Source organism: Molothrus aeneus, chromosome 32 (genome assembly GCF_037042795.1).
Source record: "Molothrus aeneus isolate 106 chromosome 32, BPBGC_Maene_1.0, whole genome shotgun sequence".
Classification (NCBI taxonomy): domain Eukaryota; kingdom Metazoa; phylum Chordata; class Aves; order Passeriformes; family Icteridae; genus Molothrus; species Molothrus aeneus.
Genome location: NC_089677.1, coordinates 2,935,063 through 3,068,000, shown reverse-complemented (window position 1 = coordinate 3,068,000; position 132,938 = coordinate 2,935,063). Strand labels below are relative to the sequence as shown.

At 45.9% G+C, this 132,938-nt stretch overlaps 2 protein-coding genes across 11 annotated transcripts; both read right to left on the bottom strand.

Moving 5' to 3' along the window:
• Window positions 1–13,050: 13,050 nt before the first annotated feature.
• Window positions 13,051–15,562, bottom strand: REP15 (RAB15 effector protein). The gene has a single exon (XM_066568432.1). It carries the CDS (start codon window positions 14,870–14,872, stop codon window positions 14,132–14,134), a length of 741 nt encoding a protein of 246 aa, XP_066424529.1. The 5' UTR covers window positions 14,873–15,562; the 3' UTR covers window positions 13,051–14,131.
• Window positions 15,563–15,640: 78 nt separating this feature from the next.
• PPFIBP1 (PPFIA binding protein 1) lies at window positions 15,641–117,574 on the bottom strand. 10 transcript variants are annotated; one of them, XM_066568354.1, is made up of 30 exons: window positions 117,522–117,574; window positions 88,542–88,616; window positions 62,848–63,008; window positions 60,781–60,986; window positions 49,964–50,050; window positions 48,653–48,766; window positions 47,976–48,107; window positions 43,424–43,516; window positions 42,847–42,939; window positions 40,951–41,065; window positions 39,729–39,761; window positions 38,363–38,424; window positions 37,555–37,639; window positions 36,282–36,436; window positions 35,218–35,348; window positions 33,868–33,921; window positions 33,188–33,248; window positions 32,090–32,119; window positions 30,160–30,334; window positions 26,355–26,496; window positions 25,949–26,077; window positions 25,224–25,374; window positions 23,872–23,983; window positions 23,641–23,729; window positions 21,755–21,877; window positions 20,837–20,962; window positions 19,857–20,045; window positions 19,148–19,327; window positions 18,460–18,525; window positions 15,641–17,983 (listed from the first exon to the last, which is right to left on the bottom strand). In XM_066568354.1, exons 3-30 carry the CDS (start codon window positions 62,909–62,911, stop codon window positions 17,897–17,899), a joined length of 3,084 nt encoding a protein of 1,027 aa, XP_066424451.1. In that variant the 5' UTR covers window positions 62,912–63,008; window positions 88,542–88,616; window positions 117,522–117,574; the 3' UTR covers window positions 15,641–17,896. The 10 variants fall into 10 exon arrangements, with proteins under 10 accessions (XP_066424451.1, XP_066424454.1, XP_066424455.1 ...); XM_066568357.1 differs by having other exon boundaries at window positions 30,160–30,331; window positions 117,522–117,573; XM_066568358.1 differs by lacking the exon at window positions 42,847–42,939.
• Between the last annotated feature and the right edge of the window lie 15,364 nt (window positions 117,575–132,938).

Below are 132,938 nucleotides of genomic sequence, written 5' to 3'. Positions count from 1 at the left end.
GGAGAGTGGTAAAGTACTGGTTTCTCTAAGTCTGAATGCTGCCCACACTGTGCCTGCCTGGTGCGGCTTGCATCTTCGCCTTTGCGAAGCTGCCGCTCTCCGATTCTCCCGGAGGCGAAGAAGCGGCTTCTTCGCGCACAGAGCATTTGGCCAGTCGCGGTGAGCACCTAAGAGCGGCCTCTGCCGAAAGAAGCCGTGGACCGGCACTTAGCTTCGGAGAGCTGCGTATCTGCGTCTTCTGCGTGTCTTGCCGCTCTACACTCAGCAAAAAGCTTTTCCAGCATATCTTGCAAAGAGAAACTCTGCCAGGAAAGAAAACATCCAAAATCTAGTTCTAAAGCTTGCACGGAGGTCTGCAAAGAGTTTTGCAAGAATGAAAGGTAGTTGTCCAAAACTCGTTCTTTTCCAATATAATAACAATGGAAAAGGCAGGAGAGTGGTAAAGTACTGTTTTCTCTAAGTCTGAATGCTGCACACGCTGTGCCTGCATGGTGCGGCTTGCATCTTCGCCTTTGGGAAGCTGCTGCTCGCCGATTCTCCCGGAGGCGAAGAAGCGGCTTCTTCGCACACAGAGCATTGGGCCAGTCGCGGTGAGCACCTAAGAGCGGCTTCTGCCGAACGTAGCCCAGGACCGGCACTTAGCTTCGGAGAGCTGCGTATCTGCGTCTTCTGCGTGTCTTGCCGCTCAACACTCAGCAAAAAGCTTTTCCAGCATATCTTGCAAAGAGAAACTCTGCCAGGAAAGAAAACATCCAAAATCTTGTTCTAAAGCTTGCACGGAGGTCTGCAAAGAGTTTGGCAAGAATGAAAGGTAGTTGTCCAAAACTCGTTCTTTTCCAATATAATAGCAATGGAAAAGGCAGCAGAGTGGTAAAGTACTGTTTTCTCTAAGTCTGAATGCTGCCCACACTGTGCCTGCCTGGTGCGGCTTGCATCTTCGCCTTTGCGAAGCTGCCGCTCTCCGATTCTCCCGGAGGCGAAGAAGCGGCTTCTTCGCGCACAGAGCATTGGGCCGGTCGCGGTGAGCACCTAAGAGCGGCTTCTGCCGAAAGAAGCCCGGGACCGGCACTTAGCTTCGGAGAGCTGCGTATCTGCGTCTTCTGCGTGTCTTGCCGCTCAACACTCAGCAAAAAGCTTTTCCACCATATCTTGCAAAGAGAAACTCTGCCAGGAAAGAAAACATCCAAAATCTTGTTCTAAAGCTTGCACGGAGGTCTGCAAAGAGTTTTGCAAGAATGAAAGGTAGTTGTCCAAAACTCGTTCTTTTCCAATATAATAGCAATGGAAAAGGCAGGAGAGTGGTAAAGTACTGTTTTCTCTAAGTCTGAATGCTGCCCACACTGTGCCTGCGTGGTGCGGCTTGCATCTTCGCGTTTGGGAAGCTGCTGCTCGCCGATTCTCCCGGAGGTAAAGAAGCGGCTTCTTCGCACACAGAGCATTGGGCCGGTCGCGGTGAGCACCTAAGAGCGGCTTCTGCCGAAAGATGCCCGGGACCAGTTCTTACCTACCTATATCTGAGGATCACCGTCTTTAGCGTCTCTTGTCTCCTTGATCTTAGCAAAAAGGTTTTCCACTATGTCTCGCAAGGAGGAATAGTATCACTAGAGACAAAATCCGCCGTTCAAGCTCTAGAAGATTCCAGAGAGGGCTGGCTAGTGTTCAGCAAGAAGCATAAGAAATCTGTTAGAAACTCCTTCGCTTCGAGTGTTGCTGTTGAATAGAAAAGGCAGAAGATTGCTAAGGTACTGTCTTCTTTCCGTTTGAAAGCCGCGCACACACTCGGGCTTTTGTGCGGCGTCGTTCGTCGCCTTTCGGAAGCTGGGGCGCTCTCTGTCTCCTGGAAGTAAGGAAGCGGATTCTTCGGGCACACAGCATTGTACCGTTCGCAGTGCGCTGCGGAGCGTGGCTTCTATTGAGAGACGCCCAGGAGCGGCACTTACCTTCGGAGAGATGCGTATTTCCCTCTTGAGCGTCTCTTGTCAGCTACATCTTAGCAAAAAGGTTTTTCCACTATGTCTCAAAAGGAGCAACTGTGTCAGTACAGACAACATCTCCTTAACTAACACTAGCATTTCCACAGATAGCTGCATAGTGTTCAGCAAGAAGCAAAGGAAAGTTGTCCAAAACTCCTTCCATTCGAATGATGCTTTAAATGGTAAAAAACCAGGATAGAGGCTTGGTACTGTCCTCTCTCGGTTTGAAAGCAGCGCACACAATGGGGCGTTTGTGCGGCGTCGTTCGTCGCCTTTCGGCAGTTGGGGCGCTCTCTGTCTCCTGGAAGTAAGGAAGCGGATTCTTCGGGCACACAGCATTGTACTGTTCGCAGTGCGCCGCGGAGTGTGGCTTCTATTGAGAGACGCCCAGGAGCGGCGCTTAGCTTCCGAGAGCTTCGTATCTCCGTCTTTAGCGTCTCATCTCGCCTACATCTTAGCAAAGAGGTTTTCCACTATGTCCCGACAGAAGAAACTTTGCCAGTACAGAAAAGATTGCCTGATCTCACGCGAGATTTTCCACGGAGGGCTGTATAGTGTTTACCAAAAAGCATAAAGATAGTTGTCCACGACTCCTTCCATTCCAAAGTTAATATGAATGGAAAAAACAGGCGAACGAATAGGTCTTTAGCGTCTCTTGTCGCCTACATCACAGCAAACTGCTTTTTCTACTTTGTCTCCAAAGGAGGAACTGTGTCAGTCCAGACAACATCTCCTTAAGTAACTCTAGAATTTCCACGGAAGGCTGCATAGTAATTACCAGAAAGCAGAAGATAGTCGTCCAAAACTCCTTCCATTCCAAAGTTAATGTGAATGAAAAAACAGGAGAATGGGTAGGAAGTGATCTCTCGCAGCTTTTAAAGCTGCGCACACAGTCCCAATGTTGCGTGGCTTCGTTCTTCGCCTTGCGGAAGCTGCAGCTCTCTCCTTCTCCCGGAGGCGAAGAAGCGGCTTCTTTGCGCACAGAGGACTGTAGCGGTCGCGGTGCGCTCCGGAGTGCGTCTTGTGCTGAAAGACGCCCGGGACCGGCGCTTAGCTTCGGAGAGCTCCGTATCTCAGTCTTTAGCGTCTCTTGTCGCCTCCATGTTAGCAAACAGGTTTTCCACTATGTCCCGCGAGAGGAACTGTGTCAGTACAGACAACATCTCCTTAACTAGCCAGAGAATTTCCACAGATGCATAGTGTTTAGCAAGAAGCAAAAGAAAGTTGTCCACAACTCCTTCCATTCGAATGTTCCTTTAAATGGGAAAAACAGGACCGTGGATTGGTACTGTCCTCGCTCGGTTTGAGAGCTGCGCACACAATCCCGCTTTTGTGCTGCTTCGTTCTTCGCCTTGTCCGAAGCTGTCGCTCTCTCCGTCTACCCGAGGCGAAGAAGCGGCTCAGCTCTGTATCTCCGTCGTCAGCATCTCTTTTCGCCTCCATCTTAGCAAACAGGTTTTCCACTATGTCCCGCGAGAGGAACTGTGTCAGTACAGACAACATCTCCTTAACTAGCCCGAGAATTTCCACAGATGGCTGCCTAGTGTTTAGCAAGAAGCAAAAGAAAGTTGTCCACAACTCCTTCCATTCGAATGTTCCTTTAAATGGGAAAAACAGGAGCGTGGATTGGTACTGTCCTCTCTCGGTTTGAGAGCTGCGCACACAATTCCGATTTTGTGCGGTTTCGTTCTTCGCCTCTCGCAAGCTGCAGCTCTCCCTTTCTCTCGGAAGCCAAAAGCGGCTTCTTCGCGCACAGAGCACTGTACGGGGGCGGTGTGCTCCGCAGTGCGGCTTCTGCCGAAAGACGCCCGGGACCGGCGCTTAGCTTCCGAGAGCTCCGTATGTCCGTCTTTAGCGTCTCCTGTCGCCCACATCTTAGCAAACAGGTTTTCCACTATGTCCCGCCAGAAGAAACTTTGCCAGGACAGAAGAGACTTCCTTATCTTGCCCTAGATTTTCCACGGAAGGCTGTATAGTAATTAGCAAAAAGCATAAGATAGTTGTCCACAACTCCTTCCATTCCAAAGTTAATATGAATGGAAAAAACAGGAGAAGGGTTAGGTACTGTCCTTTCTCTCTTTGAATGCTGTGCACACAATCCTGCTTTCGTGCAGCTTCCGTCTCCACCTTTCGGAATCTGCAGCTCCCTCCGTCTCCTGGAGGTAAAGGAACGGCTTCTTCGCACACAGAGCACTGTGCCGGTCGCAGCGCGCTCCGCAGTGCGGCTTCTGCCCAAAGACGCCCGGGACCAGTGCTTACCTACAGAGAGCTGAGGATCGCCGTCTTTAGCGTCTCTTGTCTCCTTGATCTTAGCAAAAAGGTTCTCCACTATGTCTCGCAAGGAGAAACTTTGCCAGTATAAACAACATCCCTCAATCTTGCTCTAGAATTTCCACGCTGAGAGGCATGGTGTTTAGCACGAAGCTATAGAAAGTCGTCCAAAACTCCTTCCATTCCCATTTAAATGTTGAATGGAAAAAGCAGGAGAGAGGTAAGGTACCATCATGTCTCAGTTTGAAAGCTGCTAAAACAATCCCGCTGTTGTGCGGCTTCCTTCTTCACCCCTCGGAAGCTTCAGCTCCCTCTGTCTCCCGGAGGTAAAGAAGCGGCTTCTTCGCACACAGAGCACTGTGCCGGTCGCAGTGCGCTCCGCAGTGCGGCTTCTGCCGAAAGACGCCCGGGACCAGTGCTTACCTACAGTGAGCTGAGGATCGCCGTCTTTAGCGTCTCTTGTCTCCTTGATCTTAGCAAAAAGGTTTTCCACTATGTCTCGCAAGGAGGAACAGTGTCACTAGAGACAAAATCCGCCGTTCAAGCTCTAGAAGATTCCAGAGAGGGCTGGCTAGTGTTCAGCAAGAAGCATAAGAAATCTGTTAGAAACTCCTTCGCTTCGAGTGTTGCTGTTGAATAGAAAAGGCAGGAGATTGCTAAGGTACTGTCTTCTTTCCGTTTGAAAGCCGCGCACACACTCGGGCTTTTGTGCGGCGTCGTTCGTCGCCTTTCGGAAGCTGGGGCGCTCTCTGTCTCCTGGAAGTAAGGAAGCGGATTCTTCGGGCACACAGCATTGTACCGATCGCAGTGCGCTGCGGAGCGTGGCTTCTATTGAGAGATGCCCAGGAGCGGCGCTTACCTTCGGAGAGATGCGTATTTCCCTCTTGAGCGTCTCTTGTCAGCTACATCTTAGCAAAAAGGTTTTTCCACTATGTCTCAAAAGGAGCAACTGTGTCAGTACAGACAACATCTCCTTAACTAACACTAGCATTTCCACAGATAGCTGCATAGTGTTCAGCAAGAAGCAAAGGAAAGTTGTCCAAAACTCCTTCCATTCGAATGATGCTTTAAATGGTAAAAAACCAGGATAGAGGCTTGGTACTGTCCTCTCTCGGTTTGAAAGCAGCGCACACAATGGGGCGTTTGTGCGGCGTCGTTCGTCGCCTTTCGGCAGTTGGGGCGCTCTCTGTCTCCTGGAAGTAAGGAAGCGGATTCTTCGGGCACACAGCATTGTACTGTTCGCAGTGCGCCGCGGAGCGTGGCTTCTGTTGAGAGACGCCCAGGAGTGGCGCTTAGCTTCCGAGAGCTCCGTATCTCCGTCTTTAGCGTCTCCTCTCGCCTACATTTAGCAAAGAGTTTTCCACTCTGTCCCGCCAGAAGAAACTTTGCCAGGACAGAAGAGACTTCCTTATCTTGCCCTAGATTTTCCACAGAAGGCTGTATAGTGTTTACCAAAAAGCATAAGATAGTTGTCCACAACTCCTTCCATTCCAAAGTTAATATGAATGGAAAAAACAGGCAAACAAATAGGTCTTTAGGGTCTCTTGTCGCCTACATCATAGCAAACCGCTTTTTCTACTTTGTCTCCAAAGGAGGAACTGTGTCAGTACAGACAATATCTCCTTAAGTAACTCTAGAATGTCCACGGAAGGCTGCATAGTAATTACCAAAAAGCATAAGAGAGTTGTCCAAAACTCCTTCCATTCCAAAGTTAATGTGAATGAAAAAACAGGAGAATGGGTAGGAAGTGATCTCTCGCAGCTTTTAAAGCTGCGCACACAGTCCCAATGTTGCGTGGCTTCGTTCTTCGCCTTGCGGAAGCTGCAGCTCTCTCCTTCTCCCGGAGGCGAAGAAGCGGCTTCTTTGCGCACAGAGGACTGTAGCGGTTGCCGTGCGCTCCGGAGTGCGTCTTGTGCTGAAAGACGCCCGGGACCGGCGCTTAGCTTCGGAGAGCTCCGTATCTCCGTCTTTAGCGTCTCTTGTCGCCTCCATGTTAGCAAACAGGTTTTCCACTATGTCCCGCGAGAGGAACTGTGTCAGTACAGACAACATCTCCTTAACTAGCCCGAGAATTTCCACAGATGGCTGCCTAGTGTTTAGCAAGAAGCAAAAGAAAGTTGTCCACAACTCCTTCCATTCGAATGTTCCTTTAAATGGGAAAAACAGGAGCGTGGATTGGTACTGTCCTCTCTCGGTTTGAGAGCTGCGCACACAATTCCGATTTTGCGCGGTTTCGTTCTTCGCCTCTCGCAAGCTGCAGCTCTCCCTTTCTCTCGGAGGCCAAAAGCGGCTTCTTCGCGCACAGAGCACTGTACGGGGGCGGTGTGCTCCGCAGTGCGGCTTCTGCCGAAAGACGCCCGGGACCGGCGCTTAGCTTCCGAGAGCTCCGTATGTCCGTCTTTAGCGTCTCCTGTCGCCCACATCTTAGCAAACAGGTTTTCCACTATGTCCCGCCAGAAGAAACTTTGCCAGGACAGAAGAGACTTCCTTATCTTGCCCTAGATTTTCCACGGAAGGCTGTATAGTAATTAGCAAAAAGCATAAGATAGTTGTCCACAACTCCTTCCATTCCAAAGTTAATATGAATGGAAAAAACAGGAGAAGGGTTAGGTACTGTCCTTTCTCTCTTTGAATGCTGTGCACACAATCCTGCTTTCGTGCAGCTTCCGTCTCCACCTTTCGGAATCTGCAGCTCCCTCCGTCTCCCGGAGGCGAAGAAGCGGCTGCTTCGCGGCACAGGTGTCAGGGGCGCTAGAGCGCCTGCGCAGGACGGGGCCGAGCGGATTTAAACCGCGGGGAGGGCCCTGCAGCGCTATTTCCCTCTCCGCCCTTGCCGCGGGTGGCTGTAGCCGGGCCCGGGCCCGGGCCCGGGCCCGCCTTACGGAGCCCCGCCCTGGCCGGGACGGGGCCCCGCGCCTCACACCGGGGCCGGACCGGCCCTGGGACCGAGGCCTCGGGTTCAGGCCCGGGTCCTGCCCGTGTCCGCTGGGGTCCCGGGGCCGGAGGAGCGGGGCGGGATTGGCGCTGGGATGGGCACCGGGCTCGCCGCGGGCGGGAGGAGCCCCTCCGGGACGGTCCCTGGGGCCGAGCCCGGCGCTGCCGCTCCTGCTCCGGCTGCGGCCCCGGGACACCCCAGATCCCGCCGGGCCCCGCAGAGCCGGGGGAATTTGTTTTGAATTTTTTATCCAGCCTAGGCAGATCATTCTCATGGAGAAAGCCCAAAAATAAGGGGTATGGGGTCGGGGCACGGGCAGTGTTCTGCTTTAAATTAAAAACCCACTGGGAAAAATAAATCTGTGGAACAGCTCATTTCCAATCCTGGCCCGGCTTCTGTGTGATCGGCTGTGATTCCAGCTGCTCCCATGGGATTTTTGGCCTGTGGGACTCTAATGAAGTGCCAGGTACTGAGCACGACAGAAAAGAGAAAACTCTCTGGATCAGGCAGTGTCCCAAAGAGCTGGCAGTGCCCAGCATTCCTGGCTGGAATTTGGAGGTGACAGCCCCCCCTTCCATAGTGTTCCTGTGTCTCTGGCACTGCTCACCATCCCTGCCCAGGGTTTGGGGGTCCCAGCACAACCCCCCCAGCACATCCTGCTGCTTCCTCAAGTTGCCTTTAACCAGGATAATTTTTGGGGGCGGGGGCATCCAAACCCAGCAGAATTTGCTTTAACCAGTTTTGGGGGATCTCCTCTCTCCTCTCCTCACTGAATTCCCACTGCCAAATCCCAGCCTGAGGCTCAGCTCCTCATCCCCTCGATCCCTCTGAGGAACCGGACTTGGATTTCCCAATCCAGCAGGGCAGCAGTGCTGTTTCTCCTCACTGTGTATCTTGATTGCAGTAACTGCTTAAGAAATAATTCAGAGAAATTCAGAGAATGAAGAGACAATGAGGAAGAGCTGCCAGCTCCAACCAAGGGCTGCTCAACCCCCTTCTCAATGATTTGCTTTAATTAACTGATGCAAATGAACCAGCCCAAGCCACGTTGATATGGCTTTACTCTTTTTAATTGAGTTCTAGAGAAGTACTGCAAAATACAGAAAACCCCCATTTTTAACCTCAAAACTCTTCTAGGAGATACACAGGGCAGGGCTGCACTGCACCCCCAAACCAAGAAGAACTGGAAGAAAAGACAAATCCAGACTGAGATTCCTGGGAGATTGGTGCAGCTTCTGCCAGCCAGAACAATCCTTGGTCTGAGCACACACCTGTGGGATGTCATCAATGTCCTCCTGGGCCTTTTCATTAAAAGCAGATTTCCACAGAGAATTAATGAAATACAGAAAATTAAATGGAAATGGAAAGGAGCAGCTCCCTCAGGACAGCAGGCTGCAGCATCCAAAAGAAAATGAACGGAAAGATTACGGATTGGGACCATCCCAAATCCCAAATTCCCCGTGTGGAATACCACTCTGCTTTGCTCTATAAATCACCATTTCTCTCGGTGGACAAACCCTTCAACTTTGCTTCCAACTCACCGAGATTCTCTGCACCGTGTCCAGGGCGGGATCCGGGGAGACCCGTGGGGAATTCCCATGGGAACGCTGCCCAGGAAGCTCCCGGGGCTGCCCCGTGCCTGCAGCCCAGAGGGAGATCCCTTCCCACAGCTCCGGCTGCGCTCCCAGGCTGACAGCCACAGCTCCCTGCGCCCCTGTCCCGGGGAGTATCCCGAGGTGCCAGCGGGAAAGGAGCCTCCCAGGGACACGGGCTGGGCATTCAGGGCAGAAATGGAATTCTCAGTCTCCAGCCTGATCCAGCAGCTGCGCCTGGCGGTGGCTGGTAAAGCCACCTTGTCCAGGATGTCGCTGCCAGAGGCCATTCCTGCAAAATCGGGGGGGGAAAGGGATGAACCTTGGAGCTCCTGGAGTTAGCCAGGAGCTTTGCCAAAAGACTGGAAGAAAAACTCACAGAGGGAAAAAATGCAACCTGATGAAAAGAGAAGGGAATGATTGGAATAATTTGAAATGGATAAGAGGAAATGGCCTGACGTGATCCCAGGGGAGGTTTAGGCTGGATATTGGGAAGTCTCACAGTGGAAAGTCTGTCCAGCCATGGCACAGCTGCTCAGGGCAGTGGTGGAGGCCCCATCCCTGGAGGGATTTAAAGCTGTGTGGATGTGGCACCTGGGGACATGGGACAGTGGTGGCCTCAGCAGCATGGGGGAAGGGTTGGGCACCATGGTCTCAGAGGGCTTCTCCATCCTGAAGGATTCCACGATTCCAAGGACACCCTGGACATGGCCAGCACAGACACACCTGTGCCTGCTGCAATCATTTCCCTTCCTCTCCTTCGCTTGGCTGCCAAACATTCCCTGGTGACAGGGAACATGGGAGCAGTCCCTGCTGTGGGAGAAGCCAGCAGGATTAGATGCAATTCCCTTCAGAAAGAGCTGACAGGATCCAGCCAGTCCTGTCCCCAGCTGCTTGGGAAGCTCCCAGTCCCTTCCAGCAGCAAGAGAGGGAAATCACCTCGTGCTGAGGGACAGTGACACGAGAGCTGTAGGGAGAGAGTGGCAGAGATGGGAGAGGAGCAGCACCAGAGCTTTCCAAAGGGAACACCCGGCAGATCAGCCCCCAGGACTTGTGGAAAACATTTTCCAGCTGATCTGTGAGTCCATCTACTCCTGTCTTCCACTCACTGACCTTTCAGCCACGGCCAGGAGCTGCTCTGGATGGAGGTCCCCTCTGTGTCCATGGATGTGGCTTTTCCCCTGCCTGGGGTCCCCTCATGGTGCCCAATTCCAGCCCTTTGTTCCATGTCCCTCACAGCCCTGGACTTGTCATGGTCCTTTTCCAAAGCTGCTCTCCCCCTCAGCAGATCCCTGAGGCTGTGCCAGCCCTTTCTGAGGCCCTGCCCTGAGCTGACACCCTTTGCTTTGCACCAAACGATTGCTCCTGCTGGAATATCCCCCCAACACTGGGTGTTTGGCTGCTGGAAGCCGGGAGGTGCCTTGGGGTTGGGTTTTTGGAAGGATGATTGGGGATTTAGCACCTACTGCAAATGCTTGGGGGATTTCACACTTCTGTACAAAAATGCTGATTTGTGCTCAGGGCTGCCTAAACACCCATCTTCTTCCCTCTCCACTACCATTCGGTTAAACTGGAACCTCTGGGAGATGGAAGGCTCCCACGGAGAGCTGGAGGTTTGCAGGGGCAGCAGAGTTCATCTAATCCCACTTGACCTCTGGTTCTTCAGCTCCTCCATGTAGATCCATCAAAGGCCCAGGAGTTGGGGGACCCGGAGCAGCGGGAGCTGGGGCTGGCAGGACTCTGCTGGCTGCTCCTCTGGTTCAGCCCTGTCTGCAGCTGAGAGCAGGCAGGGGATGGACACGGGGCTGGCAGGTGGGTGCTGTGCCCCTGCAGGATTTAATCAGCAACTCCAGTCACCTCCTGCTCCTTGGGGTGTCCTGAGCTGCCCTCACAACCCAGAACAAACACCCAAGCTGGGAGTTACCATCCCATGGATCCCTGCCTTTGGGGGAGCCCATTTCCCACCTCTGAGAGCAAATGTACTTTTCTGTCCCTTGCTTGTAGACCCTGAATGACGAAGCTCCGGCTCTGGCGAGCACAAGGAGTCTGGAGCCATGTTAGCACAGGAGATGGCAAAGGAAACAGTGGGAACCAGGACACTGCACAGTCCGCAGGCAGGAGCAGAGGGCGTGAGAGGCAGGGAGCAAGGGGCTCCTCCCTGAGCAGGCATTTAATGCATCCTCTGGTCATTTTTTCAAGTGATACCCGTTGTGCACAAAGATAAGTTGGCCAAAAGCAAATCTCCATCACCGGGTCAGTGCTAATGTCCTCTGACCTGAGGCAGCTCTGCTTATCCCAGCTCTGCTCCTCCCCATTCCACCTGGGTTATTTCCAGCCATCCCTGAGCAAGGGTCACCTGTCCCCTTGGTAAGGACAGCCCACAGCCAGGCCCAGCAGCTCTGTGCTTGCAGAGGGATGCATCCAGCTCTGTTTCATGCCTGGATTGCCCACTCCTGTGCATCCTCCTGGAAAATGTAGCAGGCCCTGGGATTTGGGCTCCCAGCCATGCCCAGCCTCGGCTTTCACCTCAGTCCCTTGGGCTTCTGTTCTCATAGCAAATCCCGAACTGCACCCCAGATGACATCCCAGTGCTCCTCACCCGGCTCCAGAAGGCAGCAGAGGCATTCCCACACCTCAGCCAAAGGAAGAAAGAGAGGCAGAGCCAGAAGAAAGCACCAGCAGGGGCAGTGCAGCAGCCAGAACCAACAGGGAGCACAGGGGGGCATGGATGAAGGCAGGGGGGATACCTCGGCTCCCGGCCCAGCAGGGCTGGATCGATGCCATGGCACAGCCATGGATCCAGGTCCAGCAGCTCGGGAGGCGCCGCTCTCCAGGGGCACCTCTGGCAGAGCATGGAGCCTCCGGCACACAGAGGCAGTTTGCCTTTCCCTGAGCCCCTCATTTTCAGTAGTCCTGGTCTCAACACCCATTTTTGCTGTGCCTTCTGCAAAGGGATGCACTCACCAAGGTGTCCTTCTCTGCCCTCCCTCCTGGCAGAAGGAACGCTGACCCTCCAAGCAATACTGAGCAAGGCTGAGTTCATCAACTGCTTCCAGAAAACCAAACGGGCTTTGAAGCTCTTGGTGAGACATGGAGGAGTTTCCATCCCATGCAGGGACAGGGCTTTTCCCAGTGTATCCCAGCAGTGAGTGTTCAGAGGGAAATTAGAACAGAAAACACTGCCAAGGGACAAAGGTGTGGATTCCAGGTTCTTCAGAAGCCAGGACCAGCACTGTTACTACACAAACTGCCTGGGGTTTCAGCGGCTGGGGGCTGCACCTCACCTGGTCCATCAGCACGTGCAGTCACAGAGGCCTGGGGATGGCTCTGAGTCACCTGCGCTGAGGCTCCAGCTCGGCTGAGTGGATGAACATAATCAGAGTTACATGGTTAAACACTGTTCACTGTTAGCCAGAATCCAGAGCCTTGGCCAATTCCCACCCTGGCTGAGGGCCCAGGGGCCTGAGCTAAAGCCCACAAGGGAAAGGGCCAGAGTGTGGTGCAGTCTGGGCAACGTAACCCAGCTCCCAAAATAATGTACCAAGCCTCTGTGACATCTCTGGGGTACCAGAGCCCTCTGAGGGACACAAATCAAATCAACAACTGCCCCAGTGTGTAACTCTCATGGTTCAAACTCTATACAAGTCAAGACATTTTGATTTTTCCCTTCCCTTTCTATTATTGTGAAAGTATGCAAAGGAAAAAAAGCCCAGTTTTCATGTGAGCCAGCCTTTCTAAAGAACTGGATAGGTGAAGTCACACTAGTTATACTATATCAATTTAATGCAAAATTAAAGCTTTCTGCGGGTCTTTTAGAAACCAGTATCAATCCTGCTGCAGTGTTGATTCTTCTGTTAGTTTAAATAGGCAAAAAACCCCTATCCCCCACAGATATGCAGGTATGCAGGTTCTCAATGCAACACAACAGAACTGTCTCCTCTGTCCCACCAAACCCAGCCACATACACAGAACACAGTGACAGCAGCTCTTTAAAATCAATTCTATCTCAATGAACTGTTTCAGGACTGAAATGTCACCCTCCTCCAAACCCAGCTACGTTTGTGACTCAGCAAAAATGGTAGAAACATAGTTCTCTGTGTTTGTTTTTATTTCAGTTCCCCTTTCAGACTCCCTGCTTCTGCCATGGAATGCTTCAAACACTCGTGGCACTGATGCCTCAGCCTCTTTAGGCTCTTTTTAATGGCTGTTTTAGTAACAGCTCTCAGCTCTCACTGCTTCCCCCATCTTACAACTTGAATAGTAAATAGTGAAAGATTAATGTGTTTTCAATATTATTTTTATTCTGTTAAATGACTGAATTTATATGAAAATTAGAGGGAGATGAATTTTGCACTGACAAGACTATTCAGACAGCTATAACCAAAGTGAGTTTACCAGTTTAAATATGGATCAGGTCATCCTTCACTGGTTAAAGCAAGTAATTATAAATGTATAACCCAAAAGCCTTAGTCCAGTAAAAGCTGAGGGAAATAGAATAAATCAAGCCCATAAATACCATCAGCTGCTAAGCTACTGAAAAAAAATTCCAAGTGACATAACCTTGCATCCTCCAGATTTGCTCTCTGCTGTGAATGGTCAGGGGCTGCCTCTGTTGCTATGAAAAGGTCCCACCTACATCAGGCCTGTTTTTTGTTGCCATTGCTCAATTTTTCCCAAGTGTTCTTGAACACCTGCCCCAAACTTTTGCCACACCTTGCCCTGACACAGCCACTCAGTGAGAAAAGCTTTGAAGTTGGCTCCAGCCCTGCCTTTTGTTCACAGCTCCAAGGCCCTGTGGAGCCTGGCACCAATTAGGGAGCAGATAATTAATAAGTCTCTCTCAGAGCCCATTTCTGGCACTGGGAAGGGATTTTCCTCTTAACTGAAACCAGCTCACTCCTTCAAATCAGTCATTTTAAGGCCTGGTATTGTCCTTCACACTCACTGCAACTCTTCTGACCAGCACCAGCACATTTCCATTATTACAGACTCACCCTCCTAGGACAGAAAAAAAATCTGCCACACTGCAAACAAAGGCTCTGAGTCAAATCCACCGGGACCTCCCCAGAGCTCTGGCTGATAAAGCTCTCAGCAGCTCCAGCCAAGACTTAATGTCTGGCGAACAAAATGTTCTGGAAAAACGTCGTGCCTTCTATAAACACTTTTTTCTGGCAGATCCGTCCTGTTGTTTTAAAATCTGGAGAGGCTGACTCAGCCTGGCTTCTGCAGGAGCTAAGAGAACACGGTGGGTCCAGGGGAAGGTGGAGGGAATGGAGTGTGGGGAGGAGAGAGAAAGGGGCGCAGAGTGAGCCCCGCACGGCCCCCGGTGCTGCATGGAGCCGCTGCTTCTGCCCAGCTGCTCACACAAAGTTTATGTACACATTGTCCACATCCTTCAGCCTGTTTTTGGTGCCCAGGCAATTTTCCAGCATGTCTTTTGTGGGCAGGGAGCTGTCAGTGCTGGTGACAAATTGCCGCAGCGCATTCCTGCCCGTCAGGCGGCATTTTTGCTCCTCCTTGGCAACGCTGTCCAGCAGGACTCCTCGGATGTCCTTGGGCTTCCCTGGCACGCCGAACACCACGAACAAGCCCAGGCAGTCCCGTCCCACCAGGCGGCAGAACTGGGCCAGCTTCTCAAACCTGCTCATGTTCTGGAAGCACTCGTCGGCCAGCGCGGCCTCCCGGCAGCAATCCTCGGCAGCGCCCTCGCCGTGGAAGAGCTCGGCCGGCTGCAGAGCCTGCACGGCGATCTGCAGCTTGATCTGCTTGTCAGACCCACACAGAGTCCAGATCCAGTCCACTCCGAACAGGGAGGATTGCTGCTTGGTCATTTTGCTGGTCATGATCTGCTCCTCCATGCCCTTTCCCACGCAGAAGCCGATGAAGTTGACCAGGAAGATCTCGCTCAGCGTGTTCGTGGCTGGCTGGAATTTGCTTTGAGGATCCACAAAACCCAGGTAGTCCTTCAGCCTTTGCGATGCATGGAGCACACCCTGGCTGAAGACTTCACACATGACCAGCGTTTCAGCCTTGTTCTCATGGTTGTCCTCCTGGGAGACCTTCTGGCCCATTTTCTCTGCTGGAGGAGGTTGTTTCCACATGCAGACTGCCTCAGGGACAAACCTTTATTGTCCAGCAAAGGCTGTGCAGGTGCTGGGCTCAGCCAGACCTATTCAGCTGCACATGGACACCTGCAGCCTTCCCGGTGAAGGTGATGGCAGAACTGAGCTCTGCGTGCCCACAGGGCAGCTGGGCTTTCTCTGGGTGTGTTTCTCCGCAGCTGACTGAGCAGGGACCAGCCCAGCAGGCCCTGTAGCTTTCACACTTAATGAATTCATCTCTGCTTGTTTTCCTTATTGTTAATTCTGGCACCATTTCTCTGGCTGATGTTATCTCATTCCAGTCTGATCTTATCTCCTTGGATCTCCTTTCTAGGACTATTGCACAGAAACCAATTTTTTGGTACAGGGTGTTGCCTGGAGATGAAACCACCTTTTTAATCTCCCAGAGAAGGGAGATTAACACTTGGGACCAGAGAGAGGGACAGTGCACCCTGGGAAGGCTTCCTCTGGAGAGCACACACTGAGCAATGATCGTGTCACTTCTCACCACACCAAACAACCCAAGATGGTTAAAATCTGGATCCCAGAAATAACTAAAAAGTCTTGATACAGTTGATTTTTTAGCTGTTAGTTGAGCCCTGCTGCAGGCACCACTGACAAATTGATGAATGAGTCAACAAAAAATGTGTGATTTTGCCCCTTTTCCCTTCTTTGTTTTCTGAACAGAACAGAACAAGCTTCCATGGAAAATTAAAAGGAAAAAAAAAAAAAGAGGACGTGAAAAAGGGAACCAGCTTCCAGAAACACTTGGCATTTTCCACAGACTTTATTGGATTTCACATGGCAATACACAGCAGTTACGTTGCCCTCTCCAAAGAGGCACCAATTAAACACTCTGACAGTATGGACAGTGTGCACACACGCACCTAAAACCTCCTGACTCCATCGCCTCTCTCGTGCCCCTGCCCTGTAAGAGAAACAGGGCTCAGATGGCAGCTCGAGGGGATGGCCTGGCTGCCAGGAAAGGGCTGTTTGGAGCAGAATGCTGCTCACACTGCACTTCAGTAAACCATCACTGCCCTCACTGATAACACTCCAGAGACACTGGAGACTGTTTGTGGCTATTTCAGCACACAGTATTGTGTCACTAGCTCCCTTTTCCCCCTCCCCTTTTCCCCCCAGTTCTGTCCAGTGGCCAGTGACTAGTGAGAGCCATCCAGAGGAACACTTTTGTTTGGAAGCCTGTACCACATTTCCCAATGCTTCCACAGGGTTTTATGATCAACTTCCATGTAAATAACAACAATATTGCAGAGTATTCACAGAAAGGGAAGCCTGAATCCACATCCCAAGCATCTGCACCCTAAACCTTCCCACGTTAAATTTTGCATCTTGGTACATCAATAATCACCTACACTGCACATCCTTCAAAGGTCCAGGTTACCAGCTCACATAACTCTAATGCTGGAATATGCCTCTGATCTGAGGGGAGCTCCCTGAAAAACCTGGGAAGAACCTTTCTTCCTTTCCTAGCTTTTTTAACAGTGTTTCAGAAACAACCCCAAAGTCAGCACAAACCCCAAATCCCCTGCACAACACCAGGAATGATCTCACTTCCAGCAAGGAGAGCAACAAAACGAGTGACAAACGCTTGGCAAAGCAACACCACCGCAAGGAACAATTCCAGCTGGACTTTTGTTTGCCTTTTACAGAGCAAAGCAGCTTCATGCCATTGTGCTAAAATACATGCAACATTCAACACCATACAAATGACCACTGGAATAAAAAGTTACTTTTATTTGTTTGTTTGCTTGCTTTTGGCTAGGACACCTCACAAAACTGGAAGTCTGACACAAGATTCCCACTGGCTAGTCAGGAATTTTAAAACCTGATGATCCTCAAGAGCAGAGGAGCTGTGCTTTAAGAAGGTAAAATGATGAGCAACACATTTGATATCTGAATTTTGGAGGAAAAGTCCCACCTTAGGCTTAATAATATGAAATAATATATTTCCTATACATTTCTCTATAAAACTTTATTTTTTTTGCAACTACAACATCTTCATGTTAGTTACAGCACAGAAACATCCCTTCCATATGCAGGGAGTACTCTCAACTTTAAAGAAATTTTTTCAGTCATGGAAGTGTTAATAACCTTGTTGAATGCACTAACTACTGCTGCTGGGGACAATAAAGAAGACATTTTAAAATGTGCAGTTTCTGGATGAGTCACTGCTAGGAGAAACATGCTTTAGAATAGTTTCATCTCAAATGGAAGATCATTAAACTGTGCACTCAGTAAAAAGCAACGAAAGCAAACAGTTCCAAAGGTCAGCCTGCCTTTCCCAGTAACCAGCTGGTCTGCAAACTGGCATAATTTTTTTACAACCTTCTCCCCTTCCCTCACACACCTTCAACTTTCCATCACTCTATCTCACAAAATTTAAATTTTTGCTTTTATATGTACTTCATATACTTATTTTTTTCTTTTTTTTTCTTTTTTTTTTATAAAACAGTATAAAAATAGGAGCAACAGTCAAGAGCTACTGGGGAGCTTACACAGGGCACAGATGACTAAAATCCTACATTGGATAGGGCTGAACTGGTGTTTGTGCCAAAGAAAAGCACTTAGAGAAGAGCAGGAACTTCTATTTTTCAGCTGGGAGCTCAGAGAGAGCTGATGCACGCTATCTACAGACGCAACACTTTCACCTAACACCTTCTGTTCTTTTCAAACAGCAGAGAGCATTATCTGAGGCCAGGAATAAGCAAAAGGAGCACTAGCATACCACATCAATTTCAACGCAACACTCTGAAACATATCACCAGTTTGTACATTAAATAGAGTTAAAACCATTACCATTCACCAGTGTCTGGGTGGTTTTTATGGCAACTTAAGTAGGCACCTTGTTTTTTCTCCTTTTCTATTTAAAATTCTCCACCCCTCAGTGTCACTTCTAACAAACAGAAGCAAGAGCAATGTAAAGTACATGATCTGTCATGTGGAACAGGGATGTCCTTGCATGCAGGAGAACGAGCCTTTGTCAGTGCCTGGTGGTGACTGTCACACGTTGGAGTCCTCATCTGTTATACTGGTGCTAGGAGAGCGAGTGGCAAAGTCTTTGAACATTTCATCTTCCTTCAGCATGTGCTGCAAAGGAAAGGAGGGAAGAGTCAAGGTTTCTCACAACTGGAGTCAGTCACCTGTCCTGTGCTGGGCAGCAAACACTGTCTGCCAGCCACTGTTTTGTTCTGCTGAGGGAGGTTTGCACTCACCCTGCCCCAAAACCACTCTGTCAGCTCACTGCTGTCTGCTGGCCCCAGTGCCTCAGGGCTTCTACCCAGAAAATGCATCCTGACTCCCAGCTGGAGACCCATCGCCCATGGGCAATGGGGGCTGTGTCCCCTGCCCTCCCTGGTGTGTGGGGAGCCAGCACAGGCCACCAAAGCTCCCCACCAGGATGGGTGGGTACCTTCCTGAACCACTTGGGTTTTTGTGCCCTCTGTCCCTGCAGGAGACCCAAAGGACCTCAACTGACACTGTTTAACATGAGTGACTGCCAAGGGCCTCACACCCATCCCACAGAAACAGAGACCTTACTGCACAGACCCTGTTCACAGACTCACTGTCAGGTTGTTGATGCCTTCAGAGAATGCTCCTATTTGCCTCACCGTCCCTTCTGAATCTTCCATCTATAAAAACCAGAATGAATCATGAATTAATAACAACTTATTTGTATCATAGAGTGGAATCACAGAATGCATTGGATTGGAAGAGACCTTAAAAATCATCTCAGTCCAATCCCCTGCCATGGGAAGGGACACCTTCCACTATCCCACGTTGCTCCAAGCTCTGTCCAACTTGGCCTTAGGCACTGCCAGGGATGCAGGGGCAGCCACAGCTTCTCTGGGCAACCTGTGCCAGGGCCTCAGCACCCTCACAGGGAAGAACATTTTTCTAAACCTCCTGAGATCTAAACCCACTCTCTGTCAGTGTGAAGCCATTCCCCCTTGTCCTGCTAGGACAGAGTGACATTGAAGTGCAGCACACAATTTACTGACTACACCTGAGATGTTCAGACCAAGGGGGAAGCATGGCCTGCCAGGAGAAGAGAGTTACTCCAGAGCAGGCCCTAAAGGTGCTGCATTCACAGCTTCAGCCTCCTTGGGAGCAGAGCCTTTTGTCACTAATGCTGTGACAGTAAGAACTCAGGGCCTTCATGGGCCAAAGCAAAAGGAAGACTTCCCTTGAAATGGAAGGTTTTCCCACCAAACCTGACAGCTCAAAGACTCAGAATAGTTAGAACTGGCTTACCTGCTCCAGCCTGTCCAAATCATCATCATCATATACTCGCATATCCAGGCCAGGCTTAAAGCCCTTCTTCGATGCGCTCCCAGATGCCCTCCCCAGCTCCATAGGACACACATACTCCTCCACATCATCCTGCTTCTTCTTCCTCAGGTTCCCAAAATTGCTGAAGGTAAGTTTCTTTGGCTTAAAAGCGAAGAGAAATTTGTCTAGGAGTTAGAGAATCAGCAAAGAACAGGCCTACTCGTGCCCTCTTGTGCTTCCATGACAAAGGTCAAAACCCCAGTGCTCTCCTACACAGATCTTCTGAATTTCATGACAGTGGCAACTGAAAGGACAATGTGTACTCTCATTCTACCACTGTTAAGACACCACCATTTAACAGATCCCAAATGAGGTGAAAATTCCACATTAAACCATGAGTCTGTTAACAGTAAGGGACAGTCTCCCTCCCAAACATCTCCCAGTACAGACAGAAGGACAACACGAGTGCTACCTCTTGTCTCTGCATGTCAGAGAGGCTGAGAAGTGGCCTGTTCATGGTAGACACAAGTGTCAGCCCCAGATCTGTGAGGTCCTGCTCTCATGCTTCTTTCCTTAGAAACCAACCCCTTTTCTCAGACCTTACTGATGCTGCACCCTCCCAGCATGGATAAAACCAGAGATCCAAAAGCTTCCCTGGAACCTCCCACCCCTCCCAGAACAAGTGGCCTACCTTGACTTTGGCAGTTGCTGTCAGAAGGACGTAGTCTGGGGACTCCATGGCCTCACGCTTCTGCTGCTGGGCCTCCTGCCCCACCAGGAGGTTGAAATGTGTGGCCAAGTGCCGCCTCAGCAGCGTCTTGTTGGGGGGGATGTTCAGCAGCTGGGCCATGGTTTCTACATTGAAACGGGGCTCCAAAACCTGGGAATCCAATCACAGAGAACCCAGCTGAAGCCAGTACTGTCTGATGAGATGTCAAGGACATCCAGGCCTATCTTGGTCACTCCCTACGGCTGCTTTGGGATTTTTGTTTGTATTTTAGAGGAAATATACAACAAAGAAGGAGGAAAGAGAGTTAGCTAATTAAAGGATTCCTAGGCTTTCCTTCTGGAATTATAAATAGGAACAAATTGGCAGGTAAGAAGAAATGAACAGATAAATCCATCCTTAACTGAAGTACTGTGTGAAGCTGCCACAAAATGTTTACCCAGTATCATCTTCCAATTCTGGAAAAGGTAGCCAGAGGAATCATGGAAAATAAACAGACACAAAACCTCTGGAGCAGGGATATAACTCCTAATCATCACAACAAACCTCTGCAGATATAAGTCTCTTGTCTGGAGTATGTGATGCTATTAAAAACAATCCTGGTTTGACAGTGTAATCCCAAATTTTGTAAAGGTAACAAGCTTCCCCCACAAAAGAAAACCATATCCAGGTCAGGAAGGCAGAAAGTGGCTGTTCAACAGCATGGCAGCACTGTAGGGCAGGAGGTGGAGAATGCTATACCAAAACAGAATTGTGAGGGGAATACAGAGTATTAAACCACACAACTTCCCCTCAAGACATTCATATCCTTTAAACCATAAGGTAAGAAACTTCTTATTAAGCAGAATAGGTGTGTGCAGCAAAGACAATGTCAGAACATTGACCTAGAGGTTGCCAGACATCTTTTCTTTCCTAAAATGGAAGAAGGCACCCCGAAAGCTCACCATCAGCCCCCCGTGCACTCCGCTGCCCCGCAGGTTGGGCGCGTACTCTGCCAGATCCACGGAGCGCAGCCACTCCATTACGCGGTGGTTGGTCCACTGGGTGACCTCAGAAGGTGTCACATTATTCTGCCAACAGGAGGGACAGGCAGGTAAGGAGACGTCCCAAAGCAGGTGAATCCCAGCCCCAGTCTTTACTGAAACATACTTCTCCTGCCCTTAAGGAATACAATCCTACTTTGCACTTGAGAGAAGAATCTCTTTCTGGGTTGCTACCTTGTCGCAAGAGCAACGTGGGGATGGGTCTGGGCAGGGGGCAGGGCTGTGTCAGGTCATTTGATTATTGTGCTGTGCTCTAGGGTTATTTGCCATTTCTACCAGTAGAGCTGAAAATTCAGCTGTTCCATGAGCTGCTGTGCTGTTCTTGCAGATACACACTGTGGTTCTAAATCCAAGAGTCTGGGTTGTTTTGTCATCCATTGCCCTGTCCAGCATTTGCTGCTTCCAAAACACAATGATGGCAGTCTCCTGTCTGGTAATGGGGCCAAGCTCCTTTTACACAGAAAATTTTGACACAGCCATCAGTTTTCCAGAGAGTTGCACAAGACTTGTGGCAACAGTGCACTGAATTCAAGATGATTTGTTTTCCAGACAGCACATCAGAGACTGGGCCAAAACAGCCAGCTGTTGGCTTGGAGGAGAAGCAGGAGACTTGGAAAGGGGGACATGAGTTTGGGGTCATGGCAGGTAGAGGAAATTAAGTGATGTCAGAGCTTGAGGTTAAAAGAACAACATGAGGAACAGGAAACTAAAAATGAAGGAGAATGAGGAGACAGGAGGAGAGAGCAGAGCAGGAATAATCAAACACCAGGGATAAAGCCCTAGAGGATTCCTCTTCACAGCTTCCTTGTAAAGCAGTACCTCATCAGATGGCCTCCGGCGCAGGCAGTTGGGCTCAAAGTTGTTTATTCTCAAAACCTGAATGGCTCTTTTGATGCTGAGGTGGTGAAGGACACTGATGACCTTCAAGGAGAGCAGATCATCCTGTCAAAGAGCAAGAGGGAGTTAACAAACACAGACATGCTTATTCATGGGAGCAGCATCCTCCTGGAGAGGACTGCTTTAGCCCTGGCTTAAAAAGGCACGTTTGACACATCTAGGGGAAGATTTTAATATGTCAGACAGGTGGTTCATATCAAACCATTGTGCCAAAATAAAAACTTTCTGTGTTGCACTGTACTAGCTCTTGGGGGATGTTTTTCACACAGGGTACAGAGCTTAGTACAAGAAACATGGGGTAACAAGGAAGGAAAAAGAGTGAGATGACACATCCTCAGTGACAGGATAAGAGCCAAGGCAGCACCAACACACTACACTAGACTCACCGGGCATTTAATCCTGCCAGAAGTTACCTCAAATGTACAGCTAGAAGTTTAACTGAAAAAATAAATTACTCTGAAAATTGGGACATTCTCTATGGTTAGAATAAAAAAGAGGGAAGAAGAAAGTGTCTCAAAGTCCAAGTGCAGTTTGGCTAACTTAAATAAATTTATGCACCCTTGCTCCAGGGTTAGCCTAGCTTAATCTTTCAGTTTTACTTATATGTTATGAGTACTGGAATTTATTTTGTCAGATATTTAAGACAAGATTCTTTGCTTACCCAAACATCCCACTGCGTTCAGCTCAGTTTGTGATGAATCTGACAGTAGGTTATTATGTCATGGTTTGCTATTTCATTTATTATAAAATAATAAATGTTCCTTATTAATTATTTTGAGTTGGAGTAACTTCAAAAGATCATAACAAGTATTAGTTTAATACTTTGCTTATTTTGTTGGTTGTTTACCAACAATCTGTTGTCATAATTTGATGATTAAACTTGCTCTAAAAATATCCCCAGTGATCTAGGGCAGTTAAAGGGCAGTGACAATGGTAGTAAAGTCTCCCAACACAACATCAAACTTCATGGAGGCTGCTGGCATCACACCTCCCAGGGTTAAGAAGGAGAAAAAACAATCTTATAATAAATAAAATTGCAAACCATGACATAAAACCTATGCAAAACACATGCCAGTGAGGCATGAAAAGGTAACTCATGAGAGAGCAGGGCTGTGATTGATTTCTTTTTTGTTGTGCAGAAAGAATTAATATTAGGGATGTTCAATTTGCATTTGTGTCCCCAGAGAAGGAAGGTCTTATCTTACCTGAGCCCTTACACAAAGGAAACCTGACTGGCAGTGAAGTAGGGAGGTGATGCCTGTGCTAAGCACTTTGAAATGCAAAAGCTGTTAAGTGTAGCCTGCTTTCAAACAAGCTGGCTCTCAGAACTGCAATTTTCTTCAAAGGAAATTGCTTGGGTTTTCTTCACCTAAGCATCCAAGTAAGTAAGCAAGCTGATAGAATGCTTACTCACTGAAGAAAAAGATTCCGTCTGCTTCTATTAATTAATAACAATATGAACAGCAAAAGCATGAATGGCAAGCACAGAATTTGCACATCTTTGTGTACAAAAGCCCTGCCTCAGCACACCGGTGTCACACACAGCTGTTGAGCTCAGGATTGCCCATTTCTCATGCATGAGTCCAAATTCTTGCCTGCTGTATTTGCTCTTCCACCTGAATCTAGTAGGTGTGGAGATGAAAAGAACTTAGGAAATGCTTGCAGGTGAGCAGTACTATCTGATTTCTACAGGTTACAGCTATTGGCATGAACACAGGACATTCACTAGAGTTTAAAGGGGTCCTTTGAACACTGAGAAGCCAAGAACATGGAAAGGATGTCAGGAAAGGCAGAAACCGTTTACTCACCACAGTCATGTAATGGAGCATGCGGCCATCCACCTTCCCCTCATCAAACTGGGTCTTATACTGGGGCAGGCCAATGTCATCCAGCCACCCTAGGGCAGGACAGACACTCCTGTCAGAGTGGCAGCCACATCACCCAGCAGCACTCACTGCTCCTATCCTCAGCACCCCAAATCAGCCACGGTTAAGGAGCCCTATCCAAAGCCACTGCTTCAGCATGCAGTAAAATCTTACTGGTAACCCAGTGGTAATCCAGTTTTCCATGGTTGTTCTCCTCTTCAGATCCCAGTGCCTGCAGAGCAAGCTGGAGCTTCTTCCTATGCAAAGGGTGCTTTATCCCAAGCTCCTGTGAAAGGAAGCAAAGCAGTAAATCTAGAGACAATACTGTTTTATTCCTCCCTCTGCAAGTGACAAAGGGTTTCTGAGAGTCACCCTTTCACAGCATTGCTGGGGACATGGCAGGTGCATTTTCTTTTTGCTGAATTTCAGTGTTGTTTTAGCAGACATTCAGCACTAGGGAAAGGCCCACTTACAGTGTGGCAGATTAATTTCAAGGAGTGGTGGATTCTAAACTGCATTAAAATGCTGGCCACAATATTCTCATACCAGGTTAAAAAAAATCCCACAATATAATAAAAATGTTAGCGTTCAAAAAATACTTGCTGGGAGTAATTCATCCTCTCCCACTTAGGCAGGTAAAGTTAAAATAATTATTTAGTTAATAGCATAGGAATGTTCCAGAAATTACTGAAATTCATTAATGCTTTCAAATGTGTAACATTATTCCCCAGTTTAGTAGCAAGTGCAGCTATTCCAGGATCTCTTTAATATCATTTCACTTTCAGGAGTGCCTGCTGGTTAATGTTACCTCTGACAACACTATTACAAGCCATTATGTTCATAATACACTTCTCTTATTCCAGTTGTAGCGTAACTACCCAACTGAGAAAACAGGCTTACTATTTGGTGAAGAGAGTGATTTTTTAAAAGCTGAAAATTCAAACTTTATCAAATACTATGGATTAAACATGTAAATTGAATCAATTTCTCCTGTGTTTCTCATTTTTAAAAATAGACAAGCAATTCTGCAACAATTAAAGACAGAGACTGATCAACCTGTGTGTAACAAATCCTCATTCCTCTTTGTATAAAATAGACAGAAAACACAATCAGAACAAAACAGCACCTTTTAACACCCTTCTCACGTAGGCATAAAATAACTGAAGCATATATGGGTGCTAATGAAGCAGGGCTACAAACCCATATGATAATGAGGCAGTCTCACATGCATATTTTTAGAGGGTGCTATAGTCAATTGATGTGTCCACGCTTAATGAAGTTAAATCATGTATTTGTAATTATTAGCTTCATTACAGAGCATTAAATTTCTACAAAACGTCAGCTAAAAAGAAATGGATTTGGCATCATTGCAGGTGACAGTATTTTGAAAACTCATCTAGTTTACTTTTTTTTACCAGGTGCACTTTACAGACCTGATTTACATGCACAGAAATGGTAATTTTTTTGTACCTTTATTTGTACCTTTTTTTTTTTTTGTACCTTTATTTATTTCTGGTATTCCTCACCTTTTCCAGATCCTGCTGAGAAGCCTGCAGAAGTGTTTGCCCAGACAATATCCAGTGCCTGCCATTACTGATGTAAGAGCCAAGCCCTTGGTCCTGGAGCCAGTTGCAAACCTGCTCCTTGGTCCACTTTGCAAATGGCATGTCCAGCTCACTGCGGGAGATGTGACCCAAAAAAGACTGATAAATCCTGTGCTTCCAATCTCCTGTTCTCATAAATAATGAGAAAGCCAAAAGCTAAGCCTAATTCACATCTTGTGGGATCTGGGACAAGCTCTGAGGGGGAACCATCAGCACGATGAAGTGCTGGGTGCTGCTGATCTGTTGCCACTGCCACAATAAACACAGCCTCCTATAATGCTTCTGAAAAGAGCCACCCCTGCTGCCTAGCATGGCTACAACTCAGGAGTGAGACTGGGATGTTTCACTTTCTCCTTTAATCCCTGGAAGTGCAGCAGGAAAGGCACAGAAGGAGTATCAGTCACTGCCCATGAGGGCTCACACGCTGCCTCTCGGCCCCATCCTGTGAAGGAGAGAGCTCAGCAGCAGGACCCCAGCACCCAGCCCACCTCAGCCCTGCAGGGACCCTCTCTCAGAGGAGGAGGCAGCCTGGATCTGCCTGGTTTTGGCCAGTCAGGAGAGGGGATGTTTCATTTTGGCACTGCCCTCCGGCTCTGGCCCCGTGCTCGCCGGGATCCAGGCACTGACAGTGGCTGCGCTGGTGTCACCTGTGGGACTGGCCCAGGTCCCGAGACCAGCCCAGCCGGGGCCCCGCGGTTGCTCTCGTCCCTCCTCTCTTGAACTCTGTCTCGGACATGTCGTCTGGGTTGAACGTGGTGGACTGACTCCTTTTAAGCCTAAAGGAAGCAAGCACATTCACATCTGGCTAGGGAAAAGGCACGTCACTGCTGCCACTGCAACCAACACAGGCAAGATCTCCCCCAGGGCTGGCAGCCCCTCTTCTACATGCCCCCAGCACACTGTTATGCCTCCCAAATACCACACGGACTCCTGCGCTTGGGATGTTAAACCATGGAGCCATGCGCTGGCAGGGGAGAAAGGAAGGTGTGTCCCCAGCAAACCCCTGCCCGAGCTCCAGCTCTGGAGAATGGCCATCTCTCATCTTTTACTTACCTTCCAAACAACTTCTTGATTCCCCTGGCCTTTTTCCTGGAATCTGGAGAAGGTGGTGTCATCAGCAAACTATCTGCTTCTTTGGGGCGAGGGGGCAAGCCAGCCAGATCCAAGTGGTCTGCAGATCCCTTCTCCGTTTCAGCTGTTAGAAAACAAAAGTTTTGTCAAGACCCTCTTGTGCAGGACTGTACAGACATGCTCATGACCTTGGGAATGACTCCTGCTAAATTACTGACAGCCACCATGTCAAGAAAATGGGGCAAAGAGGGATGGGAAGATCCATGAGAAATGCCACATGTTCCTCCTTCCTGGGTCTGGCTGGTAATGCTCCAAGGCAATGCTCTGCTTCAGTTAAGTGCCTTTTGCACCCAAGGTGGGAAAATCCACCTCGTGAATCAAGCAGGGAATTAAATCCCAAATTTACTCTTCCTCAGGGAGTGCTCCTACAGTGCTTTCACAGACAGAGCCAAGGCACATGGGTGCCCAGGAACAATTCAGTGCAGTGGCAGGGAACTAAACCAGGAGTCCCCAAGGCACAGAAAGCCAAGTAACTTCCCTGCAGATATCCTTCCCAATAACCTGTAGTATTTCATTCCCTGGCCAGGAAATTCCAGCAACAAAACTTCTGCCCCAGAAGGAGGGCTGTCTCCCCCCCACTTGTTCAAACTGAGGAATATTTTGTTCATTCTCAGAGGAACACCATGGAGTTTAGGCTCTGTCTGAACCGTATCTTCTGGGTGAACAAAACATCTCTGATCAGAGACCCTCAACATTACCACCCACTCTAAAAGCATTTAATCCTTGATCTGTAGCTCTTTTCCATGACAACAAACCTGAGGGCTCTTGTTCCCAAAGGGGAAGTTGCCACAAAAGCTAAACTATTAAAGGAAAAGACAATTTAAACATCATTTAAAAAGAAAACTAATAGAATTGCAGTATCTACTAGACTACATAAGCAGAGATGTGCTAGCAAGTGCTAGATAGCTGAATAAAACTACCATGTGGAGTTTATGCCAGTTGCTTGCTGGGGAAGAGTGAGAGCATGAGCTTGTTCAGCTGAAGCAGCTGTGGCAAGGCAGTCAGGCCTGGAATGACTTGCAGCATCTTTTAATATAGCTCTGTAATTAAATTCCCATCACTTGTGTTTGAAATGGACTTTCAGACTTCCAGGAGAAAAGTAAACAATGTATCAAGGCAGAGCTCATATTGCTGAGACATGTGGTCTCAGGCCACAGAGTTGATGCTGAGATGGCCACAAAAAGGCCATGACCAGCAGCAAACCGTAGGCTTTGCCATTGTATCCTTCTGCTGGCCAAACTTACGATGGTTCAGCCAGAACACTTATGAACATGTCCCATTTTCCATCTTGTCAAACCTTGCAGTGAAACAACAAGGTCACACAAAAGATCATTTCCAGGCACTTTGGTTCGGCCACTAACCCACACAGGGATCCTGCCACTGACAGAGACAGCACTAACATCCAACAAGGCTGTGGCATTCGTGGGTTTTGCTTTACTTGTAGAAGGTAAAGCGAAAAAATCCAAAACCATGGAAATCAGGACAAGGTTGGGTGCATTATAGCAGAGATTTGCGGGAATTGTGCTGTTTGCTCCTCAGACCTGGCTCCTTCTCATGCACTGACACAACTCTGTGGAACAGGTAACGTTTAGGGGGCCATGTGAGAAAAGGAGAGGGTCCAGAGCGCTTGGTCTCTTTGCCACCCCATGTGGCTGTACCACCACCCCACTGACACAGCTCTGCTTCCTAAGGCAGGTCTCACCTGTCCTTGCCAGAACCACCCAGGGAATCCTCACATCACAAGACAGGTTCTTATTTACGGTGTGAATGGCTCCTTCCCCATCTACCCCAATTATTTCTCATTTGTTTTACTATACCATAAACACAACTACATCTAGAAGATGAATTACACATGCTTTCCCTCAGAACTCCCTTACATGAATACCTGGGAAATACAGCTCATTCCCTACTTCACCACCCTTTAAACTCTTCCAGTGGATCCAGGACAGGTGGCAGCACAAAGGTAACTACTAAGCATGACCAGTTCTCACCTGGGTACATCAATCTATGGTACCTTTGTGCTCAAAGGTACAGCAAAGTCTCTGCAAATTGACCCGCAATCTCTCATTAGTAGCAGCTACTCAGGAACAGCACAGCTGACTTTTAGCAGAGGGCAGATGTTATGTGAAAACTCCTTTTAGTGATGGGCAGAAGCTCCGATGCAGAGCTCTGGTGCCTGGTTTGGGAAGTGTGTGGCCACAGGAAGCTGTTAGCAGCAGTCAGGGCACAGGGCTGGCTTGGCAGACATGCAGGATTACTGTACCTAAGGTAGGTGCACTGGCACTTCGACTGCGATCTTCAGATTTCCACACAAGGCACAAACCCACACGCAGCACAACGGGAGAGAACACGCAGAGGCACAAGGTCAAACACAACTCAAAACTCACAGTGACACAGTACGGACAAAAGGAGGGAGGGACGGGAGACACAAGCGCCACACAAGTGCTGAATTCACATGGGATTAGGAGCACCAAGTCACTGGGAAACTCCCTTTCCCAGCAAAGGAGTGGAGAAGAGCTCTGTGGTGGGGAGGGAAAAATGGCACTGCAGTCACTTCGGTGCAAGGAGGTCATCTGCTCCAGGACCCACTGCTCCTGTGAAGTGGCAAATTCCTGGACAGCAGCTTTACAGATGGGGGCACTGAAATCTGGATAACGTAAATAACTTACTCAGAGTCACAGCACCCTGATTTACATGGCCCATCTTTCACTCCTCTATGACAGCCACAAGTACTGCGCTTTGTTAGACAAATCAATTTCAGGACAACACGAGATTACACAAAAGCAAAGATGAAATAAACCAAAGCGAAGAGTCTAACCCTCAGAATAGACTGTACATCTATTCCAAGTAAGCTAGCAACTTCCCAGGCTGTATGTCACAGGCAAATATGGGCAGCACATCAACAATGTGTAGGTATGTTACTTGTTTTGAACAAAAATTTAAAATTCTCTTGGAGTAAGTAACAAAGCAGAAGCTATCCCCCTTCAGGCTTCTGAAATAGAGAGCTAAATTCCTGAATCTCGTGCAAGAGAAAAACAAAAACCTCAGATGTCTGGCAGTAGATCTGACACAGGGATTCACTGGATGCTTGAACAGGATCACTGGAAAGACTGCTAGAGCAGAGCAGTAAATGTAAGTAGAATTCTAACTACTGGCAACAGCGACTTCTGCATTAAGCAGAACATTTTGTTTATTTCTTCGTCATATGCAAATGTCACCAAATGTCAATACCAAAATAACGCCCCCACCAACACTACAGGTAAAAAATCAACGTGAGCTTGAATGACTTGCCAATCCTGTTCCTGTTGTCACCACCTCTTTTGCAAGGGTGCTTAGTACAAAACAACAAAAAAGAGAAACACTGAGTGCTGCTGTCCTATTTCTGTATATCTGAAAATCTTGTGAAAGATAAACCAAGGATGGATCCAGGGGAAAAAAAGCCCACAAATCCCATGTGAACTACTGCCAAACAGCATTTCATACAGCAGCAAGCCCCTACAAGGTCCCAGGGGACATACCACAAGCAGAGTCTGAACCACATCAAATATTTCTTGATATCAGTGATTTTCTTTTTTTGCTGTTTGATATTTTCAAACATTCTACTATCAGAAGTGCCACTAAGTCACAGTGAGACTAAGGCTGGCTTTCCTGCTTCTTAAGGCAGTTACAGCTGTTGTTAAGATGCTTCAAAATGCACAGAATCTGAATGCAGAGGCAGGGTACCTACCCAGATTGGGGGCACTTGCAGTCCTCTTGTTATTTTTTATCTTGAAAAAGCCCCGGCCAAAGGAAGATCTGGCTTTGCGGGTGCCAAAACTGTCCTCGTCACCTGTGCCACCGTGAGAAGGAGACTTGGGAGGGAGGGTTGCAAAATTATTGCCTTCCACAGGAGGTTTAACCTGCTTGAATTAGGGAAATAAAGAGTCAATATAAGGGAATTGCAGAAGGCCTTTTGAGAGCCTGCAAAGTGACTGCTGGCAGGTAATCTGGGAGGTCCTTCTCATCTGTCACTACAAGAATACAGAATCTAAAAACCATAATGAAAAACATAAACAAGATCTTCCTTTGAATGTGTTGTCCTGGTTTGGGCTGGGATGGAGTTAACTTTTTCTTAGTTCAATGCTGTGTATGGGTTCAGTGCTGTGTTTTGGATTTAGTAGGGAGTAATGTGAATAACACTGGGGTGTTAGGGTTGTGGCTGAGCCCTGAGTCAAGGACTTTCCATTTTCCCATGCTCTGTCAGCAAGGAAGTGCACAAGAAGCTGGGATGCAGCATGTTCAGGATAGCTGACCTGAACCACCAAAGGAATATTCCACACCACAGAATTCCATGCCCAGTATATAAACTGGGGTGGGGGGGGGGGGCAGTACTGGGAAGGGGAGCCAATCAAATTTTGGAGATGGGCTGGATATTGGCCAGTGGGGGATGAGCAACAGTACTGTGGTGCATCACTTGTCTTCTTTGGATTTTCTCTCTCTCTTCCTCTCCCTTTTATTATTAGTTTTATTATTATAACAATAATAATATTATTATGATGATTTTACCTTGTTTCAATTATTAAACTGTTTGTATCTCAACCCCTAAGTTATATCTTTTTTTTGTTGATTCTCCTCCCCATCCCTCTGGGGCAGGGAGGGGGATCAGCTGTAGGGTACTTTGCTGTCAGCTGGGATTAAACCCTGACATTTGTTCAGGATTATTATCACTACCTGCTAAGAATAAATTGTGTTCTTGAAGATGTTCCTCAATTTTTGTAAGGCTGACTTAAAAGTGTGGAAAAGGTAAAAATAGAGTCCTGCAAGGCTTTGAACTTCTCCAGCTTTCCAGGGTCTCTGTCTCCCCAGTGGCAGCTGTAGGGCAGTAAGTGGGAAGCAGAGAGACACAGTACTTTGGTTCTCTGCCAAGTGTCAGAGAGCTCTTTCTGTCACTGCTCTGCAATTTCTTAATTAATGGATTAATTGACCGTGTCCACTGCCAAAGCAAAGAGGAAATTTCAGATCAAGCAAGGAGTATAAATGCCAAGAGAGATATCAGACACTCCAGTCAGCCAATTTAAAGCAGTATGTTAACCTTGCCAGCTGTTTCACTGTCTCTTTGAAAGAAGGAAGCAAAAGCATCCACAGCCCAGATACAATCCTTAGGCTTTTGCTGAATCAATACAGCATTCATCCTATGAGTGGTGTCTGAAGTCTGTCACCTCTGCTCAGGTGTTCCTAGAGGTAAGAACTGCAAGATGTGGCCTTAAGGTACCACAGGGTGACTGTTCTGCAAAGACACGCTTTTCAGAAACACACTTGCTACTCACAAAAAAACAACTGAGAAACCCAAAGGTTTTTAAAGATACACTAATCAAAGATAATTACAGAGTCAGTAAAATGCTTAATGGTTAGCTTTGCTAATTATCTAGCGGGGGAAAAACATTAGCTTAGCTGGTAACCTTATGCACAATCAGACTGGAAGACAATCCATGTGTGAGGAGGCAAGGAGGTGCTGAGCACTGAGCAGTGCCACTGATGGTGACAGCCACCAGAGACTCCTCCCTGTCCTGTCTGCAGGACTTCCATTCCCCCTCTGGAACTGTGTGTGGCAATTCCACACCTCCCAGCCTGCCAGCACCTCCTCCAAGGAAACGCATCACCACACACACACACATTACCTCTGCTGGCTTCTGTGCACAGTCTCTGTCCTGTTTGGGAAAGATGAGGGCATTTAAAAAGTCATGGTTTATAGCTGGTAGTCAATTCACTATGATTACCCCCAGTTAAGTTCTGACAGAAATACCCTTCCCTGACTGTTCCTTTTCCCCAAAATAAATCTCTTCAGAGCTGTATTTCACACAGATTAAGCCTTGCTTGCTTTGAGGTCAGTGAGTTGACATAGAAATAGAGTTGCTTTGGTTCACTTTGTGAAGGATTAGCTGTGCACATGATTAGTGACACACAGAATATTAAGGCACTCATGGGCAGAGCTGCCTGAGGCGACCCAGAGCAGGAACCAGACAGGGTAGAAGCCAAGTAGATAAAACATCCACAGCCTCTACTCCTGTCTGTCCAAACAAACAAAAACCAAAGAGCCCCAACCCATGAACTCCAGCTCTTATCAGATTCTGGGGACATTTTCAGTCCTGTCAGCCTCCCCCCTACACTGCAAGGCACAGGAGGTATCAGGGAATTCAGGAGCCTCCTGGAGTTCAGGCTGTCACAAAAGAGTACCTGAATTGCACTGATTTGATGGCATTGCTAGAGATTAGCTGCTTTTGGTAACTTCCACAGAAACTTAAACTGAAGCTCTCCCCAGATATCCAACAGCTCAGTATTTTGTTTTTGCCTACCTAAAACATACAGTCAATCCAGATTGTATTTTACAGTGCATTAACTACATGGCCTGCCAAAATTATTCACCTTAAACACAGGTATGAAGTGGTGGTGGGAGTTATTTTTTTCTTGTCTTAAATCAGAAAGGCATATCCAGTAAAAAAATCCCACCTCATTCTCTGGGCAAAAACACAGCAGAAGAGTCTCAGGTAAAAGCCTCATACAAAGAGGGAAAAAAAAAAGCATCTGTGTTTTCAAGGACAGCTTTTCTTCTTTAATAGAATATGGAAGATGTCACATGTGTGCGAGCACTGCCAACATATGCCACAAGGAGCCCTGACTCAAAATTTCTCATAAGGCAACACAACACCCAGAGGGTCACAACAGAGATGTCACACCTATGTGCAAGGAGATGGGAGGAAGTAAGAGACCAAACCTACCACATCAGATGCCTCTTTCCTCAAACTGCTCAGACTGCTAGACTTCTGCAGTGTGGAAATTCTGAAACAATAACATAAAAACCAAGCTCAGTTATTAGAATTAAACTTGCTAAGATAAAGACACTCAAAGAAATCAGCTTTAAAGACAGTATTATAATACATGATGAGATATACTAAACCAAATGATATTTTGAATTAAGATGCAGTAATCAGTGCAGTAAATTCAGTAATCAGAGCCCATGCAATTTAATGAGATCCTGTAAGAACTTCCACACTGGAATAACTACTGCTTTAGGGAATATGGATATGTGGCAGAAATGAAAATTATTTTCTCATTGTAGTCAGCTGATCACCTTCCCCCCACTACCAAAAGAAAAAAAACAAATCTTGTGTGCATGCACTATGGAAAACTATAAACTTCAAAGTATATTGACAGTCTACCACCAAATTAGAGATGCTTCACAGTGTAACAGAAGTACCATGTGCCCAGATAAAACATGGGAAAATAATGATCATGAAAGCATGGGACATAAGCAGAAATCTACCATCACCAAATATCATCTTGGCTAAAATTAACTGACCTATTTACATATGTATGTAAAATAAGGGGGTGCTTTGTGGGAGTTTAAGACCATCACATTTAAATATGTCCCCTGAACAGATTTGATTATGGCACTTACACTGGACTATCACACAGATGAGTTTCAGGGGAGGAGCCTGTTGATCTTCCTTCACTGTAAAGCAAAAAAGATATGAAAAAAGGCTGAGACAGAAATCCTATGATCTCAGCCTGCTCTAATTCTGTTTTCACTTCAGCTCTCATGGTACTAACACACAGCAAATTTTCCCTGCTATGGCCTCAAGTCCTGTAAAAGATAAAGGACAAAGGTAAGTAAGCTCAAGAGCCCCAGGTAAGACGACTCTCACTGTAAGATGACGGCAATACTGAACTATTCAGCTTCAATAAACACAGAGGTTCCAGCAGGGTCTGCAGCAGCACAAGGAGTGGAGGTCACCATCTCCTGGTCACCACCCACAGCAGGGGGCACTTTGCTGCAGTTTAGTGCTTGCTTTGGATTTTGCCAAGAGGAGACACAGGTGAAATCCCTGCTGGTGATGGCTCGAGCTGCATGAGGAACATGCACAGCACAAACTGAGCAAAGCTGGGCTTCTGGAGAGGATCCTTTCCTCAACTGGAACTGGAAAAATCACACATCAAATTGAGCTTGCACTGATGCTTCACATTGATGATTGTTTCAAGTCAACAACGTCTCCTTGCCTCTGCATTCTTAGTGTTTGTGATACTTCTTAAGATAAAGCCAGGGATTTGGACCCAGAAGAAAAAACCCAAGCACAGTCTTTGTTGAGCTGTGAGTGCTTTTCTGTACCCCTGCAGTGCCAGTGCAGGTCTGCAGGGATTGGGTTTCCTCCCAGGACAAGGAGGGTGCAGGATTAGAAATGCTGATGAAAAGTGACACAGCCACTCTTCACCCAGCAGCTGCCACAGGTTCCAAGCTCGAGGACCCCTGGGTGCCACAGCTCAGCCACAGCCCCAGGCTGCAGCCACACATCCCTTGGGTTTCCTCCCCTCCTCAGGTTAGAGCTGGAAGCCCTTTTGTTCTGGTAGTTCCTTACAACATCTTTAGCAGCTGTGTAAAATGTCTGAGCACAAATCACTAGGGTTGGCAGAGCCAGCCACACTTCCATGATGCAAACATAGACAAAAATAATGATTCTGTGGCCTTCATACATTAGATCAGCTTCCCTCTCCTTCTGTTCATTCCTTGTGAAGCAGCTGGTACAGACCATGAGTGCTGCTACAACAGCAACCAAACCAGCCCTTGCTTACTCGGGATTTAATCAATGCACTTCAGGAACATTAGCTTGGTTTGCTGCAGCTAGCCGAGGGACTCCTAGCCTTGTTTACTTGGCAAATGACTTGATAATTCAGTGACTGACACATTATTGGTCTCCTTAAATGTCACAGAATATTGGATTTACAATTGAAAAATACATGGAACACATAATACCTCAATTCACTTGCAGGATCTGGCCTAGGGTGTGTTTTCAGTCTCTCTGCAACAGTTTCTGAGCTCTTGGATGCAGATGAAAAGGAAGGGATCGAAATCTGTAAAATGCTGGTGTGGATCTGTAAGGAATTCTGAAAAGAAGGAAGAATATGTGTTACAATCTTCTGAGCTGAAATTAAGCAATCATAAATGAAAAAAGAGTAACAGATAAACCATGAAGAAAAGGATCTGAAATAAGGTTTCAAAAATGATTTTTTTTCCCTTATTCTAATAGAATGATTTACTCCTTGAAAGATGGCACTGCAGACAGAACATGAATCATTGCACGGCTAAGCTACAGCATAGACAAAAATCTCACAAGTCTCCCAAGGCTGCCTGCTAAATCTGTCTCTGCCACAGACACTATGAAGGGTAGTCCACTTTTCAGATTTAATCCTGTCCTCAGACACTCAGAGAATACAAAAAAGCTGCTAAACATTTAATTTAATTTCATTTTCTTCATAGTGTGTTCTTGCTGCTTAAGTGAAGACCATGCTCTGACTCAGAGTTTAGAGAAGAGAGCTATAGTTTTTGTACTGGAAAATCTGATTGTAAAAATCAGAGATTGAACCACAACCTACATGTAATTTAACTGAATGGATGCAATTATGATCACATCCTCTTAAATATGACAAGATATATTTAGTAAGTCCCAACACAGATACTTCAGGTTTGTGCCAAAGTAAATGTAGCTCCTAAAACAGCTATGTTTGATAAGAAAAATAATTTCTATGACTAATAGAAAAAGTAATTTAGATCTGTTCTCATGATAAATACAGCTATTTCTGTCTCCTGATCCCATTTGAGAATTAAGAAAAATAAGTTTAATTGAAATTCCTCAGCAGCTTTCACAAGAAAAGTACTTTCCCCAAAAGGATATGAGACATAACAAAAAAACTGTGAAACCCAGAAATAAATCTTTTCAGAAATTTGAGTTTTGTCATCTGCAAGATGAATCCAGCACAAGCAGTGTTTTCAAGGAATGATGGTATTAAATAAAGCAAAAAAACCCAAAACCAACCTACCTCTTCATGAATGTTCACATTGAACTCATCCTGGATTGGAGATGCTGTTACTGGGGTTGGGGATGGGCTTTTCTCTGGGTCAGTCAGACTTGGTGTGTCCAATAAACCCACGGATACAGTCCCTGAATTCAAGTCTTCACTTTCAGTTTCCTTGCCTGAAGGGAGAGAACATGGAAACTTGTTGGTTTTCCAACCCTTGTTCCCACACAAGCTGCAGCCAGCATGCTCAGTTATGGGCCAAAACTTGAAGGATTTCATTGCTGGGGTTTTTTAGGTTTTAGAAAGGGAGCCACAGCCAAGTGTCACTTCCCAGTGCAACCATCACAACACAGCAGGGTTGGAACAGAGGGAGGTCAAAAAGCCCAGCAAACACCCTCAGGGCATTTAGTGGCATCAGTTTCAACAAGCTGAATAAACTGGAGTACTTCATTCCTGTCTGTTCTGGAATTTTGTTCTAAATACTTTGTTTCCCTTATTTACTAAGGAAAAGTAAGAAGGTCCAGCCTCCCTGACACTTAAGATGTCTCTGTGGTATCTTCAAGGTACCCTGAGGAAAAATGCAGCCCACTGCTCAGAGTCTATCACCAGCCTGGAAGTGACCACATCAGGTCTGCAGCCTGCCACAAACTGAGTATGTCTCATTTAGGCAGTGCTGAAGCCCACATTAGTGTTGGCATCCTCTGCTCTTTCCACCCTGGATGCTCCTGAACTGCCTCAGTGCTACCAAAAGGCTTGGACTGGTTGTGAAAGACAACCAATACTTACTAAAAGGTGAGCAGAAATCCAGTGGTTGTTGCCAAAGACCTGAGGCAAGCACAAACCAACGTTTGTTCACAGCAAAAACCTCTCTTGCCCATTTGCCACTGCCTGAAATCTCTTTCCATGCTCCATGAAGTGACCATGGAGCAGAGTTCCCAGAGAATCAAGGGCTGTTCTAACACCCTCCTGTACCTGAAGGCACAGCACTTCAAGAAAGGGCAATACTTATTTAAAAATTGCTCTCCCTCCAACACTCAGCATGGTGTGAACCCAACCCAACAAAACCACATATTTTGCTTCCTCACTCTTGTTGGGCTGTTGACAATTTTCACCCTCTGAAGGGGTCTGGAAACTCCACCAGTCTTAGAATATATGGAATGGGCCATTACATATTGTAATACAGATATAGCTTCTGCTTCAGTCACACAGTTAGGCTCACCACCACAACACACCTGGAGTTTAAATGACAGCAGAGTTGCATTTTTTTGTTGGCATTTTTTTGGTTGTACAATACCTTTTTTACCTTGAGCCAGTATCACCATATCTTGGACTTTCTTGTACCTATTCAGAGATTGCCGAAGCTCTTCTATCTTCCGGTCCTAAAATAAAAGGAAGTTGTGACTGTGCTTCCTCCCCAGAAATAAGAAGTACAAATACTAGATCCTTTAGTTTAACTGGCTGTGAGACTAAAAGAAATGGGAAGTGTGGATGGGACAGGACTCAGAATGCTGAGAGGCTTTGAAATATCAAAAGGTGTGTTTAGCAAAAGCTATCATCTGGTTGATCACCAGAACTGTCCCAGCCTTGAAAGTGGATTTCAGCTCCCTTATTAAGCCAAAGGTAGAGCATAATAAATTTGCCATGTACAAAGGATTTAGAGCTTTGGTGATCAAAAGAAAATATCCTACAAAATGCACATGCATATGAAAGCATAAAAACCATGCATGAAAATAATTCATACTTCACAGAAAAGCCGTTTTGGAAATGCAGCCTGTGATCTGGCACTTGTATGGAGATCCTTACATTTGCAGAACACAGTGCAAATTAACCACACTGAACTCAACAGTGTAAGGACTCTGAACAGATCCTGTGCACAGGCACAGAGCTCATAAATGCTCATAGCCCTTGAAAGGCACCGCAGTGCTTCTGACTGCAGAAAATCATCGACTTTTGTACAAATCTGATTTTTCTGACTGCAGAAAATCATTGATTCTTACAAATCTGTTTTTTAGTTGAATAGTGAAAAGCTCACATGTGTAGGTTTTCTTAGAGATTTAAATCAACCTGATGAATGATTACTGAAAAAATAATGACTTTGCTACCTTCTCTTCATTTGCTGCCATTAGAGATTCTACCGCCTTCTTCATTTTCTGTACCTCTATATCTAAAAACACAATACAGTTCTCCAAGTCAATTTAAATAAGACAGTGTAAGGAAGTAAGAAAAACAAAAAATCTAGAAGCAACTCAGTAATATCTGAAAGTAGACTGACATAGTTACAGACAAAACATAAGCCACTTAAATTCTTTTTTAGATGCAAACACAAAGAAGGAAAGTAGTTTTCTTCAAAACCTCTGCTCTGATATTTTTATCAAGGAAATTATGAAATCCAGGAAATTTCCTTCCTCCCCCCACCCCTCTCCAAGCCTTACAAGAATGGAAAACTCAAGAGTAAAACTACTGCTTGACTTTTACTGTGTCAATCTTTAAAATAACCAAATACCTTCAAAACAAGAAGTTCAAAATAAACAAGATACTACATTTGGAATGCAATAAAACACATCCTCAGTACAACAGTCAATGACCACCCCAACCAGCATCTCTCAAATCCACTCAACAAAGGCAGGTGATGAATGGATGTGATGAAGGAAGCATCGTGCAGTGATGCTCAGCCCTCATCCAGCATGGATGGAGCAATGAGGAGGGCACAGTGGAATGACACAAGTGTTTGCTGTGATGAGCAGTCATGCTGGAATATTACATGGCAGTTCAGGCCTGGGAAAGGTTCCTAACACAGACAACAGTGCTTCATCTATAATCCTTATTTACCAAGAAGTATAAATACATGGGAACATGTTCTGGAGGTGTTCTGGGCTAGGAATTCAAAAAGAATGGAAATAATCTCCATGTTTTCCTCAAGATTTACCTTGCATGAATGAGGTATAAGTCAAATTTCACTACAAATGTAGTCAGGTAGCCAAACTCACAGGCAAAAAAGCCCTGTTTCAACTTCCTAAAAATTCATGGAGAGCAAACAGAGAAGGAAAAACATTCTCCTCCTTAATGAAATACAAGAAGAAAAGAGGCAGCCTGGCTGGCTTTCTAGATGAAAGACATTTAGACACATCGGGCTAAACCAGCACCTGATCCAGTTCCAGTGATTTTCCCTCAGTTATGCTGGCTGAAAATCTGCTCTGCTGGATTGCAACTGCATTTCATGAGAGGCAATTGCCTTGTGAACCTTCCTGAGACCCAATCTTCCTTTATCTGTAAGCTTTTCTTCAGAAAACGTTGTGTTTCAAGTGTGATGCACTCACCCTTGTTCTCCAGTTTTACTGTAAGTGTAACTAAGGGTTATAGATGATGCAACCTAACAATGTTTGTTAAAGCAGTTTTGCAAACACATGCAGAAAGCTGGAAAGCACTTCTGGAATGCAAATGCTCATGAAAAGACACTAGCAACCTTACTTTTATCTTTGAGCTTCTTTTTACAATTTTCATCTGTGTGGGGAAAACCCATTGGATTGGAAATTAGCATGAAGGTTAATTATGACATGAAATAAGTTTCAAGACATTACTGATACTTTACGAGTCAACTCTTCCTCACTTCATTCAGCTAATGAGGCAGATAATTTGTTATCTGGAAACAGCATTTCTTAATATCAGTCCAAGGCAGATAAAACATGTTTCATCACAGCAAAAGATCTTCTGCTGAGCTACACTGAAAACCATAAAGCTGAGGACCAGAGGGTAATGAGAGTTCAAGTAGTTCCCCAGGGGAAAAAAGCCCTATATAAGTAGTCATGAATGCAATGAAGTCAGACCCTGTTCACATTTAAATGTTCTTCTAAAAAAAATGGAATCACAGTTCATTGTGATCACTTTTAGTGATCTTAGGCAGTGGTTTTGAAAACACCATTTCATGAAATAAAATGTGACAATCTACACACAGCATATTCCTCCTCAGGTCAGGAGAGGAGACTAATCTCTTGTGCATTTCTTTTTCTATAAAACATACTTTAAAAGCACAATTTTAAAATCAGCAACAACTATCAGTAAGATATATTTAGAATTGAAACTGCATCAGGTCAAAAAAGTGTGTGGAAAATTTCTGTGGTGTGTTAATTAAAAGTTTCTGGTTTTAAATCCTCAATCTAAGATTTCCACAAATAAATACTAATAGTTTCTTGTTTACAAGCCAATAAAAGAATTATCTAGCATGTAAATTTTTTGTGCTTATTCAAGCCTAATTAACGTTTAGACTTAATGAGCACACAAATCCAGAATCAATCCTTGATTTCACCTACTTACAGCTAGGTCCACATCATACTTTGGTCTGCAGTATGGCTTTTCCCCTTCCTTACCAAGGAGTTTCCTTTTCAACACAATGCTTTTGGAGCATTTGTAGGAATTAGTTTTAAAATTTCTCAGCCAGTAGAAACTGTATATTTTGAGGCCCCATGCAAGCCATGTAAGGAGCTTATTAGGGATTTTTTTTGGTCTTGTTTAAATTTGACCAAGACCTTGATGTGACAGAAAGTTTAGCACTTGCATCATCAACACCCTCTAAGTATGTTTCAAGAGGTAAACATCAAGACAAAGTTCAGGAAAATTCAGGCTTTTATCACTTATTTCCTGCACAAGATGAAGTGACTGAGGAGGACAAGGTGACAGTCTCCCTTTTTCTTACCTCTGTCCAGTATTTCAATCCCTTCTCCTTTCAGCTTGGAAACCAATTTTTCGTGCAACCTTTTCACCTCAGCTTCCTTCTGCTCCAGTTTGTCTTTCAGAGTTGACAGCTCATCCTGTAAGGACACAGAGCCACTCAGTGACAGCTTCCACAGGCAGCTGAGATGTTTCCACAATCCCCTCCTAGGAAGCACAGTGGACAGGTCCTCAGCTGATGGAAGTGACTGAGGGCCCCTGACATATAACACTGCCTGAGGGTGCACCAAAGTGACTCTGAACATCCCAACAGACTTCTGAGCCCACAACAAAGCAAATCAGGGGGTCTGTGGTCTGAAATTGTTGGTCTCGTGTATAATTGGAAAGAAACTTCACATCAAAATTTAAAGATGAAAGAGCAAAAGGGGGAAAAAAACAAACAGTTTTCTTATTTGTTAAACCTTGCAGATAGAAAAAATGCAGGTAAAAAGGCTGAATGCTAACATTTCCATACATTTTTTTTTGTATTTATAGGGCATGTTGCATGTTCAAAGCTGAGCTATTCCGAAACTGTGCTTATACCAGGCTGAGGACAGTTTCAGAAATCACCATTGATTCTATGGAAGAAAAATCAATCACAACACCAGCAAGCTCATGGACATGTACTGGAAAGCAGTTCAGACAAAAACGTGGTACCTCTGCCACAGTTTGGGTTTGCTGATCAAGCATGAGGAAAGAAAGCTTGGAGCTGAGATTCTTAGGAATAAGACAGATGGTGTTTGGGGGAGTTGGGGTGTATTAGAAAAATGCTGTCAAGTTTTAACTTAGATCTAACCATCCGCACTAGCAAGTGACTGGCACAGATCCATGCATTTAACTTTTTAAAATTTGAGTCAAATCCTACCCAGTTTAGTAACATGTTTCTTTGATGTCCGAGGATATCTTGTGCAACAGCATCATCAAGACACGACCCTTACTGCAACTGTACCCAACACTGAAAATTTAATTTGTTCAGTTTGTAAACAAAGCAAAACAAGGCAAGACTCATCATTTTGGCACTTACAGCTTCTAAATGACATTTCAAATCCTTAATGGAATAAACCAAACTAGAATACTGTGGCTTAGGTATTTTCCTGAGCTACCATCAGATGATCTGTTGCAAATACATAGTGATGTTTGCAACCCAAACTATGGCCCAGCTACAGAATTTCCTGAAATTGGTTCCTGTTTACTCTAAAACATAATTTAAAAAAAATAGATCAATCTTAAAACTGTCAAGAAATCAAAGCTTTTTCCACAACAGTGGCTGGGGAATAACTACAATTCTCCAGTGCTCCAAGTTGGCACTGATTATGATGGGATTTCTGCTAGTGCAGGCTCCATGCTGCTCCAAAACAAGATCATTTCTTGGTCACTTGAGAAGCTGCTGTTATATCTACACGCAACTAGAGCTGCATGTGGTTGTCAATGTGCATTTCTTTTCCTGAATTAGAAGTATGATATGCAAATTTACATGTGGGAGAGGGGACAGTATAAAAGAATCACTATTTCCCAGATAGTTTTCATGAATATATTTTCTCTAAAAGGGTGATAAAAAGTTCTGTTTGAATAATGGATGTAAGCTACAGATGAGGCAATCTTTCCTTGGATGGGGAGTGATTTTAACCCAACTCTAATGCCATTATGTGTAACCTATGCAAGGTTCAGAGCAGGAAAATCCTCTCCTCTGCAATATAAAAGCTGTTTACAAGGAATACCTACATAAAGAGCTTTCCACATCTAAGGAGGAAGGGCACACTGCATATCAACACACAGCAATTAATGAAGAACAGAGCATGACAGCACAATGCAGGACAGACCAGTAAAGGGTGGAACATGAAGGATTCAAAACAGGCCCAGCATTACCCAGAAACTACCACACCTTTAGCATCTGGCTTTTTTGCTCCATCCGCTGCTTTTCATACTGCATCTGACCCACTTTGATTTTCATGCTAGAAAGTTTGGCCATTAAAGACTGGTAACAGAGACAGAGGAGTGAGAGGAAACTAAAGGTAGAAAAGAGACAAGGCTAAATGGCAAAGAGAAGTTAGACACTTAGAGAAACAGGCTGCTAGAAGCACTTAGGTGAATGCTTCTGCTTCAGAAGTGGTTTGTTTTTAGTACATTTAGGAGAAAATAAATGCTGTTTTTAACCTGTGGCATACACCTTACATACTGCAACTGGTATTTCTTGACACACATGCAAAACAAAGGTCTAAACAGGTAATAAATTTATTGTTAACAGCATGGTATGTTACCCTTCATAAAAAACAATGCTCAAACTGAAAACCATAGCATGACATTTAGGAATAGCCACTGCTGCTAAGTGAGAGCCATAAAACACCAGGACCTGAGAGTGCTCAGGATTTTGCAGGGTGCAGGCATGGATCAGGGAAAAGAGTGAATTCCTAAAGCCTAATTTACACCTCTCTCTGCCTCCTCCCCTCAGCCTCACTTACTTTGGTTGTTTTCAGCTTTTTCTCATACTGGAGTCTTTCATTGTCCATTTCTCCCACCCTCAACCGCAATTCGTTTATTTCCTGGATCAAATCCTGAGTGGAGGGAAAAAGACAACCAGAAACAACAAAGAACTTCAGTAAACAAAACAGAAGAATAGCTATGACTGTAACAACAAGAAAAGCAGACATAAAAGGAACTCAGTACAAAACCACACTACCCAAATCCAGCACTAAATCAAGCAACTCAGAGCTCCCTAACTAGTTTCTCAGTTTCTGTGTTACTGCACCGAATGTAAGAGGGCAGAGGACAAAGGGAGACATAAATTGAAGTTGTGTTCCCTGTGCTGAGGGCCAGGAAAGGCCTCCTGCTTCTCTGTTCAGCTGCCTGGAGCCCAGTACTAAGGATGGTCAATGGAAAACAGTGGCAGACATCCTTCAACATGCAGCAGTCACCTCCTCCCCGCTGCAGTCCCTCCCGCCCCAGGCTCACCAGCCATCACCTGCTTTTTCAAAATATGAAGTGATCACACTGTAAAAAATCTGTGTTTCCACCATTTAAAAGAGCCCTCTCACTGAAGGCTGAACAGAGGGGCCATCACAGGTTTCTACAAGCAAAGGCACCTGTATTTAAGCATCAATGGCACCACTACATCTGGGCTTTCCAAATTCAGCCTGACTTGGAAGAAACTCGGAGCCATCACAAACTCACATCTGAGCTCTTTAGGAGACCAGCTTGACCTTCTGGCCATCCTGATGGATCCTGCCAGGTTTGGGGGTCAGACCTGAGTGCCCCCAGCCCCCTTGGTCAAACAAACCCCGAGTGTGACTGCTCCACCAAGCCTCCTCATCCTCTAGGTCAGAGAATGGTTTGGGTTGAGAGGGACCTTAAAGCCCATCCAGTTCCACTCCATGCCATGGGCAGGGACACCTTCCACTATCCCAGGTTGCTCAGAGCCCTGTCCAACGTGGCCTTGGACACTGCCAGAGATGAGGCAGCCACAACTTCTCTGAAGAACTTGTGCCAGGACCTCAGCACCCTCAAATAAGGAATTTTTCTGGTCATTATGTTTGCTTTCCTTCCTACATCTGAGGCAAATCCTATACATGAGAAGCAATGCTGTACATTGAGCTAACAGCTCTAAGCACAATTTCTCAGAGCTAATACTATAATTAACAGAGATTTACATTTATAAATTAACAAGCCAGCAGCTGACATTTAGAGGGTATTCATGGGTCCCTGATAACACCTGCCTTTCAGCCCCACACCACACTTCCTAAGCTTACAAGCCTCTGGTTATTATTTTGTGCTTAATGAACCTGATGCTAAGAGAGCAGCATCTATATTTCTCCAGAAAGATCCAAGTTCAGTTCTCAGAACTACAAGGAAAGTGAAAATAGTGAACATTTTAATGCTTTTAGTAATTACTGCTTTTAATCTATGACTTTCTACTTCAGGTACACCTGAAATTCCTCGACAATTGATTTGTTTGGGGCTTTTCTCTCCTGCAGCATGATCCAATGTCTAAATATGTTGTGTGGAACTCACTGCTGAGGCTGTTCTCCACATATTTGTCACTTGAACTACATGACTTTAAAATACTCAGTGTGACACAGAAAACAGAACAATCTTGCAACCAGATTGGAGGTGATGGTGGATAAATCACAAAGAATTCCCTGTGAATGAGCCAGTTTTAGCCTCTGGCTGCTGCTTCAAAGGCCTAGTCTGGCTATGGACTCCTTCCCAAATAAACTCCCTCGCAGGGTATTTTCTTACATAAACTCAGCCCAACTCAGACCACCCGTGTTCCTCAAGGAAAATAATGCTGGTGTCTGCTGAGAAGGTGGAAATACTGGAATAATTCAAAGAACAGAACAATTATGAATCTCTATTAAGTACACAATTAGCTTTGAAAAAGCTGGGTGTTTGTGAACATCTAGACAGCAAATCCTAGAGCACAAAGATCTAGCGAGGCATCTGTTTAGACAAAGAATGGGGAATATGAGTAACCAACCAAGCTGGAATGGGAAGTTGCAATGACAGACATAAGTAACAAATGGATAATATGAAGGATTTAATCAGAATGGTAATTCTGTAGGAGACAGTAGCTGCACAAGTTGTCAGACATCAAATTTTCTCTTTTCCCTAAATAAAACCAGAAGCAATATTCACAGTTTTGCTTTCCTAGTCTGGGTATGAATCTTTTTCCATTTCAATCACTCCACATAAATGCCATAATGTGTTTTAGGGTCAAATGTTTTAAATATTCATTTAAATACTCAGCTCTTCTAAAATAATTGATAAACAGCAATATAATTGGATCAACACTGAATAAAATACTGCATACTTCTGAATAAGTACTGCCTCCAAAATATCTCTTAAGAGATTTTTTAAGGGTGGAGACCCTCCAACTAATTAGACATTCATATTTTCACTGAACCAAATGGAAATTAAGACATAATATCCCTTCCAGCATTTAAGCCTAAGTGTTTTTACAGCTATAAAGTGTTGAAATAAAGAAGAAACAATATAATAACATATATCACACTAAATGATATCATTCTGGATTTCAAATAGAGGGAGAAACATTTTAGTAATAGTTCATTAGTTCTGGCATAAATATGCTTGATATAAATCCATATAGTCCCTAATTACAGTAACTACTAAATAAAATTTAGGTTATTTTTATCAAAGGCATTTAGTGTATTTCAAAGTATTTCAAAGAGAAAGGTCTTCATAGAAGATATGCACAGAGATTACAGATTTCTCTTGCACATAGATTACAGATTTGCAGTTTGTGGTGCACTCCCCACACTGGAACCATTTTTCTGGGAACCTGTAGCTCCATGTCCACCCTCTTGGTATGCTGAGCTGTGCTAGGAAGTTATGGACAGACTGCCGCTCAGGGGGGAAACAAAGAAAGAGAGAGTCCGGGAGAACTCTACAATATTCGGTAAAAATAAGGGTAGAAATAGAGGAAGCAAATCACTCAAAGCCCAGTCACGTTTGTTAGCAGTTCTGGAAAGCAGAAGAAACCACGGGGTGTTTGCAAATGAAGATAGCACAGAACCCAGGCCAGAAAGGACCTGCTCCCTGTGGTCATCTGGACCAAACCTTGCCTCCCCACAGCCATTTACTGCTGGTGCCAGCTCGTTTATCCCTCATTTGGCTGCTTAGAGTAAGTGTCAGCCCACAGAGAGTTATTTGCTGTGTGCTGTGATTCATGAAAGAGCTGAGCTCTGTGTGGGCAGAGTCCCAGGAGAGCTGTGAGAGCAGCCAGCTCTTACACACACCTCCCACGGGTGCAGGAGACCTTCAGTGATTCCCTCCACCCTTTCCCCTGCCAATTTCTCATGCACAGAGCTTGTCTGCTCTACAAAATCAGCTGCTTTGAAGGCAGTGCTGTGATCCTGTCACATAACACCTGTTACCAACTAGAGGCAAAGGTAACAGGAAGCAACAGGAATCCATCCCAGAGCTTGGCAGTGCCCAAGGAGATGTGCTGCACTGCAGGAATGAACAATACTGTCACTACCTAAAGAATCACTTCCAAACCTGAAAGTGATACAAGTCATTAGTTTTCAACCTGTGGCTTTCTTTGGGTCTGCAGATTACTTCAGACAGGCACAAAGAGCAATCCAAAAGCAAGACTGACTTCTGTTTTTGTGCTTGCAATACAATGAGGAATGGTGCTTTACTGGAAACTGAGCAATTGGGAAACCACTGGCAGAAGTGCAAAAGGCAATTTTGTGTCCTGTCATGACAATATGGCTCTTTCCTTCTAGAAACAAATGACACCTGGAACATCCACAATCATAACAAACACCTAACATTTCAGCTCATTTATAAATCCAGAACTGGAAATTTTGTTCTGCTTCACAGGCAGGCTCTGAGGTATTTCTGATATGGGCTCTATCATCCTGTCAGGACAGCTTAGCTGATACTTGGAGTTTCCTGGGTTTGCCCACCTGCTTTGAGCCTTTCTGGCTTGTAACATGAGCAAGGTTCAGCTACACAGACCTGCAGCACAGAGTGAAATGCCTCAGGAGAGTGCTGCCAGGGATGGCAGCTCCACCTGGCTCTGTTCCCCCAGCCTCTGGTCCTGGGCTCCCATAAGGCTGGGGTCTGAAGCCAGGCTTCCCAAGAGCCTCACAGTGAGTCAGCTCTGTTGGCAACCCCAAAAGTTCTGCTCCTGTGCAGTGTCCCTGCACATGGGTGCTTTTTGTACTTGCCTCAGACATGCCTTACTCAGAAGGTGACAATTTTATGTGGGTCAGGAGAGTGCAGTATGTTCATGATTTTATTAAAATCTAACCTAAATCCACCCCTCCTGAGACCTGACAGCCAGAATCAAAAATTGCCTTCGCAAGTCTTTCTTTGTAAAACCAGAATTTAACAAAGAGGACACTTTATATTTTAAAAGGAACATGTTCTAACCTTTAAGATGAGTTCCCCTTCTTGCCTGACAAAAAAAAAAAAAAAATCCCAGGAAATGTTCAGGTAAGGTGAAGACACACACAGCTTTCACAGTTTATCCTGTTGGGGTTTACTCACCTCTGTGTCTCTGAATCTGTCCTCATAGTCCAATCTATCCTTCTCTACAGATGTAAGCTTTAATTTCAGAGTGGAAATCTCTGCCATAAGATCCAGCTTCTGAGTTTCAAGTGTTGTTCTGCTTAAAAGCTCCTGATTCAAGATAAAGAGGAAGAGAATGGAATTCTTTACCCAAGGGGAAGAAATCAGTAATTTATTTTGACAGCTAAAGGTCTCTTTCATGGGGAATAGCATCACCCTCATCCTTGCACTATGTGAAGCCCTGAGACACAGCTATTATCCATCTGACAGATTCCAGGCACCTAGGATGCATCTGGGATCACAGGACACTATCATGGGCTGGCTGCCAGCACAAGAAAAAAGCCTGTCTGTCATCACAGTCGCTCTGGGCAGCAAGGAGTTGTAAGGGGAATCCACCCATCCTGCCAGAGGCTTTAATCTAAGGCTCTTGGAAATTCAGTGGGAAGGACTCAAAGGAGGGCAGAACTGGATTCCTGCAGCATAAAGCAGCACTGACATTACTAAGTGCAAAGACTTTAAAGCCAGTATGGCAGAAAAGGATCCCTTAGATAAGAGACATCAAGGGCTGCAACACCTTGAAGGGAACTGCTCTCACCAAAGCTTGTTAAAACAGAAGGAAGACAAGACAGCAGGACAGACATGGAGCTGTGACACACCTGCTGCAGCATCTCCTCTGTGGCATTCAGCTTCTCCCTGTGCTCCTCCAGGCAGAACTCCAGATCCCGGATCTTCTCTCCTTGGGCCTCCACCTGGTCTGTAAGCACACTTACCTGGAGAGCAGGAAAAAAGGGATGCATGTTTAACACCTTGCACCTGGGCCATATATGTCAGCTGAAGAACTGCAGGTGAGCAACACTGCTGGTTGGGCCAAAGATTAACTGGGACCATGCAGGGAGAAAGAGGAGGAGGAGCAGAGCTCTGCAGTGGACACACCATTTGGCAAAGAAAACCATTTGGCAAAAAAAGGAGAGGAGGGAAGGCTCTCCCCTCACACTTACTAGAATTTCAGCCAAAGTTCTGGCAGACACATTGCAATTCTGCAACTCCACTCCTCACTGGAGGTTTTCACAAGGGGTGGCTGCTGCATTTTACTGCCAATAATTATGCCTTTGCTGTGACAATACATTAACTCAACCCATTAGCTCCTGCCTTAACCACCACATAAACCTCACTGCTTATAGTTTATTCTCTTTCCCAAGTGATTGCACACAGTGTACCATAACAAGCACTTTCCCCTTTTCAGAACAATAAAAGCAGAGAAGGTTAAAACACACAGCCAGAGGCTGGATAAGACCAAGACAACATTTTTAAGACAGCAGACAGAGTCTCATTTTGCCTTTTCTGAATGAATTTTTTCATTTTCAACAGGCTCTTCCTGCAGTACTGCTGGGAAGGAGGGTGAGCTCAGTGCTGTCACAGCCCCTAGGCTGGGTCCATATCAGGGGATGCCTGTGCAGTCCAAGGGGTGTCAGGTACTCCTGGCTCCAACAGCAGGAGGAAGCCAGCAGTCAGAGCAGCCAGGGCTGACCCCATCCAGCCCAGCAGCAGGTGAGCAGGACCACCAAGGAGCTGCTTGTCTCCTTCTGCTGGCTGGCCAGTCCTGCAGCTTTTGTTACCTTTCCTAAGGACAGGACAACTGTCTCCGGATGCAGACACCATGTGAATGGCCCTGGGAAATGGTGATCTTAAGGATACACAAGGATGTAAGTAGGTGGCTGCTCTGCAGACCTGCTCTGCTAACCAAATTCAAAGAGAACAGATACACAGACAGAAAGACCTTTAGATTTTTCCTGCAATCTAAATTCACACCTTTCTCTAATCTGGGTTAATTCTCACATACCAGCAAGTCTTCTGAACACTGTCTCAGACATCACAACTCCAAATAAATTCTCAGAGGTTTTATCACATACTTTCAGACAGTCTTGTGAATGCAAGAGCAGAAAAAAATCATTTGGGTGACAACTCACTTGCAGAACAAGAGATTCCTTATCATTTTCCAGACGAGCCAGCCTTTCTTGATAAACATCTCCATTCCCGGATATGTGTCCATTAGTCTGGAAAAGACAACAAATATTGTATAGTCAGCTATTGTGCCACAGTATCATCCAACATTATCAAAACACTTAATGAGAGCATTTTTAGTCTGCACAGTTTAAGAACATGTTTGAAATATTCTCCAGAAATATTATTCTCAAATAAACTGTCCACAAAGGACACATGACCACGATTCAAGAGAGAATTCTTCGGGGGCTTAAAGATGAGAAAGGAAGAACCTTCTGGTGACCCAGTTCTACAAAATTCACTTACTGTGCATTCAGCATTTTGCTAACAAAACTTGGACTCATTGCTACACAATGCTAAGCCATACTTGCAAAGAGATAAATACCCTGAGACATTCAGCAAGTGAAAAAAGCCAAACATACAATCTACAAAATGTGTATTATGCTTCTTGCAAGTCATACACACAGTCAGAGACATCCTTTTACATCAGGCACATTCTACTGGGTATGGGTGAACGTCTGCACTCTAAACACATCTCTTTGTAAAGCTGCCTGAGGCTAGAGAGAAACAAAAATACATGTTAATGCTATCAGAGAGTTCAGAGGAATCAGCAACTTTCTTCATAATAACTTCAATGCTCTTGAGCAGCGGGAAGGATTTTGTTCTATCCATATTCAAAGCTGTCTCAAAGCACTTCATGATCCAGGCCACAATCAGATCTTGGCTCAGAAAAGGAAGTCTTGTTCCCATCATGGCACAAATCGCTTAGAGGAGGCTGAGAAGCTGCTCTGAAATCCAGGGCGCTCAGCAGAGACACCCAACAACGCTGAGGGGCTCTGATTTCCGCCTGAATGTGTGATGAAAAGAAATTGTGTGACTGATCCTTGTGCTCCCGTGAGCCTGCAGCACAACCCTGCCTTGAGAGGCCACCACCACTCAGGAGCTCCAAGCCTCCAGCTCCTGCTTTGAATCTCTCCTGATTACAGAAGATACCTCAGGAAACCTCCTGGCTAAAACTCCTTTTCTAAATTACATGTCTGGCCTTGGGGGGTGGTAGAAACTGCCTTGTTTGAGCCTGAAACAATGGAACTCCCTCCAGCATCACTTAAAGATCTGACATAAAGCAAACAGGAGAAGGTAAAAGTGTCTCACCTCACCTCAGTGTTCTCAAGAAATCAGGCTGTGTCCTGGTAGTACTGCTGAATAGTACCAAAAGCGTCTCACAAGCATGGAATTTCACTTGGTGACCATAATATCTCCCCCAAAATTTGCTCCAGCAGACTAAGAAAGTATGCTCTTTAGTACTTTGTACCAGTACCTCATCACAATGATCTAACTTATGACCCTGTATCCGAATTTTTTAGCAGCACAATACTAAGCCACCTGACCATGCAGACACTAAACCCCAGAGCAAAATTCCTCTAAACTTCTGAGTTTGCCATATCTTCCCCCTGACCTCTACCAGAATTTAGCTCATGCCATTCAAGATCAGTGAGATCTTCCATTTTGTAACACTTCAATTTAAGTGAAAGAATTCAAAATGAAATAAACCTTTCAGCTGTTCAACCAGTAGATTATGCTTCAGATTTTGTGACCTGAGTTGTTTGTGAAAACAGAACTGAGGGTTTTATCTACTACTGCTGCTCTGCAGCTCCATTGTCCTTTAAGAGCTCCAGTCCATCTCAAGCACTTACTCAGCCTGTATAAGAACAGAATCTGTATTTTGTAATACACAACACATTTATCAGTCCAGTGCATGTGTCTGATGTGGGAAAGTGGTATCCATCCCTCTCTACAGGCAGCAGAGCTGCAAAGACACTTTTCCATGCTGCTGGGGCTAATGTGGAATTCCTTGCCAAAGCACAGACTTGACTCCCTGCCTCTCAACCACCACATCAACACCTGAACCGCTGACCCTCCTGATAGCTCCAGTCAGCATGACCAGACATGAACTAAAACCAAAGACTGCAGGAAGAAAATGTGGGGAGGGAGGTCTTGGTTTCACAGCACGATTAAAATGTCTGTGAAAACCAACGAGGTGTGAAAGCAGAACGTTAGTCATTGTGCACAGCATCTTGCCAAGACACCTTTGTTGTTAAACTCCGCTCACATTTCTCAGGAAAAATCTGTTTGGCTCAGCACACCAGCTTTGGCTTTAAAGCAGGAGTGTTGGGAGAGGGAGGGTTCAGGCAGCAGCTGCACCCTGCCATTAGAGAGAGGTGATGGGAATCCCAAAGAGGACAAGTGAAAAGGCTCTTCTCCCACAAAACAAAAATTAGTGCTAATAGAATCACAGACTCCTTAAGGCTGGAAACCTCTAGAATCATCATCCCAGCCATCAACCCAGCACCACCACCATGTTCACCACTAAACCTTGTTCTCAAATGCCATATCCACACATTTTTTTAAACCCTTCCAGGGAGGGTAACTCCGCCACATCCCTGGACAGTCTGTTCTAATTTTTAATAACTCCTTCAGGAAAGAAACTTTTCATAATATCTGACCTAATCCCACCCTGGCACAACTTGAGGCCATTTCCTCTCATCCCATCAAACACTTAGGGCAGTTCATCTATTCTTTGGGAGAAACGTTGCAGAGATGTCTTGGTTTTGCAAGCTGTGTGTACTGGGTGCAAAGATCTCTTTTCTGGGTATTGCCAGTAATATTTTCTAAAATCTGCATAAAACCAGACCTCCTGTAGCACACCAAACCCAGAAAATTCTGTGTACAACACAAGAATTATTTGCTTTTTGCCTGAAGTGTTGTAACTTCTATATAATACCTGTGACTGACTCTTAAGTTGAGGTATGAAAAGGCAAGAAAGCCTCTGACTTTGGTTTCAGTGGAGAAAACAATGATAGTTGGAGAATGGATGATAGAGAAAGACCATGGCAGCTATTTCCAAGAGCAGCAGCCTGAGCACTGCTTAGAGTGGTGCACAGACCCAGGACCTGCAGGCACTGGACACACGACACCTTCACAGATCTTCGCTCTGGACTGTCTTCACAGGCAAAAAGCAGATTCCTGACATGATATTTTTTCCCAGAGAGACAAGGAAGGAAGAGGGGAGATAAAACATATGAGAAGAACAGAGCAATAATGGTAGTGAGCAGGACTGAAGAGAAATTGAGCAGGAATATGCTCAAACACTGGATTTAGGAAAGCAGTACATGAGGAGATGAGGTAGAGGGAGGCCCAGTGGGAAGGAATGGGCTGCAGAGAGGTCTGAAAAATGCCAGGAGACCTGGTGTGTGCAAAACCTGGGTGAGCAACACTCAAGTGTGTCTCTCAGGAGCATTTCTGCACCAGGGAATCTGCATCCTCCCCTACAAGTGAGCCCAGCACTCACCCTGAAGAGCAACAGCTCCTCTTTGGGGGGCTGGGGTGGGGAAGAAAAGAAATAAAACAGTAAGAGAAGCAAAAAAGAAAAGCAAATATTTGATTGAACAGCAACTGCAAGCATATTTAGGGCACTTGGTAGTTCTGGGTCAAATTGGTATCATTTAAGTCTATAAAGGATTAACATACTTTACTAGCTGTGTAAGAAAGGCTTTCCATTTCCCAAAGAAGGCTCTTTTCATCAGTAACTTAAAATCTATCTTCAATTAGGATTTTGCTTGTGTTTTCAATGTTAGTGATTAATTGCAAAACACTATAAGGGAAGAGAATGCAGATTTACCAATACTGATTTTAATCCTAAAAACAAAAGAAGAGTTGTCACAATGCCACTGAGGCTTCACAGAAGTTTGAGGTCAAGCATTTACTTAAAATGCCTTGTAAGATCAGACCCAGTACACTTATAAACTCTAAAAGATCAATCCACTGCTAATCTGTTAAACACGTGTGTAAAGCTTTGTCTGTAATCATCTAAGTGTAAAAAAATCCACGCTGCTCTGGAGGGAATTATTCCTGTAGCAAGTAGAAGCATCACCAAACTTTCACAGCTTGCCTGGCTTCAGTCTTTAATCCCTTTTCCCTGGAGCTGAGTTAGAATTCCAAACCACAGGAACGTTTCTAGTGGCTGCTGGTCTAAACCTAATAATAAAAAAATAAATTAAAAAATCCATTTCCTCTCAGTTGCTGAATTCTCCTTTCAAAAATAAACCTCATTTTTAGCTTACCACAGCTGATACCCTCATTTTCCTTAATTTTCTCTTCTGCTTTGGAGATGAAATAAGCAGCACAAATCACACTGCTCTTGCTGTATGTGCAGTTTGGTTTGTATAGAAGGAGCTGCAACTCCACAGCATCATTTCCCTGCACAGCAGATTGCACTGACTGTTTTGACCACCACAGTCAAGTCAACAGTTGGGCAAGTGAGCCTTTCCCAACACCTCTTTCCTGACCATCTGGAGTAAAATTAGAGCTCATCAACATGCTTACGTGCTTCAGATCATTACAATACACATTACCTATGCTCAGTTAAACAAAGCTGCTGCTGTTCTGCTTGTTCCCTCAGCTTTGGAGCCCCTTGCAAGAGGGCTCCTCCAGCCTCAGCTACCTCAGCATCATTTGGTGTGCCTTGGGCAGAGCCTCCTGGTTTCCCAAGCCAAGTACCCACTACCGGTGATACAGACCCGTGACAGCTTTCCTCTCTGTCAGCATCAATCCCATCCCAAATTCATACTGGTCATACTGTCTGAGCTGGTGTGTAACCAGTTCATGTGGGAGCCCACCTCTGCCCTCCCAAACCAGCCTCTCCTGCATTTCCCGCTTCCCTGCTCAGAATATTTGCAGCCTTTTCCACATACTCCAGCAGCAGAGCTACTGCAAAGCTTTTCCTAAAGTTTGCAGGTTACTTCCTCCCCAGAGAATAAGAAGGGGAAAAATAAAAACAACCACACACCCACTCAAAACCCCCCACATGATATTTTAAAAAATAAAAGTGAATTCTGAAAGAAGAGTAGCTGAACACAGCCCTTCACTCTGAGGCATTTACCTGAAACATTTTGTAAGCATAAATAACACGCTGCTGAGCAGGGAAGCTGCAACCTTTCCACAATATTCCGTCTCCTCAAGAGCAGCCCAGCTGGTGCCTGGTGCAGGAGAAGGATGAGAGGCTCATTCCCAGCGTTGCCCAGCTATGGCTTGTCACTGGGAGAAACGCAGGAGCCAGCACAGGCAGAGATCTCCTTACCTTATTTAGCCAGACGCAGTGGCCGTGAATGTCCCAGCTATACTCCATGCTGGTCATGACTGCTTTCATGCATTCACGGACGCCAGAAGCCGAGGCCGAGGGCTCGGGGCTCCTCGGAGCCGAGGTTAAGTGACAGCGGGTCCCCTTGCCCAGCCGAGGATGGAGGCGAGCGGAGTGGGAGACGTGGGAAGCAGCAGCAGCAGCAGCGCTCCTCAGGCGGAGCGGAGCGAGCGGCTCTGGGGAATTAACACATCAAAGCCCGGCACGAAACTCCTCCAGCCCGGCACACAAGGGAGGGGGATGCAGGCAGGGAGGTGCAGAGCAGCACAAACCCGACCGGCAGCAAGGACAGCCGCACGCAGGTGGCACCCGGCCACCTCCACCCTGGCTCTTGTTACCAGCGCAGCTCCCTCCTCCGGACCCTCCCGGAAAGCATCCGACCCAAGAGCACAGGAGAAAAGAGCAATTCCCACCCCTTCACCTGAGCACAAAGTAAACAGCAAGAGGGGCTTTCCTAGTAATTGTAAAAGCTACAGGAACACATGCAATTAATTCACATATAGACGCCAAGAAAAATGGAAGAAGTTGACTCAGCTGCGCCAGGTCTCACAAGCGGCTTGTCCCAAGTTTATGTCATACTTCAGAGTGATGTAAGAAGCAACAATAACAACCAACCTCTGTCCTCGGGTTCAGGTTTCAATTGACCCACTACCAGCAGCAGCGTGACAAATTCTTAGTATTTTTGACCACAGAGCCCAGCTCTGAGAGTCCTGTGATTATCTCAAAAACCTGTTTTATTATTATAATGAAACGTCTGCAACTGCCATTGATAGAGAAAAATCTCAAAACCATAAATGCTGAAAACTCAGGAGATACCAGGAGCGCAAAGGACAAGCAGAAGCTGTGCTTTTTAAGCCAAACTGATTCATTTGGGATGGGAAATGGTGATTTTTGATGGGTTGTTCTAACTGCCAAAGAACTCATCCCTGATGCATGAAGATGTGACAGCAAGGCATAGCATAAATGAGCCCATATTATCTTCCAGGGTTAAAAACACACCAATCTGGATGATCACCTTTAGCAAGAAGCAGAGTCCTGTGTTTCCAGAACCTTGGGAGGTGAATCTCTCAGGGACAAAATGCATTGCCAGCAGGGAGTGGATGATGACAGGCTGACATGGTATCACAAGACTCCTTTCATACTGCAACCTGAGGAGAGATCCCAAACTGTTTGGTGGTAACACCCTGGTGCCACACATTAGCATAGGACCCTTTGATACACAAACTCAACATAAGCAGAAGCTGAATCAAATGACTGCACTGCACACCCACACCAGGATAATCAAACAACAAATCTGTGTTTGAAGACAAGATTTATTTTTTTCCCCATGAATAAGAGATGATTTCTGGCTAACCAAACTGCTTCTTCCACTTGGGAATTACTCTTGTCCAAATAGGTCAGTATACCTCTGTAAGATTACAAAGCTACATCTATCCAGCAAGGTAAATTCCTCTCTGAAAGCTAATATCCCCTCATATTAACTCTCATTACTCCCAGCTACTCTCTGGAAGAACCAACTTAAAGGAAAAATGTCAAAATCTGAAGCTGGTCTGTGAGGCAGCAGCAACACATTGGATTGAATGAGCCACAATGGATACCTCAGCTCAACCATCATCCTCAGATGAGCTGAAAATGTTCTGTGGCTGGACTTGATGATGATCTTAAAGGTCTTTTCCAACCTTAATAATTCTATATGATTCAAGAAACCTTTGGAGGCCATAAAGTTTTGCTTGACCCTAAAGTCAATTTTAGAAATTCACCTATGGAGTGAAAATAATTACTAAAATATGCTGTATAATATATATCTTTAAATTCAGAAAGTCACTTCCAAAGCTGCACTTGCTGTGGGTTTTAAAGAAAAAATATTATGTTATCCTGGCTCTTTCACTTCAGGGGCACATCCTTTAAAGAGAGAAGGCACACACCAGGACCCACATACACAAGTTCAGATCAGAAGCATGGGGAAAATGGCTCTGAGGTGTGGGAAGGCACTGTCCACCCACTCCTACCCTTCACTCTTCTTTTTAACAAGACACAGTTGGTTTCCGCTTTCTGGGAAAGTAGTTGCATAAGACGTATTTTTAAAAAAATGCAAAAAATCTCCCAACCACTTTCCAGAAAAGTAATAACCAGAAGGAAAACTGTCTCTTGTTTGTTTCAACCGAAGAAAAACTGGAGCAATGCTCATGGTTGGGAGCAAGGTTTGCGAGAATTACTCTTCAAGAGATGGATCTATCAGCTTCCAGCTGGACACAACAAGGTTGCCTTGGTCTTGGAAAATGCGGAGTTTTGTTTAAAATGCTTTTGCTACTGGTGCTGATGTTAGAGATTACTCACACACTGCCTGTACTGAAGCCAGAAGCTCCATTTTCACAGACTACAGCACATGCCTTATTAAGGCGCACATTGAAATACACCAAATATTTCTGCTGATCAAGAGTATCCTGAAAAAACTCCAGAACTTTGGAATTGTTATGATCTGGCCATGGATTTCAGGCCTGGTTCCTAGTGAAAGCAAGGAGCCCAAACATGTTTGAGCTCAGAAAGGTCTCAGTCCCTTTCCAGACTTGGAACAAATGGCCTGGTTTGTACTTTCACCCATGACATTCACCATTTGCACATGGAGACGTGAGCAGGGTTTCAGCAGCAGAGATCAGTTTGAGCTGCAATGACATGTTACAGTGAAACTGACTTCTCTGTGCAGCAGAAAGCTGCATGTACAGCTTTTCCCAGCTCCCCTTGGGGGCCACATGATGGATTCTGTTGGAAGAGCTGTGCCAGATGTCCGGGCACTGTATGTGTGCTCTGGTGTCACGTGGCCATCTGGCATGCGCCCGTTAAAAAACAAAAAGCAGCACGAGGTGTTTTAACCCACTGGCCCTTTTTTGAGTCTTTGCACACGCACACACACTGAGAGGAGCAGAAAGGAAGAGGATCAAGGACACATGGCAACCCATTCTGGAAGGACTGAATGCTCTGCCCTATTTTACAGAAACTTTGGGTAACTGCTGTCATGCCCTTTTGCCAATGTGAGCACCAGTGGTTTGGCTGCAGGAGCCAGGGGAGGATTTTTCTCCTGTGACACACTGTCTGGCAGCAGCAAACACTATTTTTGTTTTCCTCTTAGACACAAGAGGCTTGCTTACAGCCCCACATGGGATGTCACACACCAGTTCCAGCGTCCTAGGGGATGCAACTTCATGCATGGAGGATTAAACTAGTTTCAAACAAAGAAGGTGTCTGCCCTTCCTCTCTAAGGAGGGGCATAGCTGCAAAAAACCTTCCTGCAAATCATCCAGGCACTTCATCTGACACCTCCCTGCTCAGACAGGGACTGGTGACACCTGAAAATCCTGCAGCTGTAGCACACTGTAAGTGCAATGTTAAGTTTTTCCTACAAGGGGCTTTAAGGATGACAGAGAATACAGGGTACTAATTTGAGGCAGAATAACGAATAATTGAGGCATAGATGGAATAGCAATTTTCTGCAATCTTAGGTACTCAGAACTCCTGCACATCTTTTCCAGTGGTTGGGAGGCACTAAACTGAACGGTACAACAGAGCCCTTCGTCTCCCACTGAGCCCATGGGTGCAGTAAAAACCCACTGCTGTCTCACTGCCATGAGGTGATCCCCAATTTGCAGGTCTGAAGGGCCCCATTCCAGACCCCACCAGCCAGGCACCCCTAAATCACACATCTGCCATCACAAGGGACAATGATTGGTCTCCACCTCATTAATCTCAGCAGGCACTGCAGCCTCAGCCATGCTGCCGGGCCCCTTTACTCCAGAATAACCTGCAGGGAATCAGCACCACTAAACATGGCCTAGAGATGACTGTGAACACCATGGGAGAGTGCAGTTTCCAAGACTGTTTATTTGGCATATTTTTTGTTTATCAAGGCCATAGTTGCATGAAACCTGTGATGCCCACTGAGAGCAGCGAGCAGTTACAGCGATGTTCAGGGCTGTACGTCACACAGGCAGGGAATGCTGATGTTAGCAGGAACTCTGCCTGTTCTAAAGATCTGACTTCAATGTCACTCCTGTTTCCTCCTCCTGATCTCAGCGTTGGCTGCCACACTTTGACAGTGGGGGCGAGATCCAAATCCCACTGGAGACAGTGGGAGAGCTCCCACTTGCTTCATTAAGTTTCAAGCATTTCCAAATGCGTAGTTCAAAGCAAAGATTTAAAAAAGAAAAAAGAAGGCTCTTCCTTCAGATCTTTCTGCAAGGGCTACAGAAGCAAGACCAAGGTGCCCATCTGTCCCTGCATTGCTGTGCTCAGCCCCCATGACAGCAGATGGCACAAAGGGTTGCCCAGTGCCAGCCGCAGCAAACACAGCCCTGCACCCGGCAGTCCTCTGGGCTGCAACTGAGTGCTCAGATCAATCCATTTGTTGAGATAAAAATGCTTTCTGCAAGATCAGCCATGACTCCAGGGAGATTGAGTCCTTCCCAGGGGGTGCAGTGCCCATCCTGGCAAGGGAGCAGGCGATGGTGGCCGTCTGTCCCCACAGCAGCGGCACAAGGAACACAGAGCCAGCACAGTCCTGCAGCAGCCCCAGCCTCCACCAGGGCTGGCACCCCCATTTCAGCAGCACAGTGTCACCTTGGCCAACACCCAACATGTGACACAGCAGGACCTGGCCACAGCTGCAGGATGGATTTGACAGGATGTGTGGCAGTGCCCACCCACAGCTGCCACTGTGACAATTGCAGTGAGCCTGGCTGAAAAACCAAGGCGTGGCCTCTGGGAGCAACTCCTGACTTCCACTGCTGGAGCTTCTCCAAAACCTGCACACACCTGGACCTCTGCAACACAAACCCTGCCACACACCACGAGCACAAGGACTCTTCCTTGGCCCTGCTTGGAAGTCACCAGTCAGAGGGCATCTGGAGGCAAACCCAGCAGCTTCTTCAAAAATGATGCTGTTTTAACTCACCTTTTGCTAAGTACAACATTTTATTTCCCAGGGCAGTCTTTGGGTAACCTACAATTGTTGATTTTTTTGGGAAAACTAAGTCTTGGGGAAAGAACTGCCTTCTCAATTATATTTCTGTGTATTTTTAAAGTAAGGTGACAAAAACTGGCTGATTCACAAAACCAGAAAATAGAAGTTTGGTTTGGTATCCAGATTGAAGGGATGCAGAGCTTACACCATTCCCTTATGTTATAAATCAGGTGAGGAAGCTCAGTAATAACATTGATCCCCATGAAAAAAAAAAAAAACACTGCCAAAAATGCTTTTTACTGAAAAGTATTCAAAACAGCTTCTTTTCTCCCACCTAAGCATCTGATTCTTAAAAAAAAGTCTTTCCCCAGTCCTCTGAGATGAAACTGCAGTTACCAAGTATTGTTTGCTCCCTAGATTGGGGTACAGTGGTACATCAAAGACAGCAAAGGCCAACCCACTGCAAGAGGCATTTGACCAACAGCTTTTCCAAGACTCCACAGGAGTATCTCCAAAACAAAATCTCTTCCCTGATACCCACTCTAAGCTTTATAAACAGCTGTGTGAAACAGAGCCAGTCTATCCAACACCCAAAATGAGCCTGGTAGAGGTAGAACAAGGTGAGACTGTACCATTTGACTTTGGAGCCATTCGATGAGAGCCTCTGCCGTGGAGTCTGGGACCTGGCAGCGCAGCCCCTCCCTCTCGTCCGCCTCCATCACCTCCAGCAAGCCCCGCAAGTTCTCCACGAGGTGCAGCGCCCGCAGGCCCCCCATGAATGGGGAGGTGGGGGACTGGCAGTCAAAAATGCCATTGGAGTATTCCAGAGCCTTGGAACCTGCAGGGAGCAAAATCGCACGGGGTCAGGCACGGGATGAGGATTGGGTACACCCCGAGGCTGGGGAAGGGCGGGGGGTGTTCCTGGCAGGGTTTCTCCCAAGCAAACTCAGCACTGGTTCCTGGGGAGGGAAGCTCCAGCAGGAACAAAATGAGCTGGTCCTCAGGGAATGGGAATGCCACACCTGCCCATGGGGCTGAGGCATGGGCTGGGCTCCTGCTCCCCGAGATGAATTCCCAAGGCAGAAGGTGCTGCCAAGGATGGAACATCCTCTGCCAATGCCCTGAGTCACCCTGCAGGCACTGAATGATCCAAGTCACATTCCACTGATGGTGTCCAGAGGAAACCATGCCCTGCATTTTCCATGCAGGAATACATTATGCTGCTCCAAGGCACTGGAAATTTTTCAAAATAATAAAAAAGATGAAGATAAATTAAAAGACCAAATCACTTCTGCACAGGAATAAATTTTAAAACCAGCAATTTGACACAGTAGCACTGACATTTGCATGTTAATAAAGAGAGAAATCTCTCATTTGCATAAACTCACAGGATGCATATTTGACCTACATTAGAAATTGCTATATATTAAGTAAGAAAGGAAACTATGAATTTAGGATTAAGGTTGATGTAAGTCAACCTAGCTAATTCCAACTGTAATTCCAGGACACTGATTTGTGACCTTAATTCTGTAATACCTCGGCACAATGAGACATGTTCATGACAGACCTTCATTTGTGCTGTCAACTTTCAGAAACTACAAGGATATGCCATATATGCACTTCCATGAACTTTCATTCACCCCATCTGACAAGCCACAAAAATCCAAGTATTCTGCTAAATTCCCACTGAAAACAATAAAGAGAAAAATAACCTCAACAGCACATGAGCTGTTATCACCTTGTTATAATATTCCTTTATAGACCTATTCACAGACAGGGGTAAATGAAGTCTGTGGTGACTTAAATCTTCCAACATCACATTTTGTTTTTATATTAAACCTCATCCTGCCATAACCAACTTGGGCTCTTGGAAAAACAAATACATGATTGGATCCAAATACCAGTGTCTACTTATGGAAATTACTGAAGTCACAGCTTACATGTATTTTTAGAGATCATCATGATCAAACTGAATCCCCTTTGCATTTGTTCCTGCTATGTGTCCTTAATATCTTTAGACAGAGAAGAGTCATTGTTCAAACACAGCACACATTGTATAATTATTTTTTTCCTAAGGAAAATTGCTTAAGTGGAACTACTAAAAATTTTATAACTGTGCTGCTACACTTGCAAGGGCATTTTTGACTGTTGACTTCTTGATCTTTCCCTCCTATGTGTTGGGTATTTATATTATTTTCTAACTCACTAGACTCAACTTAAAAGCAGAGGTTGTATTCTTTGTAATGCCTCTCCCTGGGCAACTTACAATTTACAGGTACTTATAAAAATTTCTAATGTTCAAGGCAGTTCCAAAGTTTGGACCCAAAGCATTCCAATTTTGAAAAGAAAAAGAAAAAAAAAAAAGAAAATGCAATTAATGTTTTAACTCTTCTGAGTTGAGGGAAGTTCAGAGTAGCCACTATTGTCCTTGACTCTCCTGGTGCTCCATGCAGGAGCTGAACTGCATCACTCAGCCATTTCCAGCAGCCCTTTGAGAGAGGGTAGGAGAAAACCCAATCCATGGAGCCTGTGAGAGCCTGTGCAATCCCTCCACTCTGGTAATTTGTTAACTCTAAGCTAGAATGGAAGGCACCAAAAGCAATTCCCAGCATACTCCCTTCTCTGTCTGGAACTCTGTCCTCCAGTGGGAGAAAGGAGGACCCAAAAAAGCAAAATAAACACCTGCCCCAGGTGTTCACCTGCTATAATGCCATCCATCTGCTCCAGGGCTGCAGCGAGCATGTCACTTGCATCACTCATCATCTTCTCTCTTCTCAGGAACAATCACCAGCTACACCATTAGGAGCACTAAAACGTCGATGATGTGAGCTGGTCCAGAGCCTCAAGTCTGTAATTTAATCTGCAAAAGAGAATTTAATTTCACTGTGTGTTCTCTGAATTCAGGCATCACTGTTATCAGATCAGAAAGAAGACTGGGATCATTTGCTGGCCACAACAAAACCCAGAGGTATTCACCACGAGTCATGGACTGAGATCGAGGAATCGAAGCACCAACCTGATGACCCAGTTTCTAGTGGCCCACGGCCTACTCAGCCCACAGGTCCACGCCACTCACAGGGCATCCCACAGAACACCTCAGAAATCCCACATGGCACTTCCAGGAAGCTCACAGAGAAGACACAGGCCTTCTATCACTAAAAGGGAGCTGCAACTCAGCAACAAACCATATGTGTGTCTGCTGTAATTTTCTCCACAAGAAATAGAAAAAGAGAAGTCTGACCACTTGTCTGAGTTTTCTGGATGTCTGACAATCCAGAAGTTCCTGGCATGGAACTGTCTGCCTACAGGCAGGACCTCTCAGGTGCCCACAGCTCACTCACTGGATGTAGCGTGCGTGCATGGACTATCCCTGCTCTGAGTTTAGCAGATTCACATTGCAACAATGCAACCTGATCTCACTCTCAAACTTCTACAAGCCAGAAGTGGTCCCCAAAGGAGTATTTCCAGCAGGCTGGAAAAGCAAGCCTGCCTAACATGCTGCCTGTAGGTGAGCTAGTAAACCAGAAATCCTGATGGGCTACAAGTTAATTTAAGCAGGTGCTTAGGAACTTGGCTGAAGTGGAGCCGCAGGGGTCAGAGGCATTCCCAGTCCCTCCAGCCCACCACAACAGACACACAAACCAGCAACACGGCCCAGATTGCCTTGGCTTTAATCTGATACACATGAGACTGCTTCTGCTATAAATACAGCAAGGGAACAAAGCTAAACGAACACCAGGAAGGAAAACTCGCTTTAACCTTTGCATGCCCTGCCATTTGGTTTTTGTATTAGGCCACACCACTGTTGACATTTGCCCCAACATGAGCAATTAAGAAAGTCATTCACGGTATCTCTGGCATAAGTTCTGGAAAAGAGTCAACTAAAAAACAAATCTAAACAAAAATCCTCGTTATAAACTGATTTTTCCCTCCTAGGAGTTACCTTATTGGTCTGACCCAGCTGGGAGGTGGCTCTTATTGGAGGCTGCCAGCCAGCTTTGCTGAAACATTATCCTTAAAATGCCAACAAACATTTCATCTTCCACAACAACATTTTTATTACATGAAGTAGGTCCAAACCCTAAGGTAACCTTTGAACAACAGCACAAAGACTGCTGTGCTTTTGGCAAATGCCTGGTTTTATTACGTGGTTGTCAGAGTCAGAAAAACCAAGAGAACTTTAAACAGTCAAATACCTGGAAGTGAAGATGTTGCAAATCTTAAAAACTGCAGTAGCACTGTAACTGAAGACTTTCAGCCTTCAAGGAGGAAGTCCCCAGTTTTAAACACAACGTAAACATTCAGCTTCAATCAGTATAAGACCTGCCAAAATATTCAGATCCTACAAGACAACTGGTTCGGTGCCTCCACATCTGATAAAAATGAGCAGAAAATGCAGCTTTTGCACACACATTCACTTGGACAACACTGAAGACAGTCTCTTTTTTAATCTGCTTAAGATTTCCTGGCTCTGATACCAGGTCCTGCTCAAATATGGGAGTCTATGAAGGCAGAGTGTGAACAATCTGCTCTGGATTTCCCTCCAAGGGCAAAGAACACAGAGAAAGCCCGGGGCTTCTACAGCCCCAGGCAAAACACTGATTCCTCACAGCTCTAAGTGGGGAAAAGACCAACAGCACAAAGCAACCACAAACCCACAGAAGCCGATCAATGTTTGGCAATCAGAAGTGCACATGAGCTTTTCAAAGTGCATAAACACCTCATGGGGTGAGTGAAGAATACAGAGCCAGGCTCTTCTCAGAGGTGCCAGTGACATGGCAAGAGGCAATAGGCACATGTCAAAACACAGGGAAGTTCACCTTATAATTAAAAAGGGGAGAGGAAAAAAAAAAGCCTAAATAAAAAGAAACCATTTTAAAAAGCATTTTTACTATGAGGATAGCAAGTAATAGAAGGAGTTGCCCTTTTGGGGTGTCCAACCTTGGAGCTACTCACAGCCCAGCTGGACCCTACATGGCACAGCCTGTCCTGGGCATCTCTGCTTTGGGCAGGGGCTGAGCTGGAGATCTCCAGTGGTGCCTTCCCACCTCAGCATCAGTGAGCTCAGTGCAGCTCATGATCAAGCATTAAACACAGTCCTGGAGGCTGGAAGGAAAAGCCTATGTAGGCTAAAAACACACAAAGGAACAGAGTCTAACCATATTTGTTCACAGTGCACCCCTTGATTCTCACCTTCTGGCTAGGAAATGCATGAACTGGGGACAAGTTCTCATAATTTGTACAACTACAACGGCTAATTTGTACTTGCAGAATATAGCTATGGCTTGTAGGCACAGAAAAATCACTAACCTTGCACTTCATCCAGGTACAACATTCCCTGATGTTTGCCAAAAGCACTCCTTGCTTTCCTAAATAAGGGGTTTGTCCATGGTTCTCAGAAATCCCTAAGGCAGCCCTACTAATGGGAGCAGACAGTGGTACCAACAGCACCCAAGAGACTTTTGCCTCCAAGGAAAGACACATTGGTTTGTACAGAGCTTCCTCCACTGCTGCTCCCGAAGGAGCTGCACTGCTGAGAGCAGCAGGGAGAAATTTTAAGATAAAACTTACTGAAGCAAGACCCTGCAAACACACAGACCTCCAAAAACTCTTCCACCACTCACAGAGAATCTGTTAGCAGCCTGACCAAGCCCACAGCTGAGAAACTTGGAGAGGTGAAATCAAAAAGAACAAAAAGCCCCCAAGCCAAACAGCTGGGGATGATGCAACAAAATCCCATTTCCCTGGTTATTTGGTCCTAAAAGTGTCCATTGAAAACTAGCCTGGAACAGCACATCCTGCTCTGGCCATCTTCCCAGCACACTGCAGCACATCCAGCAGTCAGGAAGAAAATTACTGTGATAGAAAAATAATATTGGAAGTATCCTTCCCTAGCAAAGGCATAGAATTATTTTTGGTCTTCGCACAGCTATCACCAGCATGCAGGGAGGGGGTGGGCAGAGGGCAAAGAGGGCCCCATACACCAGGGGAGCAAAGGACCAAACTGCATGGAACCAGAAAAGACAACAAACCCCAGGAGGAAGGGGTGGAAAGAGGAGATGCAGAGGGAGCCAAAGATACACAAATCAGCAATCAACAGCCCTCTGTGGGCTACAGGAAAGGGAACAACAATAAAACACCAGCAGATTAATCCCTGTGCCTCCTGAAGGGCATCCTCTGACTTCACAAACTTTGAGAAAAGCCTCAGCTGGCCACTGAGGCAGCAGAGCTTTTCCAATATGTATGTTCCACTCTTTCCTCTTTATGGCTTTGGTCTAATACAAATAAAACCTAACGGAAAACTCAAGGCTTTGGGGCTTTTTTCGTGGCAGGGATTAAGGAAAACTACACAGGTAACATGAAAAAAAATCTATCCTGGAGGAGTGCAGTGGAGCTCCTTAGGAAAATAATGCATAGCTAATGATGACAAGCAGTTTAACTTCCCATTATCCATAAAAGCAGGAAGGGGAAAAAGCATAATTTTAACACAGATTGATCTATGGCATGGCAGATAAATGAGATATCAAGGTGCACACAGGAGACAGAGAGGCAGATGCATGAGATCCACCCCTGGTATAACGTCACTGACAACACACCTGAGAGGAAGGTACTGACAGTGCCCTGACTGACAAGACAATTTAAAATAAGTTTTCTCTTGCTTTCCAAGAAAATGACAACACTTACCTTCCTGTGTGCACAACCAGTGCCAGGTGGGGTGTGGGGGGCTGTTTGTACAGAGGCAGATCCCCCTTTTAGAGCTCCCAGCTGAACACCCTGCTCATGCCGACAAGAACAAGCATCGCTTCATCAAGCCTGTATTTACAAGCCACCATTAAAAAAACCAAAAATAAAATACAAATGCAGTTCTCTCCACTATCATTTATGATTAATCTTATTACTAGCTGACATTTCTACCTCATCCCTGGCTGTAACAGAGAAGACATAATGTGGTCTTACTTGTTTAATGTCCCTTCCTCTGGTTCAAACGCACCAGCCGGTTGCTAGGGCTGTGCTGTTCACTTTTCAGTAGGTGGAGATTTTTTTATTTTTATTTTTGAATGACATACAAACCCTGTGGCTACAGCGCTGGTGAAGACGTATTCCAAACGGCTTACAGAGAAAACAAAACGCTGCCCTGCAAATAAACACAAGGAAAGCTGGAGGAAAGAAAAAACCAACAAGAGGCTCTGTGAATGGAACTGCAGTCTGCTGGATGCAAACTGGAAAGCTGCCTGGATATGGATTTCAAAATCTGATATTTAATTAAGATGGCAGACTTCAAAAAGAAGGAAAAAAAAGTGCTTAAGCATTTTACATATGTAGGAAATGGTAGTTTTCCCACCCAGAGGCTGCCTCTTTCCTAGATCAAACGGCACACACAGAGGCATCGAGGGCCAACATTTTGGAGCCCATTTGTTTGTTATTTTGGGGGTGGTCTCATCCTGGATCTCCACCTGCAAAACACACCACACTTTAAAGCCCAGAGGTTCTCAGAGTTAAAGGGAATCAGCTGCCTGCTGGCAGGTCGGAAGACCCAGAGGACACATCGTGCCCTGGATGTCACCCAGAGGACACACCGTGCCCTGGATGTCACCGCCCTGAGGAAGGGAAGGCTGGCCTTTTGTCCCACTTGCCTTCCTCTTTGTGCATATGGGCTGCAAATGCTCAGCGTTGGGAAATAAAGCATCAGCTACAGATTATTTTTAAGACATGATGCAGTAAGATGGATGACTTAAGTTCCCCAGCTCTCCCATTCACACATAACACTCCTTAAGCCAGGAAATTTTGATACATAGAAATCAAAACCCTTGATTAGGGCCTGTTTCTGAGGGCTGTTGAGAGTAAAAGAGGACCCCCAAGAACTGGCTGTCACCCCAGAGCAGCCTACCATGAAAGTAAAATAAAAAAGCTAAGAAGCTGCAGTCATCTTTTCTGGGGAGAGTGGAGGGAAAGAACCTGTTCCACAGCAAAAGTAAGACCCTAAATGCTGTCAAAATCCACGTCCTGCCTTCTCAGTGCTACATGGACCAGATGACTGCATGAGAGGTCTAAAGCAACTTTTGAATTCATCTCTCTTGCCTCATGACACTAAAACAACACATCCTTAGCAATTAACTTTTACAAAATAAAGCTCTATTTCATGAAGACAAATGCCATTTTAGACACATCTATTTCTGCTTTTTCTGGCAGGCCAGAAGAGAAACACAAACACATGGAGACTTATTTACAAAATACATTTCAATCACAATTGCAAACAGTTTCAAATGAATTCAATCCAAATCCCTGGCACAGTTTCTCATGGGATGTTTTGAAGATGCTCAACTACAGTGCCACCAGTCAGTAGCAGTTTACTAATGAATGTATTTGGGTAATTTACACTACGAGTCATTAACATTTCTTCTAATGTAAATGATGACTCCATTTCATTCCTTCCAGGCCTGGTAGAAGAAACTAAAAAAGAAAATGGATGCTAGCTGAATACATTGCTCTGGTGTTTTGAAAGAAAAGAACAAACTGAATTTTAAAAGTCAAGTGAGGAAATGCTAGAAATACCTCAATAGGAATAATATAGAGAAATACCTTTGTTTGAGGCAGGGATAGGAATCTAGTAAGGTCCCAGATATGCTTTTAGCCAAGTAATTCAGACATTGTCCCCCTTACCCAAGGTCATCATGTGGAGCCAGGTGTATCCATAACATTATTATGGATAAAAACAATCCAAATGTTGGCAAAGGCTTACTTTAAACTGATTATGTCTATTTATTTTTATAACTAAAATTATTTTTGAATTTGCTGAGCTGTAGTCAATGACATCAAAGCAATACTGCTCTCCTATTATGCAGGACTACAAACAAAGCAACAAATGTCCCTTTGTTCCTTAAGTCTAGATCCTTTCTTTGTTCCCTGAATTTCATTATTTCTTTATTATACAACAAAGGCTATTTATTTCCTTTAACTGATAAAAATGAATGGAAGCACACTGGTGACAAAAGCCCATCCCATAAGTACGCAAGAAACATGTCAAGATAAAAGGTTTCAAGTTGTAGAAATTACTTTAAAGTACTTTAAGAGCACAAAACACAGAAGTCTTTCCAAAATATAAATGTTAATACCTGGGAAAAACATACCTCAAATCACACAACTTTTACTACAAACCAGCTGAGTTGCATTCTGCACTTTGCCTTAACATTTGTTAAACACTCTGGTCGTAAATCAGAAGCTCATCCTCGACAAGATAAGCATCCTTGAGATCCTTTGACAGAGATGCATACACAGCAAACAGCTTATGTAAACACCCAAAGTCTCTGAGTCAAGGTTTATGACTTAGATTCATATCCACTTACAAAACAAACCCTTTATTTGGGTCTGCAGCACTGAAATCACTCCCATTGCTTATCTCTGCTACCCTACTCCAGCAGCTCTTTTGTTGCTGTTGTTGCAATTGAAAGGAAATTTAGAAGCCTGGGTTTTACACTGGCAGGTGATGTTGTTTTGTGGGCTCTGAGCGCTGTGACAGGGAGGCAGCTCCTTACCTGCACAGCAGCTGTGTGATGCTAATACCTGTCTGCACACCCCCTTCAGACTCACTTTCACTCTTTTCACTCAAGCAATCCAAGGTCAACTGAAGCCTGGTTAAAAAACAAACCGAAACAAAACAAAAACCACCCCTCACAGACCACTTCAAGCTGTTCCTGTTTTACTGGTTAACTGTTTAATAGTCTTCAACTTCTCACCTCAGAAAGCCTGAGAACCAGTACATTATTTTCTCACCTGTTTTGCTTGGGTCCACTGATTAGAAAAACAAATGAGATTTTCATCCCTGACTCCAAGATTGCTAATTCAAGCAAGGAAATGCCTCACATTCCCCAGCAATATGTTACTGACACACTGTGGCCACACAGGCTACTAAACAAAAGAGGCACTGTTGGGTGACAGGCCAAAAGGTAGCTCTCATAAATACCTTAAAACCCACCTAGTCCTGAGCACTGACCCACATTTAGATCCCATTTCATTGCTTGTGCCACTTTCTTTCAATGAGCTGCATCCAAAGGTAAAATTCACAAGCCTCCAGATTTGAAAGGATTTGGCTCTAGATTTTGGACCTTCATGTCCAAGAGTTTCCAGATGCACACTTTCAGAGCTGACACCCCACAAAGTAGAGGTAGAGGGCACCACCCATAAAAAGTCCATAGATAAATAAAATACAATTAGCCCGAACAGTGTTTTAATAAGTGTCTGCAGAAAACAACAAAAAATCCAATGCCTTTTAATTTTGCAGCATCAACTGTTACAAATGGAAAATCTGTGTATGTATTGCATCTTTCCCCTTCTATCTGCCTCTGATTATGCTGTGTTAAAATCTACCTTTCAGGAATGATATGCAAAACAAGAGTGTGATATCTGAAGCACATGTTTGTGTGTGAGAATACTTTTGTTTTTCAAAGATTCATGATCTCTGAGAACTTGAGGCTGCCAGTCCCACCACTGCCACCACACAATTTACCATCTCAACTCTCCTGGCATTTTAAGAATGATGCAGGGTAAAATTCAACTTGATTAAGGCATCATTTTTTTAAATAGAATTGTAATAGAATGGGACTGAATTTTAATGAGTAAAAAATGGGGGAAAAGTGAAAAACAATAAAGTGTAGGCTAACTTTCCCTTGGATTTTCTCTTTTTCTCCTCAAAAACTTGTGGACCTCTTCATCTTCTCCTAAACTGGAGCCCTTTGCCAATAACTCACACTGGAGCTTTGCCAACAGCCTTTGTTTAGGTAGCACAATTGGAATCTGAGAGAGTCCACATTCAGAAAAGCTGCTTTAGGCAGTGCATGGACTTTAATCACTATTAAAAATGGACATTCTACCTTTGACATTCCTGAAATACTCAAAGTGGGTTCAAAACACAGACTTCAAATTTTGCATTAGTTCTCAGCTTCAAAAAGGGACAAGTGGTTCACGAGCAAAACACTCAGAAAAGTGTGTTTGTTCTCCTCAGACAGTGACCTCTGATGTTTGGTAACTGCAGACTGTGCTATCCCACTGCCAGCCAGAGGTGCCACAGACCCTGCAGAGCAAGGCACTCCTGGCTGCACAACAATGCGATGCCTCTTGCTCAGGCAGTGTGGCTCTGTGGGGATGCACTCCCTCATCCCCTCAGGACCATCCTCTCCTTGCTCTGGGGCACAGCCTGTGCTGACTGCCCAGCTCCAGAGTCACTAGATGTTAGGGTGAAGAAGAGGCACACACAGACACGGCATTTTCCCAGCGCTGCCCTTCCCACACTTTCTCTTAGCTACTTCTCTTCCCCACATCCCTTCTCCAATCCCTAGGGAAAGCACAGCTCCAGGGATTTCAGTAACGCTGGAGTAAGCAAAGTTTTTTATTCCTTTTTATTTTCAGCCAGGGAGCAGAGCACTGTTGATTTTGTCTTGCTTTTTCAACACCAAAGTCCCAGTGCCAAGAGATGAAGGACAAAAGCTGTGTGCTCTCAGCTCCAAGAGGGGGCCTTCCTCTTCTGAATGCTGCACTGGTGAGTAGCAAGCAAACAAATCCCCAAACCCCCACGACCACTACAGTGCAGCTTTAAGGAACCATATGCTGCCCACACCATTGCTTGGCTGGGGAGCCCTGTGTCCTGCCTACCCTTGTGCCAGCTTTGCTCCTCAGCACAGAAGCAATTTAGCACCCAGGACACAGGAAACAGCTCTTCTGCTGCTCATTCCTTTCTCCTGAAAGCCTACAGATGGCTCTTAGGGGTAGAGATGCTGTCCTCTCCATCCTCCTCTTGCACAACTGACACCTCCTCACCATCTCTTGCAGAAAGATGGTTTCAGTCTTGGTGCCCTGCAGCTTCCAGCATCCCCCAAGGCAAAAAATCTCAGTGAAGCAGGGGCTGAGCTGTGCTTGGGGCTCAGAGTTCACAAGACAAAGACATCAGTGCTAGAGGAATGGTGGGGTGGGCTGGAGGGCTACATGGGTGAGGATAATACATTCATGGTTGATACTGAAGGGTAGGAGGCCTTCACCAGCAAGGCAGAGGGAGGCAGCAGATCAGCAGCAAGCCAGAGCTGTGGCCTCTGCAGGAACAGAGCTTTAAACACTACTGGGCCCAGCCCTATGCTCTCCTCTTTCTCCTGCAGCAGAAGAGGAGAGAAACTGGGGGGAGGGGAAGGGTGGAAGAGAAGAAAGTGTCTTCTTTCTGCTGCTTCCCCTGTAAGAGAGAAAGGTCTGGGGATGGAAGGGAGCAACCACTCTCCATCCCATGGCCAGGCCTCTGGGCATATGTAGGAGGGGGGAATATCCCACCCCTCACCCCATCAGCAAGATGAGCAGAAAGTGCTGGCTTTGCACCTTAGGAAGATGCAGTCCATGGGATGAAGATAAATCCTAGCACTCAGAAAATTAAGACATGCTTGCATCAAGAGATGTGTGATACCCAGCTGGGGCAGAACTGCAGCTGCTGCAAACCTACATGGACTTCTCTGGGATAACAAGGTACTGAGACTAGAGTTATTTACTACAGGCATTCTAAGCGTCAAACAATTTTTTTAATTATAAGAACTATGAAAAATGCCTGTTTCTTTAGATACAGCAATAAACTGTGGTTTATTACTGACCTTACGAATAGTGGGCTGCCTTTAGCAGACAGGGCTGTAACACATTAAAATGGAGAAGAAGATAACTTGCAAGAGCAGCTTACAAGAAAATTTACAGCCCAATTGCAGCAGTTCAGTGTGAATACACCTATAAATCACCTGGTATCCAGAGCAGTCTAATTGAAGCAAGGGGCTACAAAACCCTCCTTGTAGGCACAGGATCAGCAGTGGATGGGTTAGCACACAGCACAAGTGGGGCCACGATCCAAGTCAACAAGTCTGAAGCAAACTTAGGTGTGGCTAAATCCCACGACAACAATAATGTAGAAATACCATCACATGCAAGACCTGAACTGCCCCTCTCCATTATTAAATATCTGCCACATGTTTAAGCCAGTCAGGTTTACAGACTCTTCTGGAAAGCCAGTTTGAGGGTAAACCCTCAAACTCTCTCAAAACTCAAGGTCTTCCAGAGGAGTCATTCCAGCAGGATATTAGTTTTCATAAAGAAAGAACAGCATTATTGAGGCACATGGTTGCTGAAGGAAGCTTTGTGATCTATGAATATCCTGAAAGTTTGAACATGGAAAGGCTCTTATTTGACATGAAATATAGTAAGGCATAGAAGGGAAGGAAGGCATGGGGAAGCAAGATCACTTGACTTTTTAACAGTCTGTAATAGAGAAAAAAAATCCTGACTGTTTAACTCTTTCCATTCCCTTGACCTACAGATTTAATTAAAATAAACCTTCAAAAAATATTAAAAAATTAATAATATTTTAAGATGTTTTTATTAAAACACTGAATAAATTCAAAAAATGTTTTTATGACATAGAAAGACCAAAAGCAACTTCACTGTTGTTTCAAAGTTGTATTGTGAGAAAGTGGCTCTTGTGCAACTTCATATTTTTCTAACTTTCAACAGTTTCAGTGTAAGAAATGATAGCAAGGATGGAAAAATACATCTAGGATTAAAAGCTCCCAAGCCCATTATTTATACAAATTTAATTAGCTCCTCCTGCACACATACACAGATACCCCCTCTTGAGCACTGGGAACTGCTAATATAATTCCTGCAATTAAAACCTTCAATGCCAGAATCCTTGTCTGCCAAAAGGAAAAACAACAACCACTCTCCTTCAGCACAGCTGGGCATGTTTGTACAGGAGTGGATGCCCAACCCTAAAACAAAGCTCGGCTCCAAGATCTGAACTCTCCCAAAGTTCAAGGTATGTATTAGAAATCTGTAATCCAGCACCACAGACCACCTTGGACTCCAGTAGAGCAACCAGTGCAAATCAGAAGTTTGGAGAGTTTACACACCGTGGTTTTGTTCAGCCATACCAGAGATCTCTGCTGATCATGGGATAACAGTGCTGAACAAGTCTCACTCATAACAGTTTTACTTTGGTTTCCCCCTCAAAAACCATATTAACTTTTGTTGTGTCAGGGACACTGGCAGTGCAGACAGATGGGTGAAGGACAACTTGCCTGCCACCATGTGAAAGCAAAACTAGCACTGAATAGTTCAAGGCCAACATTCATAAAGGCCTGGATGTATTAATGACCCTCAGTATTTCCATACAAATCTTCCTCTGAATACATAATCTCAAGATAAAGCTTCAAAAACCTTGAGGGATCAGATACACTTATAATGTTGCATTTCTTTGAAGTCCTTTTCCCTTTGTATTTTGACCACACTTCAAAGTTTTCCTACTTACATACAAATTAAATTAGACATCTGATGCTAAAAGAAGCAGACACTAGAAGTGTTTCACACTTTCCCAACTTTTGGGGGGGCTGGGGCAAGACTCAGTCTCATAGAAAGAAAGGTCTATATTAACCATAGGCTGATTTTCACTACACCAGCTGGCCAAGGAGGAGTTCCTCATGTATCAAAGGTCTAACAGAACCAGGGTACACTCCAGCCCCCACCTGTGGCTGAAGATCCTGGTCCCAAAGAACAACGCAAGTTTAACCTGTAGGACTCAAACTGACTTGCTGCCATCAAGTGGGAATTTGTGATTAATAGAAGTGCCCAGTGCAGGAAGGCAACAGGAGGGAGGAGGCTGGAACAAAACCAAGGTACACCAGCATTGGCAAAGCCCTTATATGGTTTAACCAGGGTGAGCTGATCATCTTCAATGGTTTTCATAAGAAGGCAAAGGGAAAAACTCAACTCCCAAACACAGTGAAAGTTGCCATGGAAACTGATAGGGGGTGATTGGCAACATGCACCAGGTTTTGTGCTTCCATCGAAGACCTTTTGGAACCATTGGAATTAAAGAATGATCCTAGAACTGTCCTCTACTACCATGCCAAAAAACCCCACAGGAAACAAACCAACCAGAGGAATGCAAAACCCCACCCCAAAGAACAGAAGTACACAAATCATTACATTTTCTCATCATGAATAGCAGCTTCCTCAGCAACCACACCAACATCTGTGGCCAAATCCTTTGTGGTATATGAGGAGACACTGGAACTACCTGGAGATAATCCTGCATGTTCTCAAGCACTAAATGAGTTTTAAAATGTTAGTTCTTGCTTCATATATAACAGATCTATACAAATAACCGTTTAAAACTATTGCGTCCTGAGCATCCTGTTTTGGGGCTGAGTATTTTTCCATGTGTTTACTGAGCCATCACTGGAGGGACAGTTTCAGGGAGGTTATATTTAGCTCTGAAGGACTAAAGACCTTTTTTTCCCTGGCTAAAGTTAGGAAGGTAACTTCCTTAGAGGAGGATCTTACTCTGCTGAACACAAAAAAAGCACTGAAACAAGTCTAGTCTGGGCTTGCAGAAGACACTAGTGATGCCAAGGCCTCAGCCATGATTGTCCTGCTGCTTGAAATGGGAAAAGTAAATCCAAAACTGGCACAATTGTTTGCTTTACATATACAACAGAACTACAGTTTCATCCCTATTTAGGAAAAGAAACATCACTTATTTCAGGGTGGAATTGTCACACATCTTCACACAGGGCTTGTGTCAGTACAGCTCCTCTCAGGGACAGCTCAACGTTGATTTACCACTCCATGGAAACACCCTGCAGCAGGGGCATTTTGGCAGCTCTGCATGGCTGCCGCTTCAGTCACTGGACAGAAATGGGGACAGCTCCAAATCACAAGCACATTGAACTGCTCATACAAAAATCCATTGCTGCACCCACTGCTCCAGCAGTGCTACAAACCCCCTTCAGTTACCACCCTCCTTACAGTACAAAACTGCCACTTACCTACATGGATTCATCCACTTCGAGATTTTGCTGGTAAAACACAGCAAAACCACACACCATGGTGGTTTACCTCAGAGAGGTTCAGGTCTTGTTGATAAACTCTGTTATTTTTGTAATTAAATTCCTATCATAGAATCAGAGAATAGTTTGGGTTGGAAGGGATGTTAAAGATCATCTTGTTCCAACCCCCTGCCATGGGCAGGGACACCTTTAATTATCCCAGGTTGCGCAGAACCCCATCCAATGTGGCCCTGGACACTGCCAGGGTTGGGGCAGCCACAGCTGCTCTGGGCACCCTGTGCCAGGGCATCACCACCCTCTCAGGGAAGAGCTTTTTCGCAATATCCAATCTAAACCTCTCTCTGCCAGTGTGAAGCCATTGCCCCTTGTCCTGTCACTCCAGGCCCTTGTCCAGAGTCTCTCTCCATCTTTCCTGTGGGCTCCCTTCAGGCACTGCAAGGCCACAGGGAGGTCACCCTAAGCCTTCTCTTCTCCAGGCTGAACAATCCCAATTCCCTCAGCCTTTCCTCCCAGCAGAGCTGCTCCATCCCTCTGATCCCCTTGGTGTCCCTGCTCTGGCCTGGCTCCAGCAGCTCCCTGTGCTTCCTGTGCTGGGCCCAGGGCTGGATGCAGCCCTGCAGGGGGGGCTCAGCAGAGCAGGGCAGAGGGGCACCCCTGCTGCCCTGGGTGCAGCCCAGGATGCATCCCTTAACACCAGTGTGCTCCCTACAGGTACACTACAGCTTTGGAAGTACTGAAATACCTTGGAAATCCTGCACTACTGAAATGTTATTTAGTGTGTTTCAGACAACGATCTCTTCTCTCTGGTGAGCAGGGACAGGACCTGAGGGAGTAGTACAGACCTGTGTCAGGAAGTTTAGACTGGGGCTTTTACAAGTACACACAGAAAAAGAAGGGGAAAAAATGTCAGAACAGGTATCTCAGCATGGTAACAAGGAGATATCTCTGGCAGAGGAAGTATCTAAGTCATGCTGTTGGATTTTGGGATTTGCTTTTTGCCCTTTATTAAAACTTTTGGCAGTTCTAAGTTTCTGTTTCCTGCAAAAGTCTCAATGATCATAAATGCATTTAGGCCTCTCCTAGTATTTTATGGAATATCAGTTCCTGCTCCTCTACTTGACTTGCAGGCAAAATCTGCCATTTTAAGGAGATAATCATAAGCAGCTTTCTGAGAAATGTCAAGAATTCTAAATTGCCATTTCTGTGCTCTGGTTTGCAGTGGATTTTTTTTTCCTCTCCCCTAATATTCTATTTAAATTGTCTTTAAAAAGAAAATGGAGTGTTGCCCAAGATGTAGCAGCATGATGTGCAGTATTTTACAGATTGCAAGATCTTAATCCATATTTTCAGCTAATTAAAAACCTTCCAAAAAGTAGGGGTTTAATTCCCTGTTGCAGTATTTTGTCTAAAAAAACCAAGACATGGGAAAGCAACATGAACAAGACAATTACTTCCATAGCATCCTGTTTTTTTTAAACTAAGTCTCAGTGTAGATGAAACAAGAGCTGATGTTCAGTCACACTCGTAACCATTGATGAAGAGCGGAAGGAAGAGATTTAGCACAAGCGTGCACTTGGCAGGGAAGAAAGAGGTGTGAGTAAGGGACCTGGGATGTCTTCAAACATTGAGTACACAGGTAATGAAGCCAACCTGACCTGACCATGCACCTGAGGGCTTGAGGAGGAGACATTTACCACCAGCCTGACAGTGAGTGACCAGTGACTTGTGACCAGGGGGCAGCGCTCTGGCTTCCTGGGCTGCCCAGGGAGCTTGCAGGGACAAGGAGGAAAACCAACAGATCATGGGACAGAGGACTTCTTCAGGCCTGAAACCAGTACTGAGATGCCAAACCATGGCCAGACAGCTGCAATCCTCCTTCCCGCCAGAGGAAACAATTCCACAGGGTTGCTGGCGAGTTCCCATGCCACAGGCACTCCTCAGTGTCTGTGGCATGGGAACTCAGCTGTACTCAGCAGTGGCTCTGGCAGCTGAGACCACCTGCTCTGTACTGACACAATACCTTAACCTGTGGTAACCCTGCCCAAGAGGCTCCCCTGGTACTGCAGCCCTGTGGGGCAAGGCAGAAAACTTCCATCTTAGTCAACAATTTTTAACTTGTACACAGCAGTGTGCCAATAATATGCTGTAAAACAGCCATTATTTTCCCAATTCCAGCTGCCAAACTCAAGAGAGCTAACCTAACTGAAGACAGACATGAAGGTGAAGTAAACTGGGCATTAAATCAAAACAAACAGCTTAGCTAAACCAGTCACCCTGAAGGGCTTAGGTTAAAAGTTGCTCACCTGAGCTGGGGCTCCTGTTACTCTGGTCTTCATGGCTATTTTAAGGGGTGAGCCTACCCAGGTAGAGCACACATTCAACAGTGCAAAATTCTTATCAGTGGGAACTTCTCACTTCTGGGAACTTTGCACCAGTGAGGAAAAAAAGACAGCACTCCATGTAGCAACAGCATCCAGGAATCTGAAGCATGGCTTCACACTGCTGCTAAAGCCAAGCTCAGTGCAAGTAGATATTCAACTTGTGCCTGAGCAATTTTTATCTCATAAACAATCAATGCTATACCCCTCTGCAGATTTCAAAACACTCATTTCAAATCCTTTACAACTGGCGATGGTACGGGGGAGAGAAGAGTCAACTGATTTCTCACTGACACTAGAATTGTAGTAGTGTTCTTGTGAAGTCAGAAAATACCAAGTAACAACAGAAAAAGAGGAACACACCCAGCATGCATGTCAGAACGCACAGGGCACCACCAGGACGTCAGTGGTAACTCTGCATCAGCAGCTTGTTCCCTGGAAACTTCTCGTCCAAGCACTGTGACCCAGCCTGGTGCTCCTTTGCTTGCAAGATCTGACAAGATCCCAAGATGCCGGTGTGGCTGTGGGCCAGCAACCTGGTGCTCCAAAGAGCCACATGCAAATGTCTACTGAGGGTAACATGACCACACACGTTGCTTCTCCTGCTGTAACACCAGCAAGGCTCCAAACTCCTCCTGGGTAACACAGGAGATAACGCAGCCGGATCCCAGGGCTCCCTGGTGTGGATCATGACATTTGCTAAGGCTGTCACAACACTCTGTGAATTATACACAGCACACACCCTTAACAGCACAAACCTCAGAGCTGTCTCCATGTTCTGTGGCAGCAGAGATTAACACATGTTGACAACTGATCAGATAGGGGAAGCATTAGAGGAGACAGACGCAGCCCATTACTGCTGTTTGTTGTGTACCTACACAGTTTCTCGCTGTCAGAACTGACTGCACTCGTAGTTTCTCCTGATGTAGCAATGTTGTTGGGCTTCCCTTTCCCATCCTCTCAACAGGCAGCTATTTCAGTTGCTCAAAGCAGTGCTGCCCCTACCTTTAGCGACAGGGGGATAATCAGTGGCTGACAATGTCCTGCTAACAGGAAAATACACCTTAACATTGCACCCAGGCACCAGGAAACCCTTTGGCATCAGGCATCTGATCCAGGTGAGCGCTTGCAGGAACTATCTGGAGGACACAATACCACATTTGTGCTGGACTGTGCACATCACTCCCAATTCCCTGCCCAGAGCACTGCAGCACAGCTGGCAGAGATTCTGTGGATGGCAGCACAGCTGCAAAGAAGGCTCCTAAGGGAAATTATGAGATAGGCTACAGAGGAGTGGGAACATTCAAGTGCAGCTACTCTAGATACTCACAGAATGCAAAGGTGTTAAGTTTATACACGACACACTCCTTGATCAAAAAAATTTGAGAAGAGAAGGTTTTATACAGATCTCATAGCAGCCTTCCAGTATTTGAAGGGGGCCTAGAAGGAAGCTGGAGAGGGAGTCTTCATTAGGAACTGAAGTGACAGAAAAGGGGGAATGGCTTCACACTGAGAGAAGAGGTTTAGATTAGATATTAATAAAAAATTCTTCCCTGTGAGGGTGGTGAGGCCCTGGCACAAGTTGCCCAGAGAAGCTGTGACTGCCCCTGGATCCCTGGAAGTGCCCACAACCAGGCTGGATGGGGCTCTGAGCAACCTGGGATAGTGGAAGATGGCCCTGCCCATGGCAGGGGGTTGGAACTGGATGGGCTTTGATGTCCTTTCGAACCCAAACCATTCTATGATTCTATAAATTCTATTAGTGCCCAAAATCTTAAAGGGAAACAATAAAACACTAGCACATTGTTGCACTGTGAAGGACAGGGTGAGAAAGGGCAACAGTAAGGACAAGGGCAAGGGAGGAACTGTGGAAATCTCTGCTGAGGTCTTGGAGCAAAATACAACCAAATCCACAAAGAGACTCCTGCAAGCACTTGCAAGCTGCCAATTTGCTCTGTTGCCAGACTGTTCTGGGGCTGAAACACTGACAGTCAACAAAGCTCTTCCTCAGACAGGGATGCAGCATTCCCACCTATCAGAGCTTCATCTCCTGTTGGGAGCTGGGAACAGATACAAGGACACCGAGCTGCCGTAAGCTCAGTTTTGGTATTCTTGGCAATGCTGCAGCACCTGATGGGATGCACCACACTATTTTCTGTCCTCACAGGAACAGACAGCTGTTCACTGCCCAGATGGCAGAACCAGGATGGCTGCTTTACTGCTGCCATCCCCCAGTGTCCCTCAGGCACAGTGACACCGAGGGCACATCAAGCCTCGGCCACTCGGCATCCAGCCAAGCAGGCAAACCAGCCAAAACACCCCCGGCACTGAGCCCTGGGAGTGGAGCCAGGAATGGTTGCTCAGTCCCGCAGCAGAGTTGAACTTTCCAAATATTTTGAACAGCTCCTTATCAGCAAAGCAGCTTTGCACCAGCTCAGCACTTCACAGTGTTTATAATCTGGTCCCCTTAAATTGGATTGACAGCTGAGCAGAACCACAGCCTGAAATAGCGACAGTCTCTCTGTCGGCACAGGAGCTTTTCAGCAAGACCCACCCAGCCTGAGATCAGCAAGTTGCACAAGCCCACATTGATGTCAAGCATGTTTCTAATGCCACTGAAGTCAATGCTGCTGAGAACATGCTTAACACTGGATTCCTGTTTGACCAAGTGACCAAAAGAGGACCTCAAAATACAGATCCTGGCAGCTTTGTGCAATCTGTGGGTGCTATCAGTAATAAATAGCAGCTCTCTCCTCACCTTGACGGACTTCAGACCACCTGCCAGACATGGCCTCTGCCACAAACACAACATGAGCAAATCTTCACAAAGATCCTGATCATTGTTGCGACAATCTGCCTTCCTTCTCCACTTAGAGGCACCACCAGAGCACAGCTCTGGGTGTGGGGGTGTGTGTATGTTTGGGACCACAGGAAACACTGAAGTTCCAAAACTCACACCAAGTCTGCAACAAAGACATGTTCACTTCCTATTGGATCTTGCTCCACATCACTTTGGTTCAGTGTGACACCACCATCACATAGAAAGGTAACTTCTTTACCAAGATATTTCACGGCACATTTTACTTAGGGTTACACAGAGCCACTGTTACTGCATACAGAACACAAACCAAAAATCACTCAGTGAATCAGGGCAAACAAGTGCTGCTCTGTTGCACTGAGGGAGTTCACAGGGTAGGAGAGCAGGCTGTGTCTGGGAAAGGCAATGAGTCACAGAAAGCCTCCACTGAACTAAGTTCACCCATCTGCCCAGCACTCAGACAGCACCTGAGCTAAAATTAACAGCCTCATGGTGTAGAGAAAACAAGCACTGGCCACTGAGTCATCACTCCATGGGGACATCCTGCAGTATTACCACCCTTAGTGTATCAGGGACTGACTTTATTAGCCACTGATGCTTATATGACTATTGGTTCCACTGCACCTCCTTCAGGTGTAGGACTGTCAGCTTGGAAGGTGCTCCAGACATTAGAGATCTTGGATGATGCCCACCTGCCACAGCAAGGATGATTCCACTCCCAAATTCTCATCTTGTCCCAGCCAGTGCTGCTCACTGTAGGTTTCAGAGGAACAACTTTATCTCCTTCAAAGAGGGTGTTAGAGGGCATCAGCCAAAATCCCTACTGCTTAATGTACCTCCAATTGGTGGGCACTGACCTCCTGAGGGTGTGGAAAGAAGGGTGTTTCCCAACTACCCCATTACACACCTCAGAAGAGGTGTACCACAGGAGGATCAGGCCTTTGGAATATGGCAATTGTTGTGCCATCCTAGGGAAACAGACAGAATTCTCTGGCCTTACAATTACACTAAATACTAGATGATTCAACTGAACTTCCTCTCCCCTCATGAGGTAAGGCTATTTCCTACTTTCTTCCAGTAACTCAGATTTGTCTATGTCCTATTTTTGGTTTCTAAATTAAGAATATTGCTCATTACCAGATTATATGGCATTTATTCTGAGGAGCAAGAGATACTGATGCAGCTAAAAATTCAATATAAACACCCTGTGGATGTAAGCCATGACATTTATATACCGGATTAATAAGCACTAAGAGGAATTTCTGATGTAGAGCACATGACCCTCCCTCCATTTCAAAAGCAATCATTTTAATACCACGATTTCAAAGTGTGATGTGTCCTTGGAAACACTGGCAGACAGACAGCTTTAACAAAAAAGCTTCCAAATCCTGGAAGGACAATTTCAGGTGCATCTCCAGTTTTGAGATAAGAACATCTGGAGTGAGTGTGTGGGATGGCCAGCGGATAAGCAGGCTGAGACAAACACCAATTTAATGCAGAGTGGGTCTGAGCCTCCCTTAGAAAGAGGGGAAAGACTGGACACAGAGTTCCTGCTCCAGCCCATCTCCAGCTGCATCCAGTACCTCTCCCACTGCTGTCACTGCCAGGTTTCTGGAGCGTCTCACTGCTCGGAGTGGCCCTTGCCTTTCACACCTTGTCACCTACCGCTTGATATTTTCCAGATAGCTCAGCCTGGAAGCCCCTTCCTTGCTCATTTTAGAAGGCCAGCTTACAGCTGGAATCCCCCCAGAGAACACGGCCAGGCTCCCTGGTTATCACTTGTCAGACTTGGGCCGCACCACCTCAGCCTCTCAAACACAGGAGAAATGGGGAGCTCGCCAATTTGCAGTGAGGAGAGCTGAAAAATGACAACAGCTGGTTTTCCACTGAAGACCTTAGTGCTTTCTGACAGTGGTTTGATGCCCCAGGGGGAAAAAAAAAAAAAGCAGCCCCATCCAACCCTCCCTGTGCAATCACCTTCCAGCCAGTGGGTCCCTTCCTCTTAATTTCAAATACCTAAGGAACACCCAGAGGTCCTAAAAGATCTCAATAAAATTCCTCGGGTATCAGTATGATTCAGGCAATTTGCCCTGGGCACATTCTTGGAGGCACTCACCACTTTTGGATGCAATACCTCAAAAAAATTACAGAACACAAAATTAAAACGAACGTAACAGAACAACCCCAGATGCACATGCAGCTCCTTACATGCTGAGTTGCTGACATTTTTCCTAAGCAGCTGAAATCAAAATCTAGTGAAAGAAGCTACCAGATTACAAAGGAGAGACACCAAGACCTCACCACAAGTACTCATATCCTGCAAGCAAGGCATGGAAGCCTTCACCAGTTGCTCTGCAACACTGCTGCGAATTCCAGGTCCCAACTCAGCCCTGAGAGCTTCCCAAGCCCAATAAAGGAAAAACATCCAGATTCATGAAAAGCCACATTCAGATCCTTAAAAAGTCAGCAGACAAGTAATCAGCAATTTGGGTGTCATGAGAAGCAGAGGATGAAAACAGAGCCCTGGGAGCACAGAGTGGTTCAGGACAGCTCTACCCAGCACTGGGAAGGAGCATGCACAAATGAGGTATTCATTCCCTATATAAGAAAGTCAAAGAAAAATGAAAATAAAAATACCGGCTGTGATACCTTGGTGCTGCTGCCCATCACTGAAGGTCTCATCTAAGGCATCAGGATATCTGTCCCACCCATCAGAAACAGAAAACTAAATATAATCTTGGAACTAAATCTTGAGCCCCTAAAAAAGTCTCTGCAAAGTTCTGCATCCCCAAAAAGGGCACATGGCCGGAGACAGCTGCTTTCTCCACCGCCTTCACTAGCATGGCATGCCCAGAATAAAGCTGTGTTAAGCCAAGCAAGGCTTTTTGCCTGGAAGTTTATCAAGCAAGGCATCTGAAGCCAGTCAGAAGGTGGCCAGGGAACCTCTGAGAGCCTGCAGAGAAGCAGCCACGAGATTTTCCTAAGAAGATGAAGGAATTCTTCATGTGATTTCCATGCTCCTCTGCACCTAGCAGATTATCCATTCTCCCCAAGAGGACTAAACTGCCCGAACACTCTCCAGTGCTCCAAAGCAACTTTGTAAAAAGACAGAATTCCTGAAAAAAAGTTTTAACTAACTTCTACCAAGTAGGCAACAAAATTGTTACCATGACTTCCTCTGTAAAAGAGTGCATAATTCCACGGTTTACTGCCTACAGCACTCACATTTTCTATATGCCATGCAATGCATTTGGGAATTAAGCAGCTTTAAATCAAGGTCTATAGCCTAGTGCAGTTGTATGAAATTCTTTCTGCAAATGACATCATTCCAGACACCATTCTGAGCCAACAACTTCCACTACAGTCCCTGGGAGGGAAAAAAAATCTTAGCATGGCATGTGGTGGATGAAACAACAAAGATCAGCTTCTGTGTATTGACACAGTTCTCATTTTGAGGCTCACTTTTCCCATCTTAGTCTGAGATGGAAAACAAGATGGGGAAAAAATATTCCCAAATAATACAGAAACAGTCTCCTCTGCCTCTGCTTTGAGAGGAAAGAGGACGGAAGAAGCAGAGAGCTCCCCCCAGACAGCAGTGAGTGACACTCCACAAACCTAATCCCATTAACATGCTACTTCACCTTTATAAAACTTCAGTCAATTCCTCACACTTCTCCAACCACATCAGTCAGTGAGAAAACTTATTTAGGGATACAATAATAAACCATCAAAAAACACCACCAGAAAATGCACTTTAAGTAGTGAAGAAAACTAGGAAAGATCATTACATTTCCCTTTGTGTCAACCTGAATCAAACTTTCTTTTGCTCTATTAGAAGTCAGGAAGGTGGGAACTCAAATTGACCTCGTTTCTCTTTCCATGGCCTAAGCTCACTTGACTTCTTATTCACTTTGCCCATCTGTAGAACACAGGAAATGATAATGAGAAGCTACTACACAGTGTTATAGGAATTATTCAATTCGTAGCCACAGAGTTCTTTGAAGATGCAAAGTGCCAAGCATTATTACTAGATGAAGAAATGATGTATCTTCTCCCCCAAGCTATACAGAGGAAGAAAAAAGCCATGCCAACAGCCAACTGTATTCCTAATGAGATGCAATACTCAGAAAGTGGGGCATCTTGAAACAGATTGGACAATCTTTTTCCAGCTCACAAAGATTATTCCCAATACATAAACCTCAGAGGATTATAAATGCAAGCAAAGAAACTTAGCTTTTGACAACATTTCTGCAGAACAAAATAAGCTTGTCTAAATAAACAGGGAAAATGTACATTTTCGGTCTTAGAGCAAAAAGAGTTTCTCAAAGAATAAGGGAAGAACTGAAATCAGGTTTGCAAGCTTTGTGAGGGATGAATTTATGTTTTTTGAATACAAAGCAATTTCTAGGACTGGGAAAGCCAATAAAATAAGAAGAACCAGATGGGTGGGAGGCAGGAAAACGCTGTGTGCAGCAGAGGGGTCACATGCTGGACAAACAGGGCAGGCTGCTCAGTGCTTACAGACAGATACATCCCCCCTCTCTGCAGAGATTCATGTGTATTACAGAACCACCATCAGAACTGTGGGTGACCAGAAGTGTTCAACCACTTTAAGTTCAAACCACATCACATAAAGTGTGAGGAGCAAAAGCACAAAAAAATACTTATTTTCTGCAAGCAGTAGTATTTCCTCTCAAAAGAAGGGGAGGAAAAAGACACCAGAAAAATCCCATCCCAGCCTGCCTGGGGACCCTCCCCTGCCCCAACCATAGGCAGTGCTGCACCTCCCATGAACATGCAGAGCAGCCACAGGCTCTGGGGAAATGTTTGAAATTGTTATTATTTTGAGTACAATTTAGTTTAGCACAACTATTAAAAGCCCAAGAAAAGCTGTGTGTGGGCTGGGCCCTGCAGGACAAGCCATCAAGTGCCAATAAATGGAACACATAGAAGTAGCCTTGTGCTTCTTTCCCTCCTGTATTCAATGTGACATTGAGGGCGGAAAACCCAGCAAATACTGATTATTGCCTCTTGCACACAGGCACTGTAAGAGGGTGGACTGGATGTCATTTCAGTGCTGCAGTGGTGCTCTGTCTCAGCTTTAGACACACCAAAAACCTGCTGCCACTGAGCACAGACCTAACTCAGAGTTGGTGGTGGAGGGTGAAGACACACCTGCAAATCTGCAGGGCTTTGCTAGGAAAGAGCAGGAGCTGCAGGGAGTACGACTGACTCTGGCTACACAGACTTAGCCAGGTTTCTGTGTCTTCATGTCACCACACTGAAGCAGCTGTTTTCTGCTAAGGCTTTTTTTAAAAGCCTTATTTAGCTTTTCTGGATTATTTATACATGTGGCCTTACTGTGGGGTAAGGCTGAACTGGCAGCAGTATGTTTAACATGGAGCTAGCCAAGGAGGGAAGATGAAAATCCATGCTTTCATGGATAAATAGAGGCCATGGGCAGAGGCACTGAAACTCCACTCTGAACACTTTGGTGTATTCTGTGGGGTGAGACTGGAGGTCAGACATGTGTGCTGAACTTGTGGTAACCCAGCAAAGAAGCCCATGTTCCTCTCCATCTGGGAGAAGCAGCCAGCAGCCCCAAACACAGTCCCCTGCCCTGTCAGTGCTGAGTCAGGCACGGGAATTTCCTGCCACCTCGTTAGGAGAGGCTCTTATGTATCTGTTTATTGGGGAAAGCAAGCAGCAGCTGGAGAAGTCAGGCTTTTCAGACTGATTGCTGAGGGCAACAGGTCTGACTCCAAATGCCAGAAACCTGCCAGTCCTGGAGCCACAGGAACGGAGAAGGGAGGACTGAGCACCTGCTACTTCAGTCCTGGATGGAGATGGACACACACATTCCCTCCCCGGGAGCAGCAGCACCAGTGACAGGGAAAACCAGGCAGATTTATGTCCCAGGCAGGGGGAATCAGCACAGCATAAGGGGAGCAAGGAGGGAGAGACTTCCAGCAAAGGCAAGACATTTGCACGATGATGCCAGCAGATTGAAAGTCTCCAAACACACAAGCAGAAGGTGGCTGCTAGCCAGCATCAGACTTTTAACCATGTTTTTACAGCCATGATGGATGCAAATCCAGCTGGAGTGTAATCCCACCGAGCCTGATAAGGGGTGATAAAACTGAACAAATGTGACCAGGATGGGGACAATAGGTGACAACCACTTCCAGTGCCAGCAGACCTCTGATTAAAAACTAGGGAATAAAAGCTTTTGGCAGTGGAGTTCAGGGCTTCTGACAAACAAGGAGCAACAACACCCACTTCTTTCCAAGTCTGGTGCAAGACCTTGGGCAGCTGTGAATCCCAGAGAGAGCTCATGCACAGTGATTTAGTGTGGGAAGGGTTGGAGAGCCACAAAGAAGCACTCCAAGGGCTATGGAAGAGGGTAAGGGAGTAAAATAAGAGAAATGGTATTTTAAATGAGACACCAGTTCTCACATCCTGTAGGATTGGGAGCCCAGCTGTGGAGTTATGGGATGAGCACATCCCAGCCAAGAGGTGCACAGATCAAGTGCTCGCTCAGCAATCTGACCCAGCTCTCCAGCTGGAATTTAGGAAGCTAAATCATACCAATCATATCCCAAACAAAATAGATGAGGGAAAACCATTCCCAAAACAAGATTGCCAACTCTGACATGCACTAGGCTGCTTGGATCAAATCAGTCTAGACCAAATGCAAAATGCTGCTCCTTGAAGCCAACGGAACTGGGACATTTCCAAAGGATCTCACAACACATACTCTGTTTTGCTGAATGCATTTTCTCATAAACTTGCCCCAGTAATCTGAAAGCCCTTGGCAGTTTGTCTGCACATTGCCATAGACCTGCTGAGTCAGACTCACTGCACATGCACAGCTGCATCACTCAGTCACAGCATGTCCAGGGGGATCTTGTGCTGGAGCTGAACCCTCCAAACTGGGGTGCACTGACACTGCTTGAACACTCCACATGCCACAGAACAGCTCATTTCAGTTTTGCTTCTTGGATAATCCAAACATACTTCATTACTCTGCCACAGTCCACACAATACCCTAAATCTACTGTCATTAAACACAGTTTCCACATGTCTCTGATATTAAACAACAGCTTAGACTGTGTTAAGTAAGGACCATCCTTTAAAATATGCAAAACCAATGGATATCTGCAGAAGGAGACTGACATTCTTCTACAACTCTTACGGGAAATCATATACAGCATCATTTTAATGATATTTGAAATGAAAGCCCAAAGGAGCTGTTGTGTAAGATATTAAAAAGCAAAAAAAAAGCAGCAGATAGTAGATAATACACAACAGCAATGCAGTGGGTTTAGATTACTCACTCAGAGGAATAGACTTAGAGTTGATCTCCACTGTCACTCTTGAGCAAGTACCACTGATCCATATAAACACCAACCCTGAGAAAAAGAAAAATAGAGATTTTGATTAATCACTCAAAGCCTGAGATGACTTAACAGCAATATCTTGTAAAAGTTTATTATCAAGTGACACAGGATACATGAAGCACTGTGGATGATGTACATAACAGCATTTAAAAAAAGCTAATACCAAGAGATTAAAGGATGACAACTGATGTACAAAAAGGAAATGAGCTTGTTAATTCCAGATAATTCCCACAACATTATTTCTCAGTATCTCTACATTACACAGTTGGCCTGTGCCTGCCCTTGACCTCCCCAGCTGATCACATGCATATAGCACAAAACAAAGGTGAATAATACCTGGCAAGGCTTCCTTCTCACTACTGCAACCCAAACAAGCACCCAATGTTGCTGAACATTTGAAAATCAGGGTGTGAAGTAAAGCCAATGGAAGTCAGAGCAGTCCATAGCACTGAACCAACCCCACAATTCACTCCCAACAACTATTCCTGAGTCTCTTTACTGTGACTATTTTGGTAAATCAAAGATGTCTGTTCCTGTGGTTTGACAGGAAGTTTTAATCTCGGATACTCCCATCTACAGACTGTGCACAGAAGAGGAGCTATTTGGTATGGGAAATCTGACAGAACTGTTACAAGAGAAGGTTCTGGGTAGGCTTTGAATCTGAAATGCAAAAGGGAAGTTTGGGGAATAAAACTTCAGGCTAATAACTAAAAACTTCCAAACCTATGCAGTTACATGAGCTCCCATTAGAAGAGGCATAAGAATAAGTGACTCAAATACAAATGCTCAGTGAAATATGGTTAGTAGAAGGATAGAAACAACCAGTGTACCCCCACCTGAGACACTTCAATGGCACACTGAGACACTGCACTCCAAACAAAAATCATGACAAGAGCAAGAGCAGGAGTTTAAGACAAGCAAGTAACATGACTGGAAAGCAAAGAATCAGCTCAAAAATGTAGGAATAAAGCAAAGGCACACTGACTAACTAGTTGTCGACTTGTGGCAACAAACTGCAAATATCCAGAGGTTATAAACTGGAAGAGAGAGAATTCAGCCCTTGTATGACTGGGAGGAAAAATCCCCTAATATTTTCAGGTACAGTAAAAAGCTACAATAGATGATCTCAAGGCACACAAATTATTGGGTGCTTGTTACTTCTCAGAACAGTTTTTAGAGTACATTGAACAAAACCACCAGGGGAAAAAAAATGACAAAGAACTGAGCAGGACAAAGAAGCCTGTGCAAGCAGACTTCGTCACAGGACTGGGGCTCCAGGCTATTGCAACAGACTAATTATGTACTGAGCCCTGTGCAACACAGGGAAAAAACATCTGCCAGATGGAAAAAGACACAAAATGTGGTAGGCGGGGCAAAAAAAATATTTGAGGTTTCTATAAAGGGCACTGCAGAATGTCATGTATGAAACTGCAAAGCCAGGGAAAAGAAGTTAGTTAACGGTGTTATTTTAAGCCTGCCTAAAGTAATATGAAGGGCCGAAATGGAAAACCTATAATTAGATGGAGCTTCTCCCCTTCATTACAAATATCTGACTGGAGCTGAGGCTCCCAGATTGACAGGACCTTTGGGATTGGTGTTGCCTGGGCTGCCAGGACACGCAGGCAGCAGTTGGGCAGGGGGAAGCCACCTCTGCCTGTCACAGCTGGCCTGGCCCTCCTGCTGCAGCCACCCGTGCTGCCCCAACACCCTCAGAGTCCTGTGCAGCACAGGGAAGCCCCAGCAGCTGTTCAGAACCAAGCTCCCAGCCAGGTCTGTCTCCCACCACACTGCAGGAGACTCACACTCCCCACAAGGGCTGTTCTCCAGACTGACTTGCTACTCCCAGCACGGGTGGCAGCACCGCAGCTATTCCCAAGCCTCTGCACCACCACTATTTTGGTAAATCAAAGATGTTCTTTGTTACCGTGCCTTGACAGCAAGTTTAGTCATTTCCTTCTCGACACAGTCAGAGCTACACACTCAGCCCACACCTCGGGCAAGCTGTACGGCCACTGGCTGGCTGATGAGGAAGGGAACGTGTCCCTGCATTCCTCAAAAGGGAACAAACTGCCTCAGATCCTGGCAACACAAGGATTCAGTTTGTTCCCAAGGCTGCTAGGGAAGTGGGCTTCATTTCCCACTCTCCCATGTCCTTCCTTCCTCAAACTCAATTTAATTTTGACTAATGAACTTCCAGGGCTGGTTCTGGCTGGGATAGAGTTAATTTTCTTCACGGCAAGTAGCATGGGCTAAATTTTGGATTTGTGCTGCAAACAGTGGGGATAACACAGAGATGGCTTAGTCATTGCTGAGAAGGGCTTGAACAGTGCCAAGGCCTTTTCTGCCTCTCAGCCCATCCCAGTGAGGGGCTGGGGGTGCACAGGGAGTTGGGAGGGGACACAGCCAGGACAGCTGACCCCAACTGACCAAAGGGACACTGCAGACCTTATGGCATCATGATCAGTATATAAAGCTCAGGGATGGTGTTCAGAGTGCTGGCATTTGCCTTTTCAAGTCACTGCTACCTGTGATGGGGCCCTGCTCTTCTGGGGATGGCTGAACTCCTGCCTGCCCATGGAAAGTGGACAATGAATTCCTTGCTTTGCTTGTGTGCACAGCTTTTGCTCTGTTTATCCCAACCCATAAGCTTTGTCACTTCTACCCTTCCAATTCTCCCCCTGATCTCACCAGGAAAAGAGTGAATAAGTGGCTTTTTGGGGTTTAGTTGCTGGTTTTGGTTAAACCCCAACACTACTCTAGCAGACACCCTCTAACCCTAAGCTAAAGAAATCCCTCTTGCATACCCTCACCTCTGAAGAGTGTTTACAGAAGTATTTCCTATAGGACTGGCTGTGATGTTCATCCCAGCACTTCTCCAGCCTGAAGAGGGCACAGGACACAGAGATCCAGGGGGCTTCACCCCGTGCCCTGCATTGGGATGCCAGGAAGGCTGATAGCCCCTAGGGAAAGTCTGGAGTTCAGAACAAAGAGTGAAACCTGGGACTTGTTGGGACTTTTGGGAAAGGGTGGGGCTTTTCTGGTTTAACTGGAAGGGTCAATTATCATCCAAGAACAGGAGCTGAGCGAATAGCTGTTCCCATGTCACACACAGCCTGACCTGAGGGCACACTGGTGGCCGGGGGCTCTCCAGCCTTGACAGCAAGAGCAAAGCCCGCCACGGAGTTCAATCCAAGTTCACTTCCAGCATGAAGAAAACAACCTCCCAGAAAACCACACTCATAACCAAGAGCCAGTTGTTAGGAATGATCATTTAACAAGAGCAGGACTAGGCAAATCAGGGGAGAGTTAATTGGGATTTTGCTTTCATAGAGAGAACATCACAAAGTATAAACACCCTGGGGGAACCTACCAGCATTCCCAGGAAAGAAAGGTGCATGATATGGTTTTCTTTTTCTTTTCCAGACTCTAATTTCTTAACCAGGAAGAAAATGCAAATCCTAATCCCACAATTTTACATGTTCAGCAGTAATACTTTGCCTTGCCAATCAAATGTTTTCTGCAATAGCCACCCATTTCTTTTTCGAATCCAAGATGCACAATTGCATGCAATTAATTACACACTGTGTGAATTTGAACAGAACACAGCCCTGTGCTCAAAGACCTGAAAAAAATCACATGTTGCACTCTGTTCAGGGGCACAGCTTAACAAGAAAGGTGCAGCACTATTTCTCTGCTTTGTGACTCCTAGGAGCTTTGTTTCAGAAATATTTCCAGAAGAATGCAAGAGCACTGCATGCAAATAGTCTGACTCATGTCTGTTCTTTACAAGATAAAAATAAAGATCTGTTTTGCCTGATCATTTCTGATCAAGAAAAGCAAGACTTTGAGATACAAGATCTGAAAGAGCTCCTGCTCTTTACTAAAAGCTAAAAAATTACTCTAACATAGGACCCGGCTAGTCACAGCACAATTCCAATTACTGCTCCTTCCCACACAGTTGCCTGGTGTCTGTCTGTTTGTGTTTCAATTAAAAAGCTACTGTGACATTCTTCCTACGTTTTAAAAAGAAATTTCCACAAGCAACAGGATTCAAAATTACTAAGGAAAAATTATTAACATATACAATTCGAAGGAGGTCACTGATGCAAGCTGATTTGTGTCCAGCTATCTTGCCTTGGAAAGGTGGGAAGAGGATTTAAAGCCAAAGAAGCAAAGGAAGCAAGAAATACTAACAGTCTGAATGATCTGAAGAGTTAATGGTTTTCCGAGGAAAAAGCCATTGACTCGTGTCTTACACTAATGGCACGATTTTTTGTAAAAGGCCTTTGGGCAAAGGCTGGTTTGAATCTGAATGGAAGCAATCAGGACTGCAGCTTGAATGATTTCCTCACATCTGTATACACCATCCATCCATGCCAAATATCACCCACCAACACAGCCTCCTTCACCTTTAAGTCACCCTGTCCCAGGATGCATTTTTCAGTCCCTGCAGACCATGTAGCAGATACTTTATTTATGATGGGACAGGGTAGCTGCACTCAGACAAATTAGACAAGAACAGGAAACACAGATGTTTGAGCCCTTATCTTTATTTTTGGTTTCTGGAAGGCCGCAGACATTTTGACACAGACAAAAATCACACAGCATCCACGGTAACAAGGCAGTCTGGTTTGGGGTCTTACTGCACCCACAGCTGAAACCCAAAACTTGTGCATTTACAAGTGCCAGCCCTGAGCTTAAAAAACAAGTTTTGATCCAAACCCAGGGGGTCTGGCACAACTGAACAAAACTAACCACATCATTAACTCCAGTGACCCAACCAGCTGATAGCTCACACAACATTTCCTACCACAAAACAGCACATTTGAACAATGTACATGCACAGAAGTCACTGAATCCACACAGCAGCACTGGAGGGATACAGACAACATAGCCACCACAGCAAAGAAACACTTTCTGGAAGCATAATAAAATAGTCTGAATAATCTCATGAGTCAGAGATGAGTAACACAAGATAGACCATTCAGTGAAGTACTTGTAAGACCAGCAGCAAGAACAAACTGCAGAAGGTTTAAATAAAAGCTTTCAAATCACTGACTTATCAGATATTAAGTGAAACTAGACGTGATTTACACAAAGAAAAAATATGACTAATCTATGACTAATTTTATATTAATTACTGTGTCCATCTATGAACTGGAGTGCCACTGCATGCAGTTTCTGTCAGCTGTGAAAGTGCAGATGTTAGTTGATGGAAGATGCAGAACTATCTGAAAAACACGGAAGATTACTTCATTCATTTAACTGAAGATCTCATGCCCCAAAACCCATGCTATTGAAGCAGGGTGATGTTAAGTCTGTGGAATCAGATATGAGAGAATGACAGATCTGATAGCACCAAGTGCTGGTGCTGTCAGAGTTCTCCCCTCATAGTTGTGTCACGTTTGCTGACAGCGAGGTGACTAAGGACTGTTAATCAGACAGCAGCCCAAAGCAGCAGAGGCTGCAAGAGCTCTGTTAGAGGAGACTGATTTTTCTTTAGGGCAAGATACCACAGTGAAGCACTGCTATCACTAAATGAACACAGAAAGATTATTGAAGTGTTTTCTCTCTCAGGCACCAATTTGGTTTTATTCTACTACATATGCAAAAGAGCCAGGAAAAGCCTCCATGTCGCTGATCCCTTCAACCCTGGCACACTCCATCAAATGCAAAAGGCACTGCCATATCAGTGGTGTTCATCTCCTAAACCTCACTGGTGTTACCATACTCTGCTTTCTGTCTTCCTTCCCAACTCTGCTCAAAATAAGCACAAGATATTCCTTGACAAAAAGGCATCAGGCTCTCACATAAGGTTCCCCATACCACTTTCCAGGAACATGCCTGCCCTTCAATTGCCCCTAATTGTTCTGGGCATCCTTCACATTCGCAGCAATACTTTGACATTCCTCAAAGGAACTTACACAGCTCCAATCACCACAAGCTTACAGAACCCTGCTATTGAAGCACACACAGCCCAACTCTGTGTTTCCAGAGCTGGGAAGTGAGGAGGAAGCGTTGCAAGAAGCAAAACACAAAAGCACTTACCAAGAAAAAGAACAAAATAACATCCTTTTGCTGCTGTCAAGAGGAGGCAGCCAAAGGATTAGAGTTAAAAACCCTAGAAATTAGGATCAACTTAACTAGATGTTTTGCCAGCTTCACAAATAAGTTTTGTACCTGTATTTTGCCTTCTTTCAATGCAGACACTTGGGTTGTTTCAGCCCTTTTAAGTTGGTTACATGCTAATACACATGCACACAACAGGATTCAGCTGTTGTGCTTTCACATGCACTGCAAATGATCCTGAAAATAACATTTCTACTAATCACGTTGTTCCACACAGTTTTAAAGCACATGACTGCAGAATAAAACTCTCAGCACATATTTCTGGCCTGGAATCTTAAGGAAATTAAGCTTATGTGGTAGTGTTGTTTGTCAGTCCTCACCCTATTAAATTTTCAACTTGCTTGTCAGTTTTGACCACATTTGGCAGAAAGCAAAGAGATCCAAACAGATGTCACATTCCTACATCTTCAGGGGAAATTATTGTGCAGGTAGAGAAGACACATCCAAATCAGCCTCTCACAGGATCAGATTTTGCTGCAGGAACTCAGCAATTCCCTCTTTTGTCTGGCCCAGCAGCTGCTCGCTCCATCAGCAACCTCAGGGCAAGTACCAGGGCCACCAGTGGCAAATATACTTAGTCCCACTTACTAATTTTATTCAGGAATCTGCTTTATAACTAACCTATTAGAGCACATTAGTTAAGGAACAAACAAGGATGTTGCCACCAATGTAAAAAACTATTTCACTAACAATTAGAGAGCATTATTCTCAGAGGAAACACTTCATTAGCTTTCAGTCTGCCCTTTTTTAAAGTGGTCAGTGTCTTGCAACAACAGAAAAAGCAGCTTTTTGCTCGACAAAATAGCAAGGAGGCAGTTCATGAGACAGAAAAGAAAGATGCAGGCAGAGTACAAGACTCAGGGGCTAAACAAGATGCAAAGTCATTTTCCACTTCTAGACCACCACTCCAAGTGCATACCAATTACACAGCAAGTTAAAAAGTCACCAGCAGCAGCTTCCCCCCAAGCTTTCCAGGGTCATAATATGCAAAACCACATCCCCCACTTGTCAGAGAGCACTTCAGCCAGCCTCCAGACAGGAAGACAGCCACAACAGCTCCACTGCTCCGGCAAACACCCCAGGTCAACAGCAACACACGTCCTGACAGCAGCATGGAGAAAATGCTGGTCCTGCCAGGAGCACAGATGTGTCCTGTGATGAGAGGATCTCTCTCCAGTTGGGATAGTCTGGCTCCACTTATTAATAGCAGGTGCTGGCATCCAAAGCCCAGGGCTCTGAGCCAAGCACTGCAGTGTGTCAGGAGCAAGGTGGTGAGATTTATGGAAAAGAGCTTCCAAACACTGGGCCTGGGAACAAGACAGAGTCTGGGCACAAAAGTAAAGTTACCCCACAAAAACAATAAGCCTTAAATCACAATGAATTTCAACTAACTAAATTCACTGTACCACAACCTGAAATAGTCAGATGGGGATATCAAGGCCAGGCTAGATGGGGCTCTGAGCAACCTGGGATAGTGAGAGGTGTCCCTGCCCACAGTAGGGGGCTGGAACTGGATGATCTTTGAGGCCTCCTCAAACCCAAACCCATACCCATACAAATCATAGTATATCTGACCTCAGAAAGCAGCATCCTCACCTAAGAGCTTTCCACTCAGCTTAGTCCAATAAACTCTCCTACTTCACCCACCCAGTTTTTCACTCTCATGGAAGAACAAGCCCTAGCCACCATAGCAGCCAAGCAGAAACCAGCTCAGTGAGAGCCACTTTCATATTTCACATGAAATGTGAATAAATAAGTATTTCATACTTAACTGTTTGGTTGGTTTTGTGGAACAGCAGTTGTTTGTTTCTTTAAGGAAAGAGGTGAACTTTGTTTAGACTCCAAAATGAAAGGTCAGATGTGAAAGAACTACTTAGAAGATGCTGCACCATTAAGTATTTGTTGTGTTATATCTTCATTTAGAAATCACCTAATAACCATCTTTCCCACAGGGAAGAGCTAATATTAGAAGCAGGATACATCCCACATGAGGATGCTTCTATTAACATCCTACAAACAGATGTTCCTGGAATCCAACAATTCACCCAAACAGATTTTTAACTGCTGTGTAAAATTTGGGAGACAGCAAAAAAGACTTCAGTATAACTTAAACTGATTATTTTCTAACAAAGAAACTGGGGAAGGGACCATCGTCAGGAGAGGCAGTGGAGCACAGGGAGATCATTCCCTGTGCAGAAGAGCTGGGTGAAACCCAAGCCTCTCACTGGAAGGCTGCAGGGTCTGTCCCTTTGAGCCATACCCAGGAGCATGTGCTGTTGTCCCATGGAGGGGATGGTGGAAGCAATGAAGAAGGACAAGGTCTTTCCAAGAGGTCTTTTCAGGGCAAGTCACCACCATATCTTTCACCTCCTGCAATCCAAACCCACCCTCATTACTGTACACAGTCATTTAGTCTCATTAGAGACCCCTTCACACACAACATGAGAGACTGAGTCAATGATTGGGCTTCTGTCTCAGTTCCTTTTATCCTGAAATTTCCTCTAAGAATCCTATAGACTTATGAGGAGAGAAAACAGCCTTTCATATCTGACTAAATAGTAAAATCCAGCTCCTGCTTTATCTACAGGGCAAGTCATCACTCGCAAAAACACTGCAACAACTTTGATTTCTATGAAACCCCTTAGCTGCTGAGCTGCAACACAACCTTCACTTCCCACACATTCCTTGTTTACCATCCTTAGGTACCTAGCATCTCTCTAGCCCAGCAAAGACAAGGTCTAGGAGACACTGAACTGGCACCCTCTTCTAAATGTAGGGCTCTGCAGGTCAAAACGAGCGTTAAGAGAGGACTACATCAACGCAGTGGTCTACAGATGAAACAGGTCTAGATGAACCAAGACAACACAAGAAATGAAGTGCAGGGAAGAGAAGGACAAACTGGGAAGATCTCTATGAGCAGTGCACAACTTGCCTCATGGAGATGCCTGCCGCCTTTCTTCTGCAGAGAAGGCACCTCAAGCACAGGGCTCCCAACATGCAACACCACATTGCTTTTTAATTCAGGATTTCCCCCCCTGCTCTTCATGCAAGCTGGGGACCTGTAGGCTGAGATCACCTCCTGCAAGATGGAATTACGGAAAGAGCTTCCCACAGGTCCTCATTAAACCCCAGTAATCCTCAGAGACATGGCAGCAGTAAAGCTGGTGATAATGCATTTCCCTTTTCTGCTTTCATCACTGATTATTACTCATTAGAGCACTTATAATCTTTATATAGAGTTCTTTTATGTAGTCTAATTTGCTAAGAAATAATCACTCTCCTCCTCCTCTGGTAATACAAAAGAGGGCTGTAAAGTGATTTCATTTGCTGTTTATTCCATGGCTCTCCTTCCCAGAAGTTTCTTTCAGATGTTCAGTCTGAAGCAAGACACATTTGATCATTAGAAAATGTCTGAGACAAGCCCTACATTTTTACCCAGTTTTGTGTGGAAAAGATGAGTAATTTAGGAAGCTTTACATCTCTGAGTTTACTTTGAGTTGCTTGCCAAAAGAAATCCATAAAAGAAATCCTTAAAAAAAAACCAAAACAGCACTGCAGCACTGAAGAATTGAACTCTCCAGGCAGAGCAGGATAAATGGAGTTTGCCTGATGCTCAGAATGAGCAGAGGATAGGACAGCAGGACAGACACCAGCACGACATGCCACAGGAGAGCAAAGCACTTGTGTGTCTGCCCAGAGCTGTGGCTGCAGAATGACTGCCTGGTGATCACACTACAGCACGCTCTGGCTTCTGGCTTCATGTTCAGGGCTCTGCTGCCAACCCACTCGAGGGCTCCAGCACATCTCTTCACCTCATTGTTCCAGACTTCCCTCAGGGAAAGCAACAAAAGACATCCTAAACCCAGAGCTGCTATGCTGTGTCAGACTCCAGTCCTGTACATGCAATCCAGACTTTAAAGACCCATCTCACTATAGCTTTTCCAGCAGTTCTTGGACAATAAATATGCTGGATGCTGAAAAGGTCACTGCTGAAATACTTCTGAAATAGTGCACTATCTTGCACTGACTACCACTCCCTACAAGTTAGCTGAAAACAGGGAATACAGATTTGTATCCAGCCTTCCCTGTAATCCAAGAGTGTTCACGACAGATTATTTTGCTTCTGGATGAGTCCAAGTCCTCACTGAGCCCTCAAAATTTCCCTAAACGCTCACCAAGGAAGAGAAAATGAATGACTGGATTGCAGCACCTCATGACACACAAACCTCAAAGCTTTAGCTGTTTAGAACCACCCATGCCAAGCAAAGGAATAGGCTGTAGTTACAAACTCCAAACAACAAAAATAGTACTATCTAAGACAAAAGGGAGAAAATGTTTTTTAAAAGTAGAACAATTCAGGAAGCTGGTATTTGCAAAACCCTCCTTCTACACACGTCTATGCTTCTGTTTCCAAACAGTCTTTCCATACTGCAATGAATTTTGTGTAATTACTAGCTAGGTACTGAGAAACTTAACTGTACTGTATTAATAATAGAGATTTTGACTACCTATCCAAAGGTTCTACTGCTTTTAAATAAACTTGTACATTGTAACCTTGTTAAGCTTATGCAAATCCAACACTGTGAAGTTGGCTGTAATAAATCCAGAGGTAATACTGGAGCCTCCATAGGATGCTGATACAGAATTCAAAATAAGGTTTCTTAGTACAGACAAAAGCAAACAAATGCACCAGAGCATGGGAGATGGTTTTGAAAACTCAGCTTTACCCAATCCATCCTCAGTGTGTTTTCAAAGGGTCAATGAGCCACTACAAGTCTCCTCAACTCCTTGTTCAAGCCAAACAACAGAGTTTTCCATCAGATTTGCAGCAGATTGAGGATTGCAGCTGATTTCCCACATGGCAGCCATGCAAACCACAGGAGCCAAGTGAGGTATGACCCAACAGCACTGTAAAGTCAAAGAGAGCATTGAACAAAGATAGGCAGGGGAGTCTGCTAACCCAGGCCACTCTGTGCGAGCATAAGGAACCAGGTTTGATTCAAAGGGCACTTTGTAAAAAGTCATAGCACTGACTTAATGGAGCACCACCTAAATATCAATTTCCTTCAGCCAAGGCTGGATTAGTCCCAGAAAGCCAAGCTCTGATGTTTACACTTGCATGTCATGAAAGCAGAGGGAGAAGGTGCCAGGACAGGGCTAAACCAATTTTTAATGTTTTCCAAGTCCTTTTATGTCAGTCACAGATCCTTTACAGTCAGTGTTGTGGAGATGCAGTCTAGTCCCAAACCCCAAGGGAGAATGATCCAGAAATGCATGTGCCCACTGATTCAGCAGCTGGAGCTCTCTGCTCCCCTGAACAGCTGCAGTTATCCCCAAGATGATGTCAAGGGGCAGGGTGAGGTGGGAAAAGGAAGGAAGGTGGCTGTATGGCCACCTGAGAGCCCTCCCTGAGGATGCTGCCGTTAACCTGGGCTGCAAGGAGAGGTTATCCCTATGGCCCTTTGCCCTCCTGCTCCAGACTGCCTGGCCAGGGGGGAAGAAGGGCTGTGCTGCAGGCAAGCATGTCTGGCAGGCAGCTCCAGTGGGGTGAGATTGCTCTGGGATAGATGGGACAGCAGGGAACTCTGCTGCAACCCCTCACCAGTCATCCCCTCTGCCTTTGCTCAATCTAAATTTGATGGAACTGATCATTTGGGTGAGGGCAGATATCAAAGCAGACTTTAAGCCTCATGTGGCACTATAGTTGCACTGGCTAAGAACGAATTTTGGCAAAGCACAGGGCTTTCTGGAAAGTGGAGTCAGGAAAATGACAAGTAAAGGGCCATGTGATTGTTGCCACTGATCCTTCTCAGTAGCCATTTCATTACATCACTATTTTTCTAACTAATAAAGGTCAAACTGTATTTTTTGTTTTAGATCTATAGTTTCTCTTAAATTAAGGGTATTCTTAAGCCAAGAAGCAGCAAAAAGGAGATTAATTTGCCCTATGGATACCACGGCAAACTTAGTTCAGAATTAAAAAAACAAGGAAATCATTATTTCCCCAGCCTCTTTAAAAAGGGAGAGAACAGTGAACAAGAAGCCAAGATTATTAGCAGGCAGAAGAAGAAAAAAAAAACCAACAAACCAAATTGAAGAACAAGAGCACTAAGAGCCTTTGTTCCCAGGAAATCCTTTTAAAGAATTGAGGAGACTCCAAGCGATGCAGCTGTACTTCCTGTGACCTGCAGCGCTCAATTTGGGAACACTGGGAGGGTCACAGCCTGGGGACAGCTCAGTACAGCCACGCTGCACACACAGAGAGCTCAGCACAGGAGCCCCTCACACCAACTGGGACATCCTGGGCTGCAGGGGCAGGGAACCATGCAGCTTCCCAGCTGTCCTGCAAAGGGGACCTGCCCAAGTCACACGTGGTAGCAGGATTCCCTCAGGACTCACAGCTGGGGCTGTTCAGCCCTTAGAAAAGGCAGCTCCAGGGAGACCTTAAAGGACCTTCTGGGGCTACAAGAGAGCGACTTTTGACAAGGACATGCACTGCCAGGGCAAGGGGAAATGGTTTTAATCTGAAAGAATATGGAGTTACATTAGAAATTAGGAAGAAATTCTTCCCTGTGAGGGTGGTGAGGCCCTGGCACAGGTTGCCCAGAGAAGCTGTGGCTGCCCCTGGATCCCTGGCAGTGTCCAAGGCCAGGTTGGATGGGGCTCTGAGCAACCTGGGATAGTGGAAGGTGTCCACTTGGCAGGAGGGTTGAAACTGGGTGTTAAGATCCCTTCTAACCCAGGCCATTCTGTGATTCCTCTAGAGCAGAGTAGGCAGCAGCAAGAGACAGCAAAGCTCTTTAACAACACCCAGTAAATAAAACACCAACCTCGCTCTCAGGGTTGGGCATTTGTAAGAGAAATAGCACTACATGATAATTCAGTTCATGATGAACCACGCTGCATTAGCAGGCTTCTTGCAAGGAAAAAGCATTTGAAGATGATACAAGCAGCTATCCACACAATACACTTTATAAAGCACAGCCCCAGGAACATCACTTGATGTATTATGGACAGGCAGAGCCACTTCTGAGGTGAGCCAGACTTTGAACAGCGGTGCAGCAGGAGGGGAGAGTCCAGGCAAAGGGAACGACAGAACAGGAATGCTAAACTGCTGCAGGACTTAGATAAACAGACTGATTACCAGAGAGTTTGTCTACATTGAAGAACTAACTCTAGCACTCTCCCTGACTTGCCCTCCCATCTACATCTTGAATTTGAGCACAACGCTTAACTTCAATTGGCAGGAGACACAGGCAAATGTTTGATTAAGCACATTTAAGCAGTGCCTAAGCATCACTGCAGGCAACCAACACTCAGGGGCCCCAAAACTCTCCAAGTATTCCCCCAATATTTTTAACACAATTCCATCATAACCTGTGGACAAACTCAGAAAGCAATGCAACATTTATATACATATTTTTATATGTTTGTTTTAAAAGTTTAGCGCGGTATATAATTACAACAGAGCTTTCAGACCCCTTGGCATCCTTAAAAGCACACCTACTGCTATCCAGAGCAGCATTCTTCCTTCTAAGGATGCCCAAGATGGTTCATGTTTGACTCATTTGAGAGGGATCAGCTCCACTGGAACACACAGCTGAGAACACCTCAGCTGCTCACCATGGGAAGAGTGGCCAGACAATCATTCAGCATTTTGGGCACACAAGCCCTTCACTGCCAGCAGGAGTCAAGTTCAATATATATGGTGAGATCACTAGAGCTTAACTCAGTTCTGAAGGACATCAGCATGATAAAAATGGGAGGAGAGGCTGCCGGTCCCCGAGGAACAGCAGGGGGAGGCAACAGTTGTGCTTGCCTATAGCAAGGAGGCATTTCACCCCAACTGAGACCCCTTGAGCTGGAACCCAGCCAGAAAGCCCAAATAATAGCCCTTCTGCTCACAAAACCACCCCTGAATTCTGATTGTTCACAAGCTGTCTGGAACACAGTTTTAAACTCATTTAAAATACAATGAGGGGAAAAATTCCTGCTTCTCATCACTCAGAGAAGATATTAAAGCAATGTTTTCTTCATTCCTGCTTTGCCTGGGTTTCATTACTCATTTTCCAGCTTTCTTCAAAACTGACAAATTTTAAAGTACAGGGATTTTATGTGTAATTTTTTACTTTGTCCCTGCACAGGATGTCATTAGAAGTATGAAATAATTAAGCACTGCATATGCACAGATATGAAGATTTTGCTTTTACCTTGATTAAGTATTTGCTTTGTTTCTTTAAATCAAGCAGCTTGTGTCTTTTACAGGAAATTAAATTAACACAAAGTATCTTTTAATAATCATAAGAGCTTTCCAGCAATTCAATTTGTAAAATGACAGACCGGCATTCTGCATTACAGTAAGCAGTTTATCAAGCTGTTTTGACAGCAGATCTTGTTCAAAGCCTTGTCCAGAAATGTAACACTACCTCCTACTATTGCAGGCGTGCAGTGACAGAAAACAGTTATGAAGACACAGCCAAGCACAGGCTCTCTCTTCACGACATTAAAATCTGGAAGTCTGTCTCTCTACCAGCTATGACCCAGCTAAGCTGCAGCCAGGACCAGCTCTGTCAAGACAAGTTAACACTGACCTGCTTTATTCTGTTTTCCTGAAAACGAAGCCAGCTCTGCACTGCCGGAGGCCCCAGCCTTGTGTAAGAGGGAGCCTGGCGGTTCCACTCCCAAAACCTGCACGAGGTCTTGGCAGGGACTCCTCAGCACAGGTCAGCTCACAGGATGCACACACGAGAGGAAGAGATGCAGGGAAAGACAGCATCAAGGTATGGAAAGGACTTGAAACCACAAAGTAGCTCAGGGGGAAAGGCTGCTACGAGTGTGTGAGGAAATGCTCCTACCAAACCCATAGAACATGGCCAGGGCCAGCAGCCCAAACCACAGGAAAGGTCTTGCTGTGACACACTGACCTCTTCACATGCCACTTGACTGGCAGTGCCTCCCCAAAAAGTGTTGCTTCTGCTCAGACATGACTTCTGTCTGCCCTCATCCAGCACAAAGGCTTCAAGAAGCCAGAAAAAAGCCCCGATAGCTGGAAAGCAGTGAAAATAAGGAAGGAAACCTCTCCCAGCCTCAAAGGCAATGAGTGGTGGAGTTAAGAGCCCAGTCTGGCCCCATCCACACAGCAGCAGCTCCAGCATGAGCACAAGTGGCTTTTCAGCAAACTCTGAAACATGAAGCATACTCCAAACAAATATTCCTCAGGGCAGAAGTAAAACAAAGATGCATCAAGTGAGACTTATGGGACAACTACTTTCACTCCTGGGTTCATGGGCTTTAGCCTATTTTTAGTAAGCTGCCTTTGCAGAAACAACATCTCTCCCCTCCTGTACATACACAGCTGGACAGGAATCCCCACAGCCTGGCCAGCAGCATCTGCATTTGGCTCCACAGATGTGAATTGCAAGAGGAAGTCTAGAGGGGAAGCCTCCTCTCTGGAATTCCAAACACAAGTAGTTAATATGGTCCAAGTGCCAAGCAGGTGCCAAGTGCCAGGAGGCACTGCAAACCCTCCAGAGAAGCACAGTTCAAGGCCAGAACAAACTCACCTGCAAAATTACACTGGTCCATCTCTTGCCTCCACTGCTCCCAGCACACCTTCCTGACCAGGCACATCTTTGTACACTCTTTGTTCTTTGAGAGGCCTAAAATCCTCATTGGGAGAAATCTGTCCACTCCAAAGACACAAGCCAGCAAAGCCCCAGGACTCTGGGAGCTGTCTCTGGCTCCATCCAGGGAAAATCATTCCAGCCTACAATGGCTCCTTAATGCCACTACAGCTGGGATGTCCAAAACACCCTCACCCCAGAGCTTGGAAAAGGGGGCTAGGGCCAGAGACAGTCCCAGCAACACGTTTTTCACACTGTCCTGGGGAATGCCAAGCTTCCCATTGGGAGTCTGGCCATGAATCAATCTCCAGCATTTCCTGAGCCCCACCAGAGGCTCAGCAACAAGAACAGGGCTGTCACCCACTCACTGGAAAGCTGCCCTGACCAGACTGCTCTCCCCTGCCTTCCACATCCCGGCTGCCACATGCTCCATGGCTGCAGAGCACCAGGAGGATGCTGGTATAAAGACTGGCACACAAAATCCCATCATGCAGGCAAAGCAGCTCCAGCTTGGCCCACACTAGCAGGACACACAGCCTGACTTCTCCCTCCTCCACAGGGAGGAGTTTGCAGGTCCACAGATTCACCTTGCAGGTCCACAGATTCACCTTGAGCAGCCCCACAGATTTTTAGTTACTTTAGTTCATCTCCAGCACTCCTCTGCCTCCCTGTACCCATAGTCCCCTCCCAAAAATCTGCCTCATTTCCCACAAACGCCTACACAGCGAGCTTGGCGTACTGGCTTGTCTCAAAATCTCATCAGGCCTCAAGCAGGGACAGCCAACTTTCAGAGGAGGATTCATGCTTCATTTTTCATAGTCTCAAAGCTATGCCACATGTTGAGTCTGTGCTGTAACTTCCTGTTTATCAGGGAACAACTAACAGTTTAATTTGGATTAATTTCACGTATGGCTTTTATCAGACCCGGCAGAACCTCTGGCTGCCCTCACACTTCTGTATAAACACCAACAAAATCCAGGCATGAGGAAAACATCTGTCTCAAAACTCTGCAGCACAGGCAAGACAGGCAGGACTGAAGGAAGGACACCACAAATTACAGCACTCTGAATTTCCCTGTGTGCCTGTGGGAGGGCAGGGACATGCACTGAGAAGATGGACCCCATGGCAGGCGGCACTGCCAGCTTCAAAGGCCAGCAGGGTGTCCTGCTCTGCAGCAGCTCAGGTGGGGCTCTCACCACCCAACAAGCCCAGTCCAGTCCCCCTACATTCTCTGGGGGCCCTGCTTCCCTGCCCCTCACTTCCATGCCCAAGGACCTGAGCAGCAGAAACCCCACCATCCCTTTGGTACCAGGGTGTCCTCCTCCCTTCCCCAGCCATACCCCCAACAGCTTGCCCAGACAAAAGGGACAACAGGACGGGCATCTCTATTTAGACCATCACTGGGTCTCCATCCCCAACCACTTCTCTCTTCCAAAAACACGTGGCAAGTCAAACAATGCAAGGTGGAACTCTGACTAGAAGCAGAAATGGTACTTTCATTGGCTCTAGGAGGTTTTTAATGGAAAGCACTCCTATTTCTCACTCTGCTTACAGCAAGTAACCTCACTAACAAATGCATCCACATCCTAGGGCAAAGAGACCACAAAGTAAGGCTCAGAGGGAAGGTGGTAGGACCTCATTCCTCCCTTTTAACAGACAAACAGAGACAGACTCCCTGTTTTGCTCCTAAATGCACACTCTGCAGGAGCTACATGAACATAGTTGGATCTGAGGAATGGAAAAGTTGTTCCCTCACCATGTGCAACAGCAAAGCCAGGCCTAATTACCACAGCCATAGGAAAATTATATAGAACATTTTTAGTAAGAACAGAAATTAACTGCAATATCACAGCCAAATTCCAATTTAGCATCAGCAGTCCATCTGGATACACTGTCCTAAACAAATGGGTGGCTGATCCCAAACTACCACGTGTGCTGTAGCTTCCCTACCCTTTTTAGTTATAGAATGAGCTGAGTAGGGAGTGACTCACAAGGATCATCAAAGTCCAATTCCTGGCCTGCACAGGACAGCCCCAAGAATGCCCCCCTGCACCTGAGATTGCTGTCCAAATGTTCCTGGAGCTCTGGCAGACTTGGGGCTCTCCATTCCCTGGAAAGCCTGTTCAGTGTCCCACCACCCTCTGGGGGAAGAACTTTTTCCTGAGATCCACTCTAACTCTCCCCTGACACAGCTCCAGCCATTCCCCAGGTCCTGTCCCTGGTCACAGATCAGGGCCTGCCCCTCCTCTTCCCCTCGTGAGGAAGCTGCAGAACTGCTGTGAGCTCTGACCTCAGCCTGCTCTTCTCCAGCTGAACAGACCAAGCGCCCTCAGCTGCTTCTCATGGGGCTTCTCTTCCAAGCCCTTCACCATCTCTAAAACTTTCATTTGGACATTGTCTGAGAGCTTCAAATCCTTCTTATATCGTGACTCTCAAAACTGCAGAGTCCTTCCCCTCCAAAAGAGGCATGGATAAACACCAGCATATCAAGGCAAGCCCCTACAGAAACATCCCCTTGTTCCAACTCCTCCAGCACGTCCAGGTGCTCCAGTCAGCTCAGCCCTGCCTGAACAGGGCAGGCACAACTCTGCCACCTGTTTTTCTGCTGCCATGGCCCAGAGTGAGGCATACACACACATGCCAAGCAAACACCTCTGTTCTGACAACTGCATTTCCACACAGCACCAGGTCCCACCACGAGCAAAATTACTACCTAGGACAGCACAGGAAAGAGTGTCAAACAGCTTCTCTGCACAGAAACACAACAGGGAGAGATATCTGTTGCAAGAAAGCCAAACACACAGCAACTGCAGTTTTTGTTCATCATATCTCTGTGGTATTTTCACTGGTGAATGAATAAATCATCATTTACAGCAAAAGCAAGATTTCCAGTTGGAGGTTATTTACTTTCACCTCCATCACATCAGCCCTGGCAAGCCAGATGATGTGCAAGCCAAGCAGCAAGTGCTCGCATGCTGGGAACTGTTCAAACAGGAATAATTCAATCTTTTTGTAGTCTCACCCTAGCTAATTTGCCACAAGCTGTCTCTTTTCAGATGCTACATGAAACACGAGGAAAAAACCAAGCTGGATTAAGCTGGTCCATTTACAATCAGTTCATCTACAGAGAGTTCAGGTCAGTTCATTTTCTATGTTAAACAAATTCATTTTTTTAGCTTCACAGGGTTTAAGGAGCAAAAATTTATTGCAGTAAGCAAACATTGCTCACCGGACAAGCTTGCAGCAATTACTTAACTAATGCAAACGATTTTCAGTTTGCGTGCAAGGAATGCATGGGATAATTCCAGGGCACTCTCTTCCACTAGCAATTTACAAGTACTTTTTAGGTAGCTATGGAGACGTTACAGCCTTTTTCATTTTGCTGTCATAACTAGACAGCTATTGATTTCTTTGCAAAATTCCTTGGAAGAGTGGGGAAGGGAGGAGGAGTTTCAAGCACTGTGAGGTCTGAGAGCAACAAGCTGAAGAAAATTTCAGAACAGATTTCAGATGGAGACATCAGCCCAGAGGCTCCTCGCAAAAGATAGCCTTGAACCTGGTCCTGCTTTGGTACTTCTGCAAAAAAGGAGGTAAACATACACACATGTCACAGGGATTGTCTTCCAACAAACTCCAAAAGGAAAAACATTTCCAGCTACCACTGCCATCACCCCGCAGAAAAGGAGGCCCTCCCCAAGGCCAGGCTGTGGTTTTGCTCACCCACAAATCTCTCTGGAGGCATGGAGGGCCTCCATCCTCATAGTGATGCTGGGCTACAAGATGTTTCCCTCTCCCTCTGAGCAGGTTACATGGAAATCTCATCCCTGACACCCCTTGCAGGTAATCAGTGCCCCATCTCCACCCCCAGCAGGCATTACAGCTTTGTGATGGACAGCTCTGCATTTCACTCTCCTTCCAACAACAGCCCAATGCTGTGAGCTCAGCAGCTGATTGTGTCCAAAATGATGCCAAGAGAAATACCTTTCACCTTACTAACCCTTTAAGAGAAATCATTCCTGCATATGGAGATTGAAGACTGCACACCATGAGAAGAGGAGACACAGAGAAGTCTGAAATATGAGATACTTGACCTGGAAAACCCTGTGTCACACAGATAAAGACATGCAAATAATCATGGATTTAGGTCTTGCTCAGAAAGACCCTCAGTAATGAGAACAACAGATCAGGCTCTGAACAGATACTTCCCTTTGGATGAAGCAGAAAGGAAAGCCTATTCAACCAAAACATTTTTCTTAAATTCACCTTAGACCCAGCCACAAAAATGGAGCCAGAACCTGTAGAATTATCTCTACCACAAGCTGCAGGAAGTTTACCAGCACCACCCTGAAAATAAATCTCATCTCCACGCTGTTTACAGCCTCATGACTGCTCACCAAAAGACACTCAAGCTCTTCTGCAAATGGAAAGAGACCAAGATGCTGCTGCTGCAGAACAAACCCATGACTGCCCTGTCCACCTAATGGCCATCCAGAAATGCAGCCACATCTTCAATGCTGCTTTTTTGACTCTTGTGAAGGCCTGAAAGGGAGGAAGAACTAACCATCCTCTAAACTCCCCAAGAAGCTAGCTGAGGACAGGCAATGCCACAGGGAAGCCCCAGGACTCACCCCATCTCACAGCCAGCTGCTCCCAGATGTTTCCACCACCCCAACACTGCCAGCAGCATCCCAGCATTAGAGCAGTACCACAAATCTGGTCACACCAGCCACCAGCAGCAAGCCATGAGACTGCAGTGTCCCCACACCATGGGGCACAGTCCCAGCCTCAGCCACTGCTGCTGGATGGCTGCATGCCCCCACCAGGGCACTGGGGAGGGAGGGAGGCACATCTGCACCCCAAACCCAGCCACAGGCCTCCCACTCACCCAGGGCAGGGCACACACCTCCCTAGGATCTTCCACTAGCACAGGCTCCAGTCCTCCCAAGGAGAGGGCAGGGAGTGGTGCAACTCCCCCACAGCATCCAAAGTCCCACTGCACATCCTAAAGATAGTCCAGAAAATCCAGTTCTGTCCAGCACCATCAGAGATTGCAGTGGCCCTGCACAGCATAGGAGGTCCAACACCAGCTCCACCATGAGTGTGGAAACCTCTGAGAAGATGCTTTTGGTTATGACCTGTTGGTTACATGTTTCACATCCAAGAGAAGATGGACACCAAGGTAAGCCAGTATATGCTCCTTCTGGAGAAGAAAACAAACAATAAACCAAACAAAAATTGTGTGATATAAAAAAAAAATCCAGCCTTTCTTTATAAAAATACAAATCAAATTTTTAGAACCAATTTAAGCTCAGGCAAGAAATATAAATATGCATTTCTGAACTTTCCCCTGTGATGTTTCTTTTTACAAACATAACAAATTAAAAGTGCTGTCACAAATTAAACCAGCTTTGGTTAAGTGGAGGGGAAAAAATGCTGATGGCTCTAAGATACAACTGACAAGCCTTTTCAAGTCTGCTCTGATGCAAAATCAACTCCCCAGGGATTTAAATTAAGAGTAAAGAAATATTTTCCTTGGCTTAATCCTGGTTTGGAAGCAGGACAGAGGATACTACAACAAAGCCAGAACCTGAATCCACCAGGAGCTAGTCAGCTGCCACAAGCCTTTCCTGGAGATCAGCTGCTCAACACACCCCCCCTCTTCCTCAGCAAGACCCTTGCTCCACCGTACCAACAGCTGTGGGCAGCAGTGGGGAACACTCAGTGTGCCCTAGCTGCTCCAACCTCCTCCCTCCCTCACTGTAGGCCACTAATGCCATGACACTGCCTATGATGAACATCCAGGTCCAGGAGAACAGACATTTGAACTTGGTTCTTGAGGGAAGTCACTAAGGATGGCTGCCTCAGCCTCCAGCTGCAATGTGGGGGTTCCCCCTCGCAACACAGAGGTCCCCAGGGTGTAGATCACACAATGGATTTGTCAGCTATGGGATGGAGCACCTTGCTTTTCCTGGGAGGATAAAATTTCTGTCTGGTTCTTCCAAAGGAAGCTCTGTGTACCATCCCTCCCCCACCCCTGAACAAAATCTACCAGAGATGCTTCCAGTGCACGAGGGAGAGCAAAAAGGTTGAGCATCAAGGCCATCAAACCACCACCTCCCACATGTTTTCCAGCTTGGAATGCAGGTTCCAGCACCAGGAATGTTCCTTGCTCCCACACAGCCACAACCTCACCCACACCCCAACCCTTGCCTGCCCCAGCATCCTGCACACAGCAGCTCTCAGAGACAGCACACTCTCCCTGAGGCTGGGGATGGACAAAGATGAATCCATCCTACTTTTAGCACAGGTCTAAAACCTAAACCAGGAGAACAGAGGAGATGGATGCTTCAAGACCTGAGAAATGTTCCAAAATCATGCAAAACACAACCACACAGCTGACATCTATGAATACCTGCTCACCTGAAGCGGCGTCGGCTACAACACTCACCCTCACACTGAGAAGATCCCAAGCATTTGCTCCCTTCCCGTCTCCACAGCACTTCTACCATAGGAGCAGCCCACCTGAACCAAGCCTGAGAACAGACTCTGACAGTCTCCATATGGCCAGAGGGTTTTTTACCAAAGCATGGAAGCTGTGTAAGGACATGGCAGAGCTGCACAGAACCCGAGACCACAAGGGCTACAATCAGGTGAGATCTGGTTGTATATATAACTATAAAAAATATAACTATTTTTGGAAACACATCCACAGCTCAGGGTGTTCTCACAAAAAGGTACTCTTCTCACCTGCTCTTCAAGACAGACATTAATTAGCAGCACTACACTCTGCAGAACCTTAATTTGATCCTACAGACATCTTCACATGCCAACCTCATGACACCCAAAAACATGGAGACCAGCCTCCAAACAGGATGCAGGTCCTTCTCCCCATGCCATATACTCTACATGACCCGGGCTAGTCTAAATAGCTAATTTCCTTCAACAGTGCTCACACCTTTCCCATGTTTCACAAAGGCTGTAGTTCTGTCAAAACTTCTTACCTGGCTGTAGCTAATGAGTACACACACTCTAGAGAGAAAATGTGAAGCCAAGATTCAGCAAAACAGCCTCTCTGGATTATTCTTGACTCTTTGGACAGACTCAGCCCACGAAACACAAAGCTGGGAGAGAACCAGACCCCCATGGCCACGCCTGCTGACAGAGCAGATGGACAGCTGTGTGCACAGCTGCCACAGCACCAAGGAAAGGAACTGCCCTCCCTTGTCCCCAGAACAGATCCTGGTGCTGATTGAGTAAATGCATGTGTGTTCTTGTTTCTCTCCTCCATAACAGAGCACAACAAGGGAAAGATTTGAGAATGAGGAGGTTGGGGGAATGGTTGGTTGGCAGTTTGTTTGCTTTTACAGTTATTTTGCAGTTATTTTTCTGTTACCAACTATGAACTGTGTGTGTTGTATCTCCCTTCACAACCACAGCAGTGCCCATGAACTATGTGGGGTTAGTTCTACACTGACATATAAAATATGCCCTGTTTTCCCCCATGCTTTTGCTTCAGAACTGATCAGTCTGAGACAAGGCAGGGAAGACCAGACCATTATACTTTCCTCTTATTTTGATGTGTCAGTAACAAAGCAAGAAAGCAAAGTTCTCCTCCCAAATCCATCACATTTGGAGCCATGAGAACTGTTGGATTTCAAAGATGCTGATTCACACTAGTGGTTATCAGATTTTTCCCATCTGTGACACAATTTGACAGCTGGCTGGCAGCACAGGGTTCTCCACTTGGGAGTCCAGATGCTGCAGCAGCTGGCTCCAGTCTCAGCCTTCAGTTCTCCACTAATAAATATTTAGGGGAAAAGCCCATAAAGAGACATGCAAGTGCAAACTAACTTTTGCATCAGCACACCTGACCTCAGAGACTTTTGTGTACAGGTACCATTTGGCAAGGGGATTTTATTCCTGCAAGAATTACAACCCTGTGCCTGCTGGAACAGGGATTACCATCAAAATGTAAGCCAAGGGCTGCTAAAGTCACTGGGTTTGTTATTTTTATCTCCTCTCAAACAGCACAAGCCGGAGACTGCTGAAGTGGCCTCTGGTGCTGTTCCTTGACACAACTTGCACTGCTTAATGAGGCAGAGGCACAGAAGGGAACAGGAGCATCCTCACCTTACCACAAACAATTCCCCCAGCCAGCAGCTCTGGGGAGGAGCTCTCTCCAGAAATATCAGCTCTGTCAGCACGAAGGGACCAAGCACTCCACAGCAGGAGCTCACAGCACTCACAGCCAGCAGATATATTGGTTTGGCAAGGCTGGATTACACAGCCCAACATTTCCCAAGTTCTCCACCTGCCTCCCTCGTTGCATCGCTCCAGGCTGGGGCAGTGGCTGCAAAGTGCCCAGCAGAAAGGACCTGGAGGTGCTGGTCAATAGCAGCTGAACCTCATCCAGCACCTGCCCAGGTGGGCGAGAAGGCCAATGGCTGCTGGGCTGGGCCAGCAATGGTGTGGCCAGCAGGAGCAGGGCAGTGACTGTCCCCCTGCTGTGGGCACTGGGGAGGCCTCACCCCAAGGGCTGTGTCCAGTTCTGGGCCTGGCACTGCAAGATGGACACTGAGGGGCTGGAGCGTGTCCAGAGGGGAGAACGGAGCTGGGCAAGGGACTGGAGCACAAGTCTGATGAAGGGAAGCCAAGGGACTTGGGAAAGGGGCTCAGCCTGGAGAAAAGGAAGCTTGGGGGGATCTTCTGGCTCTCTACAACTCCCTGACAGGAGGGGGCAGCCAGGGGAAGTCAGGCTCTGCTCCCAGGGAACAAGGGACAGGACAAGAGGAACGGCCTCAAGCTGTGCAGGGAAGGGTCAGGTTGGACATCAGCAGGAATTTCTTTGTGGAAAGGGTGGTCAGGCATGGAAGGGGCTGCCCAGGGAGGTTTGGAGTCCCCATCCATGGAGGTGTCCAAGCAAGGACTGGACATGGCACTCAGTACTCTGGGCTGGGTGACAAGGTAGGGATTGGTCAAAGTTGGGTTCATTGACCTCGGAGGTCTTTCCCAACCTAACAAATGCTGTGATTCTGTGATTAATGATGAAGATGACCCGGCAGGGGCAGCAAACAGAAAGGCTTCGGCTACAATGGGCTGCAAGACTTGTATCTAAATATAGTTCCACTGAGGAAAGAAATCAGTTTTTTACACAATTGGTTTATCTTAGCCTTTTAACAGAAACAGGAGGCCAGCCAATGGAAAAAGGAGAAAGCTTTAACCCAGCACACTTTCCTCATGTACTGCAAGAGTCACAGAGGAACAAAGTGCTCTGGAAGCTAAAGGACACCAGGAAATTGTATGTGCCCATAGCAAGAGCAATACACAGCCTGAGCAAATTGTGAATCCATCACACTGTGAATCCAGTGTGATGCTTGGATTATTAATTGAAAATTCCATCCTTTAAGCACAAATAAAGTACTGTGTTTTGGCAGCAAGCACTACTAGAAAAGTAACAAACAGCCACTGTCTTCAGTATGAGCTGAGTCAATACACAGGTCAATTTGTGAGAGAGAGGAGGGGAAATAAAAGGGAGAGAATATAAAAATGCATCATTCCCTACATCTCAAGGTATGTTCCCAGCTAAGCACCCTCCCTAGGGAGAGAAAGATCCAAAGCAAAGATCCCACCAGAGACCTACTGAGAGATGTCAGGACTTACCGTGATCTCTGCTGAAGTCACTTCAAACTGGAAACACACAACAAGTGCAGATAACAAACACATGGCAAGAGCAACACTGACCTCTAAGAGGACCAAGTTTTCATTCTGGATTAGATGTTGACTTTTCCAAACACAGAGAAAGAAATGTAATCTCTGGGGAATAGCACAGAGCTTTTTCTGTGTGATGCAAAGGTTAATGCTTGCAAGCCAGACATCTACAAGGGGCTATCTGTGATTTCTGAAGCTGTCATTAAATAATCACCCTGTCTTCACTCAGGCAGGCTGGGAATTTATAGTAAATGTTAAATAAATATGTGGGCATAAACACCAGCAGTAAGCACGAGGCAAGGAAACGGTAGTTCACCTCTCCTGGGCTGGATTCAAAAGCAAAGTCACTAATGGGATGACTAACGGGATCTCACAATTCCTGATGGGGGAAGGGGTTCACTGTTCAGCCTAAGTACAGGAAGGTATTAAGTAGTTTTACTTCTGAAGGTATTAAGTGTTTTTCTGTATCCTTAATGCACAGCTGCATGCACACATTCCACTCAAGAGGAGTGAACACAACAAAACTTGCCTGAACCTTCCAATAAACCTGTTCCTTGCTTCTGTAAGTTTAGAGATGTGGTTTGGCCAGGCAGAAATGGGTCAGTTCATAATTGAAAGCAGCCACATAACTTCAGTTTTGCTTTGAAGCCCTGACAATCACCAAGGTAAGTGCAAGAAGAAGCTGTCTCAGATACACCAACCTAACTTGCACATCACCATTTAGCAGCTGAGGCAAAAGTTACCAGCACCTCCTTGAGGAAGGGCATGCAAATTCAGCAGTGGGACAGGGGCTTTACTGACCACCCCTAAAACCACAGGATGTTTTATCACCCACCTAAATCCTGCCTAATATTTGGCTCCTACTTTCTCTGTTAAAAAACTACTGCAAAACAGCAGACTCCCCAGTCAGAGGCATTTGGGGGTTTTGCACTCCTTTTGAACCACCTCAGGAGTCAGGGATGTGTTTTTGGAACATCTGTCCCAGATTTGGGATCCAGGCCCCTCTCCATGTTCCCTCCACCTTCCCAGAAAAAAACACACAAAGCACAACAAAGAAACTCAGTCAGTTCCTCCAAGGAGTTCACAGCAACTCCCTGGTGCTCAGCAAGCCAAAGGCCCGGTTTGATGCAATCGCAGCAAGAAGAAAGTGACCAAACCTTTGCTGGTTTCAAAGCTCTTCAGGGGAAGGATTTCCACTTCCCTGAAAGTGTTCCTTTAGGTGGGGAAAGAAACATCAGAGAAGCCCCACTTGGATGGATTCAGGAGACTAAACCTCCTAAAGGACACTGCACGAGCACCTCCTCACTCACAGCTCTGCCTGTCCTCAGGCCACCCTGAGCTGGCCAGTGAGCAGTGACCAGACTTTGTCCTGCTCATCCAGGGACCAACGGGACCAGCCAGGCCAGCAGCACCACCTGGCAACCTCAGTCTCCTGGGAATGGCTGTCATTTCAGGAATGTTAACAATTACCCTCCTGTGGCCACGGGTCACAGGCAAAGCCTCCCCTGCACCTGCGCAGACATTTCCAGCGGCTCCCCTCTCCTTCCTGCGGTGTGTGTCACACTGCCCTGGCAGCACAACCCAGAAAGGAAACGGGACTCGCATCGAAGGAGGAAAAAAGGTGAAATTCACCACGGTTCCTGCCCCACGGGACAGTCCTGGCTTCAAGGTGCTCCACCCTGAGTGTCAGGGACAAGAAGAGCCTGGATCTGCTGCAGACACAAGTGCACAGGACAAAGCAACTTCAACATTCCTCAGCACAACTCTTACACCCAGATGCAGCAAAGGGATGGAATCCCAGGGCTCAGGGCAGGAGATGGGCTGCCAAAGAGGGAACCTGCTCCTCAGGGCCCCCTTCACAGCCAGGCAAACACCAACTTTGCCCTCCTGCCATGGGAACATCAATCCTCATGTGTGAGCACCACAGCACAGCACTGACAGTCACTGTCACTGCCAGCAGCTGATCTCTCATACAGCTTTTCAAGAAGCTGTGCTAAATCCAAAACTCCACTGGGATGGGTAATAAGCTAAAGTAGGGAGTGCTCTGGCTCTTCATTTCTTAGTGATCTGAAGAAGTTCAGAGGCCAAAATCTTTGCTGCACTTGGAACAGAGAGTTGAAGCAGATTTCTGCTTTCCTACTTTCCAGAACACCTCCCAAACCAACCTGCCATGCTGAGAGCACCAGTTCTACTGAAACCTCTACTTACATCCTTCACAAATGTAAATCCTCCAGATACAGCTGCTCCCTTTAACAGAGGCAATAAATGCCGAGCTGAAACTCTGGGACATCTCCCTCCCAAAGCTCCACGGTGTAAGCATGGAGAATATTCCCACTCCGTGACCCATTTCTGCTGTTTACTTTTTGGAATGCAGCGACTCCTGTATTGCTCAACGCGCTGCCGGTGCAGTCGCACAGAGCCGACCCGCGGTGCTGCTGGCAGTGGCCGTGCCCGGGCCGCGGGGAGCGGAGCGGAGCGGAGCGGAGCGGAGCGGAGCGGAGCGGAGAGGAGAGCCTGCAGAGCCTCTGAAGGCTCGGCACAGCCAAGCCCAGCCTGGAACTCTTCCTTGCGCTCCTCACTCACACGAGGGAGCACACACGTGTTACAGCACAGCCGAGCGTCCAACAGCAAAGCCTCCCTCCCCCCCAGGAACAGCCACGGAGGTGCAAAGCAGCTTTTTACAGCTCCAGCTGCACCCAGCCACGCTGCGAGCGAGCACAGCGATTTCAGCCGGGAGAAGTCACGGCTCGAACAGAAACAGACCTCGAAAAAATAATTACAGGATGTAAGAACCCCAGGCCTTAAATCAAACCACATTTGTTAGCTCTAGATAAAACTCATAACTGCACTTTCACAGCGCCAGTGCCTGAAGCGTCCTACTAGAGCCTGAAAGATTAAACCGGAGAACGCCAACCTCTCCCCAGAACTTCCCGAAAAGTTCCCTCAGGTCCGGCACAGAAACAAGGCACAGAAGGTCGGGAGCGCTGAGAGCACTGGGAGGCGGCGGGGGGACAGGGACATGCAGGGGGGACCACGGACACGCAGGGGGAACAGGGGGCTGGGACACGGCACGGGGACAGGGACACGAAGCGGGTACAGGGACACGGCACGGGGACAGAGGCTGGCGGGATGTGGCGGGGCCTGGGGACAGGGACACGGCACGGGGACAGAGGCTGGCGGGATGTGGCGGGGCGCGGGGACAGGGACACGAAGCGGGGACAGAGGCTGGCGGGATGTGGCGGCGCTGCCCCCTCGCTGTCCCCCGCTCCGGGCACACGCGGCGCTCCCGTCCCCGGGCCCGGGCCGGCTCCGGCCCCGCTGCCGGGGCCCCGGGCCTTGGCGGCGGCAGAGGAAGAGCCGCCGGGGCAGGGCACGGCGGGGCTCATCCCGCCGGGACACCAAGTTGCCGCAGTCGGCTCCGAGCGGTCTCGGAGCGGGTCCCGCGAACTTCCCTTACCTGCGGCCGAACCGCGCAGAGCCCTCCGGGGCGGCCGCGCCTCCGCCGGCTCCGGGCAGCCCCCACCGCCGTCCCGCCCGCGCCGCTCCGCTCGGTGCCCGCCCCGCTCCGCCCCGCTCCGCCCGCGGCCCCGGGACCGGCCCCGAGCCGCCGCTCTGCCCCGCCCGGCCGAGGCACCGCCCGCCGCCGCTGCTGGGGCCGGCCATGAGGGAGCCGGCGTGGGGTGGTGCGAGCGGCCGAGTTCCCAGTGCCCCTCACGGGCAATCCCAGCATCGCTGAGGTTGGAAAGGATCTCAGGGATCACGGAGCGCAGCCCGTGACCGAACAGCGCGGCGCGAACCTCACCCTGGTACCAAGCGACACGTCCAGGCTTAGAACAGCCCCAGGAACCGCGACTCCGCTACCTCCCAGGGAGCAGCCCAGGGTGCTCTGCCCGGGACCCGGTCTTCCCTGCCCACCTCGGGATCCCGACGAATGTCCCCAAGTGTCTGCTGTGCTGAAGCGGCCCGAGATCCCCCGAATCGCTCCTCGGCAAGGGAAGGGGTCTGGCCGCGGCCCCCGAGCAGCGAGCCCGGTGCTGCAGCTGGCAGGAGGCGGCACCGAGTGACACCCTGGTTAAATCTGCAGTGCACCCATGCCAGCGCTTTGCCTCAGTGCTGAGCATTGGTGCAGGTTTTAATGCACCGATCCTTGCTACATTTGCACGAGCGTTACACTCTCATTTATACAGTGTAAGGAACTCAGTGCACTCCATCAACAGCCTCGCAGCCACGCCAAAAACCAGCCTTGGCTTTACCAGCTCCATGGCAGAAAGGCCAGAGATGCTGCTCTTTCAGCAGGGGAGCCTTACAAGTATCAGACCAAGGGGTTCAGCCAACTAACTCTCAGTTTTGTTTGGATTTGACTCAAAGCTCTTCTTCCCATCCCTTCTCCAAGAGCTGGGTTAGAGAAAACTTTTCATGTTTTGTTCATGGAAAAGACAATTTGATTGTGCTCTGTTTCTGACCATAACATGCAAAGTGGAAGTTTACATTCAAAATGGGAAAAGTATTGGTGACATGTTGAAAGCAAACATTTTGAATTCCTGGCAAAAGTGGGAAGGTATCGTTTGCTTTTTAAGCAGTTTGCAAAGAGGACAAGTTGATCCAAACAACTTTTTTTTTCTGGCAAGTTACCAGCCTGTCACGTTGTCCACACACCTCCAGTGTGTTTCAGGTTAAACAGCAGGACTAAGTTTCAGACTATGAGAAAAGAAAGGCAATTTTAAAATACCTGGGTTTCTTTGCTATCTTCTATTTCTAGTACCTCTGTTTCAAAACTTTGATGCCTACCTATGGTTTTGATGCTCTGCAGTTGGTCTTTTTGCCCATATTCCTCAAATTTTCATCAGTTCTCCAGCAAATGTTACCAGTTTGCAGTCAGCTGATGGGTGAGTGCTGATCACGCTCCAGGTCACACCAGGCTGAATCACAGGGATCCCACTCCAGCACTCCATCCTTCCTGAAATGGCTGGGCTTGGACTTGCCCAAGAACAAGCACTCAGAACAAATATGGATCTGCTATTCTTCAGCCTTTATTTTTGAACGGAATTTTCTCTTGATTGTGTTTTTTGCGCTTTGAATTTTTAATTCAGAAAGTGAAGATCTTTATTAAAAAACCTAATGCAGAAGGGCTTCATTTGTCAGGAAGGCATGAGAGAGATCTCTCTGAAAACAAATCTCAGCAGACAGAACATTTCAAACAACTGTTTGAATTCTTTCATCAAAGAAAATACCTTTGCAAGTTAAGACAAATCTCTGATAAGGCTTTCTGGTGTGCTGATCTCTCATCTCCCAGAAGAGCGTAGCCCTTTTTGCTCCAGGCTGGTTTGCAAGGAATGGTTGATTTTCTCCACCTTTGTGAAAATGCAGCAACCTCTGAGAAGGCAAACAACTTGCTGGTCCCTCCTGTGAAGGCTTGGGGAGGCTACAAGGAGTAAGAGCATTTTCCAGCATTGTTCATTCCATGAGGAGGTGAAGGAAAAGAGTTTTTCCATCACTTTGCACTGGGAGCACGCACTGTCTCCCTGGTTACAAATCAATAAATGGCATTAAGCCCAGTATTTCAAGAGCTGTCAGAGGCATTTTGAAGGAGCAGTGTGCACTTTCTAACAGGATTTTCTTTGGGCAGTACATCCCACCTCCCACACACTCACGGGGTGGTACAGCCAGGAGTAGTGTCCTAGTGCAGTTAATTTTCAGGATCAGTGGAGTGAGCAGATGAGCTCCAAAATCCCTATCACAAAGCAGGTGATTTTAAGAAAAAATTCTTCCCTATTCAGGGCCAGGTGAGGCCCTGGCACAGGGTGCCCAGAGAAGCTGTGGCTACCCCATCCCTGGAAGCGTCTGAGGCCAGGCTGGACAGGGCTCTGAGCAACTTGGGATAGTGGAAGGTGTTCTTGCCCATGGCAGGGGGTGGGAACTGGATGATCCTTGAGGTCCCCCCCAATCCAACCCATGCTATAGTTCTGTGATTCTATCAGTGCTAGCTCATGAGGAAGGCACTGAAACACAATAACAAGCCATGTACATCACAGCCAATTCTTAAGAACTTCTTGTAAATAAAGTCATCACTTTGTTGGGCCCCAAAGGTTTTCCTTAAGATCAAACCTGGTCCCCAAAATACAATAGCTGAAAGAGCTGAGGGATCTCCTTCCCAAAGAACAATGGTTTCCCACCCAGGCTGTGCATGGCTTTCACTTCAGAACAGCTCAGAAAGTGAACTCAGTGACTCCCTCTCTTTATTTCCAGCCAAGTATTAACCCTGCAGCTGAGCCAGGGTGTTTTCAGGTCAGGGCTCCACCACTGACTCTCCTGGCACAGTTGTGTCAGTCAGGGCTGTGATAAGATCCTCTGAAGGCAGAGCTGTGCCAGCAAAAGCACCTTGCGCAGATGGAGGTATAAGCAGAGAAAATGGTGCTTTTGTCCTGTGAGCTTCTTTCACATGAGGGAGCTGGAATTCACTCTCTCAGCAGCAGCAGCACAGTTATACTGTTAGAAGCCATTACGTTGAAAATATTTGCTCTTCTGAACAGCTATTGTAGCTGGGCTGTCAAAGCTGTCCTGGTTTTCACCTGCCTGAAGTATCCTGATTGTTAAATGCCCAGCAGAGCAAACTGGTTTGGCCCTGAGCTTTGGTGTGACACCATGTTCAGTCCCGGGACAAAGCACTGCACAAACAATTTCTAGCTGTCAAATCCATAACTGAACCTTTCTCCTCATGTTTAAATTCCCCTCCAATCCCTTCCTAAAAAGGACAGGAGAGATTCAGTGCCCAAAGGATTCATAATCCAGAGCAGCTGAAGTACAAAATGCTCCCAAACTGTACCCCCAAAACAGTCAAACTTCTGACCTCGGCTGTCCCATCCCTGGCTCTTCCCACAGTGTTTGAAAACACGAGGAAAAGCCCTGCACACTGAGCCCGCTGCTGAACTGATGGAAGAGGTGCTGTCCTTGGCTCTGCTGCAGTTTCTGGTCTAAAGTTTCTCTGTCCTGAAGCTTCTGGTTCCAACCCCCCAAAAAGCAGAAGGTTGTTTAAGAAGTGACCAATCTGCCCCAGAGCTTGGGGCCGTTTTGGGTGCCCAGCTTCAGAGGATCAGTTTTGTGTATTTGATCTGGAACCTTGTGTAATTAACCCCTGAAAATCAAGAAAAAGCAAACCCCAGGTTTTTTTTCCAGTGGACAAGGAAACTTTCCATAAAATTTCACATACCCATGAGGGTGAAAATGTAATCAGCTGCAGATACCTCTCCAGCATGAACCTCAGAGATGTGTCAGTGTGGATCTGGAAATCACAAAGAGCAGTGTTACGTGAGCAAAAGAAAACCTCCTGACATGAGCAGGAATCACATCAGGCTCAGCTGGAGGAATCCATACCATGGCAATAGCACAACTGCTTGAAAAGATTGGGTGTTCCAGACCATTGTCTTCCCATTACTCTGAATCATTGCTGTCCTCAAAAGCAGGACAGGAAAGGTTACGCTTTGAGAAAGTTTTAAATTCTTAAATTTCTGCAGGCCTACCAAACATTATTTTCCTTTCCCTGGAGGTCTCCCACTCACTAATTTAGGTATAAGTGCACTTTAACTGGGCTGAAAACCTCATTGGTTCACATACCTGTACGTGTTACAGCATTCTCTCAATTTCAGTATCAGCACATAATTGTTGCTTACACTCAGGAGAGGATTTCTGGTATAGTCAGTGCTTGATGGAGCTAAAGAGAAGCCCTTTGGGTACTCAAAGTGTTTAACTTCAAACACAGGACAAAATGTTCAGCAGAGGAGTCAGGAACTGGCACAGAGGTGCCAGCAATAACTTTTCCTGGTAGGCCCCACACTGGAATGTCCCAGATAAGCACTCTCCACTGAAACGCACACATGTGGCTGGCACAGCAAGGCACATACCCGAGTCTGTGAAGCACAGCAAAGTGTTATCAGAGCAAAGCAGGCATGCTGGATGCAGCAGGACATAACAGAAACTCCCTTTGTAGCATCTGCCTAATTTGGAGGAGACCTTCCTTCCAGCCACAGCCAAACTCATCCCTTGCACAACGCACACTGTTAATCACGGCTGACCTCACTGCCACCCTTCATCCATGCCTGGCTGCTGATGACATCCTACATCTAAGCTTTGCTCTCCAGCCACCAGCATAACTCTCACTTTTCACTTCCCACTAATTCTGAGCACATATTGCTTTCATTCCTTTCAAAATGTCTTTCTACATCCCCATTGCCTGGGGAATTGTGTGAATATCTTCCTGAAGTTTCTCAGATACCCAAGCACATCTCCTGGTTGGTTCTTGGCATCAACTTCGAGCAGGTAATGAAGAACCGCCTGAAGTGCTGCTCAAGGCAGTCATTCCACAGTCCTGACAGAGCCAGGCTGACAGGCACTCCCCAAATCGCTGCAGCACCGGGACAGCATGAAGCACCTTTCTGAGGAGAATCTCAAACACCACGGCGGGGCTGTGATGCTGCAGAGCAGCCGAAGGGTTCGTCCCCCCGAGCATTCCGTGCAGGAGCAGCCGTGCTGAGCCGCGCTGCCCGGCACGCTGCCACAGCCGCAGCCACCCTGCGCAGCTCGTACAATGAGGCAGTGTCAGAGCCGGCTCGGCCAGCCGGGTCCTGGGCTCAGGCGTTCAGTGGCCTTGGGGAGGGGAAAACAACGAGCTTCAGACATTCCTGAAATATTCGGGCTGAGAGGCCGCCGAGGAAGGCGACAGCATCCTGCCCAGACGGGAGCAGGAACTGCGTTTGCTTCCCATCTCCAAGAGATGCGTTCACATCGTTTGTTCCTGGACTGACCTCTCTGGAAATGCCTTTTGCTGGTGACTCACTGAGGTGGGAAGCCAAACCAGGCTTCCCGGCTGAGTCAATCAGGTGGCAGGACCCAAGCAACTTAATCACTTGAGATTACTGGAATCTTCTGCTCTGGAGAGACAAGAAGTGATAAGGAAAGTCTTAGGGGCTGACTGGAGTAATCACTGAGCTGTCTCACTGTATCAGTCAGGAGGGTGCTTGGCATGCTCCAAGCAAAGTGACAGACAGCCAGAAAATAGAGATTATTTTGTCCTGAAAGAAGAGAGAAACATGGAAAATACAGCTCCAAGGGAGCACAAAGAAATGGTGATAATTGATTTAGGTACTATTGGTTTTGATCTCCCTGTCTCTCTCTCTCTCTCCCTCTCCACAGATGTGGAGAATAAAGCTTTCATTATTGGAAGATACCTATTTTTTAGGTTAGAAAAGACATCAAAATGATCTTTATTCTCCGCTTCACTTGTGAACCCTGTCTTTTTGTGTTAAGGCTAAGTAGAAGAAGAAACAAAGGGATTTTGTTTAAGTGGGGAGTAAGTAATGTCTGATTGAGTATGGCTGATAGGAATAGTTTATAACTAGAACTTCACTAAGCCTATAAAGTGAAAATATTTACATTATATACCTAAAACAAACTATTTGAGGACCATCCATGAGACAAACAATGGGGTAAAAACTAAAATCACCCTTCAGCATTCCTGCCAGAAGGTGTGCAGGATGGACTGAATTTCAGTTGTCTGCCTGTGAATTGGAGGAATAGTTGCCTCTTCCCATTGCAAAAAATGCCTGAATATCTCACTGAAGTCATTACACAATTGAAATCTGGATGTCACCAAATCACAGAATGGTTTGGGTTGGAAGGGACCTTAAAGCCCATCCAGTTTCAGCCCCCTGCCATGGGCAGGAACACCTTCCACTATCCCAGGTTGCTCAAAGCCCCATCCAGCTTAGTCTGACACACTTCCAGGTATGGAGCATCCACAACTTCTCCAGGAAACCTGTGCCAGGGCCTCACCACCCTCACAGTGAAGAATTTCTTCTGTTTTTTCAGATAGCACTTATTCAACAATGTCCCTGTTAAAGCTGGTCAAACATTCTAACTTCCACCCTGTCGCCCTGTTCTTCTAAGTTCTTCTAACCTTCTAACGTTTACATTTTTGTAATGTAGTTCTCCATTACACTTGTGTAATGGAGTTCTCATGCACTTTTATGTAAATAATAATTGGTTTTCCATTTTTTTCTGGAGGAAGAGAAATTTGATAAACTGTTGATTTGACCAGTGTCATTGGAGAAGTGGCAATTTCATCCTTCAATCCAAAGCCACTTTTCAAATTCTATATATAACGAAGTCGAGAAATAAACTTTCCTTCTTTTTACCTTGGAAGTTCCAGCGTGTCATTTTATTTCATGTCCTATTGTGACACCACCCCTGACAAAGAGTTGATTTTAACATTTTGAGAGAAACAAGAGCAATGCATTTGGAATGAAGAGATCGATATTTAGCATTTTCATGAAAGCAAATATTCCAAGAACAGGAGCTAAGCAAAATAATATGAAAATCACAATGTAAACATCAAGCTATTTCATGGGAATCCATGTTCATCCATGGATTAGCCTGGAAAAGGTGTTGGAGACCAAGTGAGGAGGTGAAGGCTAGGACAAAGAGCACAGGAGTTCTGCCAGGCTGCAGGGTCCTTCTGTCTCATTCAGCTGTACCTTCTGCATCCATTTAATGTGTCCTGCTGCCACTGCAGCTCCCACACAGGGACAAGAAGAACAGCCTGGATGCAACACACGTTGTGAGTGATGAAAGGTCAAACACGCGCAGCAGGAAAAGGAAGGCACAGAAAGCAGGTGAGCACAACGTAAGGGCAGATAAGCAAACATGCATCTCAGATGAGATTAATGCAAATGTGCATCTCAGATGAGATTAATGCCATCCCAAGCCTGACCTTGCTGAGGATGGGAGCCACACCTCCTCTGGCAGCTCGGCTTCACGGCAATACCTGCGGCGGTCAGGTCTGCTTGGCTAAATGCCTCCTGCTGAACTTTACAAGCCCTATCAGCTCATTAATGCCCAATTTGCTATTGCACGGGCACGAGGGACCCTGCATGAGCAGTCCTGTCATGTTCTGTCTTTGTGCCAAAGGCTCCTGAGAACTCTTTAAAGAGACAGTGGTAAGAGTGCACCAAGCAGGTTTCACCAAGGCCTCCGAGAGCAGGTCTGCTTCAGTTTCAGAGAACAGCTGTGTCCATCTTCTAGAAAAGCAGCTTTGATTCCTAAAAGAATAGTTTTCTCTTACAAAAGTTCTTTAAAGACGTTTCAAATGTAAGCAATCAAAGTCAGTGCTGCGGGTATTTTTTTCTAATCCTGGGTTCTGGAAAGAATTATTTCAGCATTTCCAAATAATTAAGTCTCCACTTCCCCTTACTCAGATTAATTGTTATGTACTTTCATACAGCACTCCTATATTTGTACACAAAGCCCTGAAAATTAAAGAAAGAAAAAAGCGGGAATTGACAATATGAGGCCTTTAATTTATACACAAATCACGTGCAGGGGACATTAAAAGATGTTTCAGTCCATCTCAGGCATCTGAGGAATGATATTTTCCCTTTTAAGATGAAACAAGTCAGAAGCAATCATTATCTTCTGGCAAGTGTTTTTCAAACACAAAAGTCCGCTTTAATGTTTGGGAATCAGGGGTTTAGACTGGATGATTTTTTTAAAATCTTGCCTTCTTTTAAAGCATGTATCTATATTTTAATATATACAGCGGTAAACACTTAAGCTGGATTCACTAAAAATTCAATAGCATACTTAACATATAAGCCTATTTAAAGTGTGAAATTTTTACATCGAATATTAAAAGATAAGTTTAATATATATATATATAAAAATTAAATGAAATTCAAGGTGAAAATAATGAACATTTGCTACTAAAGTTTCAAAGAACATAAAATCAGCCCAGCTGATGGAATTACCATCTGAACATCTGGAAGAAGAATTGGCTGAAGTGAACCAGTTTTTGATAAAAGGGATTTTTCTACATGTGCAGAAAGGATATTGGAGCTGAACAAGCTGAATAACCTGAAACAGAAATAGTAGTAAATTCAAAGCTGAGAAACTAACTGGGGACTACCCACGAAAATCTTATGTTCCTGGCTGAATGGTGAATAAAAGCAGGGAATGGAAGTGCCACGTCTCCTCAGGGTTAGTTTTTGAGGGGTACTAACCAGCAGCAAGCACTTTGATTCACCACCTGTAAATGATCTGTCTAAACCAGCTATGTTTTATGAAAAAGATACAGTGATGAGCTTTGCATGGGTTCTTCTGTGGACAGCAGGCCTCTAATGGTCTGCCAGGTTAGTCAGGTTAATTAATAAATAAACATTGATAGAGGGGCATGTCCCTGCAGCGGACAAACTGAACTCCCCCTGTCCTGCCAGCACAGCAGATCATGGGAATGTTCCAGTAACACAGGACAAACTATGTTGCATTTCTTATGATAAAGTATGATGGGAAAAGGACTTCAAAATCATAGGTCTTTCCTGTCCCCCACTGTCACTCAGCCCACAGAATCCCCATGGGCTGCAGCAATCAGTGTGGGCCTCCACAGTGAGCTACCAAAGCTGCATTAAATGTGTGGGGGCATTTTTAAATTTAACATGTCATATTTGGCATGTAGGAAGACATTAAGGCAAGCTGCCCTCCTGCTTCCCATGAAAATGATGCAGCTGATTGCTCCTGCATTAACAAGCTGGGACACACATCAAAGGAGAGCTGGGAGACCGACACGGGCCCCAAGTGACTTCAACACGGATTACAGGCAGTTTCAAAACATTTGTCTCATCCAACCCAAAAGCAGCCATGGCATTGCCAAAAAGGGGTGGCAGAAGTGAGATCTTGCTCTGCTCAGAGCTCACATCCCCTTCTCTGCCCCAGGTCTCAAGACTGATCAACCTGGAATTTGCTTTCCTTGGGAAAGCAGCTGGCACAAGTGCTGTGCAGGCCTGCCAGCAACTTTTGGAGTGTCACGGGGGAAGCAATCTCTGTAAATTATGATCTGAACTTCCAGCATCAATACAGTGCTATTGTGAAATGGCTGAATGAGACTCCATGGGCTGTTGCTGTGGGGAGGATGAGAATGAGAGGAAGGAGCTTGGAAGGAAGCCAGCAGGGGGGACAAGCACAACACACTTCCAGGCTGGGAGGGGTTGTGCTCACGTGCACCTCAGATGGACACACACCCTTTTCAGGGACTCCAAGACTGTGGGAAAAGGTGGCTTACATGTTCTGATGTCCCCCACAAGGCCTGGGCAGCAGCTCCTTCAGCAGGGCAGGATAAGGAGGGCGTTGAGCACACAAAGATAATGTATCTTTGAACAAAACCCAGAAGCAAATCACAGCAAGAAGAGATGCCAAGAGACAAAATGGCAACCTCCAGTCATATTATGCTTGTCTTTCCCCTCCATCGCTTGTTGTAACCTGTTGTAGGTACTTGTCTTAGATTTGAAACCTCCACAAGCAGCTTCTGAAGGCACAATCCTACAGCTGCAGGACAGCAGAGTGCCTCTGTCTTGGTGAGGTAAACACTGTGCTGGTGCAGGAGGAACAAGAACATCTCTGTGACAGCTGAAATTTCCATCTGCACTCTGTTTGGTGAGGACTGGTATCATTTATTTGTTGGTGCCCTGCAGCAGATCTGCCTCTCTGCTTGAATGCTTCCACTTCACAAAAAAAAAAAAAAATAAGCCCCTCCAGCTTTCTAGACCAGCTCTGTAGCTGGCAGGAGGGGGAAATGTCAAGCTAGCACAGAATGATATTTAAAGAGAAGCATTACCCAGCAGAGCAGGCAGATCTGCAGGGGATGTTTCTGAACTGGAGCTAGGACAAACTCTGGAATAACATTTCCCTGTGTGTGCACCAGTGCCCTGGCTGGGGATTCACCTGTCTCTGTGGCCATCCCTGCCTGTCAGTTAAACAAGAGGTTTCCCTGGGTGATAATGCCAACCCAGATGCTGAGGAAGACAATGCCACTGCTGTGATTTCTCTGGCTCTGTGACCTGGGGAGCAGGTGCAGCACCAGGGAGGATCTCCCTCTGAGACATTTGGGTTCCTTGCATATTCCCAGTTTTTGCTACACACACCGTAGATGCTACACACATCTTCTGTTCCCATTTACTTTCTGGTAATCAGGACCACCATCTGGTCTAATCTGAGCTCTGCCTGGTGGATATGTTCTGGAAGGCTCTTTCAAGGGCAGCACTGCTCAGCCCAGTGACTGGCTGTAAACAAGGCACTGGAAGTCCTTGTTTACAGCCAGTCCAGTTCCAGTTCCAGTTCAGGAATCTCCTTTAGTAAAGGCTGGGATTTTTAAAAGAATCCCTGATCTGAGATATATCTCACAGTAGCTGTCTGGACAGTAATAGCTGATGAGGAAGAACGGAGAAGAGACAACCGAGACGGGATATTACCAATATGTCCACATATTTTGAGGGTGTGTGTCTAAAAAGAGGGGAGCAGGCTCTTTTCAGTGGTGCCCAGTGGTAAGACAAAGGGCAATGGGTACAAACTGGAACACAGAAAGTTCCATTTGAACGCGAGGAAAAATTTTTTACTCTGCAGTTGACAGAGCACTGGAAAAGGCTGCCCAGAGAGTGGAGGAATCTCTTTCTCTAGAGACATTCAAAACTCATCTGGATGTGATCCTGTGCAACCTGCTCCAAGTGAACCTGCTCGAGCAGGGGGCTTGGACTGGGTGACCTCCAGAGGTCCCTTCCAGCTCCATCTGTTCTGTGATCAAGGCCAGGAGCAAAACAGAGGTTAGCTCCATCCACCTGAGAGAAATGTGCAGAATCAGGTATTTCTATATACGACCTTCTCCAAGAGATTTCAAGCCTCTCGCAGCCTGAGAGAGGCTTGAATTGATTGTTACATCAATTTGCACTTTGCACACCACAGGGAATGTGCTAAAATCACTTGAGGGAACAATTACAAGTACAAGCTCAGCAATGACCCAGGTACACTTGCAAGAAGGGTGGTTTGACCACACAATTCTTTGTAGTGGGACACTGAAGCCTCTGTGTTCTGTACTAACATGGAGGGACAGCAAATCTACAGCTGCCATTGGCACTCTGCTGCATTGCAGAATTACATCTTCTGTGCATCATTACTCGGGGATGAATCTTCAGCTATAGAGAAGACAGCTGGGTGAGCTATTGTGAGACAGGAAATCCTATAGATAGCACAAAGCTCATCTCCACATGCCATTTTCTCCAAAAACCTTCAAAAGTCAAGTCACAGTAAGAATTCAGACTCTCCATCGATCTGATGAGTTTTAAATATAAACAGCGATTGATGTACCAGCAGCGCAGGGCCAATGTGTGCACAACTTCTTATTTTCTTCAGACGATCACAGATCAGTTCCATATGCTGGTTTTCTAGTCAGCAGCTGTGTCCCAGCTAGTGATTAAATTTTAATTAATCAAGCTGAAAAAGGGTGCGCTGCTTGCAAGTTCAGCTTCTCAGACTCACGTTTGGTTCATTGTGCTTATTTTGCTTTTCAGGAAGAGCCATCAACAAAATCATCACTATGAGGCTGCAGCAGCATTCCTTGTCAGGCAAGGAGAGCCAGCAGCAGGAAACAACTGACTTCTACAGGCCTTGAAGTCCAGCCACTCCACTGTTCTGTGATGCTCCTCATTATTGTTTTATCCTAATGGTGCACCAATTCATTAACAAAGTGGCAAGAACTTTCCATCCCATACCTGAGCTACAGTACAAGCTGTGATGCTGATTTCCTTATGGCATTAACTAGCTGTCTGCCCTCCCTGTACATTGCTCAGAAAGGCAGTCTCAGCTTGACAGTAATTACATCTGGCAATTATTAACTCTCCATCTGTGCAGCCTTCCCAGGTAGGAGAAGCCTTCCCTCAGCTTTAAGCATTTTATGATTGCTCTTACTGTAACAGTGAATCGATTCTTCTCAAGGAAAGGCCTTTGAAGTGTGGAGTGCTTTAAGTTGTGTTTTCACAGGTGGGAAACAGAGACAATGTATGAAGTCCAAAGGTCACCCAGGATGCAAAGCTGAAGGACTAAACACAGAGATCCCAACACCAGGCTCATTGTTTAAAATGCACAATGGCTGAACTCAGTATCCCTGTATATGTGATGCAAGGCAGAATAAAAATAGCAGTGGAAAGAGCTCCCTCCTATTTTCCTTTTCTTTCATGGGTTTACAACAGCATCTGCACCAACACCCATCCTTGAATGCAAAGTGTGCCCATGGAGCCTGCTCCAGCTCCTCGTGAGGCCGAGGAACAGCTCTCAGCAGCCATTGTGAGACAAATGATGATGTAGACACTGATGTCAAAGCACTGAAGTTCATCCATCTCCCCAGCCACTGCCAAGAAGCAAAGCTACTGCAGTCAGAACAGTTCACTCACGCCAAAATACCCAAAATCATGGGACTTTATAAGAAACAGAGCTTTGCATGGTTGGTGGTTTCAGCCTTATTGTGCCAATGAAAATAGCAAATAGGTTCTTGATGTTAGCTTCAGGGTCCTGGTTTTCAAACAAAAATCTGAGTTTTCCTACCTTGTTTTGTCTCAGCTCAGCATTTTTCTTTCCTGCCTGCTCTCAGAAGCACCAGTGGAAAGGATTACCCTTCACCTGGAGAGTCTCAGAACCAAGAATTACAAATTACTCCTCTGCACAGCACCCATTGACTACCAACCTGCTACATAAGTGAGGATCCAAACCAGCATTAATATTTATTACTATTTCATATATTATGTTATATATGAATATATGAATACATATTATATATATATATGAATACCTATATATTTAATACATAATCTATTATTTAATATATTATTTCAGCATTAGTAACAGATTAAGAAGCAAAGACCTCCCTTTCCCAAACTCTAGGTGAACCCCACATCACTGGGATTCAGTGAGCTCCAAATAGCAGTGACACCCATGCTATCTTAGCAGGGTTTCAGATTTGATGGCCTAATTCGTGTTCTCAGCATTACATCCATTTAAGTGATGTAATTCTGCCACAGCACTGTCAAATCACCCCAAAAGAAAAGCCAGATAATGAGATTTTACAGATTAAGTCCAGGTTTCTCATTATAAAGACTAAGCAGAAACCCATTGGAATCCTCCTTGTTCCAGAAGGCAGATGAGGTGAGACACTGAGTTACCACTGCTACACCACTCAGTGAGGCTGGGGGCAGGACAATACTCAACACTAAAGTGTCAGTCTTGTTGAGTTTGTGTCTGTTTTAATTTGGACTCATCGTTACACCAAGACTTGCTGCATGTGGAATAACACAGGTATGTGCAAGTGGTTGGAGAGCAGATATATTAGTCAGAATTTTCCTCACAATTCACATGTACATAGAGATGTCACCAATTTGGAAAATCCACCAACTTCAGCAGCCAGTGATCAGTTTCCATTCTGTGGAGAACCTCATTCCTCTTTGTGAACAGGAGTGTGCTGCCTTCCTCAGTCTCCCTCTAGCCCCAGGAATCTTTCCTTCATTCCTACACACCGTGATACTTTCAACAGGCAAGACTAGAAGACTTTTTTTTCAGTTTGTGGGCTTTGGGAAAGTAAATTCATCACTAAAAATGCCCAGCAAGGATAAGAATGGCTGTAACAATGAGAACCAACAGGCAAAGTTAAAAATCTGGAAGCGGTATCTCAAGTTGACATAAGGGGAGGCACATTTGCTCAGTAAAGTTTGCAGCTATTTTTGTGTGGCTTTGCTTAAGCTAAACGATGGCTGAATCCACATGTTTATCCTGGCTTTGCTCTGCAGCCAAGTTTCCTATTTCCATAGGAGCGGCTCTGCTCAGTTCACCATTAATATTTGTCCTGGAATTTCAGCAAAAGGCCCTTGAACTCCTAAGTGCTGTCTCTGATGCAGAAAGAACTCAGCAATTCATTAGTGTTTACACATTCTTAAGAAAATGTTACTAATATTTTCCTAATGTTAATGATCCTGTGTGCTTCTTGGAGAAATATTTCAACTAAAATTGTTGTGTTAAAAATCAAAGTAGGTTTGAAGTTGATCACTGACAGTTAATTTTTCTATAATTTTACAAATATCTCAATATAGTTAAGACACTGTAAACATTTGCTAATTTATTTTTTTTTGCCTGTGGCTCCACTTGTTTTTCTTATTTTGTCTCTTTTTTTTAACTTCTAGTGCAGAATTACTGTGCTGCCACGAGTCTCCACTTAACCACCAACTAATGCAACAATTTAATTGTGGAGTTTAATTTTACCATGTACACTCCAAGTATAAATATTTATTTAAACGTGGGGATAACTCTAACAGAGCTAGTCCAGAATAAAAGCTACTTACGTTGAAATATCTGCCAGATTAAGCTTCTAGGCAATGTTTACACCATCCCGAGAGTGCTGTGTGGAGAATCCCAAGCTGGATCTGGAGGTAGATGGTGGGAGAGAAGCCAGTTAGGCTCGTCTGGTGGGCTTTGCTCCTGTAACTGGATTATTCCTGGGATTCACCGGTGTGCTGATGGTCCTGTACTGTGCCAGACACAAAGAGCCTGGCCTTTCTCAAGACAGTGCTGCAAGGCATTATCACATCATTAGTGGCATCAGGAAAGCAGGGATCTTTTCTGCAAGAAAATGCTCCATCATTTAAAAAATAAACAACATCCTTCCATTCACAGTAGGTAATTTTTAAGGTGCTTGTTTATAAAAAAATATTGGTTATAGCATTTCCAGCTCTATGAAATAAACCATGTGAAACGTGAACCAATTTCATTGCTTTGACACAAACTTCTTGTCCAAATGCTGTTTTTGAGTCTGACTTGTTCTCTGAGCCATTACCTGTGGCACTGACCTTGAGTGCAGTATGTGAGCATTGCTGCAATTTTTTTTTTGCTTCTTCATTATTAACAGCTGTACATGACTTTAACCTCTCAGTTCCTAAGAAGTTCAACATTTAGAAAGTTTGGATTATTAAGAGATGCATTACTCTGCCTATAAGTGACAAAGCAAGTTACAATAATCTCATCT

Bases quoted from the DNA above. Each gene is read 5' to 3' on its own strand.
- PPFIBP1 (XM_066568354.1), bottom strand. From the start codon at position 62,911: ATGATGAGTGATGCAAGTGACATGCTCGCTGCAGCCCTGGAGCAGATG. The intron at 38,425-39,728 runs GTAAGGTTGCTA...TTGTGTTTTTAG, and splicing joins AAAGAAGCTCAAAGATAAAA to ATATAGAGGTACAGAAAATG. The intron at 37,640-38,362 runs GTAGCAAAGTCA...CTTTTATTTTAG, and splicing joins TGGCAGCAAATGAAGAGAAG to GACCGGAAGATAGAAGAGCT.
- REP15 (XM_066568432.1), bottom strand. From the start codon at position 14,872: ATGTGGAAACAACCTCCTCCAGCAGAGAAAATGGGCCAGAAGGTCTCC.